Source organism: Oncorhynchus keta, chromosome 22, assembly GCF_023373465.1.
Source record: "Oncorhynchus keta strain PuntledgeMale-10-30-2019 chromosome 22, Oket_V2, whole genome shotgun sequence".
NCBI classification, from domain to species: Eukaryota; Metazoa; Chordata; class Actinopteri; order Salmoniformes; family Salmonidae; genus Oncorhynchus; species Oncorhynchus keta.
Genome location: NC_068442.1, coordinates 5847699 through 5982143, shown reverse-complemented (window position 1 = coordinate 5982143; position 134445 = coordinate 5847699). Strand labels below are relative to the sequence as shown.

The 134445-nt window shown below is 43.3% G+C and overlaps 1 protein-coding gene, 1 long non-coding RNA gene and 1 pseudogene across 2 annotated transcripts; all 3 read right to left on the bottom strand.

Annotated features, from left to right (window-relative positions):
• Window positions 1–12840: 12840 nt before the first annotated feature.
• LOC118400815 (protein O-mannosyl-transferase TMTC3-like) lies at window positions 12841–79701 on the bottom strand (annotated as a pseudogene).
• LOC118400961 (uncharacterized) lies at window positions 32912–33446 on the bottom strand. The gene is made up of 2 exons (XR_004829146.2): window positions 33342–33446; window positions 32912–33261 (listed from the first exon to the last, which is right to left on the bottom strand). It is a non-coding gene; the product is annotated as an uncharacterized LOC118400961 (long non-coding RNA).
• A 14781-nt stretch (window positions 79702–94482) lies between the features above and the next one.
• On the bottom strand, window positions 94483–122875 carry LOC118382642 (eukaryotic translation initiation factor 4 gamma 2-like). Its single transcript, XM_052474609.1, has 22 exons — window positions 122762–122875; window positions 116902–117006; window positions 115465–115577; window positions 108889–108954; window positions 108477–108602; window positions 108109–108211; window positions 107828–107959; window positions 107578–107644; window positions 107317–107468; window positions 107020–107130; window positions 106648–106830; window positions 105971–106106; window positions 105550–105725; window positions 105235–105348; window positions 100203–100331; window positions 99846–99950; window positions 99503–99718; window positions 99129–99387; window positions 98658–98862; window positions 97710–97936; window positions 97390–97511; window positions 94483–95816 (listed from the first exon to the last, which is right to left on the bottom strand). Exons 1-22 carry the CDS (start codon window positions 122873–122875, stop codon window positions 95751–95753), a joined length of 3027 nt encoding a protein of 1008 aa, XP_052330569.1. The 3' UTR covers window positions 94483–95750.
• Between the last annotated feature and the right edge of the window lie 11570 nt (window positions 122876–134445).

Below are 134445 nucleotides of genomic sequence, written 5' to 3'. Positions count from 1 at the left end.
TCATCAATGCTTTGCACAAAAAGGGCTTCACAGGAAAGGATATTGCTGCCAGTAAGATTGCACCTAAATCAACCATTTACTGGATCATAAAGAACTTCAAGGAGAGCGGTTCAATTGTTGTGAAGAAGGCTTCAGGGAGCCCAAGAAAGTCCAGCAAGCTCCAGGACAGTTGATTCAGCTGAGGGATCGGGGCACCACCAGTGCAGAGCTTGCTCAGAAATGGCAGCAGGCAGGTGTGAGTTCATCTGCACGCACAGTGAGGCAAAGACTTTTGGAGGATGGCCTGGTGTCAAGAAGGGCAGCAACGAAGCCATTTCTCTCCAGGACAAACATCAGGGAAAGACTGATATTCTGCAAAAGGTACAGGGATTGGAACTGCTGAGGACTGGGGTAAAGTCATTTTCTCTGAATCCTCTTTCCGATTGTTTGGGGCATCTGGAAAAAAGCTTGTCCAGAGAAGACAAGGTGAGCGCAACCATCAGTCCTGTGTCATGCCAACAGTAAAGCATCCCGAGACCATTCATGTGTGGGGTTGCTTCTGAGCCAAGGGAGTGGGCTCACTCATAATTTTGCCTCAGTTGTGAATTTGTTAGATTACTTGTTAGATATTACTGCATAGTTGGAACTAGAAGCACAAGCATTTTGCTACACTCGCATGAACATCTGCTAACCATGTGTATGTGACGAATACGATTTGATTTGAAGAAGCATTGGTCTGCAGCAATCTTGACCTTAGTACAATCTAAGTACTTTTGCCAATAATTTTGTTTTTAAATTTCGCTAATAACAATTGGTTCTGCAATGTTGAAAATCCAACAAGATTTGGAGAACCCTTTTTGTCCAATATCAATGTATTTAAGGAGAAATAGGGAATTATTTAAGAAACGTGCAAGGGTGCTAATACATTTGGCTGTATATTAAACACATTTTCTTGTTCATCTTTCATTTTATGCATTTTGAGATTATTCTTTTAAAATAATAAACGCTTTACAAATGTAAAAAAATATATATATTATTATTCGTGTCCTCACGAACTTCCTGTCCTCAACTCAATGTCCTAAAGAAACAGCCACCCACATTTTCAACTCACTGATCACTGGAACTCCTCACAGAACTAAGTGCTCAGAGCAGGCCCCCGTCATTCCCAAGAGCTTCAATGTTTGAAACCATTGTCCGTGAAAGAGATATCAAAATGGAAGAGGAATGTTCTAGGTCATGGCCGATCAGACAAACAGCAGCCCAGTTAAGGGTCGTCCTCAACTGAGATTTGAGCGAAATCATAGACTTGATCACAGCAAGTGGTGGGTTGTTTGCCATTGACGTTCACATGCAGCATCACTGTGGGGTTCCACTTGACCGAGGAAGCAAACCAACCCTGTGTTTGACCCATGCAAGAGGGGAAGGAGAGAGGGAGTGGCAGAGTTTGAGAGGGAGAGGTTAAAATGGGAAGAGGGACTGAGCACAAGAGAGAGGAAGGGAGAGAGGGAAAATGAGAGAGAGCGTGAGAGCACAAAAGAGAGAGAGGGAGAGAGAGAGAGACACCCTGGGGGATTACTACAGTACACTCTAATTTCTCCTCCAGATGTTAGTAGCCTATGAGAAACATTCCAGTGTCAAGTGAGGGTCTCAGTACTGCACATTTGACCAAGCCAAGCATAAATCTTGTTTCTAACCATAACGTTTGGGCTGAATATTGCCCTAGCCTAGAGCAGTGGTTGTCACACACAAAGACAGTTATAGCAGTTCTAAATGGGGCATTTCAACCAGTAGCCTTTGAGAACTTCCCGGCCCTAATTGGCACCCTAACCCTTTGACCATGGCCCATAGGGGGACTATATAGACAATAGGGGGCCATTTGGGACACAACCTTTTATTCGGTGTCCTAAACACTTGAACCAAGGAAAGACCTCTGACTTCAAGAACCGCGAATTCCCACAATTGTTCTGCTGCCAAGGACTTTTATTTTTATGTTTACTGAACAAGGCCAGAGACCACTTGGCTAAATATACCCTTTCCCATGCAACACGGGGGAATTAGTCCCCATGGCCAGCACACAGTGCTTTAATTCAAGAACACAGCAACATTAAGCTTCCGCCACACCTCTTTTGTTATTGTTTTGATATTTCCAAAAGGACTCTGTTTACGAGTCATGGGTTTTGTGAGCCAAGCAAAGTCAAATCAAATAGGCTAATAAAAAAATGCAATAGGCTTCAGTTTTTCTATTCTATCTCCAGAAAAATACATGTTTTAAAGTTGCCTATTTAGCAATAAGTTGGTTAAATAGGTGTTCAATAATCATTTTAACTGTGAGACTGAGAGACCGGTTGAACCCGACTGAGCACCTTTACAGACATGAAATGGGTGGCTGTTTTGAATGATGGGACCCAATGGAAAGTCATGATAATGAACTCTGTTACTGAAAGTATAATGTCATGATTAAGCTGAACATCAACGTTGTTTCCAATACAAAAACATCTACATCCAAAACCAACATCTACATTCAAAATAAATTGTTAAAATGGCGGGAAAAGATTGTTAAATATCTTTCACTCATTCAAGCCATTCGAGACATTGATGAAAACATCATGAGATAAAGTATGCTTAAACTACTACATTAATTCTCTGTGACCCAGGGGTCAAAACATGTATCTTGTGATTTCAAAAACTAAAGCAGACAATTTCAAATTCAAGTCAATGAACATAACTTGAAATTTAAATAGATCATCCTTTATTGTGAAATTAAATGTTTCCATGTTTTTCTTCCTCTGTGTTTATGACCTCAATGCAGCCAAGTAGGTAATGTTTTAACAAAATAAACGCAGCAAAAAAAGAAACGTCCCTTTTTCAGGACCCTGTCTTTCAAAGATAATTTGTAAAAATCTAAATAACTTCACAGATCTTCATTGTAAAAGATTTAAACACTGTTTCCCATGCTTGTTCAATGAACCATAAACAATTAATGAACATGCACCTGTGGAATGGTCATTAAGACACTAACATTTTACAGACGGTAGGCAATTAAGGTCACAGTTATGAAAACCTAGGACACTAAAGACTTCTTTCTACTGAATCTGAAAAACACCAAAAGAAAGATGTCCAGGGTCCCTGCTCATCTGTGTGAACGTGCCTTAGGCATGCTGCAAGGAGGCATGAGGACTGCAGATGTGGCCAGGGCAATAAATTGCCATGTCTATACTGTGAGATGCCTAAGACAGCACTACAGAGAGACAGAACTGAGAGAGGGTGGACTTAGGGCTTGTAGGCCTGTTGCAAGGCAGGTCCTCACCAGACATCACCGGCAACAACGTCGCCTATGGGCACAAACCCACTGTCGCAGGACCAGACGAGACTGGTAAAAAGAGCTCTTCACTGACGAGTCGCAGTTTTGTCTCACCAGGGGTGATGGTCGGATTTGCGTTTATCTTCGAAAGAATGAGCGTTACACCAAGGCCTGTACTCTGGAGCGGGATCGATTGGGAGGTGGAGGCTCTGTCATGGTCTGGGGTGGTGTGTCACAGCATCATCGGACTGAGCTTGTTGTCATTGCAGGCAATCTCACGCTATGCACTACAGGGAAGACATCCTTCTCCCTCATGTGGTACCCTTCCTGCAGGCTCATCCTGACATGACCCTCCAGCATGACAATGCCACCAGTCATACTGCTCGTTCTGTACGTGATTTCCTGCAAGACAGTAATGTCAGTGTTCTGCCATGGCCAGTGAAGAGCCCGGATCTCAATCCCATTGAACACGTCTGGGACCTGTTGAATCGGAGGGTGAGGGCTAGAGCCATTCCCCCCCAGAAAGGTCTGGGAACTTGCAGGTGCCTTGGTGGAAGAGTGGGGTAACATCTGACAGCAAGAACTGGCAAATCTGGTGCAGTCCATGAGGAGGAGATGCACTTCAGTACTTAATGCAGCTGGTGGCCACACCAAATACTGGCTGTTACTTTTGATTTTGATTCCCCCCCTTTGTTCAGGGACACATTATTCAATTTCTGGTAGTCACATGTCTGTGGAACTGTTATGTTCATACAAATGTTTACACATGAAAGCAAGCGTTGCTTATGTTCAGCTTTGCAAAAACGTTGTGTGCTTTTCAAAAGTTAGGATTCTACTCCCAGGGAACTATAATGTGTTTTTAATTTTCCCAAGAGGCTTACAACAAGCACACACGAAACAGTACAATGTAGAGAGATTGATTGTCTCTCCCATCAACCTCTGTCACCAAGATAATTGAGCAGCCTACAACGCTCATTTCACTTGATATACTTATACTAGCTGCATTCAAATATATGAATTTACGTGTGCATCACTGGGGAGCAAGTGAAATTAATCAGAACTATGCTTGGGATTTGCAACCACTCACTGAAGGTTGGCCCAACCCTGTGTATCTCAAATGGCACCCTATGCCCTACATAGTGCATTACTTTTGACCCCGAGCCCTAAGGGCCCGGGTTGAATGGGGTGCCATATGGAAACTCACTAACTAACTTATGTATTTCTGGTCAATATCCAGGCTTATAAAGGAAGAGTTCACAGCAAGGGCAGAGGCAAAGGCAGCGTCATTCTGTCTCATGGTGAGCCACACAAATTGGATCGATTTGGTCTCTAATAACTCTACAAAGTCAGGTTGAAATATTACATCTCAAAGGAGGACTTACAGTATGTAAGAAAGAGCCACGGCAGACAGCACAGTCTTCCATTATATGTATTATCATAGGTCTATCTTATCTGGATGTCGTAGGGGCATGGACTGGCTCAAGAATGTGCAGACGGGCATTTAAAAGCTAATAAGGTAGGATGACAACAAGAGACTCATTGAGCCGATAACTCAATAATGATATAGATGGTCCGCTCACATGAATGTAATCACGTTATAGTGCTGTGATCAAATGTCAGAACGATGACAATCTCTCCCCGGCATCTTCGCATTATTTTAGGCCATCCGGACTGTTGCACCTTTGGCAGTCAGCTATGCACACTTAGGCTACGTACGGCTGTAAACACACTCTTGTTAACACACACACAGACGTACACATAGATACACACACTCAGGAAAGCACACACATGCACAAGGGAGCACGCACATGCACAAGGGAGCACGCACATGCACAAGGGAGCACACGCATGCACAAGGGAGCACACACATGCACAAGGGAGCACACGCATGCATGCACACACATGCACGCATGCACACAAACACTAATGATACATCATCCCATTGCATGCTGGGCTCATTTCCTTTTAAGATTCTGATCAGAATGTCTGACATTCATACAAATCTGGCCTAGAGGCAGACTTGAAATAACAGTAGAACATAAGAGAAAATTCAACAGAGAACCATTACCCATGAAATCACAGTAGAGCACAGTAGAGTAAATAGAATGAAATCGTAGAGACCATTAGCCATCTATGAAATCAGAACAATCTTTCAACCACGTCTTTCAAGCATGCAAACAACTTCCTTCACACGAGGAGAGAAAAGACAATGTTGAAACGGTTACAGGGTGTTTGACTTTCAAAACAAATCTGTTCTTTGCGACATGCTTCGTTAAAAAGAGGTGTGGACTAACATTGAAATGCTTACTTATGGGCCCTTCCCAACAATGCAGAGACGTTTTTTGATATTAATAATAATAATAATAATAATGAGGAATAAATACATCATGAGTAACGATAACTTGGCTATATACACGGGGTACCAGTACTGGGTCTATGTGCAGGGCTACGAGGTAATTGAAGTAGATATGTACAGTACATACAGTGGGGCAAAAAAGTATTTAGTCAGCCACCAATTGTGCAAGTTCTCCCACTTAAAAAGATGAGAGGCCTGTAATTTTCATCATCCTGTAGGTTCATGCTCTACAACATCCGCAGAGTACGACCCTGCCTCACACAGGAAGCGGCGCAGGTCCTAATCCAGGCACTTGTCATCTCCCATCTTGATTACTGCAACTCGCTGTTGGCTGGGCTCCCTGCCTGTGCCATTAAACCCCTACAACTCATCCAGAACGCCGCAGCCCGTCTGGTGTTCAACCTTCCCAAGTTCTCTCACGTCACCCCGCTCCTCCGCTCTCTCCACTGGCTTCCAGTTGAAGCTCGCATCCGCTACAAGACCATGGTGCTTGCCTACGGAGCTGTGAGGGGAACGGCACCTCAGTACCTCCAGGCTCTGATCAGGCCCTACACCCAAACAAGGGCACTGCGTTCATCCACCTCTGGCCTGCTCGCCTCCCTACCACTGAGGAAGTACAGTTCCCGCTCAGCCCAGTCAAAACTGTTCGCTGCTCTGGCCCCCAATGGTGGAACAAACTCCCTCACGACGCCAGGACAGCGGAGTCAATCACCACCTTCCGGAGACACCTGAAACCCCACCTCTTCAAGGAATACCTAGGATAGGGTAAGTAATCCTTCTCACCCCCCCCCCCCTAAAAAGATTTAGATGCACTATTGTAAAGTGGCTGTTCCACTGGATGTCATAAGGTGAATGCACCAATTTGTAAGTCGCTCTGGATAAGAGCGTCTGCTAAATGACTTAAATGTAAATGTAAATGTAAGTCAAAATAGTTAGTGCAAAAAGGGTCAATGCAGATAACCAAATAGCTACCCGGAATAACTATTTAAGAATCTTATGGTTTGGGGGTAGAAGCTGTTCGTGGTCCTGTTGATTCAAGATTTATCCCAGAAACCAGGGCCTGTATTTATGAAAGGTTTCAAAGTATGAGTGCTGATCTAAGATCAGGTTCTCCCTGTCAATACAATGTTATTCACTGTGATCTGTGTTCTGCAGATCACAGTGATCAGAACAACCTCAATTCATTGGGTCATGGGCAAGGTGTCGAAAGCGTTCCACAGGGATGCTGGCCCATTTTTGACTACAATGCTTCCCACGCTTGTGTAGAGTTGGCTGGTTGGTGGAAACAAACCAGTTCTTGACACAAGAACATTTCCCCTGCACCCAAAAGTACTCGTTCGATTTTGAATGGCTATCAAGGACAGGAAAATGGTCCAATTCACACACTTCTCAAGAGAACATCCCTAGTCATCCTTATCTGATCTGGTGGACTCACTAAACACAAATGCTTCATTTGTAAATTATGTCTGAGTGTTGGAGTGTGCCCATGCGCTCCGTAAAAAGAAAACAAGAAAATGGCACTGTCTGGTTTGCTTAATATAGAGAATTTGAAATGATTTATACATTTACTATTGATAAATTCAGTATAATTAAAACCAAATACTTTGACTTTTACTCAAGTAGCATTTTAATGGGTGACTTTCACTTTAAATTAGTAATTTTTACTTTAAATTAGTAATTTTCTATTAAGGTATCTTTACTTTTACTCAAGTATGACAATTGGGTACTCTTTCCACCACTGCAAACTGGGGAACCCAGCACCTACTACCATACCCCGTTAAAAAGGCACTGAAAAATGTTGTTTTGCCCATTCACCCTCTGAATGGCACACATACACAATCGATGTCTCAATTGTCCCAAGGCTTACAAATCCTTCTTTAACCCGTCTCCGCCTTCATCTACACTGATTGAAGTGGATTTAACAAGTGACATCAATAAGGGATCATACCGTAGCTTTCACCTGGATTCACCTGGTCAGTCTGTCATGGAAAGAGCAGGTCTTCATAATGGTTTGCACACTCAGTGTATGTGTGTGTGTATATATAAACGCAGCAAAAAAATATACGTCCTTTCACTGTCAACTGCGTTAATTTTCAACAAACTTAACATGTGTAAATATTTGTATGAACATAACAAAATTCAACAACTGAGACAAACTGAACAAGTTCCACAGACATGTAACTCGGGCAGTTGTTGCCACCCTGTACCTGTCCCACAGGTGTGATGTTCGGATGTACCGATCCTGTGCAGGTGTTGTTACATGTGGTCTGCCACTGCGAGGATGATCAGCTGTCTGTCCTGTCTCCCTGAGCTCTGTCTTAGGCGTCTCACAGTACGGACGTTGCAATTTATTGCCCTGGCCACATCTGCAGTCCTCATGCCTCCTTGCAGCATGCCTAAGGCATGTTCACGCAGATGAGCAGGGATCCTGGGCATGTTTCTTTTGGTGTTTTTCAGAGTTAGTAGAAAGGCCTCTTTAGTGTCCTAAGTTTTCATAACTGTGACCTTAATTGCCTAAGCTGTTATTATCTTAATGACCATTCCACAGGTGCATGTTCATTAATTGTTTATAATTCATTGAACAAGCATGGGAAACCGTGTTTAAACCTTTTACAATTTGGATTTTTATGAATTATCTTTGAAAGACAGGGTTGCTGAGTTTATATACAGTACCAGTCAAAAGTTGACACACCTACTCATTCAAGGGTTTGTCTTAATTTTACTATTTTCTACATTGTATAATAATACTGAAGACATCAAAACGATAAAATAACATATGGAATCATGTAGTAACCAAAAAAGTGTTAAACAAATCTAAATATATTTTATATTTGAGATTCTTCAAAGTAGCCACCCATTGCCTTGATAATTTCAATTAACCGTTGGGCCTTGTTAAAAGTTAATTTGAGAATTTATTTCCTTAATGCGTTTGTCAATCAATTGTGTTGTGACAAGGTAGGGGTCGTATACAGAAGATATCCTTATTTTGTAAAAAACCAAGTCCATATTATGGCAAGAACAGCTCTAATAAACAAAGAGAAACGACAGTCCATCATTATTTTAAGACATAGCTCAATTGGGCTGACCAACCAGTGCCCCCGCACATTTGCTAACCTGGCTATCTGCATTGTGTTCTGCCACCCACCACTCGCCAACCCCTCTTTTACACTACTGCTACTCTCTGTTCATCATATATGCATAGTCACTTTAACCATATCTACATGTACATACTACCTCAATCAGCCTGACTAACCGGTATGTAGCCTTGCTACTATATATAGCCTGTCTTTTTACTGTTCTATTCCTTTACTTACCTATTGTTCACCTAATACCTTTTTTGTACTATTGGTTAGAGCCTGTAAGTAAGCATTTCACTGTAAGGTGTTGTACTCGGCACACATGACAAATAAACTTTGATTTTAAGGTCATCTGATGCAGCACTCCATCACTCTTCTTCTTGGTCAAATAGCCCTTACACAGCCTGGAGGTGTGGTTGGGGTCATTGTCCTGTTGAAAAACAAATGCTAGTCCCCTCTACGCGCAAACCAGATGGTATGGCGTATCGCTGGTCAAGTGTGCCTTGAGTTCTAAATAAACGACTGACAGTGTCACCAGCAAAGCATCCCCACACCATCACACATCCTCCTCACAAATTCCACAAATTAACTTTGAACAAGGCACACCTGTTAATTGAAATGAATTCCAGGTGACTACAACGTTTTGGTTACTACACGATTCCATGTGTTATTTCAAAGTTTTAATGTCTTCTACAATGTAGAATAAAGAAAAATAAAGAAAAACCCTTGAATGAGTAGGTGTGTCCAAACATTTGACTGGTAGTGTATATACACACACAGTGAGTTCAAAGTATTAGGACAGTGACATTTTTTGTTGTTTTGACTTTGTATTATTTCAAATCCAAAGTACTGGAGTACAATGACTGTGTTTAAAGTGCAGACATACCTATTTACTTTATTTAACAATATTTATTATTTGTGAATAATGATGTGTGAGAAAGTTGCAGACGCATAAATATCATACCCCCGAAAATGCTAACCGCCCCTTTTATTGTAATGGTGAGAGGTTACCATGTCTGGGGGTATGATATTTGTGCGTCTAACTTTTTCATTTATCCGTAATCATGGCAGCATTCACATTCATGTAAAAGTGTTTAGAAACATATTCTACAACAACAAAAGCAACTCCAAAATGACCCTATTTACTATTCAATTCTATCAGGCAGAAAATAATCTGAAACACAACCATGTATTCAATTACACGTAATCTGACTACAAAAAAAGCAAGAATATTGAAATCAGGTTAGATACTTTTGAAAAACTAGATGATTACTTCTTGGATTACTTTTAAATCAAGAAAAGATGTTTGCGGAAAAAAATACATTGATACCTTTTATGTTTTCTCAATGAAATTCAATTCAGCATTGAAAAAAGGCACACCAAGTCTAAGACCTCTATGATAACACACCAAATGTGTTTGATGGATCCTTTGTCTTCTTATGCTCCTAAGGGAAAAGTAATCTAAAAGTAACTGAAAGTAATCAGATTACATTGCTGAGTTTGAATAAGCTTAAAGTTACATAATGGATTACAATCTGACAGGTAACTAGTAACTAATGGATGACATTTAGAAAGTAACCTACCCAACCCTGCCAGGAATGCATCTTATGGAGTGAGTAGAGGGGACTAGACTCAAGAGAAAGTGGGTTTGAAACTGAGCCAAACAGTAAGGATCAAGAGTACAGCGATGTGCTGTATTACCTCACTGCTGCCATCCTAATCAAGTCGGAGCCTGAGCATGTAATCAAGTTTTATCTAACCTTCCTTAATATCTTATAAAATATTGATCTAATTTGATCTTTAATCCTAGTAATCTTTTTGTGTACTTTCCCCTTACCTCCCCCTTATGAAAGCAATGCTTTGATCAGAGGGCAAAGTTGAGCTGATACCATATCCTTATTCAATTCTTTCAGATAAATATTAAATGCCTACGGGCTGGTGCTAGGAGTGAGGGCTAGGAGAAGTTTCTGGACCAGGCTTGCGTAATGTATGGCCGACTTCAGAGAGACTTGCTAGGTGCTGAAGCTCCCTCGGGAATGTTTAGCACACCCAATAAATAATGTATTACATGCTTAATACACCATAGATTGCACCACCCCTACTCAACGACCAATCCACCCCTTAGCTAGACAAAGTGAAAATTCCCTGGTGCACCCACTGGTGTAATGTGGCCATCAAAACAAACACCTACCATTTGTAGGGCCTCTGACCATACAGTTGAAGTCAGGAGTTGACACACTCAGATTTGAGTCATTAAAACTAGTTTTTGAACTACTCCACACATTTCTTGTTAACAAACAATAGTTTTGGCAAGTCGGTTTGGACATCTACTTTGTGCATGACACAAGTCATTTTTCCAACAATTGTTTACGGACAGATTACTTCATAATTCACAGTATCACAATTCCAGTGGCTCAGAAGATTACATACACTGAGTTGACTGTGCCTTTAAACAGCTTGGAAAATTACAGAATATTATGTCATGGCTGTAGAAGCTTCTGAGAGGCTAATTGACATCATTTGAGTCAATTGGAGGTATACCTGTGGATGTATTTCAAGGCCTACCTTCAAACTCAGTGCTTCTTTGCTTGACATTATGGGAAAATCTAAAGAAATCAGCCAAGAACATTGCAGACATCCACAAGTCTGGTTCATCCTTGGGAGCAATTTCCAAATGCCTGAAGGTACAACGTTCATCTGTACAAACAATAGTACGCAAGTATAAACACCATGAGACCACGCAGCCGTCATACTGCTCAAGAAGGAGACGCGTTCTGTCTCTTAGAGATGAACATACTTTGGTACGAAAAGTGCAAATCAACCCCAGAACAAAGGCAAAGGACCTTGTGAAGATGCTGGAGGTACAAAAGTATCTATATCCACAGTTAAACAAGTCCAATATCGACATAACCTAAGAAGCCACTGCTCCAATACGCCATAAAAAAGCCAGATTACGGTTTGAAACTGCACATGGGGGCAAAGATTGTACTTTTTGGAGAAATGTCCTCTGGTCTGATTAAACAAAAATGGAACTGTTTGGCCATAATGACCATAGCTATGTTTGGAGGGAAAAGGGGGATGCTTGCAAGCCGTAGAACACCATCCCAACCGTGAAGCACGGAGGTGGCAGCATCATGTTGTGGGGGTGCTTTATTCCCGGAGGGACTGGTGCACTTCACAAAATAGATGACATCATGAGGAAGGGAAAATTAGGTGTATATATTGAAGCAACATCTCAACATCAGTCAGGAATTTAAAGCTTGGTCACAAATGGGTCTTGTAAATGGACAATGACCCCAAGCATACTTCCAAAGTTGTGGCAAAATGTCTTAAGGACAACGAACTCAAGGTTTTGGAGTGGCCATCACAAAGCCCCGATTTCAATCCCATAGAAAATTTGTAGGCAGAACTGAATAAGACTGTGCGAGCAAGGTGGCCTACCAAATACTAATTGAGTGTATGTAAACATCTGACCCACTGGGTATGTGATGAAAGCAATAAAAGCTGAAATAAATAATTCTCACTATTATTCTGACATTTCACATTCTTAAAATAAAGTGTTGATTGTAACGGACATAAGACAGGGAATTTTTACTAAATGTCAGGAATTGTGAAAAAAACGGAGTTTAAATGTATTTGGCTAAGGTGTATGTAAACTTCCGACTTCAAATGTATATCGCCCCCTACTGTTGGGAGCTAGTCTCAGAAATCCTGGTCCTTCCGTAGCTCAGTTGGTAGAGCATGGCGCTTGTAACGCCAGGGTAGTGGGTTCGATTCCCGGGACCACCCATACGTAGAATGTATGCACACATGACTGTAAGTCGCTTTGGATAAAAGCGTCTGCTAAATGGCATATATTATTATTATTATTATAGTCTCCCTTGGCAGACCGGTTGCCTTCCACATTAAAAAGTGTTCCGGTATATCTAGGTCTGGGATTTATAATATAATAATAATATATGCCATTTAGCAGACGCTTTTATCCAAAGCGACTTACAGTCACTAGATGTTAGCTGTAAGACATACAGAAAAATAACATGTAGAAGTGAAAAGCACCTGGAATCCCCACCACTATCAAGCACCCAGGAGCCAAGTCGATATCAGGGCTCATATTAGAAAACAAGGGACAGTTTTAAAAATACATTTTAATTTAAAAACATTTTTTAAGCGATTTAAAATTAAAATAATTTATCAATTACATTGCAGGTGAAACATATTTGCCCATGACAAAAGTGATAGATATGGTGCTTGAATAGAATTGAAATATCAGGTGGTTATTTTAGTGGCTGATTGATGTGCTCTCTACAAATCTGATATCATTGCAGGCGAGACAGTTCTTTCAAGGCATTTAAATATTCTTGATTGACTACAATTGTAACACTTTCGGAGCACTCGTCTTGCATGATAAAAGGTAGCCATGCTAAACAACGTACCATATATTTTAAGTGGCAAACAATAACAGTACTGAGAGCTCACAGTGCATGCAATAAATAAACAAATACATACTGGACGTATATAAGCATCTGTACATACACTATGTAGTGTTTTAGGAGCTCAATGATAAGTAAATGCATGATCATGTTGAGACTGCTAGGAGAGTCATGTTTCATATGAGGCCTCAGGCCAACCATCATATCACACTGACAATGTTTCTTAATTGAAGATATCAGCAGATTTCCATTAGGGTAATCGTGACTGACAGTGAGTGCGAACAGATGGACACACCAACTTTCAGTGAGTGCGAAGAGGAAAAAGGAACAGATTGACACTGCACAGTAGAGGTCTGCAACTAATCACCAGGATACAAAACAATCATGGAACACTGAGGGGTTAAATAAGGGGTTAAAGAGAGGCAAAACAATGGCAGGCGAGTTTTTGTTTCACTTAGCTAATCATAGGTTTCTGACAAGTCACATTATCTCTTTCATCAAACATCAAACAAAAACACTTCCATTCCAGGTAACTCAAACTCAACATTAGAATGACAAGTTGAAAAAAAAAATCTAAATCAAGATAGCAACAAACAGCATGTTAATTACATAAAGAGAGTGAAGGAACACAGACAGAGAGATGGAAAGAAAAAGAGAACCAAGGTCAACGTGCTGAGCTGCAGTGGGAGAAGTAAAAATAAAGAGGAACTGTTATGCACAATAACTGTGCTGTGAAATCCTCCCTCAAAGAGAGAGGAAGCATCTTGTGTAAATGATAAAAAACACATGGCACAGCCTGCGGGAGAACATGGGAGGGAGAGGGGCGAGGAGGAGCATGTGTCACAATCCTCACGCCAAAACTGCCTGGTATTGTTGCAATCAGAGATGTTATGATACGTGAAGAGTGAAGACTAACAGCAGAAAACAATATTTCTGTCTGGTGGTGGGTCAGGTTGCTTGTGCATGAACAGACATGAACTGAATATGAGACAAACAGCTCCATGGAAGCACTATGAGATATGGGCTTTGCCATGAGGAGAGTAACACTGACGACGTGGCAAACAGGAAGTAAAGGTCAATAAGTGAAAATAGTCAATGGGGTGCAATGTGGTGTAGTACGCTGGCGCAGCAGCTGTAGTAATGGGTTATTTGGAGATGCATACAACGTACAGAGATCCTGTATGCCTGCAGTAGTGTCCATTACGTCATTTCCTTTCATTGTTCGTGATACAATCATTCCTTTTTTAAACACAATACCTGACGCACAGAGTGAGTCACACATAAAGAAATCCAGTGATCAACAACTTATCTAGTAAACATATCAAAACAAACCAGCATAAATTAGGATATGATAAAATGACATTCAGAAGAAGCAACACACAGGGTTATGCATCTGTAGTGGAGATTAAATAGACTATGACAAATCGCGTTGTGCTCTTTCTTTCTCGTGCTGTTCAGAGAATAAACAAACCACAATTTCCCTTTAATACTTGCAATGGTGTTAAAATTATGGGACACAGCAGGTAGGGTTGCCCCTAAACATGATAAAAAAATGAGTTAAACCATGCATGATAAAGTGGGGAGCGGTTTTGTTTCTTAAACCCAACAGAGTTTGTGGCAGTGTCCGAAATGCCACCCTATTCACTACTATGGGCTTCTAACCTATGGGTCCTGGTCAAAAGTAGTGCACTATATACACTGAGTGTACAAAACATTATTATTTTATTTTATTTTACTTAAATAGGCAAGTCAGTTAAGAACAAATTCTTATTTTCAATGACGGCCTAGGAACAGCGGATTAACTGCCTTGTTCAGGGGCAGAACGACAAATTTGTACCTTGTCAGCTCGGGGATTCGATCGTGCAACCTTTCGGTTACAAGTCCAACACTCTAACCACTAGGCTACCTGCCGCCCGATTAAGGACAACTTACTAATATTGAGATCCACCCCGCCTTTTGTCTTAATACACACGGGAAACTGTTGAGCATGAAAAACCCAGTAGCGTTGCAGTTCTTGCCACAAACTGGTGCGCCTGGCACCTACTACCATACCCCGTTCAAAGGCACTTAAATAGTTTGTCTTGCCCATTCACCCTCAATTGTCTCAAGGCTTAAAACTTATTGGCACCTCTCTCCTCCCGTTCATTTTAGACTGAAATGGATTTAATAAGTGACATCAATAAGGGAGCATACCTTTCAACTGGATTCACCTGGCCAGTCTGTCATGGAAAGAACATGTTCTTAATGTTTTGTATATGTTATCATATGGTGCAATCTAAGACGCATCACACCTGTGATTCAGGAGCTGTTAGTAGCTCTACAAAAATGTGTCCTGCGCTGCCGTAAATAACAACAAGGTTAATCTTCATATGAAGTCAATCTCCTCCAGTCTCTCCAAGGCGGATGCCCGTTTCTTCTCTATATCTTTAATCTCTTTTGTGGATTCGCTCTTAGTCCTCAGCTATTTGTCAGCCTGGCTGCCGTCCAGATGCTCTGATTGGCTGTCGCCACCACCTCGAAAGCTTTTTGCCATGGAGGATTTCCGTGCATTCTTCTTATTCCCGGCACCCTCCCCAACCCTATCGCTGTCGGTGGCTCCACTCCCTTCCTCCTCCCTACCCAGCTTCTTTTCCTCCGCCTTGGCTAGCGTAGCCGCGCCCTCTGCTGACGCTGGGCTCAGCGGCTGCCCCGCTGCAGACATGGGGCCACCGTCTTGCCGCGTGCGATGCCCAGGTGGCGGCGCACGTACTCCTCGTTGGGGCGCCAGGCCCAGCGTTTCCTCCAGGCAGCGCTCCGCTCTCGGCAGGCCTCGCTCCTCGAAGTAGACCACACGCAGGGTTGTGTGTTCCCCCTTGCACGTTGGTGGGTGTCCATACGGAGGATCCTCTGGAAGCAGATCTAGGCACCCTGGATGTCCTTCTTGTGGTTCATCAGGATGCCTATCCCCCATGAGAATCAAACCGTTAACATGCTCTGGGTGGTGGTGCAGCAGCTCGTCTAATACAGGCAGGGCATCCACCTCCTGTCGAGACTGCGAGTGGAGCAGGGCCAGGTTGAAGAGGGCGCGATGGGTGGCCTCCCTCATCCAGAGCTCGGCTGTAGCATTCTCATCTGCATCCATGGCAAGTATCCCCAGGTTGAAGTAGCTGTCGGCATCGTCTGGCTCCTGGATGTAGGTCAGGGAACGACGGTTGGCCTCCGGACAGAACCTGGGCTCACCTGGAAAACAGACAAAGAAAAATGCACACCCACATGCACACACACACACATAATGGTTAGGGCACAATAACAACAGTCATTGTTTATTTAGTTGGAGGTAGGTGTGATTTGTTAAACGTGTTCGGATGGCAGCATCACTATACTGGTTTGTGGGTAAAGGTGGGGCACGCACACTCAGCAAGTCACAGGTGCAGATTGTACAGCAAAAACTGTGTGATAAGATAGGAATGGCATTCAATAAAATGTACACACAATTTATACCGCCCAACGTTTCACCATACCGTTTTATTACATCTATCAGTGCTTGCAACTAAAGAGTGTGCCAAGAGTTTTCATTTTTTTAACATTAACTTATTGTATGTGCCCTGTGCCTGTAAACTATGCTGGGTGTACGTGTAGCCACACACTGTACGCGCAGCCGCAACAACCCCGTAGAGTGCCAAGGGACTCTTGCTGGCACCAAGTCAAAAACTCACACCTACAATTGAATCAACAGTTGGGCCACCGTGAACAGAATGAGAGTAATACCAAAAGAGAGAGAGAGCACAAAGAATACAGGGAGTCAGAACAAAAACATTGGTGGTGAGTGACAGCATTATTAGAACACAGTTATTAACAATAACACCTAGAGCCGAAATTAATCTCTCATTTTACAGTTGCAGCGAACCGTGAGTGATCTGGGCAGAGCCAGGGGAGTGCCGAGACACACACACACCACGCCACACACACACCTAGTGGGTAGGGTTAAGGTGCATTTATAATAATTGTAATAATACTTATTTTGTCCAATTCCCAAATCTGAAATCCTTGTCGACCCAACCTGCTATCATGGTACATTTGCTCGCACCACGGGGGACCATTAATCACACTGGTATAACTTGTTAGTCTGCAAATGTGAGGAAAACGTCGATGTGTCGCGTGCTGGGACTTTTGTTTAAATTCACCTTCAGGGTTAGGGAGCACTGCCCCGGCCTCTTACAAAGAGGATAAGTTACGCTGAAAATGAGCGTGGGTAAAGAGAGCGGCCCAGGAGGAGGGAAGGGGGTGGAGGAAAAGTCAGCACCAGGAAGAGGAGGAGGAGGAGGAGGCACCAAGGCAGCACCAGGACTGTGAACTTGGCCTTGAACTCACATGGCTGTTTGGGTAAACAATCTAGTCAACAGAGCTACAGACGGCACACCTGAAGGGCTCCAGTTCCAATGAAACCAAGCCTCTTCAGTAGAATAATTAAAGACATTAGGTTTGTTTAAAATAGAGCCCTAGTACTCTAATGCAATGGTAAATCTAACGCTATAGGTCCGGGGGTGTCAGAAATATTTTTGATATTTTCACAGCCATTATTATGTGCAAAATAGCTGCCGGTGGCATGAAAGGCTTGGGTTTAAATGAATAAATAAGTTGTAGGTGTGACGAGGGCTTGGACACTCACTGGTCCAACAAGGCGTTCCATAGCTAAATACTGCATGTGTTTGTCTCAAGTTCTGCAGGTTATTGAATGTCTTTGCATTGTCATCAACTCCAATTCGGCTGGGGGCACGAAATAATCTCCTCCTAGTCCATTGTGGAATAATACTACAAGTTTATATAATAGCAGAGGCTAGTGCGTGATAGCAACAGTAAAAAAAAATATATATTTAAATAGTTATTGCTCAATATGTTTGGAGTCAACATTGTTGTAATTGGCTTCAACGAGTATAGGCTCCTGTAAACTGTATTGTATATGTGAGTCGTGTTCTCAATAAGCAAGATATACTGTAGGCCTACTGTTGATATGGCGTTATAGATGGAATAGCCTACGTTTGGAGGACCGTGTCTTTGGTAACAGGACAAGAGGCACTCTTTGGAAATGGGGATGGATACAAGCCTAACGGAGTATGCACTGCAGGTAGGCCTATGTGAATTGTGAATAATGCAAAAGCATGTCGGCAAAAGCCTCACGAGTAGACCATTTGGAAACCTTTTATGCATAGGCTACTTGGCTAATGCATGGCCAGGATAAGAAAGACACCAGATACATTGTTGTGGAAACAAGGGTGGCCTATTAAGGGCTTTTTTTTTTAATCAAATAAAAAAGGAACAGAGTTGAAATGTTTCTAAATAGGAGTGTCACGGGATTCTCATCTCTCATGCTATGATGGGCATATAGCCAACATGGAGTTTTTTTTAAATGCACAACCAAAATAATACCCCTCCTACCTCAGCGCAAGCGAGCTCATATAAGAAAGGTAAACTACCAATCCTGACACTAGGGTTTGAAAATAGAAGAGAGACGGCTTTAACAGGACGAAATGGCAACCGAGCGTGCGTTTGACAATTGGCTTGACGCCAGCCAAAAATAGAGCCCCTTATCTCTTATCTGGTAATGTTTATTAATGACAAGATGAGTGATTCATTGTTGATTGATAATCTACATTTTAAATGGAACTTCCTGATTTAAATAAAGGTTAACTAAACAAAACAACTGCTACGTGCTTTGGTTGAGCGTGGGTTGTATTCAGTAGGAGCAAAACGGAAGCAGACGGGCCGATACAGGAAGTGTCATTCCTGTATGCTTATTTTAGTTTTCCATTGCAAAACGTTTTGCTACGATGTGCACTAATGAATACAACCCTGAGTTTCTCAGCCTCAGTCACATACCGGATTCCTGCATGAGCAGGGCAGAGTTGAAGAGGGACAGTTTGTGGTGTGGGTTGAGCTCCAGGGCGTAGTTGAAGTTCTTCAGGGCATCTGAAGGCTCCTTCATCTCGATGTTGACGATGGCCAGGTTGTACCAGAGGTCAGCGTTGGATCTGACCAGCTCCAGGGCCCGCAGGTAGGCGTCCCGGGCCTCGGGTGGCTTGTTCATCTTCAGCAGCAGCTCCCCTCTGGGTTTGTACAGAAAGAAAAGTGAAATCAAGCCAAATCTAAAGCTCACCTTCACAACTGGCTATGAAAAAATTATTATAACTCTCATCTTATCGACATCAATTCTCTATTGTTGTTTGTTAAAGGTCCAATGCAGCCGTTTTGATCTCAATATCAAATAATTTCTGGTTAACAATTGTGATTGTTTCCAAAAAGAAACTCTTAGAAAAGAGCAATTTCTCATGCAATAATTTAGCTAGGACTGTCTGGGAGTGGTCTGAGTGGGGAAGTTGAAAACTAGCTGTTATTGGCTAGGTTTAGAAGAGATGTTTCGAACTCTTTCTTATTGGTCTAACTAATTTCTTACACTAAAATGGAATCATCGTAATTTCACAGTAGTATTACAACCTCAGTGTGGAAATATATATAAAACACAGGGGAATCATGTTTTTGACCCCACTGGGCCTTCTCCTTTATGTACATGCTTTGATGAACACACGGTCACTATGATGTAGAGCAAACTGTATCGGGAATTAGTTTTTATTTATTTAATTTAACCTGTATTTAACTAGGCAAGTCAGTCAAGAATAAATTCGTATTTACAATGACGGCCAAACCCGGACGATGCTGGGCCAATTATGTGCTGCCCTAAGGGACTCGCAATCACGGCCAGTTGTCATACAGCCTGGATTCAAACCAGCGTGTCTGTAGCGATGCCTCTAGCACGGAGAAGCAGTGTCTTAGACCGCTGCGCCACTCGGGAGCCCAAGCAGTCTGCTTGGTCAGCTGTGTTAGAGCAGAGTAAATAACTGGCTTTTGATGAACACACCGTCACTGTGATATAGTAGACTGTACAGTTGACAAGTAGTCTGACCAGCCAACTGTGTTACAGAGCCGATTAAATGGCTTTGATGAAGGATGTAAACAAAATACCTTATGTTGGTGTAGAATTAGGGCTGTTGCGGTGACCATATAGATTACCGCCACACCGGCAGTCATGAGTCACAGTAATCTCCTTGTATGCTCTCTGGACATGTGTCGGTAGTACCTAACTGGCTAACGACGTCAGTTCGCTAATGGCCTGACACTCAATGCTCTATTGTACCTCTAACCACTCTGGCATCAATTCCAATGCAATCGAAGCTCACATCAAACACTTATCAAAACAGTATTATGCCTTTAAAACCCAGCGTTAGTCAAAAACGTTTGACCTCAATGTGATGATCAATATGAAGAAAGAAGTTCAACAACCGGTTGAAACTGAGTGGAAAACTTGGTCATTGTGGATGTTGTTTGAAAGCTAAACAACAAAATGGACAGAGTTTCCTAAGGTGATGATTTATTCAAAGCATTTAAGCCGTTGCATGTAGAACAACCCTATGCATATTAGAGCTTACGTATGTATACACATAGGCCTATATATAAGCCCAAGCCCCCCGCCCCCAAAACCTGAATTCAAATAATGATTGTGACATTATACAATACATAGCCTAATAGCCTACCGCACGGCAGGCTATTACCATGGCATTAAAAGAAAGAAAGATTTAAGTAATCGCCTTTGAGTGTGGACTGTTATGTATTGTTACTTTCTATCCACGAGTCTGGGAGAGAACATATAGGCTTAGGCAACACAGGGCAGCTTACAGAGTTCGCCTACAATTCTAGTGAATTTGATTTTGAATGGCCTAGTATTAGGGCATTTTTAAAATATTTTCATAATTAATAAGCTGACGTTACATTTAGCTACATAATATCTCACCACTGTGCGTTTCCATCTCTTCTCTCTCCGTCATCCCTTTCTCAAGCGCGCAGAGATAGGGGCTGTCAACAGTTGAATTACATACGTTTTGTCGTGAAAACATGATACTATCGATGTTCCCGAAAAGATTTCACTTGGTTTCCCAAATTAAGCACGGGGTAGCTGCAGGAACAGAGTCGAAGAGCCCATAGCATACAGAGTTTGGGCGGAAAAATCACCTGTCGCTCAGCGAGTGGCTGCATACTCCTCTAACAGTGGTTGATGCGTGAAGTGGAAGTATTCTTATAAACCCAGACATTTCTATATGCAATCCCAGGTGAAAGCAGAGTTTTGATGGTTTCCACTAAAAAGTGGAGGATCCCAGCTGCTACTATAGTTATTTCTCAACAGTTCCACTCTAAATTCGGAGTAGCCTCGACGGCATGATTTAAACTGTGGGAAAGCGGTCTCCATTCACTATTTGAGTGCATAGGGATGATTCCCCTGCTCCTTTTCCTACCCGTTTGATAATGGAACATTTTCATTTATTTTTTTGACATATTAGTAAAGATTAAATTGGGAATAGTCTGATGGTTTAAAATATGATCACTTGATTAGAGAACAGTGTGTGTGAGGCAAGTCACAGAGCGCAAGCTTTTTTGTTGTTGCTACTTTCCAAATAGTCAATAGCCTTCCGTCGCATCATGCAGCTCATATATGGTTTGATTTCGAAGACATTCTAAGGTTTGTATCATTCACAACCAAATTGGCCAAATAACTAAATCTAGCGTATAGGACCTTTTTCAAATGATCACTTTTACACTCAACATAGCCACTTCATATACGCACTAGCTCCGGAATGGGAAAAATATCCTTTCCATGTTATTCAGCTAAGTTCAATAATATACTTGTTTTTTTTTCACAATAAAATCACATAATATAAAATAATGGCATGGGACTCATAAGCATATATTGTCTGATAAATTAAGTAGTCTTAAGTCTATGGCATGACTCCTATTCGTTTTTTCTGAAATACATTTTCGTCATATCGTGTTTGTTCGGCCCTGCCTAAAATAAATTGATTTATTATGATGGTGTATATTAAATGGCTTATTATACTTTTATAAATGCAGATGTTCCAAAGGCACGCATCAGCGGCTTGTAAGTGTGGAGGCCTGGAGATGCTAACCATGTTTATGTTCATTAACGGTCAATTACCATGAGACCGTCAGTCAATTGCATAACAATAACTGTCTGATAAAATGTCATGACCGCCGAAGTCCAACATAGAATCTAGAATGACTGCTTATGTAATTGATTCGTTTAAGTCTAATTAGTCATTTACAACCTACGTCAGCAGTCAATGGACCCTTCGCCGAGCTGAATTCATGTAATTGACTGCTTACGTATGTTGTAAATTAATTAATTCAACTTCTGATGGAGTGCCTACTGACGTATATGATAGCCATTCAAATATCATTATGCTCAAGGTTGTAATTAAACAGTTATGATGTAGATTGACCCTGATGGAGGTAGTAAATACACTAAATAGACTTCTGATGATGGATGTTAAGAAATAGTCAGCCTCGTTCAACATCATTATTCTGATATGGTGTAAACTAACCACCTTGCCAACTGATGTAGGATGTTAGTAAAGGGGCCTTGCCTGCTGATGTAGGCTTGCTTGAAGTCAGGCCTCATGCTGATGGCCTGTCTGTAGAGTTGGTACGGATCAGGTTTGTCAGGTTAATGTACAACGTTCAGGTGGTTGGGCGCCACACGGGTGGCGTACTTCTTCCCTGGAATGATTTTGAAGGGTAACATAATAAACGAGTCCTTATCTCTAATTTGTTGACGATTGATCAGTAACTGATCCATGATGCTTGTTCCACATGAAAGAGATTAGATCACACTATATTATATGCTTGCAGTTGTTTTGGTTTGTTATTAACTTCGTTCTGACAGGTTAGGGGTACTGGACACTAGTTTGCCAGGTGAACTATTACGAAACAAGTGTTCTTTTCTTCTCAGGAAGGCCAAGTCTGAATATTTTATGTCTGTTACCACTGATAACCTGAATGACCCTAGAAGGTTTTGGAAGACTATTAAGTCTATGTCTGGTAACAGTAATGTTAATGAATTAACGTCATGTGTTTTGAAGGACTCTGTTGCTATATATGACAAAACTGAAATGCTGAATTGTTTCAATGAGCACTTTGTATCATCTGGTAGGCTGTTTGATTCAGTGTCCTCTGTCTCTGTACAACCCTGCGTGGATGAACCAGTGAGAGCTGGTCAAACTTTTAGCTTTTTGCCATTCTCAGTGCAGGTGGTACATAAAGTCCTGAAATCCTTAGATCAGAGAAAGGCTGCAGGTCCTGATCTTTTGGATCCCTACTTTTTAAATCTGGCAGCTGATTTCATAGCTGAACCACTTGAATCTCTGTTCAATCTAACCCTGGAATGTAATGAAATTCCAAAGATCTGGAAATCAGCATTTGTCCTCCCAATTTTAAAAGGGGGAGATCCAACTCTTTTAAATAATTATAGGCCAATCTCAAAGCTGTCACCCCTGATGAAAATACTTGAAACCCTTGTAAGTGAACAGCTAAAAGAGTTTTTATTTACATGTTATCAATGTACCAATCTGGCTTCAGGAAGAAGCATAGCACAATTACAGCAGCCATGAAGGTTTTAAATGATATCACTGAAGCCATTGACAAAAACAGCACGGTGTCTCACTTTTTATTGATTTCTCTAAGGCATTTGATACAGTTGATCATGCTATACTAAGGCAAAGATTGTCGAGTGTAGGTCTTTCAGAGCATGCAGTTGCATGGTTTGCTAACTACAGTGCCTTGCAAAAGTATTCGGCACCCTTGAACTTTGAAACCTTTTGCCACATTTCAGGCTTCAAACATAAAGATATAAAACTGTATTTTTTTGTGAAGAATCAACAACAAGTGGGACACAATCATGAAGTGGAACGACATTTATTGGATATTTCAAACTTTTAACAAATCAAAAACTGAAAAATTGGGCGTGCAAAATTATTCAGCCCCCTTAAGTTAATACTTTGTAGCGCCACCTTTTGCTGCGATTACAGCTGTAAGTCGCTTGGGGTATGTCTTTATCAGTTTTGCACATCGAGAGACTGACATTTTTTCCCATTCCTCCTTGCAAAACAGCTCGGGCTCAGTGAGGTTGGATGGAGAGCATTTGTGAACAGCAGTTTTCAGTTCTTTCCACAGATTCTCGATTGGATTCAGGTCTGGACTTTGACTTGGCCATTCTAACACCTGGATATGTTTATTTTTGAACCATTCCATTGTAGATTTTGCTTTATATTTTGGATCATTGTCTTGTTGGAAGACAAATCTCCGTCCCAGTCTCAGGTCTTTTGCAGACTCCATCAGGTTTTCTTCCAGAATGGTCCTGTATTTGGCTCCATCCATCTTCCCATCAATTTTAACCATCTTCCCTGTCCCTGCTGAAGAAAAGCAGGCCCAAACCATAATGCTGCCACCACCATGTTTGACAGTGGGGATAGGGTGCTCAGGGTGATGAGCTGTGTTGCTTTTACGCCAAACATAACATTTTGCATTGTTGCCAAAAAGTTCAATTTTGGTTTCATCTGACCAGAGCACCTTCTTCCACATGTTTGGTGTGTCTCCCAGGTGGCTTGTGGCAAACTTTAAACGACACTTTTTATGGATATCTTTAAGAAATGGCTTTCTTCTTGCCACTCTTCCATAAAGGCCAGATTTGTGCAATATACGACTGATTGTTGTCCTATGGACAGAGTCTCCCACCTCAGCTGTAGTTCTCTGCAGTTCATCCAGAGTGATCATGGGCCTCTTGGCTGCATCTCTGATCAGTCTTCTCCTTGTATGAGCTGAAAGTTTAGAGGGACGGCCAGGTCTTGGTAGATTTGCAGTGGTGTGATACTCCTTCCATTTCAATATTATCGCTTGCACCGTGCTCCTTGGGATGTTTAAAGCTTGGGAAATATTTTTGTATCCAAATCCGGCTTTAAACTTTTTCAAAACAGTATCTTGGACCTGCCTGGTGTGTTCCTTGTTCTTCATGATGCTCTCTGCGCTTTTAACGGACCTCTGAGACTTGATTACAGTGCAGGTGCATTTATACGGAGACTTAATTACACACAGGTGGATTGTATTTATCATCATTAGTCATTTAGGTCAACATTGGATCATTCAGAGATCCTCACTGAACTTCTGGAGAGAGTTTGCTGCACTGAAAGTAAAGGGGCTGAATAATTTTGCACTCCCAATTTTTCAGTTTTTGATTTGTTAAAAAAGTTTGAAATATCCAATAAATGTCGTTCCACTTCATGATTGTGTCCCACTTGTTGTTGATTCTTCACAAAAAAATACAGTTTTATATCTTTATGTTTGAAGCCTGAAATGTGGCAAAAGGTCGCAAAGTTCAAGGGGGCCGAATACTTTCGCAAGGCACTGTATCTGTCTGATAGAACTCAGTGCACTCAATTTGATGGGCTTTTGTCTGTTTAAATTGTCTGCATTGAATGGTGTGCCCCAAGGCTCTGTACTTGGTCCTCTCTTATTCACTATTTATATAAATGATTTAGACAAGCATGTCCAAAATGCACAACTTCATTTTCATGCTGATGATACTGTTATTTACTGTTGTGCCTTGTCTCTTACAAAAGCTTTCCAGAACATGCAAACTGCTTTTTACCGTTCAACATACCTTGTGTCAATTGAACCTTATCCTCAATACTGACAAAACAAAACTAATGGTGTTTTCTAATGCAAGAAATAGACCTCTGAACCTTTCACTTATTACTACCTGTCAGGGCAAGGAGATTGAGGTTGTAACCTCAAATAAATATCTTGGAATTTTAATTGATGACAGCCTCTCTTTTAAATTGCATATTCAACAATTTACAAAAAATATTGAAGCTGAAATTGGGATTTTATTTTAGGAATAAGGCCTGTTTTTAATTTGAAGCCAGAAGGAGGCTATATATCCCTAGACTATGGGGATATTTTATATATGAATGCTTCCACTCAGTGTTTGAGATCAATTGACACTCTTTACCATGGTACTTTGAGATTTATTTTAAACTGCAAAACCCTTACGCACCACTGAACTTTGTATACCAGGGATGGCTGGCCTTCTCTAGTCACTTTCAGGCTCAGTCACTGGTATACTTTTATTTACAAAGCCATTTTGGGTTTACTACCTTTCTATTTTTGCGGTGGGTACTCTCTTCGTTCGCTGGACTTTATCCTGCTAACTGTTCCAAATGTCCGAACTGAATTTGGTAAAAGAGCTTTTATGTACTCTGCGCCATCGCCTTGGAACACCTTACAAAATACTTTTCAACTGGAAGAACTTGTCCCGATTTGGTGTTTTTAAATCACTGATGAAGGATTTTGAGGCTGATTCCCTGACCTGTCAATGTTTTTAATTTGCTTTGTTTTATACTCTTGTGAATTCAATGGTTTTTACTAGATTATATGTGGTTTTTCATGTTGTCTATGTGTCTAATTTTTTTGTAATGACTTGGTGCTGCCTATCTTGGCCAGGGCGCTCTTGAAAAAGAGATTTTAATCTCAATGAAAAAACAGCTGCCAATTTGCGCACGGTCACTACAAAATATCTCAAAAGTTACCTGTAAACTTTGCCAAAACATTTAAAAACTACTTTTGTAATACAACGTTGGGTATTTTTAAGTGTTAATAATCGATCAAATTGAAGACGGGTCTGTTTTCAATACAGAACAACAACAAACTGACGCTACTTTTCTAGTCTTGCCCAACTCTCAACAGTGTTACACTGTTTCAAGATGGCTGTACTTCTTCATTTCACAAAGGAATAACCTCAACCATTTTCCAAAGACTGGTGACATCCCGTGGAAGCGGTAGGAACTGCAAACAATTGGTTTTAAAATCCAGTTCCCCAATGAAATCTCATTGAATAGACAGTGACCTAAAAAAAAATGTCCTGAATGGTTAGTCCTCGGGGGTTTTGCCTGCTACGTAAGTTCTGTTATACCCACAGACATGATTCAAACAGTATTAGAAACGTGAGTGTGTTCTATCCAAATATACTAATAATATGCACATCTTATATTCTTGGCATGAGTAGCAGGAAGCTGAAATTGGGCACGCTATTTATCCAAAAGTGAAAATGCTGCCGCCTATCACAGAGGTTTCTAAAGGAGGTATATGTCTCATTTTTGCATTGTAACTTCAGACAATGTCCTTAATATATCTGCTGTAATAGTGTAATGACGTTTCACAATATGTTATCCCACCCAAAAAAATATTGGGCACACACAGAAATGCACTTGAATGGTGCAGCCTTCTTATATTGTCAAAAAGCATCTATTGTTGTCAAATTGACTGGGCCAAGCGTCAAACATATAGAAATAGCCCCCAGTCAATTTGACAACAAAAGATGTTCCTTCCCAGGGCCCATGTCCGGCCATGCACGGCCAGTCATTGTAAAACTCATTGCATGCTATTTCTATCTCACTCGAGTTGTGGGGTCCTTGAATAACTTGCCATCACAAAAGGGCGTCCCCGGGCCCCGAAAGGTTTGAGAACCCATGACATAGAGAATGTAGTGAGCTTATGGTACGTTCTTAACTCTGTTTCCACTCACCCCACAGAGATCCAAGCCGTCAAGCTGAGCACAACTGTGCATCCGGGTCATGGCACTACTGTTACCCGGGTCAGTGTGCTGCTAACAGCTTAGCTTCCTCCACTGTTCCGACTCAGGAATACTGGGCTCGAACCAGTGATCCTCTGCTTCGCAATGCACATGACCTCGCTCCCTCTGATAACGTTGTAACTTGTTGAGCCACCCAAATGGTAACAATTGGATGGCTCCATCCTTGACTTTCCAAGCTAGCTGTGGAGTTCTTAACTGTTACACTAACATCACTTTTCATGAGATTTTGGATCTTAATTTGAGAGATAGCATTGCAGGAAATGCAAACGTGTAGTTTATTCAAGGCTTAAAAAGGTTTATTAAGTTTGTGTTTTCCACTTTAAAATGTCAAACTTGATTTGCCCTAACGAAAAATGTCCATTAATTATAATTCACATTTCCTGTTGCTGCAGAATTATTTTCCTGCTGTAGCAAATTGGCTCAAATTAAGATCCTACATCTGTACCGACGTTTCAGACATGGCCTTAAAATTACAAAGCAATCAACAGAAGAGACAAGTCACTTTCTTTGAGGCCTAATAATGACTGAGCTGGAAAACTAGCATATCAATATAATTTCAAAGCCACCGACAGCCTCTGATGTGGGCAATATGCTTCTGTCATGGCCAACATGAGAGTGGAATTTTTTCACAGTTGGATTTTCTTGGAAGAAAAAGATCAAATTTGTATATATATCCCACAGTCATACATTTCTATACTAGCCACACATATAGCCAGAGGGAGAGAAGATCTGTTTCTTTTATGTTTTCTAAACCGATTAATCGAATCAGAGTTTACGCAGTTTGTCACACCCTGACCTTAGAGAGCCTTTTTATGTCTCTATTTGGTTTGGTCAAAGTGTGATTTGGGTGGGCATTCTATGTTCTGATATCTATGTTTTGTGTTTCTATGTTTTGGCCGGGTATGGTTCTCAATCAGGGACAGCTGTCTATCGTTGTCTCTGATTGGGATTCATACTTAGGCAGCCCTTTTCCCTTTTGTTATTGAGGGAGGTTATCTTTGTTTGTGGCACTATAGCCCTTGTAAGCGTCACGGTCGTGTCTTTGTTTCTTGTTTTGTTGGCGTCATTTATATAAATAAAGTAACGCACGCTTACAACGATGCGCTTTGGTCCACTTCTTCTTCAGACGGTCGTGACACATTCTTTCAAATACATTATGAGAACATGAGACTGAGGCAGGGACTTCCTCCATCGACAGGCTCACAGAATCGTATAAAACACTTACTAATGCACCATGTTGTCCGTTTCATGCCATGGGGTTGTCAGTCGTTGGATTCCTGGACAGAAGGAGGAAATCTGGATATAGAGAGTTAACTCGTTTGGGGAAAACCAAATGAATAAGAGGCATGATCAAAATAAGTGTAGTGTATCAAAAGCAATTATCATTGGGCCCCACGCGGAAATCCTGTTCAGTCCCTTCAGCATCGGTCGTCGATACATGATGGCCATAGCCGCTTGCATGCTTCAGCTGAAAAATCTCTTTAAAGCTCAGACAAGGCCTCGCCTGTTCCGTTTCGTGAGGATAAAATTGAAGAAATCAGCCCCACTGCTTATTCACAAAATCGTCATTTGATTCGAAGCTGACCCCTCGCATGGGAAATACAGTCAGGCCCTTCAAATTATTATTATCAAATAGGTCATAGTCCAGAAGCTGTTTTTCTTCTGGAAGTTTGGGGTGGATAAATTGAGGGAACTGTCACTCATAAATGACAAAAACACCACATCAACGCTTACCTACAATAATGACCAAAGGGCTTTCACATGCCAGTCATGTTTGTAGGGATTTCAGATGCTATTTCATTAGGTTTTTAACAAGGAGATCGGATCACAGAACTCGGTTTTTATTTTATGAACAATAGAATAGTGAGAACTGGGCAGTTACAGAGAGAGACCGACAGTAGAGATGTAATCTAGAGTCTGCAGCGCAACCACTAGGCCAGGCTGAGGCACTGCCATTTCCTTGATTCCTGAGATAAACCAACTTTGAGGGATTGGGGTAGGAAATTAGGCCGGCCTCCCGTTGACCTCTAAAAATGTAACCTCATCAGAGCTGAGGCAACGGAGCTGCATTTCTAAGCATTAGACAGCTGAGCATCAGCTCAGACTATTAAACTGACTATTAAATTATCAATTAATGCCAAAGGTTTTTACAAAGACAAGTCTTCAGGAGCCCTTTAACATTTAAATGATGATCAATGATCTGTCAAGGGTGAAGAAGTGCCCCTTTAGTTGATTATGGTAATTGAAGCTGCACTTAATTTTGTAGAATATTGGCCTGTTGGAATCTACAACTCCCTACTTACATTGCACAGTTCGGGCATGATCTGATTTATCTCTAGAGAAACTGCGCATCGAGCCCACAAAAAGTGAAAAATAACCGACATTTTGGGTAGGAAGTCAGATAAGAGGCATGGCCTTTATTGACCTCCATCATCATAACAGACTAGAGGTGAATGAGTTGCACTGATTAGCATTAGACAGCTGAACATGATTTTATGACTAAACATTTAAATTAATGTCAAAGAATGGCGCTGGAATGTATAACATCCATTTTACGGAATCCTGGCCCATTCTGCTATTTTTTTTTTTTTTTTTTTTGGGGGGTTGGCGCTAATCTTAACTTTTTTTGTACATAATGTTTCCACGATCGTTTCCTATGACCGAAAAGAGCTTCTGGACATCAGAACAGCGATGACTAACCTTAATTTGGTTGAAGATTTCTACTTCAATTAGTCAGCCGCACAGGACATACTGCTCACCCCGGACCAGGCACTAATCCCCGGCACTCAGAAGAGAAAGATGGCGATAGAGGCCAATGTGCGAGTACCCTGATAAAACTACAGCGGAGAGTAAATAATCTGCCTCTACCCTCTGTTCTATTGGGAATGCACATTCACTGGAGAATAGTGCTGAGAGATTAACCAAAATGTTGGTTAGTTATGCCAAAGAGGGTGGTGTGTGTCCTTGTTAACAACAGCTGGTGCGCGACCTCTAATATTAAGGAAGTGTCAAGGTTCTGCTCGCCTGATGATAAAATGTAGATCAGGGGTACTCAACTCTAACCCTACGAGGTCCGGAGCCTGTATGTTTTCTGTTCTACCTGATAATTAATTCCACACACCTCGTGACACAGGTCTAAATCAGTCCCCGATTAGAGGTGAACAATGACAAAAAGTTAGTGGATCTGGCTTCGAGGTCCAGAGTTGAGTTTGAGGGCTGTAGACCACACTATTTACCAAAATAGTTTATCTATATTTACCACTACAAACCTATGCTGGCACTAAGACCACATTCAACAAGCTGTGTAAGGCCATAAGCAAACAAAAGGCTCACCCAGAGGCAGAAGAAATCTGTCTTACCTCATTTCTACCAGCATGTCACCTGTGCAACGAGAGGCGAAAAAAAAACTATACAACACCTTTACTCCACACACAGAGACGTATACAAAGCTCTCCCTCCCCCTCCATTTGGAAAATCTGACCATAACACTATCCTCCTGATTCCTACTTACAAGAAGAAAATAAATCTAACAGGAAGTACCTGTGACGCGTTCAATACTGAAATGTTCTGATAAAGCAGATGCTAAGCTACATGAATGCTTCACTAGCACAGACTGGGATATGTTCTGGGATTCATCAGATGGCATTGAGGAGTTCACCACATCAGTCACTGGCTTCATTAATAAGTGTATACAATGACAATGCCCCCACAGTGACTGTATGTACATATCCTAACTAGAAGCCATGGATTACAAGCAACATGCGCACTGAGCTCAAGGCTAGAGCTGCTGCTTTCATGGAGCTGGGCACTAACCCGGACGCTGATGAGAAATCGCTCTATGCTCTCCGACAAACCATCAAACAGGCAAAATGTCAATACAGGACTAAGTAAGAATCCTACTATTCCATGTAGCACTCACATCTGTAACCATGAAATACTTTGAACGGCTGGTCATGGCTCACTCACATCAACACCATCATCCCAGACCCCGCTCCAACAGATCCACAGATGACGCAGTCTCTATTGCAATCCACACTGCCCTTTCCCACTTGAACAAAACTAACATCGATGTGAGAATATTGTTCATTGACCACAGCTCAGCACCATATTCAACACCATAGTGCCCTACAAGCTCATCACTAAGCTAAAGACCCTGGGACTAAACACCTCCCTCTGCAACTGGATCATGAACTTCCTGATGCGACGCCCCCAGGTGGTGAGGGTAGGCAACAACACATCTGCCGCGCTGACCCTCAACATTGGGGCTCCTCAGGGGTGCGTGATTAGTCCCCTCCTGTACTCCCTGTTCACGACTCCAACACCATCAATACGTTTCCCGACGACACAATGGTGGTAGGCCTGATCACCAACAACGATGAGACAGCCTATAGGGAGAAGGTCAGAGACCTAGTAGTGTGGTGCCAGGACAACAACTTGTCCCTCAATGTCAGTAAGACAAAGGAGCTGATCATGGACTACAGGAAGCAGGCCCCCATTTACATCGAAGGGGCTGTAGCGGAGAAGGTCAAGAGTTTCAAGTTCCTTGGTGTCCGCATCACTAAGGATCTATCATGGTCCAAACACACCAACACAGTCATGAAGAGGGCAGGACAATGCCTCTTCCCCCTCAGGAGGCAGAAATGATTTGATATGGGCCCTCAGATCCTCAAAAAGTTTAACAGCTGCACCATTGAGATGGTCGTGCGGACGGCATACTACATCACTGGGGCCAAGCTCCCTACCATCCAGGACCTCTATACCAGGCGGTGTCAGAGGATGGACCTAAAGATTGTCAAATACTTCAGTGCCCCAAGTCATAGACTGTTCTCTCTGCTACCACACGGCAAGTGGTGCCGATGCACCAAGTCTGGAACCAACAGGCTCCTGAACAGCTTCTACCCCGAGGCCATAAGACCGCCAAAATAGTTAAATACTGTAGTTAACCAAATAGGTACCAGGACTATCGGCATTGACCCTTTTTGCACTAACTTGTTTGACTCATCACATATGCTGCTGGTACTGTTTATTATCTGTCACTTTATTCATAGTTATATGTTCATATCTACCCAATTACCTCGTACCCCTGCACAAGGTATTGGTATCCCTTGTATATTGTGTATCTTATTACGTGTTTTACTTTTCTATTATTTCTCTATTTACTTTCTCTCTGCATTGTTGAGAAAGTCCTGTGAGTAACCAATTCACTGTTAGTTCACACCTGTTGTTTACGAAGCATGTGACCATTTTTTAAAATTTGAGTTTATTTCAAAAAGGTGCTCCTTTAAGGTTGTCCTGTTGATCAATGATCTGTCATGTGTAGAGATTAAACCAGGTTCCAGGACATCATTGTAAAAAATACCTTGTTCAAACTTGACTGCCTGGATAAATAAAAGGTAAACAACAAAAAAAAAATTAAAGTGTGAATGCAGCTGACAACAAATAGAAAACACAACTTAACACAGAGGGATTTTGTCTAAAAGCCTGGCACAATGAACAATGAGACACTATTCTTCCCACTCGCTGCTGTTACCTCCCAGCTACCGATTCCTCTCGTTGTCATGTCCCTCAAAGGATGATGAAGGAGAAACATTCTGAAAAACAAACAACTGATGTTTCCCCTCTTAAATACACCTGGGGGCTGAGGCGTTGTTGGCCTTGTGACATACAGTACCTGTGGCATGAGGGATTTGGCAACCAGGTAGGCTTCCTCAGCTTCCTTGAACTTGTTCAGGTTTTTGTAGGTCCTCCCCACATTCATATGGGCTCAGATGTCATCTGCAGGGACATGCCACATGAGAATGCACATGGGTTTATTTATGACAACTTGGCAGGGATATCAAGACTGAATCGGGTTTAGGGATTAGTAGTACTGTACATGCCCATGCAGTCAGGTCAGGTGGTGGTTTGGCTGAACAGTATATCTGAACTGAGCTAATCTGAGGGAGTTTAGAGGAACATTGTATGTGTGCCAATTGCCACCCTATTTCCAATATAGGGCACTACTTTTGGGACGCATCATTTCAATAGGACCACACAATACACAGCACAGCTCTACAATGGTGTAGTGATGGAGAAACAAATCTTTACAGTTAAGTATCACAACATTATTCTTAGACAATATTATTTGGATATTTGACTCCATATACACACACACACACACACACACACACACACACACACACACACACACACACACACACACACACACACACACACACACACACACACACACACACACACACACACACACACACACACACACACACACACACACACACACAGTTGAAGTCGGAAGTTTACATACACCTTAGCCAAATACATTTCAACTCTGTACCCCACACAGGTCCCTCAGTCAGTCAAGCAGTGAATTTCAAAAACAGATTCAACCACAAAGACCAGGGAGGTTTTCCAATGAGTCAAAGGGAACCTATAGGTGGATGTATCCATAAATTAGATATCCCTTTGAGCATGGTGAAGTTATGAAATACACTTTGGATGGTGTACTGTATCAATACACCCAATCACTACAAAGACACAGGCATCTTTCCTAACTCAGTTGCCGGAGAGGAAGGAAACCACTCAGCGATTTCACCATGAAGCCAATGGTGACTGTAAAACAGTTAGAGTTTAATGACTGTAATATGAGAAAACAGGATGGATCAACAACATTGTAGTTACTCCACGATACTAACGTAATTGACAGAGTGAAAAGAAGTAAGCTTGTACAGAATTTTTAAAAAATATTCCAAAACATGCATCCTGTTTGCAACAAGGCACTAGAGTAAAACTGCAAAAATGTGGCAAACAAATTAACTATATATCCTGAATACAAAGTGTTATGTTTGTGGCAAATCCAACACAACACGTTATTGAATACTACTCATATTTTCAAGCACGGTGGTGGCTGCATCATGTTATGGGTATGCTTGTCATCGTCAAGGACTAAGGAGTTTTTTGGGGGATAAAAATAAACGGAATAGAGTTAAGCACAGACAAAATCCTAGAGGAAAATCTGGTTCAGTCTGCTTTCCAACAGACACTGGGAGACAAATTCACCTTTCAGCAGGAAAATAACCTAAAACACAAGACCAAATATACAATAGAGTTGCTTACCAAGTCGACATTGAATGTTCCTGAGTGGCCTAGTTAGATTTTCAAGCCAACTTAAGTTAGCCATTTTCAAGTTTCGCCATAGAGTTATCTACCAATGATCAACAACCAACTTGACAGAGCATGAATACTTTTTAAAAGAATGTGCAAATATTGTACAATCCAGGTGTGCAAAGCCTTTAGACTCACAGCTGTAATCGCTGCCAAAGGTGATTCTAACATAGCAAGGGTGTGAATACTTAAACAAATGAGATATTCCTGCATTTAATTTTCAATAAATGTGCAAACATTTCTAAAAACATCTTTTCACGATGTCATTATGGGGTATTGTGTGTAGATGGGTGAGAAAAACATATTTAATCAAGTTATAATTCAGGCTGTAACAACAAAATGTGGAATAAGTCAAGGGGTATGAATGATTTCTGAATTCACTGTAAGTTGACCTAAGAGTTGTGCAAAGTTGGTAGAATCATATTTAAAATGATGTGTGAAGACATACAGTGCCGTGAAAAAGTATTTGCCCCATTACGGACTTTCTCTATTTTCTGTCAAGATGGCACCGGAGAACAAGGCTAACCAATTGTGGATTTATGCGTGTTTTGTTTGCGTTGTTTGTAACTTATTTTTAAAAACGTATTTTGTACATAATGTTGCTGCTACTGTTTCTTATGACTGAAAATAACTTCTGGACATCAGAACTGCGATTACTCACCACGGACTGGCAGAATCCCTTTTTTCCTTTAACGAGGCCGACGTGAATAATAGATTGCTTTCCCAGGGAGGGGCCCAGATCCCCGTCATTTGCGTGAAGTGAAGGCAGAGAAAAAGGGGCCAGAGGGGGGACTGCCTCCCTGAGAATTCGTAGGTGATTGAATAAACCCCCACAACCTTCCATTCTGCTAGCAAACATGCAATCTTTGGAAAATAAAATTGATGACCTACGCGGAAGATTAAACTACCAACGGAACATTCAAAACTGTAATATTTTATGCTTCACGGAGTCGTGAATGAACAACGACATTATCAACATATGGCTGGTTATAGACTGTATCGACAGAACAGTGGCGTCTGATAAGACGAGGGGCGGCGGACTATGTATTTTTGTAAATAACAGCTGGTGCTCGATATCTAAAGAAGTCTCGAGGTTTTGCTCGGCTGAGGTAATCATGATAAGCTGTGGACCACACTATCTACCGAGAGAGTTTATCTGTATTTGTCGTAGCTGCCGACATACCACCACAGACTGATGCTGGCACTAAGACCGCAATGAATGAGCTGTATTTCGGCATAAGCAAACAGGAAAATGCTCACCCAGAGGGGGCGATCCTAGTAACCGGGGACTTTAATGCAGGGAAACATAAATCGGTCTTATCACATTTCCATCAGCATGTTAAATGTGCAACCAGACGGAAAAGAACTCTGGACCACTTTTACTTTACTTTTACTTTACACAGAGATGCATACAAAGCTCTCCCTCGCCCCCCATTTGGCAAATCTGACCATAATTCTATCCTCCTGATTCCTGCTTACAAGCACAAATCAAAGCAGGAAGCACCAGTGATTTGATCAATAGAAAAGTGGTCAGATGAAGCAGATGGTAAGCTACAGGACTGTTTTGCAAGCACAGACTGGAATATGTTCCGGAATTCCTCCGATGGCATTGAGGAGTACACCACGGCAGTCACTGGCTTCATCAATAAGTGCATCAATGACGTCGTCCCCACAGTGACCGTAATTACATACCCAAACCAGAAGCAATGGATTACAGGCAACATCCGCATTGAGCCAAAGGCTAGAGCAGCCGCTTTCAAGGAGCGGGACTCTAACCCGGATGCTTAGAAAAAAACCCCGCTATGCCCTCTGACGAACCATCAAATAGGCAAAGCATCAATATAGGACTAAGATCGAATCATACTACACCGGCTCTGACGCTCGTCGGATTTCGAAAGGCTTGCAAACCATTAGAGGGAAACACAGCCGAGAGCTGCCCAGTGACACGAGCCTACCAGACGAGCTTAACAACTTCTATGCTCGCTTTGAGAAAAATAACACTGAAACATGCGTAAGACCTTTAAACAGGTCAACATTCACAAGGCCGCAGGGCCAGGCGGATTACCGTGATGTGTACTGCGAGCATGCGCTGACCAACTGACAAGTGTCCACACAGACATTTTCAACCTCTCCCTGTCCGACTCTGTAATACCAACATGTTTAAACCACCAAAGTCCCTGTGCCCAAGAACGCTAAAGTAACCTGCCTAATTGACTACCGACCCATAGCACTCATGACTGTAGCCATGAAGTGCTTTGAAAGGCTGGTAATGGCTCACATCAACCCCATTATCCCAGAAACCCTAGACCCACTGCAATTTGCATACCACCTTAATTAACAGATCCACAGATGATGCAATCTCTATTGCACTCCACACTACCTACCCTTTCCCACCTTGACAAAAGGAACACCTATGTGAGAATGCTATTCATTGGCTACAGCTCCGCGTTCATCACCATAGTGCCCTCAAAGCTCATCAATAAGCTAAGGACCCTGGGACTAAACACCTCCCTCTGCAATTGGATCCTGGACTTCCTGACAGGCTGCCCCCAGGTGGTATGGGTAGGTAACATCCGCCACACTGATCCTCAACACAGGGGCCCCTCAGGGGTGCATGTTCAGTGGAGCAGGTTGAGAGCTTCATGTTCCTTGGTGTCCACATCAACAATCGAACATGGGCGAAGCATGTATACACAACTCTCTGTTGTTATCATATACAGTTTGCATCGTCACATTAATAACTCAACCTACAGGTACATATTACCTCAATTAACCGGTGCCCCCGCACATTGACTCTGTACCGGTACCCCACTGTGTATAGTCTCACTATTGTTCATTTACTGCTGCTCTTTAATTACTTGTTACTTTTATTTCATATTCTTACTCATATTTTTAACTGCATTGTTGACTAGGGGCTTGTAAGCAAGTATTTCACTGTAAGGTCTACCTGTTGTATTCGGCACATGTGACTAATACAATTTGATTTGATTCATGCTTGAAAACCCACAAACGTTGGAGTTAAAGCAGTTCTGCATGGAAGAGTGGGCCAAAATTTCTCCAGTGACATGAGAGACTGATCAACAACTACAGTAAGTGTTTGGTTGGAGTCATTGCTGCTAAGGGTGACACAACCATCTGAGTGTAGGGTGGCAATTACTTTTTTCACAAAGGGGCATTGGGTGTTGCATAACTTTGTTTATTAAATAAGTATGCAATTGATGTGTTATTTGTTCACTCAGGTTCCCTTTATCTAATATTAGGTTTTGGGTGAATATCTAATAACATTCAGTAGAAAAAAAATATGCAAAAGTAGAAATAATTAGAAAGGTGTGACGACCGTCGTTTGAATGAGACCAAGATGCAGAGAGGTGGGTTACTCATATTCTTTAATGATAACCAGGAAAAACAAGAAAGAGAAAACCAACGAAACGTACAGCCTTGTAGGGCTCAACAGCAACAATACAAGAACAAGAACAAGATCCCACAACATAGGTGGGAAAAAATGGCTACCTAAGTATTATTCCCAATCAGAGACAACAATAGACAGCTGCCTCTGATTGGGAACCACACTCGGCCAAACACAAAGAAATACAACACAGAGAATGCCCACCCAAACCAAATAGACATAAAAAGGCTCTCTAATGTCAGGGCGTGACAGTACACCCCCAAAGGTGCGGACTCCGGCCGCAAAACCTGAACCTATAGGGGAGGGTCCGGGTGGGCATCTATCCTCGGTGGCGGCTCTGGTCCCGCTCCACCTCTGGCTCCCCCCACTTTGGTGGCGCCTCTGGTGCAGGGACCCTCGTCATGGACCGTCGCTGGAGGCCCCGTGCCGTGGACCGTCGCTGGAGGCCCCGTGCCGTGGACCGTCGCTGGAGGCCCCGTGCCGTGGACATTCGCTGGAGGCTTTGTTCTTGGAGCTGGCACAGGATATACTGGGCCGTGGAGACGCACTGGAGGTTTGGAGCGCAGAGCTGGCACAACCCGTCCTGGCTGGATGCTCACACTAGCCCGGCAACTGCGGTGCGTTGGCACAGGACACACTGGGCTGTGGAGACTCACCGGAGACACAGTGAGCAGAGCCGGCGCAGGATATCCTGGACCGAAGAGACGCACCGTAGGACAGGATTGCTGAGCCGGCACAATCCGTCCTGGCTGAATGCCCACTCTAACTCGACAAATGTGAGGAGCTGGAATGTAGCGCACCGGGCTGTGCATGCGCACCGGAGACACACTGCACAAAGTCGCATAACATGGGTCCTGACTAGTCACACTCTCCTCACGGTAAGCACGGGGAGTTGGCTCAGGTCTATAACCTGACTCCGCCAATCTCCCCATGTGCTCCCCCTAAAACATTTTTATAATTATAAAAAAATCCCTATTACTAGGCTATTCAAAATCAAATACAAATTCACTATAGTAGTCCAACTCTGTAAGCTGCCCTGCACAATCAATGAACCAACAGCATTGCCTAGGACTATACGTTCTCTCCCAGACTCATGAATATAAAGAAAGAAAGAAATTACAACTGAATGTGTTTAGCTTAAAAAAAATGGTTAAACATTTTTTTGTGGGGGGTAACAACGGACGATAAGAACAATCGGAGAGTTTATTTTAAATGAGGCCAAGGTTGAGGAGATCAGGATGGCATGCTTTCAGGGCACAGGTGAAGTGTGTATTCAGATTCCCAGTCCCAGTTTCTGTTGAAGGTCTTGACTGTGTGTGTGGTGAGGAGCACTCCGATCATCAGCCAGGAAATTGACTTTATGTGTCTGGTCAATAAAGGGAAAAAGTAAAAAGACGCATTTTGATTCTGTTAAAAGACTGTAAATCACCCAAATAATACCCCCCAAATTGATAATGCTGTCTAGTTCGTACAATTTTGTTTGAAATTGTGGCTGATGAGAGACACTGAGGGCTCGTTTCCTGGACACAGATTAAAGGTCAGTTTTTCTTGTTTTGTATCATATTATACAACAGCTGACGAAACTAACACTGTAAAAGTGTGACAAAATTTGACAGGGGCCGTGTGAGTTTCGAAATCTGCCGAGCAGAAATTTCAATAAGAAGCATTTTAGAGCTGTGCTTACAAAACGCAGCAAGATACTTCGTATGAATTGGATTTAATTCGGTATTATCGCGGCCACCGTTTGATCAGTGTTATTTCCTGATAGTTGCTGGAATCTACAAAGGACCTTATAATTAGCCTGTTTGCATGGGCGGGAGTTTCGGCTTGCCTAATGACATCACCAGGCGGAAAATGAGTTAATACGCTGAATATACCTTCTTTAACATGTCTCCTTCCCTTCATCTACACTGATTAAAGTGGATTTTACAAGTAACATCAATTAGGTATCATAGCTTTCACCTGGTCAGTCTATGTCATGGAAAGAGCAGGTATTCTTAATGTTTTGTGTACTCAGTGTAGACGAATAACAAAGGTTCCAAACCTCTCTGCCAATAGCATCCCATTCAGACCACTCCCAGACAGTTGCAGCTAAATTCTTGGCAGATAATGTTTTTCCACAACTATTACAGTAACTTCATTGTTACCCAGAAATGATTTGATATTGATATACAGCACAAACAAGTGCATTGGGTCTTTAAGCCTCGTCTTGGATAATTGAAAGTGCTTCTTAGTCCAAGACTAAGTTTATTATCAGTTTCCGGTATACCGCCCCAGAGAGTGGTGCATTGTTAAAGTGCTTATTTTATGCTTTGGAGATGTTTAATACCCCATTACACCCTATGGGCGTTTGTGTTGGAAGGGTACTACTCACTCCAAATGGTCCCAGATGCATTTGTGTTGTCTTTACAACAATGACCAAAGACAACACAAACAGATCTGGGACCAAGCTAACTACTGTACTACCCACCCTTTGGGAGGGGGGGACAATCCTGAAGCCGTGTGCCACGAGAACACAGAATCTCATACTGGGGACATAGAGCACCTTTTCTGCTACCACGAAGCCCACGGGGAAGAAGAGGTTAGAGGCTGAGTGAAGGGGAGCAAGATCAAAGAGAGGGCCTGGAGAAAAAGGGGAAGGAAGGGGGGGGAGTAGGGAACAAAATACAAATAAGAACACAATGAAAGGCATGATGAACATAAGCCTCCTTGAATACACTTATCCTGCGAATTACTGAAATGCTCATTTTGAACGGAAGAGTGCATTGGGCACAGAGGCATGGGTTCACATACGCAGTGAACAAAACATTAGGAACACCTTCCTAATATTGAGTTGCACCCCCCTTTGACCTGAGAACAATTCATAGGGGCATGGACTCTACAAGGTGTCAAAAGTGTTCCACAGGGATGCTGGACCATGTTGACTCCACACTTGTTCCAAGATTGCTGGATGTCCTTTGTTTGGTGGACCATTCTTGATACACACGGGAAACTGTTGAGTGTGAAAACCCCAGCAGCGTTGCAGTTGTTGACACACTCAGACAGGTGCGCCTGACACCTACTACCATAGCCCGTTCAAAGGCACTTAAATATTTTGTCTTGCCCATTCATCCTCTGAATGACACACATACGCAATCCATGTTACAATTGTCTCGGGGCTTAAAAATAACAATATAATATAAATATGCCTCCATCTACACGGATTGAAGTGGATTTAACAGGTGGCATAGCATAAGGGATCATAGCTTTCACCTGGTCAGTCTGTTATGGAAAGAGTTTTGAACACTCATTGATTTAGCTGTTGGGACTCATACTCAGTACACACACTATCAGTTGAACACTTTACATTACATGTTAGCATACATACATACATGCATACATACAAGGCAAGCTAGAGTTTTCCCAACTATATGTTATAGTTCGTTATAAGTGACCATTTCAGGTTGATCGGAGGACACCAACACAAGCATGTTAGAAGAGTTACTTATCAGTTCACACACCATATCAGCAGAGCACTCTCCCTTGCATTACCAGTCAGCATATCTACATGATAGATTAAAGAGATCCCTTTTGTATACTTTTTAGACAGCAGTTCTGAAACTAGCGCTCCCGAGCCAAAAGTGGTCCCTGAAGATTGAGCACCATGTTACATATGTGCAGATACAGTATGTGCCCCACGGCATTGCTCTCTCCCGCTCTGCTGTGTGTGCCCCTTTGCTAGACGTCACTCAAATGGCGAGGGGCTGAAGCTCACTGGTACAACTCGAATTGATATGGGGCCGGCGCGCACGGGGGAAAATTAAGGAGAAATGGCGCAGCACAGCTTCCAGAAAAACAGTCACCTTCAAACTAGGGATTTCGTGGCTAATTGAGGTAAGACTTATTCTGCTTATCGATGCATGTATGAACTTCATTGACACATCCAGCCCAAAGCGGAAGGATTAACAGATCATTAGTAGTCAAAAAAGTTCCCTGAGTACGTCTATAAGCAAGGTCAAATTTGCCTGGCATGCATGTCACTCTCACTTCCTTATCTTTTATTTGTTATGAATACAGAATCATTTTCATTGGAAACCTAGGAGATGTTTTAACGCTTTGTGCTGCTTGTGAACTAGGGGGAAAACAATGGGCACAGAGAAACACTTGGCAGGGAATGCAATGCATATTATGTTACTTTAATTGCCTCACGCCCTCAAGAAAGGAAGAAGAAATGTGGTCCTCTGTAGTGCATGGTGCTTGCAACGCCAGGAAAGTGGACAAAACGCCAGGACAAAATGCCTAAGCCTAGAGGTACTAGCCTAGAGGAATAGGTGTGCAGTATGCAATTCAATGACTGACTGCCAAGTTCGAAGTTTTAATGTCACTTGCATAAGTACAGTGAAATGCCTTTCTTGCAAGCTCTTAACCCAACAATGCAGTAATCCAATGACTGAATGTCATATTGAGTTCAGCAGTTTAAAAGTGAGATTGTGTGACTGTGAAATTCAGCAGTGCGTTATGTTAAATGGTTAGCTAACCACAAAATAACCAGGGGTGTCAAACATAAAGTCCACAGGCAGTTTGCCTGCCTGCTTTCTGTTTTATCGTGGCCCCCATTTGAACTCTCAATAACTAGCTTGACAGAGTATTTTAAAATCATATTTCAGATGTACAAAAAGGCAACAAAATGTGGTTTACAATGAAGCAATAGCTTCAGTGGACTCTGAACTTGTCTTGTAGCTATGAGTTATGAATTTGGAGAGGATTAGGCATATATCAGGATAACCTTGTATTGTAAACTGTAAAAGATCAAATGTTACGTTGTGGTACCATTTCAGGCACAGGCTAATGAGGCTGTGTCCTTCATTTACTGTTAACATGTAAGCTTTAGGCTATGCCCTCCCTATAGTTAGGGCTGGGCGACATAGGGCCAAAATATAATATAACCATTTTTTTCCCTCATTTTTGACCGTATGACTGAATTTTCTATTTGGGAATAATAAGTTCTTAATATGTTTTATGAGTAGTGCATGACCCTAGGATGGCAGCAAATTCATTCTAAGTGGCCTTTCTCCATTCTGATTTGTTTTGAACTAGGTCAAACTAGGTCAACGCTGACAGTGACCTACTACAAGGCTACACTTTTAGGGTACACATTGTCTTATGAAGTCAGGATCGCTCTGGTGTACACCTTATGTCACCAACCACGTTGTTTAGATTCAGGTCTGTGTTGTGACACTAGTTAAATCATAAGTCTTTATTGTGTCTGTCTACCAAACCATTCAACTGCCATACATCACTCTACCATCAAAACCCCGTTGACCTAATGGAGAGAAAATACCTAAACACTTTTGTAATTTCAATTAAAAACCTTAAACCCACCGGTTTAGCAGTACTTTCAGACCAAAACTTCACGACGGTCAAAATTATCATATGCATATTTAACAGTAGAAGAGTCGGGCCTTGATGAGTACCAATAGCCACCAGTCTAATAAATCGATTTAACTAGAAAAGCATGGCCTTATTTCCGATGTCATTTAGGTGTGTTTATGAAGTTGTTAGGTAACATTACCAAATGTAAGTAATTGAAAGAACATAACATTATTTTCATTCGTTTGTTACTGTAGGCTATATGTAAAAACGAAAAAAAAAAAACAACAAGTATGAAACAAAAAGCATGTGTATTGAAACACAGTAAAAGCTTATGTTTATAACGACAAAACAAATGGAAATACCCAAACCGCAAGACACGCGGTCAATGAAGAAAATATCAGTAGCCTAAATATCCGTATAGCGTGCTTGTGAACGGTGAAAATCAGCACAAAAAAAACAATAATGGCATTTTAATGAATATAAGTGTCGATATGACAGCGGTCAAAAATAGTCATATTTTCAGTTATTAGACGTTGTTATTTGTGGCCTCGCTCCTGCTTACAGTATTGTGTGCGTCCTCACGCAATAGTAGGATCTCATTTGGTTGTTATCCTTCAACTCACTTGAATGCAACGCTTACCACAAACAAGTCACTTGCAGCCGGATTGGGTGTCCGGTTCTGTTCGAAGTGCATCTGCCAACCTTGCAGCTTCTCCTCCACGAAACCAGTGCACAATTTGGCACGCAAGGAATCTTTACTTGGACCTCGTGTCTCTCACGCAGCCTGTGTGCCAGACTCATGATGAAGTCTCTTCTGGTCTCATGGGTGTTGTTTATGCACTGCTTGAACACACGTGTGCGTTGATAGCAGCCAAGTCGAGCATGTTTGTTGTAAAACACAGCAACAGGCCAGCGGCAAGTTCCTCCTTTCAGTCTTGGTCCCATTGTAAATTATGCACGCTCACTGTGTAGCTTACTCCAAGTCGGCCTAGAGTAGACTAATGAAACGGCGTGGACTGGTTTTGGGTACAATGTTTTGAGATTATAATTAGAATAGATTAATACAATAGGCCTGAATACAATGGCCGCCCTGTTCTTCATTCACAATTGATGATTACATAATTATGCATCGTCCATTTCCCCTCATCGTTTATTTCAACTATCGGAGAAGGAGCGGAGCAGGCTGGGGAAGATCATTCTGAAAAGTGACATGCCCTCCTTAAACTGGTTATAACTCCAGTTCTGTTTAAGAAAAAGCAATATTTTGAAACCGAGACCACCTGCAGAATTTGTACAGGTTTTTTTGTGTGCCAAAAATAGGTTAGTTCAAAACTTTGGAATCTGCTCTTTCTGATAGGGTTTCGCAAACAAAACATCTGGAATGCACGCTACACAGGCCATCAGTCTCGTCATTTTCTATTTGACAATTGATAATATCAAATCAAATTTTATGTCACATACACATGGTTAGCAGATGTTACTGCGAGTGTAGCGAAATGCTTGTGCTTCTAGTTCAGACAATGCAGTAATAACCAACGAGTAATCTAACAATTCCACAACTACTACCTTATACAAACACAAGTGTAAAGGGATAAAGAATATGTACATAAAGATATATGAATGAGTGATGGTACAGAACGGCATAGGCAAGATGCAGTAGATGGTATCGAGTACAGTATATAAACAACGTGGCATAGTTTAAAGTGGCTAGTATACATGTATTACGTAAGATGGCAAGATGCAGTAGATGACAGAGTACAGTATATAAATATGAGATGAGTAATGTAGGGTATGTAAACATTATATTAAGTGGCATTGTTTAAAGTGGCTAGTGATACATTTTTACATCAATTTCCATTATTAAAGTGGCTGGAGTTGAGTCAGTATGTTGGCAGCTGCCACTCAATGTTAGTGGTGGCTGTTTAACAGTCTGAAGGCCTTGAGATAAAAGCTGTTTTTCAGTCTCTCGGTCCCTGCTTTCATGCACCTGTACTGACCTCGCCTTCTGGATGATAGCGGGGTGAACAGGCAGTGGCTCGGGTGGTTGTTGTCCTTGATGATCTTATGGCCTTCCTGTGACATGGGGTGGTGTAGGTGTCCTGGAGGGCAGGTAGTTTGCCCCCGGTGATGCGTTGTGCAGACCTCACTACCTTCTGGAGAGCCTTACTGTTGTTGGCGGAGCAGTTGCCGTACCAGGCGGTGATACAGCCTGACGGGATGCTCTCGATTGTGCATCTGTAGAAGTTTGAGTGCTTTTGGTGACAAACCAAATTTCTTCAGCCTCCTGAGGTTGAAGAGGCGCTGCTGCACCTTCTTCATAACGCTTTCTGTGTGGGTGGACCAATTCAGTTTGTCCGTGATGTGCACGCCGGGGAACTTTAAAAAAACTTTCCACCTTCTCCACCACGATGTGGATAGGGGGGTGCTCCCTCTGCTGTTTTCTGAAGTCCACAATCATCTCCTTTGTTTTGTTGACGTTGAGTGCGTGGTTATTTTCCTGACACCACACTCCGAGGGCCCTCACCTCCTCCCTGTAGGCCCTCGTCGTCATTGGTAATCAAGCCTACCACTAGTGTCGTCCGCAAACTTGATGATTGAGTTGGAGGTGTGCATGGCCACGCAGTCGTGGGTGAACAGGGAACACAGGAGAGGGCTCAGAACGCACCCTTGTGGGGCCCCAGTGTTGGGGATCAGCAGGGTGGAGATGTTGTTACCCACCCTCACCACCTGGGGGCGGCCCATCAGGAAGTCCAGTACCCAGTTGCACAGGGCGGGGTCGAGACCCAGGGTCTTGAGCTTGATGACGAGTTTGGAGGGTACTATGGTGTTAAATGCTGAGCTGTAGTCGATGAACAGCATTCTCACATAGGTATTCCTCTTGTCCAGATGGGTTAGGGCAGTGTGGTTGTGATTGCGTCGTCTGTGGACCTATTGGGGCGGTAAGCAAATTGGAGTGGGTCTAGGGTGTCAGGTAGGGTGGAGGTGATATATGACTAGTATCTCAAAGCACTTCATGATGACGGAAGTGAGTGCTACGGGGCGGTAGTCGTTTAGCTCAGTTACCTTAGCTTTCTTGGGAACAGGAACAATGTTGGCCCTCTTGAAGCATGTGGTAACAGCAGACTGGGATAAGGATTGTCACCCATCAGACCATTATCAATTTAATCTCGTCTTTAAGCCATATCAATAATAATAATATTGTAATGTGAAATTTATTTTAATATAGTTTAGGTTTTGTTTGGACGGGCCAGCTTGGTAGGCAACTGTTGTCTTAGTCAGAAAATACAATATCACCTTATTTTAGTATTACAGTCTATGTGCTTCTGGATCAATCAACACATTTTGTGACTGATTACGATTTGCATTTTGAGTCCTGAGGTTTCTTATTACCTATTTTACCATAATAAATGCATACATTTAGTATTTATTATGGAATATTTACACAATTTGAAATATCAACGGTCAGAATGACTGGCATGGCCATTCTACTAGTTATTGAATTCCAGCGCTCTGAGTGTTAAAGGAGAAAAGTGTAAACCCTTTCTTTCATCAGCTATCAAACTAAATCACTCACTCTACGCTATAGGTGGTCCTCATCGTGAACTATCCAGAGTTATCCTCTCTCCCTATGTATTAACATCATACTATGATATTTACAATGAACAGCATAATTGCGTTTGGCAGCCGCTTCAGAGAGCCCGGTGACGAGCGAATAGTGCTTTTTGAGGTCGCTTTTGGTTCGATTATTGAAAGAATAAATCAGGGAATTCGACTTTTAAACATTAAATGCACTATGAAATAATGATATTCCAATGATTTTAGAGCTTTGCAATGGAAATTCCACAGCCAAAAATGGTAAACATTCAATTGCCAAAAATATTCCACTGTCTCTTTCATGTCACATTGGGTAGGTAGCCTAGACATCAATAGAAAAATAGGAAATTACCAAATATTTCAGATGTGTATATTGCCTAGTTTTTATATAATTAGTTTATTATTTTTAATTCCTTAAAGTAATCATCTCTGCTCAGGCAGTAGCAGCCAACCAGCCAGCCAGCAACTATAACATTAACTCTGTGTAACTGTCTTTGTTCATCCTATTTAGCTAGGCTAGCCTGCCTAAGTATGCTGAAAGCTGTCTGACAAAATAATTGACTAGTTATTCAACGTAGATAAGGCATATTTTCACAAACTCTCTCTATCCCTCTCATCATTGTGTTGTGTACATTCATCTCTCATGTAGTATATGTGGTCTGTGTGTATCTAACCTAACATTGCAGGCATTAAAGTGTATCCGACCCAGAAAAACACTTTTCACTGTCCGAGCCGGAAAGAACAGGCGCAATGGATTATGGTCATTGTAGTTCATTAAAACAGACATTGGTCACATCCCAAAATATACAGGCCCAGGTGCACAACTGAGCAAGTACATTAGTGTGTCTAGTTTGAGAAACAGGCACCTCACAAGTCCTCAACTGGCAGCAAGGACATGTCTAAGTGACCCCAAACTTTGAACGGTAGTGTACAAAATGCCCAAGTGGAGACCTGGATGGTAAGATAAATCAACATAACATTCATGTAAGAAATGTAAAAAATATAGAATGAAAATGATTCTATGATTTTTGTTAATTTATTGGTAAGAATGTTCAAGGATGCAGTTTTGAAATGTAATGTTTAAGAAAACTCTTACTGTATTAGTGTCTCTTACTGTATTTTGCACTGTTCAGGAAAAGCGACTGACTGCGTGTCCATAAAACCAGGGTCCATTCTACTCACTAGAGTCCCTAGAATACAAAACAGGTGAGTAAAAAACAGATAGGTCATACGAAGTGTTGCGGGACTTTGATTTTTAAAATATCACAAAAACCCAAACCCATAACCCTGCTACTTTCAGTCCAAAAACCCAAGTCCAAGATGGAAACAGATTCATTGCGACCAGGGTGGGTTGAAGAAAAGCACTGTAATCACCATGATAACCATTGATAGGCTATAGGTGTAAGTGGGCTGGTGAACTCTAACCTACGGCATCATGATGTTACGAGAATACTGCCTCAAATAAATACACTGCTCAAAAAGAAAAAAGGGAACCCTTAACCAACACAATGTAACTCCAAGTCAATCACACTTCTGTGAAATCAAACTGTCCACTTAGGAAGCAACAATGATTGACAATACATTTCACATGCTGTTGTGCAAATGGAATAAACAACAAGTGGAAATTATAGGCAATTAGCAAGACACCCCCAATAAAGGAGTGGTTCTGCAGGTGGTGACCACAGAACACTTCTCAGTTCCAATGCTTCCTGGCTGATGTTTAGGTCACTTTTGAATGCTGGCAGTGCTTTCACTCTAGTGGTAGCATGAGACGGAGTCTACAACCCACACAAGTGGCTCAGGTAGTGCAGCTCATCCAGGATGGCACATCAATGCGAGCTGTGGCAAGAAGGTTTGCTGTGTCTGTTAGCCTAGTGTCCAGAGCATGGAGGCACTACCAGGAGACAGGCCAGTACATCGGGAGATGTGGATGAGGCCAACAACCCAGCAGCAGGACCGCTACCTCCGCCTTTGTGCAAGGAGGAGCAGGAGGAGCACCTCCAGAGCCCTGCAAAATGACCTCCAGCAGGCCACAAATGTGCATGTGTCTGCTCAAAAGGTCAGAAACAGACTCCATGAGGGTGGTATGAGGGCCCGACATCCACAGGTCGGGGTTGTGCTTACAGCCCAACACCGTGCAGGACATTTGGCATTTGCCAGATAACACCAAGATTGGCAAATTCGCCACTGGCCGTGGAGAACGTTCTGCTCCCTGCAACATCCTCCAGCAACGATTTGGCGGTGGGTCAGTCATGTTGTGGGGTGGCATTTCTTTGGGGGGCCGCACAGCTCTCCATGTGCTCGCCAGAGGTAGCCTGACTGCCATTAGGTACCGAGATGAGATCCTCAGACCCCTTGTGAGACCATATGCTTGTGCGGTTGGCCCTGGGTTCCTCCTAATGCAAGTCAATGCTAGACCTCATGTGGCTGGAGTGTGTCAGCAATTCCTGCAAGAGGAAGGCATTGATGCTATGGACTGGCCCGCCCGTTCCCCAGACCTGAATCCAATTGAGCACATCTGGGACATCATGTCTCGCTCCATCCACCAACACCACAGACTGTCCAGGAGTTTGCGGATGCTTTAGTCCAGGTCTGGGAGGAGATCCCTCAAGAGACCATCCGCCACCTCATCCGGATGTTCTAGCTGTGTCTGAATCCTGGCTTAGGAAGACCACCAAAAATTCTGAAATTTTAATTCCAAACTACAACATTTTCAGACAAGATAGAACTGCCAAAGGGGGCGGTGTTGCAATCTACTGCAAAGATAGCCTGCAGAGTTCTGTCCTACTATCCAGGTCTGTACCCAAACAATTTGAACTTCTACTTTTAAAAATCCACCTCTAAAAACAAGTCTCTCACCGTTGCCGCCTGCTATAGACCACCCTCTGCCCCCAGCTGTGCTCTGGACACCATATGTGAACTGATTGCCCCCCCATCTATCTTCAGAGCTCGTGCTGCTAGGCGACCTAAACTGGAACATGCTTAACCTCTTCAACCTATGGGGGCGGTATGTCATTATTGGATAAAAAAAGTGCCCGTTTTAAGCGCAATATTTTGTCATGAAAAGATGCTCGACTATGCATATAATTGGTAGCTTTGGAAAGAAAACACTGACGTTTCCAAAACTGCAAAGATATTATCTGTGAGTGCCCCAGAACTGATGCAACAGGCGAAACCAAGATGAAACTTCAAACAGGAAATGAGCAGGATTTTTGAGGCTCTGTTTTTCATTGTCTCCTTATATGGCTGTGAAAGCGCCACGAATTAGCCTGCCTTTTCTATCGTTTCTCCAAGTTGTCTGCAGCATTGTGACGTATTTGTAGGCATATCATTGGAAGATTGGCCATAAGAGACTACATTTACCAGGGGTCCGCCCGGTGTCCTTTGTTGAAATTGTTGCGTAATCTCCAAGCTGCTCGCATTCATCCATGTGATTGAGACAGAGGGGAGACTTCCAGGAATGATATATCATGAAGAGATATGTGAAAACCACGATATTATGGAGTTAATGTGGAAGAAAGTTTGGCGTTTGGATGAATGAATTTTCGTTTTTTTTTGGTAGCCAAACATGACGCAGAAAACGGACCGATTTCTCCTGCACAACTAATCTTTCAGGAAAACTGAACATTTGCTATCTAACTGAGAGTCTCCTCATTGAAAACATCCGAAGTTCTTCAAAGGTAAATGATTTATTGAATGTTTTTGCTGGTTTTTGTGAAAATGTTGCCTGCTAATGCTAACGCTAAATGCTAACACTAAATGCTAAATGCTAGTTTGCTATGGTTGAGAAGCATATTTATGAAAATCTGAAATGACAGTGTTGTTAACAAAAGGCTAAGCTTGAGAGCTAGCATATTGATTTCATTTCATTTGCGATTTTCATGAATAGTTAACGTTGCGTTATGGTAATGGGCTTGAGGCTGTAGTCATGATCCCGGATCCGGGTTGGCTCGACGCAAGAAGTTAACACCCCAGCTATCCTACAATCTAAACTTGATGCCCTCAATCTCAAACAAATTATCAATGAACCGACCAGATACCTCCCCAAAGCCTTAAAGACGGGCACCCTCATAGATATCATCCTAACCAACTTGCCCTCTAAAGACACCTCTGCTGTCTTAAACCAAGATCTCAGCGATCACTGCCTCATTGCCTGCATCCGTAATGGGTCAGCGGTCAAACGACCTTCACTCATCACTGTAAAACGCTCCCTGAAACACTTCAGCGAGCGGGCCTTTCTAATCGACCTTGCCGGGGTATCCTGGAAGGATATTGATCTCATCCCGTCAGTAGAGGATGCCTGGATATTTTTTTTAAATGCCTTCCTAACCATCTTAAATAAACATGCCCCATTCAAGAAATTTAGAACCAGGAACAGATATAGCCCTTGGTTCTCCCCAGACCTGACTGCCCTTAACCAACACAAAAACATCCTATGGCATTCTACATTAGCATCGAACAGCCCCCGTGATATGCAGCTGTTCAGGGAAGATAGAAACCATTATACACAGGCAGTTAGAAAAGCCAAGGATAGCTTTTTCAAGCAGAAATTTGCTTCCTGCAACACTAACTCACTGTAAAGTCTATGGAGAATAAGAACACCTCCTCCCAGCTGCCCACTGCACTGAAGATAGGAAACACTGTCACCACTGATAAATCCACCATAATTGAGAATTTCAATAAGCATTTTTCTACGGCTGGCCATGCTTTCCACCTGGCTACTCCTACCCCGGTCAACAGCACTGCACCCCCCCCCACAGCAACTCGCCCAAGCCTTCCCCATTTCTCCTTCTCCCAAATCTGTTCAGCTGATGTTCTGAAAGAGCTGCAAAATCTGGACACCTACAAATCAGCCAGGCTAGACAATCTGGACCCTTTCTTTCGAAAATTATCTGCCAGAATTGTTGCCACCCCTATTACTAGCCTGTTCAACCTCTCTTTCGTGTCGTCTGAGATTGCCAAAGATTGGAAAGCAGCTGCGGTCATCCCCCTCTTCGAAGGGGGGGACACTCTTGACCCAAACTGCTGCAGACCTATATCTATCCTACCATGCCTTTCTAAGGTCTTCGAAAGCCAAGTCAACAAACAGATTACCGACCATTTCGAATCTCACCATACCTTCTCTGCTATGCAATCTGGTTTCAGAGCTGGTCATGGGTGCACCTCAGCCACGCTCAAGGTCCTAAACGATATCTTAACCGCCATCGATAAGAAACATTACTGTGCAGCCGTATTCATTGATCTGGCCAAGGCTTTCGACTCTGTCAATCACCACATCCTCATCAGCAGACTCGACAGCCTTGGTTTCTCAAATGATTGCCTCGCCTGGTTCACCAACTACTTCTCTGATATAGTTCAGTGTGTCAAATCGGAGGGTCTGCTGTCCGGACCTCTGGCAGTCTCTATGGGGGTGCCACAGGGTTAAATTCTTGGACCGACTCTCTTCTCTGTATACATGAATGAGGTCGCTCTTGCTGCTGGTGAGTCTCTGATCCACCTCTACGCAGACGACACCATTCTGTATACTTCTGGCCCTTCTTTGGAGACTGTGTTAACAACCCTCCAGGCAAGCTTCAATGCCATACAACTCTCCTTCCGTGGCCTCCAATTGCTCTTAAATACAAGTAAAACTAAATGCATGCTCTTCAACCGATCGCTACCTGTACCTACCCGCCTGTCCAACATCACTACTCTGGACGGCTCTGACTTAGAATATGTGGACAACTACAAATACTTAGGTGTCTGGTTAGACTGTAAACTCTCCTTCCAGACCCATATCAAACATCTCCAATCCAAAGTTAAATCTAGAATTGGCTTCCTATTTCGCAACAAAGCATCCTTCACTCATGCTGCCAAACATACCCTTGTAAAACTGACCATCCTACCAATCCTCGACTTTGGTGATGTCATTTACAAAATAGCCTCCAATACCCTACTCAACAAATTGGATGCAGTCGATCACAATGCAATCCGTTTTGTCACCAAAGCCCCATATACTACCCACCATTGCGACCTGTACGCTCTCGTTGGCTGGCCCTCGCTTCATACTCGTCGCCAAACCCACTGGCTCCATGTCATCTACAATGACCCTGCTAGGTAAAGTCCCCCCTTATCTCAGCTTGCTGGTCACCATAGCATCTCCCACCTGTAGCACACGCTCCAGGAGGTATATCTCTAGTCACCCAGAAAAAAAAAAAATCTTTCTTTGGCCGCCTCTCTTTCCAGTTCTCTGCTGTCAATGACTGGAACGAACTACAAAAATCTCTGAAACTGGAAACACTTATCTCCCTCACTAGCTTTAAGCACCAACTGTCAGAGCAGCTCACAGATTACTGCACCTGTACATAGCCCACCTATAATTTAGCCCAAACAACTCACTCTTTCGCTACTGTATTTAATTTATTTTGCTCCTTTGCACCCCATTATTTTTATTTCTACTTTGCACATTCTTCCATTGCAAATCTACCATTCCAGTGTTTTACTTGCTGTATTGTATTTACTTTGCCACCATGGCCTTTTTTTGCCTTTACCTCCCTTCTCACATCGTATATAGACTTGTTTATACTGTATTATTGACTGTATGTTTGTTTTACTCCATGTGTAACTCTGTGTCGTTGTGTGTCGAACTGCTTTGCTTTATCTTGGCCAGGTCGCAATTGTAAATGAGAACTTGTTCTCAACTTGCCTACCTTGCCTAATGGTGAAATAAAAATAATAAAAGAGCATGCCCAGGCGTTGTAGGGAGGTCATACAGGCACGTGGAGGCCACACACACACTACTGAGCCTCATTTTGACTTGTTTTAAGAACATTACATCAAAGTTGGATCAGCCTGTAGTGTGGTTTTCCACTTTAATTTTGTGTGTGAGACTCCAAATCCAGACCTCCATGGGTTGATCAATTTGATTTCCATTGATCGTTTGTGTGATTTTGTTTACATTCAACTATGTAAAGAAAAAAGTATTTAATAAGAATATTCCATTCATTCAGATCTAGGATGTGTTATCTACAATTACGGCTTACACCGGTCAAAACTGGATGATGCTGGGCCAATAGTGCGCCGCCCTATGGGAGTCCCAATCATGAACTGTAACCTAGTAAAATCGTTGAAATTGTTGCATGTTGAGTTCATATATTTATATTTGTACAGTGTATTTGATTTGTCTAGCCAAAATGCTAGACCTGATGCATGTTAAATAAATAATAAAATTCACCAATTTACACACAATTAAAAATATTCAGCATATATTTGGCCTTGTGTTTTAGGTTATTTTCCTGCTAAAAGGTGAATTTGTATCCCAGTGTCTGTTGGAAAGCAGACTGATCCAGATTTTCCTCTAGGATTTTGCCTATTCCGTTTATTTTAATTTTAAAAAAGGGAGTCCTTCCTGATAAGCATACCCATAACATGATGCAGCCACTATCATGCTTGAAAATATGAAGAGTGGTACTTCGTGTTGTGTTGGATTTACCCCAAACATAACACTTTGTTCAGGACATTTCTTTTTTCAGTTTTACTTTAGTGCCTTCCTTCTTTTCACTCTGTCAATTAGATTAGTATTGTGGAGAAACTACAATGTTGTTAATCCCATCCTCTGTTTCTCCTATCAAAGCCATTCAACTCTAACTGTTTTAAAGTCACCATTGGCCTCATGGTGAAATCCCAGAGCAGTTTCCTTCCTCTCCGGCAACGGAGTTAGGAAGGACGTCTGTATCTTTGTTGTGACTTGGTGTATTGATACACCATCCACAGTGTAATTAATAACTTTACCATGCTCAAAGGGATATTCAATGTACAGTGGGGCAAAAAAGTAGTTAGTCAGCCACCAATTGTGCAAGTTCTCACACTTAAGAGGCCTGAGACACTTCAACTATGACAGACAAAATGAGAAAAAAAATCCAGAAAATCACATTGTAGGATTTATGAATTTATTTGCAAATTATGGTAGAAAATAAGTATTTGGTCACCTACAAACAAGCAAGATTTCTGGCTCTCACAGACCTGTAACTTATTCTTTAAGAGTCTCCTCTGTCCTCCACCTGTATTAATGGCACCTGTTTGACCTTGTTATCAGTATAAAAGACACCTGTCCACAACCTCAAACAGCCACACTCCAATCTCCACTATGGCCAAGACCAAAGAGCTGTCAAAGGACACCAGAAACAAAATTGTAGACCTGCACCAGGCTGGGAAGACTGAATCTGCAATAGGTAAGCAGCTTGGTTTGAAGAAATCAACTGTGGGAGCAATTATTATGAAATGGAAGACATACAAGACCACTGATAATCTCCCTCAATCTGGGGCTCCACGCAAGATCCCACCCCATGGGGTCAAAATTATCACAAGAACGGTGAGCAAAAATCATGCTGGAAACATCATGCTTTGGGGCTGTTTTTCTGCAAAGGGACCAGGACGACTGATCCGTGTAAAGGAAAGAATGAATGGGGCCATGTATAGTGAGATTTTGAGTGAAAACCTCCTTCCATCAGCAAGGGCATTGAAGATGAAACGTGGCTGGGTCTTTCAGCATGACAATGATCCCAAACACACCGCCCGGGCAACGAAGGAGTGGCTTCGTAAGAAGCATTTCAAGGTCCTGGAGTGGCCTAGCCAGTCTCCAGATCTCAACCCCATAGAAAATCTTTGGAGGGAGTTGAAAGTCTGTGTTGCCCAGCATCAGCGCCAAAACATCACTGCTCTAGAGGAGATCTGCATGGAGGAATGGGCCAAAATACCAGCAACAGTGTGTGAAAACCTTGAAGACTTACAGAAAACGTTTGACCTCTGTCATTGCCAACAGAAGGTATATAACAAAGTGTTGAGAAACTTTTGTTATTGACCGAATACTTATTTTCCACCATAATTTCCAAATAAATTCATTAAAAATCCTAGTGTGATTTTCTTTCTCATTTTGCCTGTCATAGTTGAAGTGTACTTATGATGAAAATTACAGGCCTCTCATCTTTTTAAGTGGGAGAACTTGCACAATTGGTGGCTGACTAAATACTTTTTTGCCCTACTGTATGTGTTTTACCCATGCACCAATAGGTGTCCTTCTTTGCCAAAGAATCTTTGAAATTCACTACTCGACTGAGGGACCTTACAGATCATTTAAGGACATTTTTACTCCTGAACTTATTTAGGCCTGTGGTTGAATACTTATTGACATAAGACATTTCAGCTTCTCATTTTTAATTCATTTGTAAACTTTTCAAAAAATATAATTCCACTTTGACATTATGGGGTATTGTGTGTAGGCCAGTGACACAAAATCACAATTGAAATACATGTTAAATGCATACTGTAAACCAAAAGAAAATGTGGAAATAGTCAAGTGGTGTGAATACTTTCGGAAAGCATTGTGTAAATACTACAGACCCTAATGAGTTACCCAAACCCACTTTTACTTCCGCACCTAGAAAAGTTAATCTAAACAAATATGTATTTCCTATAAAGTGTACAGTATATAAATACAGTACCAGTCAAAAGTTTGGACACCTACTCAATCCAGGGTTTTTTCTTTATTTAAAATTATTTTCTACATTGTAGAAAAAAAGTGAAGACATCAACGGTATGAAATAACACATATTGAAACATGTAGTAACCAAAACACAAATTCTTTGCTCATTGCAAAAGAAGCTTGAAAATCTGGAACATTAGTTGAATATCAATGGAAAAAGTGTTCCAAATCGAACCGTCGGTAGTAGACTACAATCTACAACACCGCTGGGAGAAAGGCAGTTGATAAGTAACACTGGCCAACAACACAACAGCTCATTCAAGTTGCACAACTTTTAGGACTAGGGGGTTTCCCCACACCCAGATGAAGCCTATTCCTGGACAAAAAAGCACTTTCAAATGGAGATTCAACTGAAAGTGTGCAGGACTCAAAAGTAGGCTATTAATCTGGTTCTGGAAACCCAGCCCATCATGGAGAACTCAACAGTTCTAATCGCATATTAGGAAAGATCGATTATGAATGTTCTAGTTCCAGACTGCTAAGAATTACTCAATGTTCCACACTATCATGACGCTTCAAGTGTTGAGGTAAATTATAGCCTGGATTCTAACAAAAACTGGCATTTTATGTAATTTGAACTACTGTCAGGACAAACATTTTATATCTAAAAGTAAACAACCATAAATGACAACTCAAGTAGTATTATTTGGAAGATGCTATACAAAGCACAGCAACACTTTGTCAATGTAGCCAAAACAATAACGTTTCCTGTTGGTCTAAAATGAGTAGGCTATGGGGGATTTCCGCAGGGGGGGTTAATTAAAATAACTTGTAATAATTGCCAAATCAAATAGGACATACAGTGGGGAGAGCAAGTATTTGATACAGTGCCGATTTTGCAGGTTTTCCTACTTACAAAGCATGTAGAAGTCTGTATTTTTATCATTGGTACACTTAAACTGTGAGAGACGGAATCTAAAACAAAAATCCAGAAAATCACATTGTATGATTTTTAAGACATTCATTTGCATGACATAAGTATTTGATACATCAGAAAAGCAGAACTTAATATTTGGTACAGAGATCATACGTTTCCTGTAGTTCTTGACCAGGTTTGCACACACTGCAGCAGGGATTTTGGCCCACTCCTCCATACAGACCTTCTCCAGATCCTTCAGGTTTCGGGGCTGTCGCTGGGCAATACAGACTTTCAGCTCCCTTCAAAGATTTTCTATTGGGTTTAGGTCAGGAGACTAGCTCGGCCACTCCAGGACCTTGAGATGCTTCTTACGGAGCCACTACGTAGTTGCCCTGGCTGTGTGTTTCGGGTCATTGTCATGCTGGAAGACCCAGCCATGACCCATCTTCAATGCTCTTACTGAGGGAAGGAGGTTGTTGGCCAAGATCTCGCGATACATGGCCCCATCCATCCTCCCCTCAATACGGTACAGTCGTCCTGTCCGCTTTGCAGAAAAGCATCCCCAAAGAATGATGTTTCCACCTTCATGGTTCACGGTTGGGATGGTGTTCTTGGGGTTGTACTACTCCTTCTTCCTCCAAACACGGCGAGTGGAGTTGAGATCAAAAAACTATATTTTTGTCTCATCAGACCACATGACCTTCTCCCATTCCTCCTCTGGATCATCCAGATGGTTATTGGCAAACTTCAGACGGGCCTGGACAAGCGCTGGCTTGAGCAGGGGGACATTGCGTGCACTGCAGGATTTTAATCCATGACGCGTAGTGTGTTACTAATGGTTTTCTTTGAGACTGTGGTCCCAGCTCTCTTCAGGCCATTGACCAGGTCCTGCCATGTAGTTCTGGGCTGATCCCTCACCTTCCTCATGATCATTGACGAGGTGAGATCTTGCATGGAGCCCCAGTGATTGACCGTCATCTTGAACTTCTTCCATTTTCTAATAATTGCGCCAAAAGTTGTTGCCTTCTCATCAAGCTGCTTGCCTATTGTCCTGTAGCCTATCCCAGCCTTGTGCAAGTCTACAATTTTATCCCTGATGTCCTTACACAGCTCTCTGGTCTTGGCCATTGTGGAGAGGTTGGAGTCTGTTTGATTGAGTGTGTGGACAGGTGTCTTTTATACAGGTAACGAGTCCAAACGGGTGCAGTTAATACAGGTAATGAGTGGAGAACAGGAGGGCTTCTTAAAGAAAAACTAACAGGTCTGTGAGAGCTGGAATTCTTACTGGTTGGTAGGTGATCAAATACTTATGTCATGCAATAAAATGGAAATTAATTACTTAATCATACAATGTGATTTTCTGGATTGTTGTTTTAGATTCCGTCTCTCACAGTTGAAGTGTAAAAATTACAGACCTCTACATGCTTTGTAAGTAGGAAAACCTGCAAAATCGGCAGTGTATCAAATACTTGTTCTCCCCACTGTATGCACGCACCACTTTTCTGTTATTTATTTTATACGTTCTTGAAACAAGTATTTTTTATTTCATTTCACTTCACCAATTTTGAATATTTTGTGTATGTCCATTGCATGAAATCCAAATAAAAATCCATTTAAATTACAGGTTGTAATGCAACAAAATAGGATGAAGTTCTGGGATTTGTCCCCTGGGAAAGATCGAACAGCGGACATATGGAGAAAGGAGGCAAGAGAAAGCGAAACAGAATATTGTGTTGTAGGACAGCTGAGCTGACACGAGAGTGGGCATTCGACTCTCAGTTGATACTGTTTCCACAGTAACATGACATGACGTGATGAAACTAAGTTGCAAGCTACTTTAGGTGGAAAGGTGTTGTGGAACAAGTTTCTTATGAAACACATTCCAGACACTGGAATCTTGCTATCTTGACATAGCTGATTTGACAGAGAAATATCAGCTTGATAGGCAGCTGCAGCTATCATCAAGCTATGCTAGCTAGCTGTTGTCATCTTGGCTAAGTACAAGGTCAGTGCAGGAATCGTCAAGAAAATGATGAACACGCTTCAAAAGGAGCGTTTTATGTCACGTCTATGCTAATATGGCAAAACATTTGCTACCCAGCTAACCAACAACTGTAACAATTGTATTTGAGAGACAAGAGCTCATTGTGCAAATGTATTTGTTTTTAAATAAACATTGCAGATGAAACGTAGTTTATATGTTGTCAACAATCAAAGTTAACCCTGTCTGTTTGCCACATAGTTGCGCACACGTCAGTTCTGTTGCTAAACAGTCAACCCATCTTTAGAACTGAATTAGCTGACCATCCTGAGATGGCAAGTCAATCAGGAGGGGAGAAAGTCCTCAACATCAAAAACTTTGTTCTCTCCATAGCAAAACTAGCTTAGCTTACCTCACTGTACTCATTACTGGCCTTGTTTGTTGTGATTGAATGGCAAAGACGAACCCAAGAAACACCAACATCAAACCACACCCCCAAGACAATTGTAGTTGCCAAATCAGGAAGTGCAGTCGCCCTATAACATTATAAATGATCATTTGTGGTGGTCTTTGTCTCATAGGGAGGGTAAAAGCAACATTGTGAGGAAGTTCACTGACACGTATTGAGTCACAGAGAGAAAACAGTGAGGAGAAAGAAGTCATGGGTCTGTTACACAATATACACTCCTCCCATCCATTTCTCTTCCTCTATCTATGGGCAGGCAGAGGATACAGTAGTAGATTCAGGGCAGGCATCCACACTGCTGAACTTTCCAATGCACAAAATCTGCCAAGCAGGGTCATTCAGAAGAGAACATTAGTTGTGCTGAGCCAGGCTGAGGATACGGAGAAATGCTATCTTTTGGGAAAAAATATTAAAACATCCCAAGGCTCTAGTTGTATGTTGGACAGAATTTGAATCGTCTTGAAACAAGGCCAAATCTTTACTTTATAAACACAGCAGGGTTATGTCTTAAGCAGAGGCGAGTGAAACCCAACATCAAGAGGTCATCATTCACTTTACACTTTACAAGCAGAGTGAGTCAAATGTTTGTCTTCAATATGGGAATTCCACACTGCTGGTTTGATGTCTTTATAGTTATGAGGTTTACAAACAATTTAAGGTCACAACTGGCAAACTTCAGGTCAGACAAAACAAACCATACTAGTGCAGACAAGACAAACAACACAAGCAGAAATATTCCACAACTTTCCGCACCACATAAGAACATCCATGTCAGCTGCCAAACGCACATAGAAAAATAAATGTCATCTGATCTGGCAAAACGACAACAACTAAAGCACTGACACGTTTTAACAAACCACAAACTCTCACTACACTCACCATGAGGACGGTCTGGTGGAGGAGTTTGAGTGGCGCAGGAGGCTGTAGAAGGCCAGGGTGGCAAGGTTCCTCAGGTCCAGAGAGCTCTCCACCAGAGGAATGGTCCCCATTGTCCAGTCACAGCACAGCTCTGATGGGTTGAGAAGGAGCCAGGCGTTCACTGGCAGCAGGTTGTTGAAAGTCAGCTGCCTGGCCAGAGTGTGGCTGACTGCCGCAGGATTGTCAAACCTGGGGAGGGAGGAGAAAGAACGAAAGGGAGAGAGAAAATGGGTGAACGAAAATCCTGATGACAAAAAAAAAAAAAAATGGGGTTAGGTGAAGGGGAGAGGGGGTCAGGCTCACCGCCCGCTGGGTTGTCAAACCTGGGGAGGCAGGGAGAGAGAGAGAAGAGAAGAGAGAAGAGAGAGAAATAGAGAGAGAAAGAGCGAGAGAGAACCATGGAGAGAGAGAGAAAGAGAGAGCGAGGGAGAGAGAGAGAACCATGGAAAGAGGGAGAGAGTCAGAAAGAGGGTGAGTGGATAATTGACAAGTTGGGTTAATAAATCTTGGATGGTAAAATGGAAGAGACCGAAAGAGGGGAAGAGAGAAAGAGGGTGAGTGGACAATTAATAAAAGTTGGGTTGTCAAACATGGTGAAGGAGGAGGTGATAGAGAAAGACAAACGTCAGGTGAATAAGGAAAGGGAGTAGAGTGGAACAGGCACAAAGAGGGTGAGTGGAGGCATACGCTTGACTAGACCAGGAGGGTGTGGACGAGAGGAGTAACTGAGAAGATGTTTTTTACGGAGAACCAATTTGTGCCAATTCAGCACTCAAGAAACATCCTTGCACAAATACTGTATGCTACCGTCCCTTATAACTTTGAATGGACTGGCATTCATGACTCACATTCTTCGGGACCATGAGCATTATAGTGTGTCATAAATGGCTCCCAATTCCCAATGTAGTGCACTACTTTTCACCAGGGCCCATAGGGCTTTGGTCAAAAGTAGTGCATTATATAGGGAATTGGGTGCCATTTGTGATGGGGCCTTAGTCTCCATGGCTCTGAGGAGCACCATTCAGACGTAATCTGTAAGGGTTAAACCAATTACTGCTAGCTCCCACACATAAATATTGTGATTATCCAAATATGCACCATTGTTATGTCTGGGAACTGGTTATTTTTCTGCTAGCACTAATTATGAGATACAATCTGGAGACTGCCAGTGGATTAATTGATGAAGAATTTTAATAGAAACTAATCTTTAGGAATGTTATCTGCATGATGCCATCAAATGCCATCAGGTTGTTTATGTCTTCAATTGGAGATTAATAAAAAAAATGTCACGTTAAAATGTTCCCGAGTTCTTCTGACTCCCTGACCTTGTTTAGGCTAACACCTGGAACCCAAAACAATATTTCACATTCTATTGGGGAATTATAGAATCTGATCATCCAGGACTTAGTTTCTAGATATGGCTGCAACATATCCATCAATGCCGGTTCTATTTCCCAATACTTTTAACAACCACTGCGCCTCCCTACAAATACCCCAGTCACAGGGCCACAGTGACTGCCCACTCGTCGAACCTCTCAAGCTGTGAAATACAAGACACATTTCACTGCATAAATGACCAATTACATAGGCTAGGACCCCAACCCCATACATGTTGTAACCTTTACATTATGCAAGACATGTTTCATGTACAGCTGACCATTGACATAGGATAAGGTCCAATCCCCACGCATATTAACATTAAATACTGCAAGGATACAATTTATGTCTCTGCATTTGAAGTTTGAAGATAATTGACATCAGGTTATTGTTAGCTTATTGGAGTTATATTAGCTTGCTTGGAGTTTCCAGGTACAGTAGCTAGCTCCTCTCAAATACAGGGAAATAGACCTAACTACTACAAAGCTGGGTGGTTAGCACTTTGTACTCAGTATCCTTTTAAAATACACAGTTGTAACCGCTTGTAACCATTAGGGAAAAGTGAAAACCAGGCCACGCCTGTTCTATGGTAATGGTCCTCTGGAATGGGGTCCTGGTAACTTTCCCAGATGTGGAGAACAATGTTTTAGCTAATGTCGGCACATTGGCGCATGACATAGGAATGTTTTCCACCACCACAAAGCACAGCTCAAACCTGTTAGGTCTGATGCAATTAATATACTCACCAAAAAGATGCAGGTGAAATTATGTTCACACCGCAATGCAATTTATTTTGTTTTTAAGACAAATTGCGCAATCAAATTATGGATAATAGATCTGATATAAATGAGTTTGTCCTCTAGCCATGTGTGAATTATGCCCTTGTTGGTGTTCCATTTCCACTTGACTTGTGGCTGTTGGTTTCACCACTAAGAAAGCAGTCATCCGAAGAGCCTGTATGTCTGCTCCATGCTATCACAGGAACTGCAACAACAGCCCTTCAAACCACATAGAAAAGATTTTGCCGCCTTGAAAATGCAGGTCCAATATGTATTTGGTTGCTCAATCGATCTTGTAAACAAGATCTATTTCTCACTGTATCTAGGCCTACACTTTTAAGGGTGAACAATGTTCATTGATTGGGTAACAGACAATGTACTGTTCCAAGTGGCAGGGCTACAATGAGCAGAACAGAGAATTTAGATTTCCCAGGGTCATGGCTTCAATAGAAAAAATAATTTTATGTTGCCACGGAAACACATCCATGGCTCCACCCACCTGGTAAAGACAGGAAGCTGTGATTGGATGACCTGTACCCTGATGATGACCAGCAGCAAGGTCCTGATGAGGATTGAGGAGTGTCTGCAGGACGGCGTAGGGGAAACCATCTTTACCCCTCAGCACCTGGAGCAGCATGGGTAGTGTGAACCAAGAAATAAGAGGGGGGGAGGGGGGAGAGAGGAGAGGAGAGAAAGATAAATAATTATCTGGCTGATCAGTAAAATGGGAATGGGGTGAGGCCAGTTGTGTGTACTTTAGCTTTTTCATTCCAGTCTAGTCGACCTCCGGTTGAGAAACACTGATAATTTACAGTGCATTCGGAAAGTATTCAGACCCCCTTGACTTTTTCCACATTTTGATACGTTACAGCCTTATTCTAAAATGGATTATAGTTTTTGTTCCCATCAATCTACACACAACACCCCATTACGACAAAGCAAAAACAGGATTTTAGAAATTTTATCAAAAAAACCCAGACAACTGAAATATCACATATTATTTACATAAGTAATCAGACCCTTTACTCTGTACTTTGTTGAAGCACCTTTGACAGAAATTACAGCCTCAAATCTTCTTGGATATGTCGCTACAAGCTTGGCACACCTGTATTTGGGGAGTTTCTCACATTATTCTCTGCAGATCCTCTCAAGCTCTGTCAGGTTGGGTGGGGAGCGGCTTCTACTGAGGAGTGGCTTCTGTCTGGCCACTCTACCACAAAGGCCTGATTGGTGGAGTGCTGCAGAAATGGTTGTTCTTCTGGAAGGTTCACCCAAATCTACAGAGGAACTTTGGAGCTCTGTCAGTGACCATCGGGTTCTTGGTCACCTCCCTGATCACGGCCCTTCTCCACAGATTGCTCAGTTTGGCCGGGCGGCCAACTCTAGGAAGAGTCTTGGTGGTTCCAAACTCCTATTTAAGAATGATGGAGGCCACTGTGTTCTAAGGGACCTTCAATGCTGCAGACATTTTTTGGGGCCCTTCCCCAGATCTGTGCCTCGACACAACCCTGTCTCGGAGGTCTACGGACAATTCTTTCGACCTCATGGCTTGGTTTTTGCTCTGACATGCACTGTCAACTGTGGGACCTTGTATAGACAGGTGTGTGCCTCTCCAAATCATGTCAAATCCATTGAATGTACAACAGGTGGACTCCAATCAAGTTGTCGAAACATCTCAAGGATGATCAATGGAAACAGGATGCACCTGAGATCAATTTTGAGTCTCATAGCAAAGGGTCAGAATAATTATGTAAAGAAGTTTAGTTTTTTTTATACATTTGTAAAAAAAACAACAAAAAAAAAACCTGTCTAGCTGTGTCAATCAATTGTGTGTAGATTGATGAGGAAAAACATGAATTGAATCCAATTTCAGAATAAGGCTGTAACGTAACAAAATGTGGAAAAAGTCATGGGTCTGAATACTTTCCGAATGCTCTGTATACCCAGATGAATCAAGACTATTTAATAGTTAGGAAACTTTTTCAAAATGAAGGCCTCTGGCTTTGGCTCTCTGATGGTTTTGTGTCATGTAACTAATTTGTCTATTTTTGATCAAGGGGAAGGATAGCCGACAAAACAGCTGCTCACCATCATTCCATCTCAAGTACCCCTTTTGTGGTAAAAATGGGAGCTAGCCAGTTAAAAAAATAATAATTGTCTCATAACTCAAATCTATTACTGGGGTTTTGAGTGAGGGCGTGACCGTGCAGTGTGATGTTTGGAGCAACAGCGTGTTGCAGTGTGGAGTGAGGTTACCGGCGCTGGCCCGTGGTGTCTTACCCCTTGTGCAACAAACACCTCATGACATAGCAGATGCCAATGACTGTGATTCCCTGCTCCTTGCATAATGTGGCTGCAGCCAACAAAACCACGGTCACAGCAATGGGCGTCCACACTAGAGAGAAAGTCAAAAAACGGAGAAACATAGAGAATGGGATGTTGCCAGATGTCATAGTCATACACACAATCATATCCTAATAAAACTTAGGTGCTGGGTTAATTAGTTTACATACACCTCAGCCAAACGCATATAAACTCAGTTTTTCACGATTCCTGACATTTAATCCTACTAATAATTCCCTGTTTTAGGGCAGTTAGGATTTGCACCTTATTTTAAGAATGTGAAATGTCAGAATAATAGTAGAGAATGATTTATTTCAGCTTTTATTTCATTTGTCACATTCCCAGTGGTTCATAAGTTTGCATACACTCAATTAGTATTTGGTAGCTTTGCCTTTAAATTGTTTAACTTTGGGTCAAACGTTTCAGGCAGCCTTCCACAAGCTTCCCACAATAAGTTGGGTGAATTTTGGACCACTCCTGACAGAGCTGGTGTAACTGAGTCAGGTTTGTAGGTCTCCTTGCTCGTACATGTTTTTCAGTTCTGCCAACAAATTTTCTATGGGATTGATGTCAGGGCTTTGTGATGGCCACTCCAATACCTTGACTTTGTTGTCCTTAAGCCATTTTGCCACAACTTTGGAAGTATGCTTGGGGTCATTGTCCATTTGGAAGACCCATTTGCGACCAAGTTTTAACTTCCTAACTAATGCTTCAATCTATCCACATAATTGTCCATCCTCATGATGCCATCTATTTTGTGAAGTGCACCCGTCCCTCCTGCAGCAAAGCACCCCCACAACATGATGCTGCCACCCCCGTGCTTCAGAGGTCATTTCTCCAAAAAGTATGATCTTTGTCACCATTTGCAGTTGCAAATCACAGTCTGGCTTTTTTATGGCGGTTTTGGAGCAGTGGCTTCTTCCTTGCTGAGCGGCCTTTCAGGTTATGTCGATATAGGATTCGTTTAACTGTGGATATAGATACGTTTGTACCCGTTTCCGGCAGCATCTTCACAAGGTCCGTTGCTGTTGTTCTGGGATTGATTTGCGCCAAAGTACGTTCATCTCTAGGAGACAGAACGCTTATCCTTCCTGAGCGGTGTGACGTCTGTAAACAATTCTTGGGAAAATTACTTGTCATGCACAAAGTAGATAACCGACCGACTTCCTAACCGACACGCCAAAACTATAGTTTGTTAACAAGAAATTTGTGGAGTGGTTGAAAAACTAGTTTTAATGACTCCAACCTAAGTGTATGTAAACATCCGACTTCAAATGTATTGCATTATTTTATGGCCGGTTAGGCACCTATATGAGACTGTCAAAAGCCACAAACCCTACCACATGGCAAAACAGTTCATTACACCATAGCCTACGTGTCAACAGTTTTATGACAATGCATGTCAAGTAAAGTGTTACCCAATATTACTAAATTTGCCCAAGTTTGTCATTAGACACGGACAGAATGCATCAGTGATTCGAATTTCCTGCTACATTCTGAGGAAATAACAAGACTGCCCGCCTGTGTGTGTGCATGGATCTAACACCTTGTGTAGCCGTTAGCAATGTTGCTAATGAAAACAGTCTTCTGGTAGAAGGCAAGGCTTTCCCAAATACCTTCTCAGGTAAATGTTAACTACTAAGTAGCCTATGCTTATCGGTTTTAATAAAACACATTATTTGAAGGACAAATATTATTGTGGCAATTCCTATCTTGCAGTAAAACTGAACGACTAAATTAACCTCTCTAAAAACTGGCCCTACTGAGGCTAAATCACCATGGTAAGATATAGGTGAACATAGCTTTCCACAGCATTCCTAACCTAGCACACAATGTCTGCTGTGTGGATCGAGCAGTCAACAAGTCGAGCAGTCATTTAAAAGAGTAAGGAAATTTCGGCGAGACAACTCAAAAGGCGAAATCCATTAACGCCAAGATAATGGAATCCATTGCCCTTGACAATCAACCGTTCTCTGTTGTGGGAGATGCTGGCTTTCGCCGACTGGTCGAGCAACAGCACACTTTTACATTTATTTTTTAAACTATTTTTCAGATGTTGCCCTACCGGACTTACACAGTAATAGCTTCACTGTTATTATCTTAACGACTGACATTTGGACCAGCGATATCTCCCCATGAGCATGCTGAGTCTGACAGCACAGTGTGTCATCGAGGATTTCGAACTGAGGAAAGTCATATTGCATACTCATGAATATGCTGGTTGACATACCGCTGCTGCCAATTCAATGGCATTTGAGAACATGTTTGAAACATGAATACACTAGCTAGCTCCATTCGAACAAATGACTTGAGAAATAAGCTCATCAACTGCGCCTGCAGCAGACGTGATACCCCTCTGTCATGGCACTGAAACGTCTGCTCAACAAATGTGCACAAAATTTGAGATAAGCTTCAAGCATATGGAACATTTTGTGCGTATGGAACATTTCTGTGATTTTTTTTTTCAGCTCATGAAACATGGGACAAACACTTTACATGTTGCGTTTACATTTTTTTTTCAGTGTAGTATTCTTATTCTAATTCCTAATTCTAACACCACTGATTCTGTCACAATAGTAGAGTAAGCATGCCCATTCTGACTTTGTCAATGCTAAGCTAAACAGTTAGCTAGCAAATAGTGAGCGATGTTAATGCTGACTAGTTTCTATGGAGTGAAGATGGCCCCTTTTCCCGATGAGGTGGATGTTTTTACTGGCTCACATTGGCGATTGAAACAGTTGCCCTTGACAACAGTTTGCCCACACAGGCTGTGAACAAGCGATTCAGTGGCATTCTCTCTTTACTGTATCGCCACCATGCAAGATGCTATGTACAAGGACCGCTACTTTGATGCAGACAAGAAACAGGGTTGACGCGAAATGTTACATACACAGCTGGTCAAGATGGAAACGGACATAGATAGAGTGAACCGAGGAAGAGGCCACGGACAGACAGAGCTGAAACTTCACTGCTTGACATGTATGATGCAATCCTGGTTGAGAATGAAACAAGTGTCACGACTTCGGCCGAAGTTGGTCCCTCTCCTTCTTCGGGTGGTGTTCGGCGGTCGACGTCACCGGCTTTCCAGACACCACCGATCTTTCATTTAGTTTTGTTTTGTCTTGATCATACACACCTGGTTTCTATTGCATTAATTATGTTCCTTATTTAACCCTCTGATTTCCCTCTCTGTTTTGTGCGTTATTGTTTGTCATGTGGGTTCTTGTTGTTCGTGTTTGGGATTATTGTATTTGTTCCTTGTTGGAATCTTACTTATTTTGGATGATTACTCAGAACTGTGTCCTGTGCCTGACTGCATTTTTTTCCCATTTTACCAACATCCTCACAACAACTGTGAAATAATCAAATGGTTTTGATTACATTTTACAGGTAAATGCCAACAAAATAACTTCTTGGTCAGTGTGTAAAATAAAGAGTAATCTTTATTTAACGAGGCAAGTCAGTTAAGAACAAGTTCTTATTTACAATGACGGCCAGCCCCGGCCAAACCCAGACGACGCTGGGCCAATTGTGCGCTGCCCTATGGGACTCCCAAACACGACCAGATACAGCCTGGATTCACACCAGGGACTGTAGTGACGCCTCCAGAACTAAGATGCAATGCCTTAGACATCTGTGTCCGTGCGTGTGTTTTAACTATTTAACTGTACTAGAATGCTTAAAAGGCAGCTAAAATCTTAAATATCGGATACCACGAAGTGATGTACTGGGCCAATCGCACTACCCTCTGTAGTGTCTTACGGTCAGATGCCGAGCAGTTTCCATACAAGGCAGTGATGCAACCGGTCAGGATGCTCTCGATGGTGCAGCTGTAGAACCTTTTGAGGATCTGGGGACCCATGCCAAATCTTTTCAGGCTCCTGAGGGGGAAAAGGTTTTGTCGTGCCCTCTTCACGACTTTCTTGGTATGTTTGGACCATGATAGTTCCTTGGTCATGTGGACACCAAGGAACTTGAAACTCTTGACCAGCTCCTCTACAGCCCCGTTGATGTCAATGGGGGCCTGTTTGGCCCGCCTTTTCCTTTAGTCCATGATCAGCTCCTTTGTGTTGCTCACATTGAGAGAGAGGTTGTGGTCCTGGCACCACACTTCCAGATATCTGACCTCCTCCCTATAGGCGGTCTCATCGTTGTCGGTGATCAGGCCTACCACTGTTGTGTCGTCAGCAAACGTAATGATGGTGTTAGAGTCGTGTGGGTGAACAGGGAATACAGGAGGTGACTAAGTACACACCCCTGAGGGGCCCCAGTGTTAAGAATTAGCATTACTAATAGTTGTTGCCTACTCTTACCAACAGGGGGCGGCCCGTCAGGAAGTCCAGGATCCAGTTGCAGAGGGAGGTGTTTTGTCCAAGAGTCCTTAGCTTAGTGATGAGCTTCGTGGGCGTCGAACACTGAGCTGTAGTCAATGAACAGCATTATCACATAGGTGTTCCTTTCGTCCAGGTGAGATTGGTCAGTGTGGCGTGCGATTGCTGCATTTGTGGATCTGTTGGGGCGGTATGCGAATTGGAGTGCGTCTAGGGGGTCCGGAAGGATGCTGTTGATGTGAGCCATGACCATCGTTTCAAAGCACTTCATGGCTACCGGCGTGAGTGCCACTGGGCGGTAATCATTTTGGCAGGTTACCTTTACTTCCTTGGGCACAGGGACTATGGTGGTCTGCTTGAAACGTAGGTATTACAGACTGTCAGGGAGAGGTTGAAAATGTCAGTGAAGCCATCAGAGACTCTGGGTTCGCGCCCAGGCTCTGTCGTAACCGGCCGCGACCGGGAGGTCCGTGGGGCGACGCACAATTGGCCTAGCGTCATCCGGGTTAGGGAGGGCTTGGCCGGTAGTGATGTCCTTGTCTCATCGCGACTCCTGTGGCGGGCCGGGCACAGTGCGCGCTAACCAAGGTTGCCAGGTGCACGGTGTTTCCTCCGACACATTGGTGTGGCTGGCTTCCGGGTTGGATGCACGCTGTGTAAAGAAGCAGTGCGGCTCGGTTGGGTTGTGTATTGGAGGATGCATGACTTTCAACCTTCGTCTCTCCTGAGCCCGTACGGGAGTTGTAGCGATGAGACAAGATAGTAGCTACTAAAACAATTGGATACCACGAAATTGGGGAGAAAAAGGGGTAATTCAAAAAAAGGGAAAAAAAGTCAAGTGAAGACACTTGAGTTGGTCCGCGCATTCTTTTGAGTACACGTCCTGGTTACCCGTCTGGCCCAGCGGCTTTGTGAATGTTGACCTGTTTTAAAGGTTTTGTTCATATTGGCTACTGAGAGTTTTATAATAGTCATCCAGAACAGCTGGTGTTCTCGTGCATGCTTCAGTGTTGCTTGCCTCGAAGCGAGCATAAAAAGGCATTTAGGTAGTCTGGTAGGCATGCGTCACGAGGCAGCTTGCATCTGGGTTTCCATTTGTAATAGTTTTCAAGCCCTGCCACATCCGACAAGCGTCAGAGCCGGTGTAGTAGGATTCAATCCTAATCCTGTATTGACGCTTTGCTTGTTTGATGGTTCGTCTGAGGGCATAGCGGGATGTCTTGTAAGGATCTGGATTAGTCTCCCGCTCCTTGAAAGCAGCAGCTCTAGCCTTTAACTCGATGCGGATGTTGCCTGTAATCCATGTCTTCTTTTTGGGACATGTACGCACAGTCACTGTGGGGACGACGTCGTTCGTGCACTTACTGATGAAGCCGATGACTGAGGTGGTATACTCCTCAAAGCCATTGGATGAATCTCGGAACATATTCCAGTCTGTGCTAGCAAAAACAGTCCTGTAGTTTAGCATCCGTCATCTGATCACTTTCCGTATTGAGCGAGTCACTGGTACTTCCTGCTTTAGTTTTTGCTTGTAAGCAGGAATCAGGAAAATATAATTATGGTCAGATTTGCTAAAAGGTAGGGTGGGGGGAGAGCTTTGTATGCATCTCTGTGTGTGGAGTAAAGGTGGTCTAGGACTTTTGTTTTTCTGGTTGCACATGTGACATGCTAGTAAAAATTTGGTAAAACAGTAACTAGTAAGATAAGACAGTGACAATGAGTTCATGTTCATTTCCTTGAAATCAGGAGGGGGAAAACCAGTCAGTCACATCCCCATTCATCCCTCTCCTGTGATAACCATCATCGCTCAGAAATCAAACCCCTGAGTCATTATCTACCTTCTGACTTTCCTTCAAATCAGGCATCCTTCAAATCAGGCATCAACTGCGCAATGCCTTTATCTATTTCTCAACATGACCGCCCGCAGCCTTTAACAAGCTTCTCTTTCGAGTGAATTGATGGAGCTGACCGGACACTCAGAATGCTCAAACCCGTGTGTGTACACAACAAAAAGGGGGACAATATTAGTGGAGGGCTACAGTAGACTCACCAATGGAGTGGTCGGCTCCTTTAGATCTGGTGTATAGGCCAGGAACGCAGCCAGGAGGAAGATGGAGGACTGGAGCTCCGCTCTTCCTACAACACCAGTCACCTGCCAGAGAAACCAAACATTTTTTTTTTTTTTAAATCAACATTTCTGGCACAAATATGTTCTTCTTTCATAAATGAATCAAAGAGTTCCACTTTCCCCATGACAGCCATTACCTGTCATAGGCACAAAGTTGAAAGTAAAAGCTCAAAGTTAACGTTTCTGGCACAAAGATGTTCCCTCATCAATCAATCATCCTTTAAAACACTTCCTGCTCAGTCTCTCTGGAGTTCACACTTCTCAACATGTCTCCCAGGCATGCTTAAAGTTGGCCTAAACCTGATTCTCCATGACAAAGGCTAACCTAAACCTACAATATGCACCCAACTGAAAACAACAAGACCGTAAATGAAAAGTATGCCCGTCACCTAGTCTAGAACTAAATCATGGAGGCAGTCAACAGAGGTAACTCACACTGGCGCCTGCCAGCCAGGGGCCACTTATAGAAATATATGAAGGATGATTGCCACCTTATGGTAGTACATGGAACTGCACATGTCTTGTTTTCACAAAAGCAGCTGGGGCTGGTAAATCCTGAACCAAGAGGAGAGCAAATCTGTGTCATGTTCAGTAGGGAGAAAAGGTTTTGAAACAAAGTGAGGTATTAACTGAACTTGACCAGTAAAAATAAGAACCTTACTGAACAAGATGTCCTAAGATCAACACATAGACTGATACACAATTGCTAAACACTTGACTGTGACAGTCTTGCCTGACGACTCAAACTTAATTATTCCGCTGCGCTATCGTTCACTACATACAGTACTTCAGTCTGAGACTGCAATTACTGAAATGTTTCGCGGTGACGCCAAAATGACGGTGTTGTACAAAACCAAGTCATCAGCAATTGGATCATCTCGAACCAATCTGAGTCTCAAAGCCAATGACGAATATTAAAAATGTCGCTTTACCCGTGTGTTTTGGCTCTAGCCCAACCCATCGATTTCTGGGACCAATCAGACGGACTAGAACGTATTTACAGTCCAGAAATCGTAGGGCATGTACTCAGATCCAGATTCAATGCGAATAATGAACTAACGTCTGTGGGTGTGGTGTAGCATTTTGCAAAAAAGCAAGGAGTTTGTGTAGCCAGGCAAGTGACAGTCAGCCTCTTAACAACATACGTTGACAGACATCACTGTTATGCAGCATTTTCATCTCTCAACACTTGCAACTATTGAATCCAATGAAACTATTCAAAGCATGCATCTTTCAGTTCCATCTTTAGGATTACCAATGTCATACAAACACAGTTCTAGTTGAATATGTTCACTATGAATATGTTCAGGTACCAGACACAGATGCACACAAAAACTCTCAACGACACATTCAGAAAGAAAGCCATTCTAAAGATGCTAAAAGCCAGAGGCATGGCTCGACAACAGTCTCTTTGTCCATGTTTATCATGAAGGGGAGCTTCATTGCTCAGTGTATCAAATGAAAAACAAATGATCTGTTGAGAGAGAGATTCCAGACCAAGATAACGTGAAGACCATTGGCCGGGCCAAGGGCTACATTGTGAAATGGGTCCTTCCAAGCGATTGAGAGGCTGCACTCAGCTGAAGGAGCACTAGAGCTGTGTGACATCACAACTCCCTTTCCCAGAGTGGCAGAATGTTGTCTTTGTTTTACTATTCTGTTTTTGTTTTCAAATCTTCTATTCAGTTTTTCTAAGGCCTGTCTGGTTGCCGGTGCAACTCGGTTGAATGTGGTGAAATACAAGTACAAATTGGGGGTAAGGGGGTCAGCAAATAGGCAAGATGAGAGAAGTTGTTGTTGAGGTAGACAGTAATGTCTGAGATTAGTTCAATTTAGTTCATTTCCAAACAATTCAGGCATTGAAAGGGACATTAACCAACTCAATGTCCAACTTGTATTGAATTCCATTCTTTCCATGTCACCAATGCATGCAGGTCTGTTTAACTATTATAGCAGCAATGTTGAACGTTCAAGCTGCTACACAGACACTATGGGATTGCTAGTCTAGAGCGCCCGGTTTAATTTAACTTAACTATTTATCTGTACATGTAATTGTATTATTTATTTATTTTACTCATGTTTTTCTAATCTTTACAGGAAAATGCCACGGGCACTATCTGATGTGTAGAGACATTTCACTGCAGCTAATGTAGAAGGAAAAGCTGTGTACATTTGCAAATACAGTGCCAAATCATATGTGAAGAATGCAACAAAGATGCAGAATCATCTGGCCAAGTGCATAAAGTTCCCTCAGTGCTCACAACAAGCAACCTCTGATAAATGTCCCTCTAATTCTAGTCGAGGTGAAAATGATGAATCAGACACCTTATAAAATAGCAACAGCTCATGGTCTTCCTGGAATCAGAAGTTTGACTCAGTGGAGGAACGTTGTCACCTCTGATGCTCACAGGCAATGTGTATTGGAAGAGATTTCTGAATGTTCTTCACCCAGCATACACCCCTCCAACCAGACATGCTTTATCTACTAATTTATTGGAATCAGAGTTCAACAGATTTCAAGTGAAGGTCAAGCAAATCAGAGAAAGCAGACTGTATTGCAATCATCTCTGATGGGTGGTTGAATGTTCGTGGGCAAGGAATAATTAACTACATCATCTCCATCCCTCGACCAGTATTCTACAAGAGCACAGACACAAGGGACAACGGACATACCGGTCTCTACATTGCAGATGAGCTGAAGGCAGTCATCAATGACCTTGGACCACAGAAATTACCTTGGATCACACCCATTGGCTGTGCTGCTCATGCATTGAATCTGCTCCTCAAGGACACCATGGCACTGAAAACAATGGATACACTCTACAAGAGAGCCAAGGAAATGGTAAGGTATGTGAAGGGTCATCAAGTTATAGCAGCAATCTATCTCACCAAGCAAAGTGAGAAGAATAAGAGCACCACATTGAAGCTGCCCAGCAACACCCGTTGGGGTGGAGGGGAAGGAGTCTCCAAGAAATGGCCATATCAGTCTGCCAATATAGACAATCCCTTCAAGAGGATCCTCCTGGATGATGTATTTTTGGAAAGTGGTAAGCAGCCCATACATCCATATACATGTTGAACCCCAAGTATGCTGGCAAGAGCATCCTGTCTGGTGCAGAGATCAACAAGGCCTATGGTGTCATTACTACCATGTCTCACCACCTTGGCCAGGGCAAGGTTTTTGGCAGTCTGGCGAAGTACACTTCCAAGCAAGGGCTTTGGGATAGAGATGCAATATGGCAGTCGTGCCTCATCTCATCAGCCACCTGGTGGAAATCCGCAAATCCGACCATCACCCCTGGTGAGACAAAACCGCGACTCGCCAGTGAGAAGCACTTTTTGCTAGTCCTGTCTGGTCCAGCAACAGTGGGTTTGTGCCCATAGGCGACGTTGTTGCCGGTGATGTCTGGTGAGGACCTGCCTTTACAACAGGCCTACAAGCTCTCAGTCCAGCCTCTCTCAGCCTATTGCAGACAGTCTGAGCACTGATTATGCGTTCCTGGTGTAACTCGGGCAGTTGTTGTTACCACCCTGTACACACACACACATATATATATATATATATACACCTTTATTTAAATAGGCAAGTCAGTTAAGAACAACTTCTTATTTTCAATGACGGCCTACGAACAGTGGGTTAACTGCCTGTTCAGGGGCAGAACGACAGATTTGTACCTTGTCAGCTCGACGATTTGAACTTGCAACCTTCCCGTTACTAGTCCAACACTCTTACCACTAGGCTACCCTGTCCCGCAAGTGTGATGTTCAGATGTACAGATCCTGTGCAGGTGTTGTTACACATGGTCTGCCACTGCGAGGACAATCAGTTGTCCATCCTGTCTCCCTGTACCGCTGTCTTAGGCATCTCACAGTACAGACATTGCAATTTATTGGCCACATCTGCAGTCCTCATACCTCCTTGCAGCATGCCTAAGGCATGTTCACGCAGATGAGCAGGGAACCTGGGCATCTTTCTTTTGGTGTTTTTCAGAGTCAGTAGAAAGGCCTCTTTAGTGTCCTAAGTTTTCAGAACTGTGACCTTAATTGCCTACCGTCTGTAAGCTGTTAGTGTCTTAACGACCGCTCCACAGGTGCATGTTCATTCATTGTTTATGGTTAATTGAACAAGCATGGGAAACAGTGTTTAAACCCTTTACAATGAATAACTGTGAAGTTATTTAGATTTTTACGAATTATCTTTGAAAGATAGTGTCCTGAAAAAGGGACGTTTCTTTTTTTGCTGAATTTATTAAAATATTGTATATTGCGCTAATGTGGACAGTTTGTGTTACTACATTATAAGTTTGCATTTTAACCACATACATTTAATGGAATTAGCTTACACATCCTTTTTTTACCTCAGACTGGTGATACATAGTCATCAAGATTATACTGAATAGATTGCTTTAAACAGATTTATATATTTGGTTTGGTACAATTGCTTTTATCATACGCGCCTATCCGTCGAAGGACTCATTTCCATACTCAAATGGCACAGATCATTTGGAGCGCTCTCTGTATAAAAGTTGTTGGCCACAAACAAATACATGGATTTGACAGTCCAGCTATCCCTCAAATGAAAGCCAACCCCTGTCGCTATGGTGCAGCGGTCTAAAGGCACTGAATCTCAGTGCTCGAGGCGTCACTACAGACACCATGGTTCGAATCCAGGCTGTATCACAATTGGCCCAGCATAGTCCGGGTTTGGCCGGTGTAGGCAGTCATTGTAAGTAAGAATTTGTTCTTAACTGACTTGCCTAGTTAAATAAAATTTAAATAACTATTTTATTTTAAACATTAGGCGAGGGGGGGTGCCTTGTAAGAACAAAGCTAATTTAAGCTATTCCTGTGCTTGTGTAACAGAATAACTTTACGTCCGTCCCCTCGCCCATACCCGGGCGCGAACCAGGGACCTTCTGCACACATCGACAACAGTACCCCACAAAGCATCGTTACCCATCGCTCCACAAAAGCCACGGCTCTTGCAGAGCAAGGGGAACTACTACTTCAAGGTCTCAGAGCAAGTGACGTAACCGATTGAAACGCTATTTAGCGCGCACCGCTAACTAAGCTAGCCGTTTCACATCCGTTACACTTGTAGCCAATCAGAATCCACAGATTTAAACAGAAGCAGCTAAGTTTGTGTCAGAAAGTTCCCTTAGACCACTGTGCCACTTGGGAGCATGGATGGGGTAAGGATTTAGGGATAGTTAATTCAGCTTGTTAGTTCCTAGATCTGTGCCTACACTATACGCAGACTTAGGGCCTCCATGTGGATGGGATGCACAGCCGCTGCCACAGCAAACAGCAGTGTTTCATCTGATCCTAGATCTGTGTTTGCCTACAATATGAGCAGACTTACAGCCTCTGTGTGGATGGGGTGCACTGCAAAAAGCAGGGCCGCCACCAGGCTGGAGGTCTTATCCAGGAAGAGACGGCAGATGCGCAGGAAGAGCACACACACCACGGCATGTTGAGCAGGTGGTAGGATTCAGAACTCAGCTCACTGAAGAGGTAGTACAGCCGGAACGTGAGCACGGTCAGGGTCCGGTAGGACTTGTGGCTCCTCTCCTGTGGTAAGAAACAGAAATATGGAAGGGAGAATAGTGCTGTTGTGAATATAGGTGATTTTGTTGGAACTTGCAATCAACCTCCTGTGACTAGCATTATGCCAAGAATCAAAGTTCACAAATATACACCACAGCCATTGATTAATTGAACATATACCGAACAAAAATATAAAAAACAAGCAACAATTTTTGATTTTACTGAGTTACAATCAGCATGCCAATTGTACTCTCCCTCAAAATTTGAGACATCTGTGGCATTGTTGTGACAAAACGGCACAGTTGCCTTTTGTCCCTAGTACAAGGTGCACCTGTGTAATGATCCTGCTGTTTAATCAGCTTCCTGATATGCCACACCTGTCAGGTGGATGGATTATCTTGGCAATGGAGAAATTCTTATTAACAGGGATGTAAACACATTTGTGCAAAATATTTTAAAGAAATAAGCTTTTTTGTGCATATGAAACATTTCTGGGATCTTTTATTTCAGCTCATGAAACACGGGGACCAACACTTTACATGTTGTGTTTATATTTTTGTTCAGTGTAAAATACATTTGAACTATTCTCAGCTGAAATTCAGATAATACCTTTTCACTTGATCTGCATGTTTTGCAAGGGGAGCAAAAAACAAAGTAAGACGTGGTGCATGACATGTCATGTGTAATCTCATGCACCAAACACTTCCGTCCCCAAGCTCGAGGATATTTCATGATAGCTTCATCACCTCAGACATGGGCGTGCCCCAGAAGTCATTGAAGAACAGGTTGCAGAGCGGGCCGAAGGTCCTTGTTGTCCAGAATGGCTGAGACATCGTTGAACACAATGCCACAGGATAGGCTGTTCCAGTAGCATCCCAACACCAGTCCAGTCAAAATCAAAATCTCATTCCAGGACACGACAGCCATTGCTGACCAAAGGCTTCATTGATCACTGTGATGGATGAAGTAACAGCAGGACAGTAGAAATGAGACTAGAGAGGTTATTTTTATTCATTATCATGGTTCACAAAATACAATGTGCCCAGCCCAGATTTGCTAGGATGCCACTGACACAGCTTGGTGCTGCCAGGTCAGGTGACAAGACTGGCATCATAACAATGTATTTTATTTTATTACGTTTATTTAACTAGGCAAGTCAGTTAAAGAACAAATTATTATTTTCAATGACGGCCTAGGAACAGTGGTTTAACTGCCTGTATGCCTTCAGGTACACTGAGTACCTAGCTAGCTAACTACATTGTTGCCTTTCAAGTTTTAATACGACATCCTCAATGCAATTGTCATAGTTGTTTTGCTTATATAATATTTCTGCATTGTTTGGGAATTGATAATAGACTGGTAAACTATATCAACCGATAACAATATCCTGTAGTTGCAGCCACGCTAGCTGGTCACTGTAACTTTAAAAACATTGTCATCCAGCTAGGCAGCATCGGGGATACATTACATTTTACATTTACATTACATTTAAGTCATTTAGCAGACAAATACATACGTCAGGATTTTTGCAATTAGGCTTTTTACTTTATCTACTTCCACAGAGTTAGATTAAGGATACCTTTTGTAAATCTCTGCGTGCACTAAGAAGGAAGTTAACTAGCGTTAGCGCAATGACTGGAAGTCTATGGGTATCTGCTAGCTAACAAATACCCATACTCTTACTTCTAGACATTGTGTTAACGCTAGTTAGCATTGGCCAGCGACACTGCCTATAACGTCCTTAACACAGATGTATACAAATGGTATCCAATAATTCACCCAACTCTGAGGAAGTAGATAAAATCCCGAAGTATGCCTTTTACAAACACACCAACGTTAACTTAGCTAGATAGCTGTTGTTGAACCTAATCGCCTCTAGCTGGGCTAGCCTCTTGCATTTCCACTTGATTGTTCACGATTCAGTCTAGTTTATCTACTGCTGATGAAAATAGTTTACAGTAACATGTCCTAACATAATATTGTTAGAAGAAATTTGAACATTTAGAAACTTACGTTAAAATATTCGGCGATTGACATTCCAATTTGAACGCTAGCAAGCCAATAAATCCCCAAACTTCCGGGGCAAAGTTTAAGCTAAAAAGGGGCACTGATTTCAGGAACGTGTTGTCCCATATGTACTGACACTAACAAGAAGAGGAGAACACGCTTTCCTTGGTATAAACCATGAACATGTTTGTGTTGAAAATCTCTCTGAGCTATCTAGCTGGCTAAATGACTGGCTAGCCTTTTGCGACGGTGAAACGACTTTATCAGCCATAGTAAATCTATTTACGATTGTTGTCAGTGGTAACTTAGCAACTGGAGCAGCTGTTTGATCAAATATGTTCTCATTGTTCTATCTGTGGTATGTTAAACTAAAATGCAAAGTAAGCTCGCCAAATACGTTGTGTCAGGTATATGATAAAAGGTAAGATTCACGCGGATATTGATTTAATTTAAATGAAAATAACTCAGTTGCATGTATACGTAATTTCTATACATGTAGAATGCAATGTTTAGGAAGTCTGGAAGCAAGTAGCTAGCAGCAGCTAACAAGCTAAACATGTTGTTATGTGCAATAGTCAGCTAACCTAGTTAACTAGCTAGTTACAACTAAAATGCACATTGCAAGGATAATAACCACAGCTCTATGTTGTCCCTTTACAGCATTACCCAAGCGTACAATGTGTGTCTGTTCATCTATTTGTTCCCCAGTTCCTGTTAGCTAGCTGTAAATACACAATTGTCAAGATGCCTTCTCATCTTGACTGGAGGAGGGTAATTGATTCTGACCTAGAACAAATGCAGGAGAGTGGAGATGCAGATATAATTAACCAAATGTGTCTACAGGTAACGTTACAGTACTGTTCCAAAATGCACATACCTGCACCCCAAATCCTCTTCTAATCTGATACTGTATCAATCAAATAGTCCAATCTAGTTTTTCGTGTTGATATGGATGTATGACCATTGAAATGAGTGGTTCTGCTACTGATTTGCCCGTAAACCATTCCCTACCATTTCCCCTGGCCAGGATCAAGCACCTGGCTTGTAGACTAAACAAACGTGTAAGCAATTTGGTTCTTTGCTACTACCAGTGAGACAGGAACATATATAAAAGACCAAGCAGTACTTGTTACTGGATCTCTAGAAACTGCTGGTCACAGGGTTTCACTTCATTCTGCACCTAGCATTACTGTTGACGTGTTTCTGCCTGATGTTAAATTCACTGTGTGTTTCACTGAACAGCTGGGGTGCCCTGTTTCTCTGCAGGTCAAACAATGGGAGCAGGAGCTGAAAGATGGAATCCCAGAGAAAATAGTTCAGCTCTTGCGAGTCGCTCGGGGCCTTCTTAAGGTGTCCCATGCTATTATTACCCATTCAGATCCAGAGCTGCATTATTCAAACTCCTTACAACTCTTTGATCCATTCACATCGCTGTGCTGAAATGCATTCCTAATATTATTAGATCCAGTGTTAATTTCAGTAGAATACATTACATAGTTGCTTTGAAGGATAAGCTCTACACAGTGTGGTTTAAGTCATATAGTAGAGTTTGATTATATTTGCATCACATAGTGTACATGACCTGCGAATAGCAACAGTGTACAGAAGGGGGGGGTGTCAATGTAAATAGTCCGGTGGCAATTTTATTAATTGTTCAGTCTGTTATAGTCAGTGTCATGTTATTTATTACTGGTGGTACTGATACAGACCCTAAATCTTTATATTTGTCTGTAGTGGAAGAAAGTGGAGGTTACCATGGCATTTGAACTCATTGATAATGTTGGCACAGAAGCATTGCTGTTAATTAAGCGTTGTTAAGTGTATTGTCAGAAATGAATTGCCCACAGTAGATACTTTAACAGTATCTCTTTTGTATCTTACAGAAAATAGGTGGAAGGCAAGGAATTAAAGTGGGAACAAGAGTTCGAGGTAAGGCTTGGTGTGAATGTGGTCATTAAATGAAATGGTGAATCATTAGAGTCCATTTTCAATCAAAACTGCCGGTTCTGGATAGCAGTTTTGTTTGAATTGGATCACAGGTTATTTTACCTCATGCTGCTCAGTTTCCTTCAACTGGCTTAGTATATCTCTCAGCCAATAGTAAAGTCACTCATAGTACTTAACGAGATTAGAGCGTGCTGGCTAATTCTTCTCTGCTACGCTGCTGTATGTTGTGGTTTTCTCTCTCTGTGTTTTCTGAACAACAAATTTGCCCCTGGTCTGTGATTTCTTAAGCACTTTCACGTAAGCAAATGGAGACATAATATTGTGTTAGGATCCTGGTAGTTCAAGTGTGTAGATTTATAAGTGTTGTAAACAGAGGGAGTCTTAGTTTGTTGTCCACCTGGTTTCCTGTCCAGATGGCTAAGGAGTCAGGCAGTGGCAGGGGTCAGGACATGCGCTTCATGCGGGACGAGATGCGGACACTGGAGGCTCAACTGGACCACAGAGAGAAGGACATCCAACAGTTAAAGAAAGAGACAAGGAATGAGAAGAAAATCAACAAAAGTATCTATATCCACAGTAAAACGAGTCCTATATCGACATAACCAGAAAGGCTACCCAGCAAGGAAGAAGCGACCACTCCAAAACCGCCATAACAAAAGCCAGACTGCGGTTTGCAACTGCACATGGGGACAAAGATCGTACGTTTTGGAGAAATGTCTTCTGGTCTGGTGAAACTGAAATAGAACTGTTTGGTCATAATGACCATCGTTATGTTTGGAGGAAAAAGGGGAGGCTTGCAAACCACATCATCCCAACTGTGAAGCACGGGGGTGGCAGCATCATGTTGTGGGGTTGCTTTACTGCAGAAGGACCTGGTGCACTTCACAAAATAGATGGCCTCATGACAAAGGAAAATTATGTGGATATATTGAAGCAACATCTCAAGACATCAGTCTTGGTCGCAAATGAGTCTTCCAAATTAACAATGATCCCAAGCATACTTCCAAAGTTGTGGCAAAATGGCTTAAGGACATCAAAGTCAAGGCATTGGAGTGGCCATCACAAAGCCCTGACCTCAATCCTATAGAGCATTTGTGGGCAGAACTGAAAAAGCGTGTGCAAGCAAGGAAGCCTACAAACCTCAAAGTTACACCAGCTCTGTCAGGAGGAATGGGCCAAAATTCACCCAACTTATTGTGGGAAGCTTGTGGAAGACTACCCAAAACGTTTGACCCAAGTTAAACAATTTAAAGGCAATGCTACCAAATACTAATTGAGTGTATGTAAACGTCTGACCCACTGGGAATGTGATGAAAGAAATAAAAGCTGAAATAATTCATTCTCTCTACTATTACTCTGACATTTCACATTCTTAAAATAAGATGGTGATCCTAACTGACCTAAGACAGGGAATTTTTACTAGGATTAAATGTCAGGAATTGTGAAAAATGGAATTTAAATGTATTTGGCTGAGGTGTATGTAAACTTCCGACTTCAACTATTTAACACTTTTTGTTTTTGTGGTTTTTGTTTAAAGGAAGATAATCTTTGAAATGTGTGTTGAATTACGTACTGTATTTACACCACCTCCATCTGTGATTTCCACTGCAGATTCTCTTCTTCTTTTGTTTACTGTTCAATCTGTTCTTTTCTCCTGTCCTTACTTGAACTTCTCTTCCATCACCGACTCGTGACCAGATCATATATGAGCTATGTGTTGTAAGTTACTCAGTCCTCCAGATTTCTTGCCTATTTTGCATACCTCTCTCTGCTTTCTTTTATTCTCCTTGCACAATTTCTCATGTATTTTATTACACAATATTGTTCACAAATCAGAACCTGCTGTGATCTTCTATGGTTGTCCTTGTATTAACGTTGGCTCTGCTCTGCCTGTTCGTCCTACTCGATCCAAACTAATAAAATGTTTTTGAATGTCTTCAAGGCTGTGCAAGAGCGGGACAATCAAATCAAGATGCTGACAGAGCAAGTATACGGGGGAGATGGAGAGAAATGCCCTGCTCAAAGAGGAACTCAAGAATCCCCTGAAGAAAGACAGAGGTGCTTGTCAAGTTCTTTTGTTGTAAAAGCACAGCCATTTAGCACATTAGCATGAGCTCTTTAGTATAAGTGTAGCCATAGACTCTGATGTAGCATTGGACAAGCTAAATGCTAAGCTGCAAGCCACAGAGACAAGAGCACGGGAGGCAGAACGTGTGGCTGAGCTAGCCGAGACAGACGCCAGGGACACCCTAAACCACATGATAATCTACGAGTCTGTAAGTCTGCCCAGCCTGTCCAGTTTCCCACACACCCAGTCGCTTAAGGGTTCTCCAACAAACCCAAGTTCCTATAAATTAATCAAAAACCAATTCTCCCGACCCCTGTGGTTATTCTCATGACTCATGCAACAGATTTTGTTTTTGAGATGTCTGGTCTGTCAAAGCTTTTTTCCTAGATTCAACAAAGTTCGAAAGCCATGGCTGATCTTTCTAGGATCTCTTTACTGTCCTGCAGGGCACTGATGGTCTGCAGGTGGCCTTCGCTGAGAACAAAGAATGTAAGAATCAGATGAGAGTGTGAGACGGCGAGACGGAGGCCATGACCACAGATATCAACCAGCTGGAAATGAGAATCAATGCAGATGTTAAGGAAAGTCTCAGTAAGTCACCAAACTAATTCAATTAAAAAACGTAAAGTCACATTTAAAGTTAATTTCACATTATCTCAACACACTTTACAGAGAGCATTTTGTTATGTAAAATAAGAACAAGAAACAAGAAACAACAACAAAGAAATCAAAAACAGAGAGAGAGCAGATATTTCATAAAGTTAGTGAACGACCTTAGAGGCTAGACAGTTTTGTTGTTGTAGTGGATATCCTTTCATTCAGTTTCTGTTTTTCATCCATCATCCTCTTTCATAAGGTCTGGAGCCCCAAGAGGAAGTGGATCTGACGGAATTCAGAAGAACCGAATCCCTGAAACAGCGGCAGTTCAAAGCAGAGAACCAGGATCTCACCAAAGAGGTAAATGTCTTGAGGTCAATTTGGCTGTGTCCCAATTGGCACCCTATTCCCTACATAGTGCACTACCTTTGACCTGAGCCCTATGGACACTGGTCAAAAGTAGTGCACGATACTATGGGCACTGGTCAGAAGCAGTGCACTATATAGGGTGACATTTGGAACAAAACCTTTAGCTCTGCCAGTGGCCCCGTTTCCTTCATGACCCCTTTTGACCTCACAGATCGAACGACTGGAAGGGGAGGTACTTGAACTGAAGAAACAAATCAGAGGAATGGTAAAGGACAAAGGTAAATACCAGAGGTGGGACCAAGTCACCTATCATTCGAGTCACAAGGTCCGAGTTTCAAGTCAAGTCCCATGTAGAACGTGTCGAGTCCAAGTTGTGCATTCTAAGAGCAAGTAGAGTCGAGTCGCAAGTCAAGTAAAAAAAAACATGTATACATGCAATAACTTGTTGAACTACAAATCAATCAATCAAATGTATTTATAGAGCTCTTTTTACATCAGCCAATGTCACAAAGTGCTGAATCTTTGTCTATTTATCGAGTCTACCAGACAGCCCTTTTCATGAGTTTGTCTACAACACATTTTGATTAGCCTATGTAATTGTAAAATAGGGACCTTGTAGCAGTTGTAAGGGCATGAAATCAGCAGAAGGCAAGGCAGGTTGACGTGCTCAAGAGTGTAGATTTATTTACAGGTTTAGTTGATCCAACGGTGAAAGTGCCATATCATACAAAATATACAAGTAGATTTACCAAAGATATATGGGCAATAGCCCAAAAGGAATAGCCTCTGTATCCTGCTTAACCTGTCCTATCTGAACGGAGACAGGCGAGAGGGCAAAACTCTAAAGCGTCCCCTTGAGACACCAAATTGAATCTGTTTAACAGCTCAAACAGGTAGACCTACATAATATAAGCACTTGGCCCCCAGAAGCATATAATTACCCAATTGGCAAATACAATCAATAAACTGGTTCTACAATGTAGAAGGCAATTTCCACATCCTTTGTTACATTGGTACATTCCTCTTAATCAGACTTAATGAATCTTAATGATATTTCAACACCATGTGTAACAGTATAACTTTTAGACCGTCCCCTCGCACGAACCAGGGACCCTCTGCACACATCAACAACAGTCACCCACGAAGCATCATTACCCATCGCTCCACAAATGCCGCGGCCCTTGCAGAGCAAGGGGAACCACTACTTCAACGTCTCAGAGCAAGTGACGTCACAGATTGAAACGCTATTTAGCGCGCACCACCGCTGACTAGCTAACCGTTTCACATCTGTTACACATGCATACATGGGAACAGAATGAAAATGACAGGACACAGAACTCTGACAACCCGGGAAATATGAACAAAGGAAACCATACATTTAATTAAATAAACAGAACTTCTACCTCATGAGTCTTGTGCACAATAAACATTTTCCCCACTCAGAGGGTAAGAAATGGTTGGCTAAATGAACATGTATCGTAGGGCTATGAAACAAATGTTTACATGTTGCAATAAACGGTACGGGGATGGAATGATGAAACAGCTAGCAATTATTGTGGTATTAGATGGAATATAGATTGACCACATAAGACCTATGCATTTAAACGTGTGAACGCAAGAGCAAACATTTCAGCAAGATTTTTTTTTTAAAGCACTCCACTGGACTGAGGAAAAGACAGTTTCAGGATGGATATTCGCCTGTAGTTTTCCTTACGTCCACCAACAATAGTTGGGGATTGTCAACATAGTGACAAATCAAAATGTTCAAATTTCAATAGCTCTTTAACCATTACTCCTAACACTTTCAAAACTGTTTGTAGCTAACCCGATGGCATAGACATTGCACACCCTTTAGTTTGTCAATTTTTGTCTCACATGGTTTTACATGAATTTATAGCTCCTTGGTCGTGTGACCTACTGACTTCAAACAAGGTTCAGGATGTCCACTCAGTGGCCCTACACATTGCACACCGCTTAGTTTGACCATTTTCATCTCACATGGTTTTACATACATTTTTCAAAATGTAAAATTTCAATAGCTCCTTGGTCATGTGACCTAATGTCCGCTGACTACCCTTCTATATTGCACACTCTTGTTTGTGTACTGTAAAATCACGCTGTGTAACGTACATTTTTGAAAATTTTCAAGTTTCAAATTTGCAATAGCTCCTTGGTCATGTCAATTACACACCTAAGAAGCATGCAGTGGATATACACCCATATTGCATAACCTCTAGTCATGTATCTTCTATATTGTTGTATATTATTATTATTAATTTGACAAATAGGGGTCTCAGTCCAGTGTTGTTTACCCTTTTCTTCAATATTTATCTACAATAATTGGTACTTCTAAGTACTTATTTTCCCTGTTTTTTTTGTTTTTTTTCCCACAGTATATAACAGCGGTACACAATAGGAGAGAGACAGATAATATCTCCTTTCTTCGTAAATGTCAACCATAAAGGAAAAGGGCAAAGTACGAGAGTCATGCTATTAATTGTCCAAAGCAGGAATGGAGAGTAAGCTAGTGAGGTAGGCTGCAGTGGGTTTGCTGGCCAAGACATATACTGAACATATAACCACAGTAATGGTGGCCAGTAAATCGATTAATAAAAATGTAATATTGACAAATATTGACAAATTGATGTACATTTCAGAGCCTCTTCAGTGTGGATGGAGTATAGCATACATTTTCAACAACAGACTGTACTTCCAGTTTGTGTTCTTTACTCTGTTGAACTCGTTTGTCTTCATTCCTAGGCACAGCACATGGAACCACCGTTGGCAGGCAAAACATTCAATCAAAACAAAATAATGCGTAACACGTTATAAATAATATCAAATATCAATGCAGAATGACAAATTAGCCACCACAAAGTGTATAATAAAGTGTCTTCTATGCCGTCACTGTTGTCAAAAGATTATAAACATGTTAAATAAAGTTACTAACCCAGTCAGTCTTTGGGCCACATCCAGGTTCTTTATCAGTGGCACACATGAAGCAGTTGTTGGCTTTGTTGAACTCTGAAATCATAGGCATGAACTGAACATATGGCTGTTCCCACACAACTACATCAAAATAAACAATTAACATTTACTTTGAATTAAATGTCATTACATACCAGACATTTTTAGTATATCCTCAGCCATTTCTTTTCGCAGTTGCTCCATTTATTTTTGAAGGTTCCATATCGATTTGGGAGGGGATGTCGGGGAAGTTCTGTGTAACTTCCTTGGCCATCTACACCAAAAAATAAAATTGAGTTTTTGACCTAATTGTCACATAACAGCTAACCATTCATTATTGAACATATCATTATCAAACCTGCATTGCTAAGACCCCACAGCTGAAGGTGTCCTGCTGCATGGTGTGAGTTAATTCCCCTCCTTTACAGTTTATGTCCACCCAGTCGTCTTTTCCATGGCAGGATCTTCTCTTTTTTTGTCAAAATAATGGAATTATGATTAGTTATAGGAAAATGAATACACAAGCCAAATGTGTATGCTGTTTTCCTTATCACTATAATCGAGTAGTAATTTATTAGTAGAGGTCATTTCCTTTATGCCCAATTCTACACACAGCCTAAATTATAGGCACTGAACCATTTACAGGACAATAAAAGTAGCATATAGGATCCAACCCTATCACAGATTGAATAAATGTACAGTATTGGCCAAAAGTTTTGAGAATGACACAAATATTATTTTTCACAAAGTCTGCTGCCTCAGTTTGTATGATGGCAATTTGCATATACTCCAGAATGTTATGAAGAGTGATCCGATGAACTGCAATTATTTGCAAAGTCCCTCTTTGCCATGCAAATGAACTGAATCACCCAAAAACATTTCCACTGCATTTCAGCCCTGCCACAAAAGTGGATCAGAAGTTTACATACACTAAGTTGACTGTGCCTCTAAACAGCTTGGAAAATTCCAGAAAATTATACAATGGCTTTAGAAGCTTCTGATAGGCTAATTGACATCATTTGAGTCCATGAGAGGTGTTCCTGTGGATGCATTTCAAGGCCTACCTTCAAACTCTGCTTGACATCATGGGAAAATCAAAATAAATCAGCCAATACCTCAGAAAAAAATTGTAGACCCCCACAAGTCTGGTTCATCCTTGGGAGTAATTTCCAAACGCCTGAAGGTACCACGTTCATCTATACAAACAATAGTGTGCAAGTATAAACACCATGGGACCACGCAGCCGTCATACCACTCAGGAAGGAGACGCGTTCTGTCTCTGAGAGATGAATGTACATTGGTGCGAAAAGTGCAAATCAATCCCAGAACAACAGCAAAGGACCTTGTGAAGATGCTGGAGGAAACAGGTACAAAATTATCGATTTCCACAGTAAAACGAGTCCTATAATCGACATAACCTGAAAGGCTACTCAGCAAGGAAGAAGCCACTGCTCCAAAACCGCCATAAAAAAGCCAGACTACGGTTTGCAACTGCAAATGGGAACAAAGATCGTACTTTTTGGAGAAATGTCCTCTGGTCTGATGAAACAAAAATAAAACTGGCCATAATGACCATCGTTATGTTTGGAGGAAAAAGGGGGAGGCTTGCAAGTCGAAGAACACAATCCCAACCGTGAAATATGGGGGTGGCAGCATCATGTTGTGGGGGTGCTTTGCTGCAGGAGGGACGGGTGCACTTCACAAAATAGATGGCATCATGAGGTATGAAAATTATGTGGATATATTGAAGCAACATCTCAAGACATCAGTCAGGAAGTTAGACCTTGGTCGCAAATGAGTTTTCCAAAGGGACAATGACCCCAAGCATACTTCCAAAGTTGTGGCAAAATGGCTTAAGGAAAACAAAGTCAAGGCATGGAGTGGCCATCACAAAGCCCTGACCTCAATCCTATAGAAAATATGTGGGCAGAACTGAAATAGTATGTGCGACCAAGGAGGCCTACAAACCTGACTCCGTTACAACAGCTCTGTCAGGAGGAATTGGCCAAAATTCACCCAACTTATTGTGGGGAGCTTGTGGAAGACTACCTGAAACGTTTGACCCACGTTAAACAATTTAAAGGCAATGCTACCAAATACTAATTGAGTGTATGTAAACGTCTGACCCACTTGGAATGTGATGAAAGAAATAAAAGCTGAAATAAATCATTCTCTCTACTATTAGTCTCACATTTCACATTCTTAAAATAAAGTGGTGATCCTAACTGACCTGAGACAGGGAATTTTTACAAGGATTAATAACTTTTCATGTTTATAATTGTGTACTCTCCTCAAACAATAGCATGGTATTCTTTCACTGTAATAGCTACTGTAAATTGGACAGTACAGTTAAAACCTCTCTAGGGTAAGTGGGATGCTAGCGCCAAATTAAAAAACAGAAATACTGATTATAAAAATTCAGAAAACATACAAGTGTTATACATAGGTTTACAGATTACCTTCTTGTGAATCCAACCACGGTGTCAGATTTCAAAAAGGCTTTTACAGCAAAAGCATACCTTTCGATTATTTGAGAATATCGCCCAGCAGACAAATCATTAACAAAAGTAACCAGCCAAGTAGAAGAGTTACACAAGTCAGAAATAGAATAAAATTAATCACTTAACTTTGATGATCTTCATATGGTTGCACTCAGAAGACATTCATTTACTCAATAAATGTTCATTTTGTTCGATAAAGTCTCTCTTTATATCCAAAAACCTTAGTTTTGTTTGCGCATTTTCTTCAGTAATCCACAGGCTCAAACGCAGTCACAACAGGCAGACAAAATCCAAATTGTATCCGTAAAGTTAATAGAAACATGTCAAACGATGTTTATATTCAATCCTCCGGTTGTTTTTAGCCTAAATAATTGATAATACTTCAACCGGACAATAACGTCGTCAATATAAAAGGTAAACAAGAAAGGCGATCTCTCGGGATTGCGCATGAAAAAGCTCTGTGACACTTTAGGGTCCAGTCATTCAGACTGGTCTTACTCCCTCATATTTCAGAATAAGCCTGAAACGATTTCTAAAGACGGTTGACATCTAGTGGAAGTCATAGGAACTGCAATTTGAGTCCTAAGTCAATGGATACTGTAATGGCATTGAATAGAAAACTACAAAAATAATAAGATCCTACTTCCTGGATGGATTTTTCTCAGGTTTTCGCCTGCCAAATCAGTTACGTTATACTCTGACATTATTCTAACAGTTTTGGAAACCTTAGAGTGTTTTCTATCCAAATCTACCAATTATATGCATATCCTACCTTCTGGGCCTGAGTAGCAGGCAGTTTACTTTGGGCACTTTCATCCGGTGAAAATGGTGCCCCCTACCCTAGAGAAGTTAAATTAACAAGAATTAAAATTTTATGCCAATATCAGATATGTCTATGTCCTGGGAAATTGTCTTACTTACTTACAACCTCATGCTAATCGCATTAGCCTAGATTTGCTCAACCGTCCCGTGGAAGTTTTTAAAATTACTTTTGTAGAGAATCTTTGAGCTGGATGCCATGGCTGACCCACAGGAGTACATCTTCATCGACGAGGCAGGGTTCAACCTAACAAAAAGGCACAAAAGGGGGTGCAAAATCATTGGTCATGATATCATACCTTGCCATCATACAAGTTCCTGGCCGAAAGGGAGGCAACATCACCCTATGTGCTGCAATCGTGGCGTCCTCCAACGCCATGTCAAAGTGGGTCCATACAACACGGCACAACTCCTTCAATTTCTAGATCATCTGCAGAATAACATTCTTCAACAGGAAGGGGAGCCAGGGCAACCAGAGCAAGCCCAATATGTTGTCATTTGGGATAACGTGAGTTTTCATCGGGCTGCTCTGGTTCGCTCCTGGTTCAATGACCACCCCGGGTTCACTATTATTATTTTTTGCCAGCATATTCCCCATTTCTGAATCCGATTGAGGAATTTTTCTCAGCATAGTGGTGAAGAGTGTATGACCGCAACCCCTACGCACAGCAAAACCTCCTGGAGGCAATGGTGTCTGTGAAGTCTCTCCGGGGTTTTCTAAGTCACACAAGGGCATTTTCCCCATGCTGTGCCTGGCAAGAGCAAACAATGTGTGACGTTGATGAGATATTATGGCCTGACCCAGACCTGAGACGAGATGATGAGAACGCTGATGTTGAGTAACCTGTATATTTGCTGTATTTGGAAATAAAGCTTTTAGAAATTGGGTATCGTACTGTGCATGGACTCTTACTTACATGTTCTGTCAGTGTGACATTTCAAAAGTCAGGTTTTTGACCAAAACAGCACATACAGTAGTATTCCCTTATCCAGTAATGTAAGAGGTACTTATTACAGTACTGTTTTGAATTTCTCTCGCCAGGGTGTTCCTGAAAGTGTTATCTGGATAGTCAGTGCTGTGATTTTACCATGTTCCAAATTATTTCTCTGAAAACCTATTCTAAACATTTTGGTAGCAGTGTTTTGAATTAATCCCTCCAGTGCGTAACAATCAGTCATGTAGTCTGTGTTTTTGACAGCTTGTGTGTGTTGTCGGAGGGAAAAGTTTGAATTGGGACCCAGAAGTTAGATGTTTAAATCGTTGGGTGTGAGTTTTTACAATTGTGTGTGAAGATTTGAGAAAATGATGAGTTGTTCCAGGAATTGTGTCTCAGCAATTGAGAAACTGTAATATGGACACAACCTTACATGCCATTCCAGGGTTTAAGGCTCAGCTATACTCGTTAGACCACACAGTTTGTGAATGAGACTATCCACTGTGATGTCTTTCCTTAGGAAGATGAGTTCCAGGCCCAGGGCATTGGTGGTGGAGGAACAGAGGCCAGCCAGATGAAGCAGGAAGCTGATCTGGAGAAGCGCTTGGCAGAGGCAGGAGGGCACAACTAAGTGTCTCAACTGGAGGGAGAAACAGGCGCTGGCAGACATCTTCAGCGCTAAGGAGGACCTCAAGTCTCAGAAGCAGAACAAAGCAGTGAGCCAGACTCTGACCCCTTCTGCAGCACCCAATGTATCAGCAATCATCCTACTTTTCTCAGGTAGCGGAGATGTGATCAGAATGACAGGCAATAGCGCCATCTAGCTGTTGACTAGCTAATGGTTGTCAGGCCATGGGTAAATTCCTCACTTACTAGTTATTCATTTGATTTGAGTTGACTGACTTCTCCCCAGTGTCGAGCGAATATGAGCTTTTTCCCTGTGCATGAAGGAATGACCAGAGGGTGAAGATTCTGAAAAACCAAGATGGCACTTCCAGGAACATAATGGTGAGGTTTAAACTACCATTTGACAGGATCAAATTAAATTTTATTGGTCACATGCAGATGTTATTGCGAGTGGAGCAAAATGCTTGTGGACAATAGCGAGTAATATACTGGGAAGTGGTGGGTGGTGTGCGCGCCTTCGAAGTCTGACCAGAAGACCGCTCCGTCTACGTCTTCTCTGGCAGTATTTTTTGTGTCAGCCTCTGGAAAAAGCTCAAATGCCCTGGGAAGTCCGGACAAAGGACCCGCTTCGGGAAAGCCATATTCCTGGTCGTAGTGCTGGTAAGTTGACGCCGCTCTGATATCTAATAGTTCTTTCTGGCTGTATGTAATAACACTTAAGATTTTCTGGGCTAACAATGTAAGAAATAATACATAAAAAAAAAACGAAATACTGCAACGTTTCCTAAGGGCTAAAAGCGAGGCAGCTCTGTCGGTGCCATTTTGAACATCACTAGGTCAAGCGATGAGGTTTGTACAAAGGTTATTCTACCCCACTCCCCTCTCTCAGGAAGGGGACCCCGTCTTAATCTCCACACGAGAGCCTGGGTTTGAGGATGCTGACAGGAGCTCATCCAGGTAACCAAGCACATTATCAATTATCCAGAGCGCTAAGAACCTTGGCGTGATCCTGGACAACACCCTGTCGTTCTCAACTAACATCAAGGCGGTGGCCCGTTCCTGTAGGTTCATGCTCTACAACATCCGCAGAGTACGACCCTGCCTCACACAGGAAGCGGCGCAGGTCCTAATCCAGGCACTTGTCATCTCCCGTCTGGATTACTGCAACTCGCTGTTGGCTGGGCTCCCTGCCTGTACCATTAAACCCCTACAACTCATCCAGAACGCCGCAGCCCGTCTGGTGTTCAACCTTCCCAAGTTCTCTCACGTCACCCCGCTCCTCCGCTCTCTCCACTGGCTTCCAGTTGAAGCTCGCATCCGCTACAAGACCATGGTGCTTGCCTACGGAGCTGTGAGGGGAACGGCACCTCAGTACCTCCAGGCTCTGATCAGGCCCTACACCCAAACAAGGGCACTGCGTTCTTCCACCTCTGGCCTGCTCGCCTCCCTACCACTGAGGAAGTACAGTTCCCGCTCAGCCCAGTCAAAACTGTTCGCTGCTCTGGCTCCCCAATGGTGGAACACACTCCCTCACGACGCCAGGACAGCGGAGTCAATCACCACCTTCCGGAGACACCTGAAACCCCACCTCTTTAAGGAATACCTAGGATAGGATAAAGTAATCCTTCTCACCCCCCCTTAAAAGATTTAGATGCACTATTGTAAAGTGGCTGTTCCACTGGATGTCATAAGGTGAATGCACCAATTTGTAAGTCGCTCTGGTTAAGAGCGTCTGCTAAATGACTTAAATGTAAATCAAATTTGGCACTCATAAGATGCCTTTACCATTTTTTCCCAGTGAGGTTGTTTTTCCATTCCTTGAAATATTTTTGTTCCAAGCCAGGTTCAGTTTACATGGAATATGCAGATGTACAGTACTAAATGTTCACACTTTTGTGACTGCTTCCTTTTCCCAAGAGTATCTGCCCCCGCGATTGGGAAAGGACCTGTCCCCTGGCATGGGGGGGGGGCATCCACAGAGAAGCAGGAAAGACTGCATTACACACATCGTTCAACACTGACTAGTTTACAACCCACTTCAGAATAGCCTCTTGATCTAATGATATATTGCAACAATGTTTTGTTTGTTATCCTTTTATAAAGGGAAAAATGTGAAGTCAACTTTCATCATGCAAAATAAAGCCACAATGAATCATAATCGGCATGAGAAAATGTAACAGAATTAAAATAGTGCAAAGGACAACAAAAATGTGTCAGTGCTCAAGTATTGGACTTTATTGACGGTTAAGCAATATCAGTGCACAATACTCATCACTTGAATACAACATGATCAAAATCCATTGCTTTCTACATACACATGGTTTGTGAGCACATTGGCTAATCTTGTTGGGCAAAGTGAAGATTTGATTTTATGACTTCATTAAGATTTAAGTTCAGTATGGTAAGCCTTTATGCGCTATACAACTTTCTCACAAGCTTTTATTCGCCAATTAAAAATAAACATATCGGTGTAAACTCAATATGCTGGGGAAAATATATTCCTGTACCCCCACCTTTGACAAACTTTACAGGCAAAAGGGATGCGGAGGTAAGAAGTTATCCAATTCATTTAAAAAAGGTGACTTTTGTTACGTTCTTAGACGTTCACACTAGTAAACCAGATCGAGCTTCATTGGAAGTCCAATACAGGGGTTGTATTGTGTTAGTAGACCAGGATATTTATATCAACATTTCTGCATTGGGCTGGGCTTTCTTGTATAGGCATTTCTCAACAACAAAAAAAGGATATTCTGTATCCCAACATGAAACACAAAGCCCATCTAAGAGGTAAAAACAAAGGCAACTTTTGAAACGTTACAGCAGCACACCAATGATTAACTTACAGTTTACGTAACAATTAAAGAATGAGTATTGCAACCACTACAGCCTTGCGTGGGAAGAATAGAATTCCCATAAACAAAATGCAACATGCTCCTTTATCAGCAACAGGGCATTCGAAGAGATCTTTGGTTTAAAACAAAGATTTTAGGCAAGATTCAGTTGACTTACTCTCTAGATTGGACATATTTTGCATGCCCTTTAGGGAAAAGACCCTAAACAGGTGTCAAACATTTTCTTTAAAGGGGATAACAAATCATATCAAATAGTGTAAATGCAATACTTGTCAGTCAGTTATTGTGGTAAAACTAACTCTGTGGTTACAGTAGGAGCAAAACAAAAAAAGTACAGATGTGGTTTGAGACAGTCCATAGGATACATTAAATTCATATTGCAGAAACGGGACAGGGACCCAAAACAAATCAACCATTAAAATAAAGGTGAAAGGCTTCAGTGCCTATACAGAGCTCGATGGTTATCTACTATGCCATGATAACATGCTTGGCTAATTATTGCAGGACATAAGCAGTCTCTAGCAGTGGTTAGTTAAAGGGTAGATTAGGGTGGTAATAGATAGATAGCTGTACTGTATGTCAAGGTATGTTTCTCTACTCTATGGTGCCTGACAGTTCTGGTTTGTTTCTCAGTCAGCCTCTTCTTCTGACTCCTCTTCCTCAGCTGTTTCCAGCCAGGTTAGCCACTGGTTGACCTAACAGGAGAGAGATAGAGGGTTAGCAACTGGTTGACCTAACAGGGGAGAGTGTTATACAGGGTCATGTTAAATAGGGCAGAATGTTAAGCAGAAATATGTGTTGTTATTGAACAAGTTCGGGTAGGAGGCTACCTCCCGGTTTCAATCAGTTTCCAAATGCTTTCCACATACTGAGCGCAACCCTGTTGTGGTTGCAAGCACAATTGTCATGATTTACTCACAAAATAATAAAGGACTGGGTACACATGTTTAAGTGTATAATCGACTACAACTCAGCATTTAACACCATAGTACCCTCAACTCGTCAACAACATCTCCACCCCGCTGATCCTCAAAACTGGGGCCCCACAAGGGTGCGTTCTGAGCCCTCTCCTGTACTCCCTGTTCACCCACGACTGTGTGGCCATGCACGCCTCCAACTCAATCATTAAGTTTGCGGACAGCAGAGGGAGCACCTCCCCTATCCACATCGACAGGACAGTAGTGGAGAGGGTAGTAAGTGTTAAGTTCCTCGGCGTACACATCACGGACAAACTGAATTGGTCTACCCACACAGACAGCATTGTGAAGAAGGTGCAGCAGCGCCTCTTCAACCTCAGGAGGCTGAAGAAATTTGGCGCGTCACCAAAAGCTCTCACAAACTTCTACAGATGCACAATCGAGAGCATCTTGTCGGGCTGTATCATCGCCTGGTACGGCAACTGCTCCGCCCACAACCGTAAGGCTCTCCAGAGGGTAGTGAGGTCTGCACAACGTATCACCGGGGGGCAAACTACCTGCCCTCCAGGACACCTACACCACCCAATGTTACAGGAAGGCCATAAAGATCATCAAGGACAACAACCACCCGAGCCACTGCCTGTTCACCCTGCTATCATTTAGAAGGAGAGGTCAGTTCTGTTGCATCAAATCCGGGCCCGAGAGACTGAAAAAACGCTTCTATCTCAAGGCCATCAGACTGTTAAACAGCCACCACTAACATTGAGTGGCTGCTGCCAACACACTGTCATTGACACTGACCCAACTCCAGCCACTTTAATAATGGGAATTGATGGGAAATTATGTAAATATATCACTAGCCACTTTAAACAATGCCACTTAATATAATGTTTACATACCCTACATTACTCATCTCATATGTATATGTATATACTGTACTCTATATCATCTACTGAATCTTTCCATCTTTATGTGATACATGTATCACTAGCCACTTTAAACTATGCCACTTTTATGTTTACATACCCTACATTACTCATCTCATATGGATATACTGTACTCGATACCATCTACTGCATATTGCCTATGTCATTCTGTACCATCACTCATTCATATATCTTTATGTACATATTCTTTATCCCTTTCCACTTGTGTATAAGGTAGTAGTTGTGGAATTGTTAGGTTAGATTACTCGTTGGTTATTACTGTATTGTCGGAACTAGAAGCACAAGCATTTCGCTACACTCGCATTAACATCTGCTAACCATGTGTATGTGACAAATAAAATGTGATTTATAAGCTACCAGTTGGTCAACTGCAACCAGTTGGTCAATTTCTCAACAAAAAATACCTGGAATAAAGCTTTTCCCTTTCCAGGGAATTCTTGGGTAATATCTTCTTTCCATGCAAGGAAGGCTTCTTCTTCAATGATCTCCATATCGTAGAAGTGGACATAGTAGCGCAGCAGCATACCTGAAATAAACACACACAACACGCAGCAGCAGAGACACAGTTGCAATGAAGTCGACAGAAGAATATCCTACTCGCATGTCCAAAAACGATCAAATAAATTACAATCTTGATCACTGACAACTAAAGCAAAAGTTAGGTTTCCACCAAAATATTAGTTTCAATGACAGCCTGGCAAGTGGCGTGGGGCAGTAAACCTACCTCTGGGAAAGTGGCTGGCATGGCAGTGCACCTGCAGGGCGTACAGGGCTGAGACCTGCAGCTGGGGCTGGTCGTGTAGGAACTTCTGCATGACAGGTTTGAAGGCCAGCAGCAGCTGCTTCTCTTGGTCCAGCTGCTCTTTGGAGGGCCCCACCGCCTGCTCCTCTCCACCACTGCCCTCCTCCTCCTCCACACAACACAGCTCCCCTGAGATGTACTGCAAGAAACTGGGAGGAGAGGGGAAGCAACAGTAAGAGCATGGTAAAATGGATACACTAATGAATGCTCCCAAAAGTGTATTTTACACATTCCATTAGTTTGTGTCTTCACCCACCACAGTGTGCATGAAATATTGTGCACAAAGACTGAAAGGGCGATTCTGTATTGTGACAAGTACAGTTTAGACTCCACTGTCATATTGGTCTCAAGCCTTGAATGAATACATTTATTCAACCATAAGCAGTCTAAATAAGATTTCAAACGTAGTCTACTCTACGGGCCTCCGGAGTGGCGCAACGGTCTAAGGCACTGCATCGCTACAGATCCATGTCCGACCCCGGGCTGTGAAGCAGCCGACCGAGACCGGGAGACCCATGAGGCGGCGCACAATTGGTCCAGCGTCGTCTGGGTTAGGGAAGGGTTTGGCCAGCAGTAATGTTCTTGTCCCATAGCGCTCTAGCGACTCGTGGCGGAAGGGCGATTGCACACTGATTTCAGCTCACCAGCTGTACGGTGTTTCCTCCGACACATTGGTACGGCTGGCTTACAGTTTAAGCAAGCAGAGTGTCAAGAAGCATTGCTCTCGACCTTCGCCTCTCCCGAATCCGTATGGGAGTTGCAGTAATGGGACAAGAATAAATACCAACTGGATATCACGAAATTGGAGAAAAAGGAGTGACAATTTTTTTAAACAAAAAGTAGTCTCCATCATGGAGTTTCAGTACCTACCTGGTCATGAGGATGTTGACAAAACCCTTGTCGGTGTGGAGCTTGGGGGAGATGTTGTCTTTGATCCACTTGTAGATGGCCTGCGGTGAGGGGTCTGCCTTGATCTGCAGCAGCAGGTCCTTCTCAAGCTTCAACAGGGGGAACAGGAAGCTCAGGCCCTTACCCTCCAGGATCTCCAACATGCGGTCCTTGTTCTGGTCAATCTCTAGAGGACCAGAACAGACGGACAGGTCAGATTAGCCATAGCATCACTGTCAGGGAAGATGAATGTGCTGCAGTCTCTGCTGATACTGTTCAGATATTGTAATCATTAGTCTCTTTAGTTGGTCATCCGTGATATCAAGTGCCTTTAGTCTAATGATTATGAGATGTCATCACATGACAAATTTAAAATCGCAGTGAAATCCTTCCATTTAAGTCACTAAAGCGCCTTTAGAGGGAGTATGTGGAGAGAGAGGGTTGTCAACCTACCGGGTAGCATCTTTTGCATGTTGACCTTGCTCTGTTGGAAGAGGTCAGTGAGCCACTCCTTGTCCGTGAGCTTGGCAGTCTGCTGCAGACAGAGCAGGAAGAGGGGGAAGTGGGTTCCATTCTCCAGAGGGTGGGCCAGCTCAGACACGCTCACCAGCTCAGATATGAGGGCCAGGGCTGCAAACTGGGCTAGGTAGGATTTCACAAGCGGCACGTCCACCTCGATCTTAGGGCACTGGTCAAGCACGTTGAGGAAAGCCTTGGAAGCAAGGATGTAGGGAGAGAGACAAATAAAGTTAGGACAAAGACATTAGTGAGATGAAAACAAAGCTTTGCCAAGCGCGTCAAAAATATTGCATGGAAGAGACACATACCTGCATGAAGTTATCCCCGGTAACGAGGCCTTCTGTGCGTAGCGTGTGTATGAGGGTGCTGGCATGCTCCTTATCCTCATCTGACCGGTCCAGCGACACCACAATGATCTTACTCAGCATCTCCGGCAGGAAGTGCTTGGGAGCCTTCATCTCTCGGACACCGTTCACAGCATCATCAATGTTTTTGCTGTTCAGGTATTCCGTTACAACAGTCTCCTAAAGGGGGAGAGTGAAAAGTGAACCTTGTTTAGTGTTGCACGGTGTATCGGTGCCAATAATATACATTGTGATAAAGAGTCGTGATACCAGAATTCAGTCACATCGGTACTAAATTGTTGCCTACTGTCATTTTCAGCAGCTCCTCCCTAGCCGGCGGTGGTTTCTTGCTGGTCTTATGAGGTTTCTCATGAATGTGAGGAGGGTTGCTTTTGAGGCCGAGCTGTGGAGACTGGGGGAGAAGGGGGAAGACTAGGTGAACTACATTGGAACAACAAACATGGCAAGCCCTCAAAAGCCCAGTTGGATTCGGAGTTGGGGTCAATTCCATTTTAAGAGGTTAACTGACATTCCAATTTCGTCATTGAACAGCAACGGGAAGAATTTGAATGTCAGTTTTCTTCCAGAATTGAAAATTAATCGACCCCAACCCTGGTTGGGGGTTTTAAAAGGTGAAGTGGGGTGTGCTCTGCTGATCCCTTACCTGTCCCAATGGAGGGGTGTTGGTGCGGGGGGGCTGGGCACTGGGGGGGATCATGGTGGGGATCTGGGGCTGCAGCTTGGGAACCTGGTTCTTATTCAGGAGGAACGACTGAGCTGGTCTCAGGCTGATCTACAACACGGCGGGGGGTAGTAGTAGAATGGTTAGCATGTTAGAATGGAAACACGTGAACATTTGAATAACAATGTGATACTATGTGAAGTATCATCACACCACAGGATTTGCCCCGGCCACCCCTCCCCAGGATGCCTGTTCTCCTTCTCTATACGTTCTGCACATGTGCTGCACAAAAACAGTGTCCCTGATATTCACACCTCTACTCAATACAAGACATTGAATTTAACTTCATACTTTTTACTTTATAATAGAAAAGGCAGGACTTGACATTAACTCTTTTTTTGTCCCTTGGACAAGTAGGACAGTTTTTTTTTAGTTGTCCAAAAGATCAAGAGACTTCTAACACCATTTTAACGTCATTGTATGATGCAAGGAACCACTTTACAAAATTAAATGAATCACTATATTTTTTTACCATAGAGAAACAGACAAAAATGTAGCATATAAAATAGTGCAACATCACAATTACAACCAAATACTTATGGCTTAATAAAATGAATTCCCTCCAGGGCTCGAAATTAAGGGCGTCCGGTCGTCCGTGACCATAAAAACAAAACAAATATGTCCACGGTTCAAAACAGAATCTGGAACAGTTCTGGGACCACTGCACATAAAAACATTTTTAAAAGCAAGTGAGGCTGATGCAACAAATCAAACCGGTCATAAAGTTATATTTCTAAATATTATAAACTCAACAATGCACACATGGCAGTCATGCTGTGTGTGAGAATGTCCCAAAATGCAATTAGCAGGAAAACACTTCCCAAAAGTGCACAGCACGCCGAGCAGTTATGTGACAGATGAAAATATTTCATAGAAATAAAGTGGAGATCTAAAGATGGGTCAACTAGCATGGGTTACTACTGCAATATGACTACGATTATGCCTTGGGCTGCTGGACAATAAAAGGAACATTGATTTGAAAACCAGTAGAACGTGAGAAATTCTGGTTTCAATGGCATATTTGTTAACTCGAAATGACACAACGACAAGGTTCCAGTTTAACAAAGTTTACTATACTATATGAACACACTACAAGGTAGCCATTCCACTCATGGCTAGGTCCATCAACAACAAGACTCAGGCGTACTCTTGACTGAGTGATAGCCCCGTAATAACAGAAATATAGGGATACATAAAACATGAACTTAACAATCTCCCCCTTTCTTTAAAGACAAATAAAACAACATAATTAAATGTCCAAGTATTATTCAAGATCCCCATTACAAATGGGTTGTGTGACAGTTTTTAATTTGTATTACTCAACCTGCCACTTTCCATTACTGAGAGCCTGTAGGAGCACAATACCAGATGCTCCTTTTTTAGTCAGACAGTCAGCAAGCTGTTCCTTTGTGGTCGTCCACAGAATCCGCTGGATTCTCTGGGCTTGAATAAGTTCCTTGATGCTGTTAAGCTCAAGACAAAGTATTTTCTCTGTGACAGACTTGGTTGACTTCACAGCATCAACTAATGAGTAGTTGTCAGTGACACAAACTACAGGTAGAAAGTGCCGTTTTGTCTCACCAGTGGATAGCTCTGAGAACAGAATTGCACGAAAGACAGCATTGTCAATTCCATCCGCAAGAGCAAGGGTTTCTCCAGCAAGTGTGCTTCGGACAACCCTTCTGATCCTTTTTTACTGCCAACAGATAGGTGAGAATCTTCCTCCTTCACCCATTAACACGATTAGATGTCCACCGTGTGCCTCCATCTGTAAGGTTCCCTAGCGAAGCATCACTGAAGACAACTAGTTTCAAAGAGTCATCTATTCCATTTCGCCTCATGAATGGTTTGTACAGTGGCATGTTTTGTGTTAGATGCCAAGTTGCAACCATCAAAACATTACATCAGGTCTACTCGGTCCAGCAACCCATAAAATTTGTCCTATCTTTGACCTCAATTGATCAGCTTCAATTTCACAGAGGGGAATTCCTTTGTACGGCTTTTGAAGAATCCAGGTGAATGGGTGGAAGATTCTTGATATAGCTCTCCTGTTGCATCAGTATTTTTCCATCAACAGTAATAACCTCTATTCCAACATAACAAAAATGATCATGCTCCTCACGGCCGATCTAGAAAACAGCTTTGAGGTGTGGAATCACAGTTGAAGCAAAGGTCTGTGAGCCACCCAAGATAAAGTCATCAACATGACAGGCAAGTACTCCAGTCACATTGTAGTCTTGATCAAGCCAATAGAAGACTGATCCACTTGTGACATTTTTCCACCTGTATTCAGCATTGCTGCCTTGACTTTGTTGTACTAGTAGAGTGATGCATCTGCCAGTCCATACACACACTGTTTTAGTTTCCACAGTGTTCCTTCGCTTTTAGCTTCAGGCGGAGGTCGGATGTGAATGTCCCTTGACAGCTCTGTTCCCTACAAAAATGCAGATTTGATGTCTATGGAATTAAGTTTCCATTTTTTCTGGCAGATCACTGACATCAGCAATCTGAGTGACTGAGGCGCATGTCGGTGAGTCTTTTGGGAGTTCTTTAGCAGCCAGCTCTAGCCACTAGACGTGCTTTAGACACTATTCCAGTTAAGGATTCTTTAAGGGTACACACCCACCTTGTTAAGACACATTTTTGGCCAAGTCTTTGACTTCCTCAAACACTTAATTTTTCCTCAAATTACTGCACTCTTCTAGCTTAGCGGAGTCAAATGACACGTCCTTTGTTTCAAGTACATCATCATTTTGAATGTCATTGTTTTTCTCGATTTTCCATTGGTTCAATTCTGATATGATCTACAAGTGACTGGTCTAGACAGCTAGTTCAGAGTACTACAAGTTGTACCAGTTCTGGTGTTTTCCTTTGGCTTTTCCTGCTCGTCCAATGACGGTTTCTGTATGTGGAAGACCACTTTCTCTGTCCATGTATTTAACAGTTTGTCCAGTTTTCAAATTGGAACAACCAAGTTACAGTTTAACAAAGTTTAATATACTATATGAACACACTACAAGGTAGCCCTGGACTCCCTGCGCAGGCGCACTCTTGACTGAGTGATAGCCCCGTAATAACAGAAATATAGGGATACTTAAAACATGACCTTAACATATTAAGTGTTAATAAAATAATTCCCTCAACATTTCTATGGTTATATTTTGGCAAGGCTACTTTGAAGGTAAGACATGCTTCATAAAATGACATACTTAATTGTTTAAAACCTGGACGTTTTATGGTTAAAGTGAAGGTTGCACAATATAATTTTGACAAATCTGACAACGTAGACTGATTATTTTCCATATAAAACTGTATTTTGGAAAAGTGTAAACTACTATTTTCAAAATTAATTATATTTATCAAAAACTCAAACATGGCTTTGACGTCAAGAAAGGAACAGCATGCTGGTGGTTTCGGTGCGTTCTTATTATACCTCAGTGATGAAGGCGCATCAGGTAAGTAGGTACTAAAGTGACCAAAGAGTTGTAATGTCATGTTGCTAGCAGATAGCAAGCCAATAAGTGCACCAGGATATGCAAAATGAACTGGCCCACTCAGATCTAGATGGTAGTGGTAAGCCAGCAGGGGTGTAAAAAATGGGCTATACTAGATTTTTAGCTGATACAGAAATCACAGGATATGGTCTGATGAGAAGTTGTCTTTATTCAGTGACTAAATGTATTTTTCAACAATGAGGACTTTGTATTACTTGGGTCTTCACCGTCTTTTGTGGACAGTGGCTTCACTCCTGCTGTGCGTTCACTCGTGTTCTTCTCGATGTCGCTTTTCCGACATGACTTTGCTCAAATTTGGATTACATTTTTTGGGGGCCCAAAATACTAATGTAAAGTGATATGTCAAATCGGGACTTTTAGTTGGAAGGATGAAACCAATCAGAATGTTTGGTGGGAAAGGTAGTTAGTTGGTGGTTTGGGCTAGAAACTTGAGCTTTTCAGTAATGTAAAGGTGCAAGCATGACTGTCACTGTGCTCCGTTTTTCCTGTATGGCAGTGGCACCCAAGCCTAGTCAGACTGGCTTGACTGTTCTTACGGGCGAAATGAAAAAATACGTATCCACTTCGCTCGCGCTGAGTGCCGCTCCAATAATTAAACAAATGTAAGAAATGTAAGAAACCACATCACGGAAAGAAGCAGCAGAGTATGCTAATGACAGGTTAGAGGATGTGGCTGGCCGCTCACAGTTGTCAGACATTGGATGAAGCACTCATTCTGATGTGACATATCTGACATCACGCTCTGAACTGTGCTCAATTTCAATATGAGAAACATACAACACTATTTAATGATCATACAAGAAGATCCTTTCGCTTCTCTTTTATAGCCCAATGGGTGATACACTGCAGACTTTATTAGGTTATTTTTCAGTGTTTAAAACAACTAATTGACAGAGGTCGGTTCAATTATTTGAATTCCACTTAATTCCGTTTTTTGTTTGTTTTGTGAGCTCAATGCAAGGTGCACTGCAGTTTCTTTATAGATAAATCAAATCATGCCCGAACTGTGCGATGTAGTACTTGTACGGTCTGTGTTTCTTTTACGCCTGCTATGTAAGAGAGAAGAATGCACAATCAAAAGGGGATAAATAGAAAGCAGTTGCTTCGTGATGTAGGTATTGGTATTCAGCATTCATTAAAGTATTCCTTTTTAAATTTGAAGACATACTAAAATTGTGATTTTGTCAGACAACATAGGTAAGCAGCTCTATAGAGATCATACACAATGACCGAAATATTTTATTAACTTTGTGAATAACTAAAACAGCCATAGGCAGTCACTACCATCATGGGATTTGTATTAATTAGCGTGGTTGATGTTTTTTTTATTATCGAAACCCAAAATTGTGATTATTCTTTTTTGTATAGTCAAACAAATCTCAAAAAGCACTAATCGCTCAGCACTAGTGGCCAGACTGGTGGGGAGTGGGTTAATGTACCTCTTCTAGGTTGAGTTGTCCCTTCTTGCTGAAACGTGGAGGCATGTCCTTGTTGGACTGGACCTGCTGTTGCTGGCTCTGGTGGTTCTGGTTCTGGAAATGCTGATTCTGAACCTTTAAAACAGACCAGACAAGAAACATAAATTGGTGGCGCTAGTGGGAAGAGACATTTCCTTTCCACAAGCAGGAAGAAAGGACAGCTCATCTCTGTTGCGCACACATGCTGCAAGTTTACTAAACCATTAATATGGCCAAAATGCTCCCGTTATTAAAATTTTTAAATTGTATTGAATCAAATCAAATCCAGTTATTTACCTGGTTGGACTTGATAAAAGACTTGTTGGCTCCAATTTCAAACGGAGACTGTGGTTGGGGGGCGGTGTTGTGGCCGTTATGTCCGTTGACGTTGAAGAGTGGGTTGGAGCGATGACGTCCCAGAGTGGGAGAGAACCTGTCCTGAATGACCCCCGGGCCCGTCCCTATCCCACCACCTGAGGAGACAGGTTAGAGGAGTGAGAATTTACATCTGGCTGTCACATTTTCTCAGTCACAGAGCATGTTTGAAGTAGACTTTATAAGTCAGACTGGGTAGAATCACTGGCCTACAAAATCATGTTACATCCCAAATAACTACTCATTTTGTGATAAATGATCCCCTCAAACACGCTGGCAGACAATAAGTGGTTAATGGACGAGACCTAGACAGGCAGATGGACAAACCTACGCCCGTGCCTACCTGGCATTTGTCCAAACATGTCAGCCAATCCCCCGAGAGTCTCCATTTTCATCCTGTTTGGCATAAAAGGGCCTTCCAGGAAGAAGTCCATCCTCATTCCCTGAGCCATGGTCGCTGGGATGAAAACACCCAAATCCTGGGGGAGACAAAAACACACTCCAGTGAATAGTGCTCAAAAAGACACTAAAAATACATCCTATTTGTTGCTTCTTGAAGTTGTAGTTATATAGCCATGTGCATTCTCTGTCACTCATCACTCTTAGATACACTGGGCAACTACTGAATAATCACATGCTTCCATTAGTAGATGTGAAGGCATTCTCTCTGTTGTGTAATAAGTGAGAGTTGCTTTGGAGAAGAACAAAAGAGACCCGGAGGGGTTGTCAGGAAGCTCCAGTTATAAAAGAAAAAGCATAGGGTTGCTGTACCAATAAGCTTGGCTTAAGAAGCCACAGGTAGGGCATCACAGGTTCAAAGATGCTACTTTGACTTAGATGGTGATATACACAGGCTCGTTCTCAATTGGTCTTTCCTCAATTCCTCATGTCCTCTTTCCTCGCCACCTTCACAACTGTACTGGATGAGAAGGTCCAGGGTCTCTCCTCCTTTTGAGGATGCGGCAAAGAGAGAGGATGAGATGAACATGCCATTAATTCCAGTTCTCTCCACTGACTCACTTTCACTGCCTCTTGACGGATCTGGTTGATGGTCTTTGGTCCGTTGTCGATGAAAGCTTTGCGGGGGACCCAGTTGTTGTCTCGCAGCTCTACCGTGTCCTGCAGCAGGAAGCGGATCCTGGCGGGCAATTCCTTGTTGTTCATTAAGGATAACATACGGCCAAAGTACTGGTCCATTAAAGACTGTAGGGCAGAGATGGACAGTGGTGTTAGGAGATGGACACATTCTCAGACAGTGGGCGTATTTGGCCAAAGTACTGATACATTTCAAACTGGGGGAGAGATGAACAGTGGTGTCATGACAGAGAAAGAGACAGACATACAGGCCGTAGGGATGACAGCAGACAGACCGCTAGGAACAAGAGAATGTACCTTAGCTTTTTCATGGTCGAGTCTAGGCCCCACTGTTCTCATTATCTGACAGAGGCACTCCAGATCCTCCCCCATATCCTTGAGTTGGACTCTCTTCTTCTTTTCCAAAAGCTAGGGAGAGGGGGATGATAGTATTATACAAGTGGCATATTAGGGACTAGTGCCAGTAGAAAAGTAAAAACTATGAAGATTGCAAAGCAGAACAACTAGACAAAGTTGTATCTTAAGTTGCAAATAATGATAAAAAGGTATACAAAACTAAATCCAAAAGAACTACACTGAAATGGTTGAACATACTGTTTTGATGCACTTATGAAGGATAGATTCATGGATGAGGTCAAGTTTGCCAAGTTCCGAGATGAATTTAATGTTGCCAAGCATCTTGATCTTGGCAATGGCACGCTGCTCCTCCTCCTCAGAAGTAAGAGGGTTGTCATGTTTGTCATAGACTGGTAGAAGGAGAACATCAAGTTAGTACAAGTACAATAGGGAGTCAAGGAGCGGACTTGTGGTGGGCCTTGTCCCAAAAGAGCCGTGTTGGGGAGTTGTGGTACTCACTTTCAACATTTCTGCTGCGGTTTTCAAATTCATCTTGAAGCTTGGAAATTAGAAGTCTTCTGAAGGTCTGCAAAATCAGGACAACATTTGAGATTGAACATCAGAACCAGTGACATTCTATACAGGCACTTGGAACATAAAGAGAAGACCAGAGCTGGTTCTACACTATTGTACAGCACATACAGATTACCATACAACTAGACTAAAAGACGTAACCGTGCAGAAAATAAAAACTAAACTTGATGCTTACAGTGCTCTGCTTTTGGGATGTTTGGATCTCGGGCGAAGGGCCATCAAAGTTTGGTGCGTCCTCTGCCAAACGCAGACATAGCTGCGCATAGAGTGAGCTATACTTCGGCTCTTCTAGGGCTTTGTCTACAATCTAGATGGGAGGGAGGAGAGATGAAAAAATTATATTTTCTTTTAATCCATTAAAGCATCAGTTATACATGGAGGATGCCAGGAAATTATAGATTACATTTGCAAAGAGCAGACACGGTTAACAGGAAAATAAATAAGAGGCTTACTTACCAGCAAGATGATTGCTTTAAGGACGAGTTTTGTATCTACGCCCACATTCAGGAGCTCAAGGCATAGCTTGTCAAACTTCTCAGGCGTGAGCTTGTTGAGTATGCTAAAGAGGAATAGGAGGAGCGGGGAGAGAGAACAGGGACATGTCAACTCATGGGCACATGCATAATCAAGAGGGGTTGGGAAATCAACAAGATTTGCTTGTTAGCCATATAAAGTTGATGATTTGCTCTTGTAAACATCTGACAGAGAAGCATGTGCTCATGCAGGCGGCAAGGACACAGAGCATAAAACCAAACACATCGAGAACATTTGAGGAAATAAAGCTTAAACCAATTTGTGGACAAATTGTGTTTCTTGACACTTACCCTCTCACTTTCCTAAAGATTGCATCGTGTCGCTCTTTTTCGTTGCTGGAGTTGGCATCTCGTCTAGTGCTTCGTGAAGGAACCCATTTCGGAGCGCTGTGCCCGGGGGTTTTCCCCAGGAACTCGCTGGAGTAACAGAAAGGAGACTTTGTTGAGCTTCGGCACAAAGTGATCATACACCACCAGTACTACATACAGGTGACAGCAAATCACATCTGCAATGCTGGAGAGCAAATACACTGAGGATGACGTGCATCATTCTAGAGAGCATCAATTCCACTCAGATACAGATCGCATACAAAAAAAATGCCTTTTAGCTGAAACAGGGTTCCCAGCTCCTGGTTCCCAGTATTTATTATTTGTGGATCCCTTAGAATGATTTCTGGGAATCATGCCTGTGTGGTAGGCCTACCTGTTGCCGACAGTCTTGGGATAGTGCTGAGGTGCACCCCTACCAACACCTCCCCCCGAAGAAGCACTGTTAGGGTAAACGGAGAACAACTTTGAATATGCAAGAGCAATGCATAGGAATTGTACATGTTTAACTGATTGAAAGAGTTGATCACAGTTTCACACTCCCCTCCATAGGTCATTCATGTCCTGTAAGTGAGAGCTAAAAGGTGTTGATTGATTTAAGCAACATATGGTTGGTTCCACAAGATTAGTCAATACATTGTCACCCAGAGCCCTATAATTTGCATACAAGGCTCTGTTGGCATCTATTCATCTAGGACTATAGCCTACTTCAAGCTAAAGTTACTTTCAAGATGAATCTGGACATACACTGAACAAAAATAAACAACATCCAAATATTTTGAAAGATTTACAGTTCATATAAGGACATCAGTTAATTGAAATAAATTAGACACTAATCTATGGATTCCACATGATTGTGAATATAGATATGCATCTGTGGTCACAGATATATATATAAAAAAAATTTAAAGGTAGGGGCGTGGATCAGAAAACCTGCCAGTATCTGGTGACTACCATTTGCCTCATGCAGCACGACATCTACTTCGCAGAGTTGATCAGGCTGTTGATCGTGGCCTGTGGAATGTTGTCCCACTCCTCTTCAATGGCTGTGCGAAGAAGCTGGATATTGGTGGGAACTGTCGTCCACGTTGATCCAGATCATCCCAAACATGCTCAATGAGTGACATGTCTAGTGAGTATGCAGGCCATGGTAGAACTGGGACATTTTCAGCTTCCAAGAATTGTGTACAGATCCTTGTGACATTGAGGCTGTGCATTATCATGCTGAAAAAGTGGCGATGGTGGCAAATGTGCCTCAGGATCCCGCCACGGTATCTCTGTGCATTCAAATTGCCATCGATAAAATGCAATGGGTTCCTTGTCCGTAGCTTATGACTGCCCATACCATAACCTCACCATGGGGCACTCTGTTCACAACGTTGACATCAGCAAAACGTTGGCCCACACGACGCCATGTCTGCCCGGAACAGTTGAAACCGGGATTCATCCATGGAGCCTACACTTCTCCAACGTGCCAGTGGCCATCGATGGTTAGCTTTTGCCTACTGAAGTTGGTTACGATGCTGAACTGCAGTCAGGTAAAATCCTGGTGAGGACAACGAGCACGCAGATGAGCTTCCCTGATAGTTTCTGAAATTCTTTGGTTGTGCAAAACCACAGTATCATCAGCTGTCCTGGTGGCTGGTATCAGATGATCCCGCAGGTGAAGAAGCCGGGTGTGGAGGTCCTGGGCTGGCGTGGTTACACGTGGTCTGCAGTTGTGCGGACAGTTTTAAAACATTGGAGGCAGCTTATGCTAGAGAAATTAACATTCAAGTCTCTGGCAACAGCTTTGGTGGACATTCCTGCAATCAACATGCCAATTGCACGCTCCCTCAAAACATGAGACATCTGTGGCATTGTGTTGTTTGACAAAACGGCACATTGACTGGCCTTTTGTCCCCAGTACAAGGCGCACTTGTGTAATGATCATGCTTCTTGATATGACACACCTATCAGGTGGATGGATTATCTTGGAAAAGGATAAATGCTCACCAACAGAGAAGTAAACTAATTTTGGCACAACATTTGAGAGAAATACGCTTTGAGCGTATGGACAATTTCAACACCGTTGTTGCGCTTATATTTTTTGTTCAGTATAAAAAAAGGCCCATCGGCCATAAAGACATGACAAATCACAATGGACTGACATCGGACCGTGTTACCATCACCATAGTGATATCGCCACTGTGGACCAGAACAATGGCAGTTATTCACATTCAACATCTGGAGCATAGAGAGTAACCCACTTTTCCTTGTTTTTGCTTTGCTGAAGCCATTTGTGTTGCATAATATCCACAGTCTTAATCTTCATGGAAAGCAAGTACATACCTTATTACTAATTATTAAATTAGGCAGATCATATTCTTTGGATAACTCCTGGGTGGGTAAGGAAGTGAGTCCAAATAAATGTTCCCATGTTATAACGATTCATTGCAATATTGACTGTGAAACAACGGTGGAAATTGGGAGAAATTAAGTATTGCCATCGCTGGTTATCCAAAAAGCTCAAGCTCTGGTGCAGAATTAAAAATCAGTACATGTGAAATGGTAGTGGCAGGGGAAAGAGTGACCCCTGAAATCTTTATTGATAAACATTGCTGATTACCATCTCCAAAATATAGAGGAAGAAAAATGTGTCACTGTCTGGTATGACAATGTGCACATTCAGAGTAGGACTACTCATTGTAGCAGTACATTTACCAAACCTAATACTGTAGCTAAAACCCCTTACTTACTAAATCAATGGTGCCTGGTACATTGTTGGTGCTCAGGACATTAAAGTGGCACCCACCCACATACCATTGCACCATTCTTAACAAAGGGCCCATTGAACACAAATATTCTCCATATTTGGCCAAATCACAGTTGATGCTATAATATTTTATGTTATACAGTGTCAGCTTTAGTCATTTTTGGAGCCACGGCTTTCAATGTGAATGTGGTTTGACTACATCCTGACCCTAAAGCCTCTGGATAACATTAATGTCAAGTGACATGTCCTAGTTTCGTAGATACACTATATACACACACAGAAGTACATGGACACCCCTTCAAATTAGCAGATTTGGCTATTTGTTGCAGACAGGTGTATAAAAATCGAGCACACCGCAAAAGATTGCGCCGAAGAACATGGCTGACTTTTACATTCTCCCAACCACTTGTGCTATTTTTTAAAAAAAATGTAAGTAACTTATTTTGAACATAATGTTGCTGCTACTGTCACTCATGACCGAAAATAACTTCTGGACATCAGTACAGCGATTACTCACCGCGGACTACAATAAACTTTTACCTTTAACGAGTCCGACGAGAAGGATGTACTGCTTTCACTGGAAAAGGCCCAGAACAGGACCTGTAATTTGCTTGAAGAAAAGACGCAGGAAAAGGGACCGCAGATGGGGCTGCCTTTGAGAATCCGTAGGCGAGCGAGTAAACTCCCACTACTATTTGTTCTTCTTGCTAACGTTCACTTATTGGAAAATATAAAATGATGATCTACGATTAAGATCATCCTACCACCCGGATATTAAAAACTGTAACATCTTAAGCTTCACCGAGACGTGGCTGAAAGACGTTACGGATAACATAGAGCTGGGGGGATTTTCTATGCACCTGTAGAACAGAGAAGCTATGTCTGGTAAGATGAGGGGTGGGGGTGTGCGTCTATTTGTGAATAACAGCTGGTGCGCAATGTCTAATATTAAAGAAGTCTCGAGATATTGCTCGGCTGAGGTAGAGTACTTTATGATAAGCTGTAAACCACACTATCTACCAAGAGAGTTCTCATCTATATTAATCATAGCCATCTATTTACCACAACAGAACGAAGCTGGCACTAAGACCGCTCTCAACCAACTCTTGTAAGGTCATATGCAAAGAAGAAAATGCTCACCCAGAAGAGGAGCTCCTAGTGGCCGGGGACTTTAATGCAGGCAAACTTAAATCAGTTTTAACACATTTTTACCAGCATGTCACATGTGCAACAAGAGAAAAAAAAAAATCCTACACCACCTTTACTCCACACACAGAGATGCATAGAAAGCTCTCCCCCGCCCTCCATTTGACAAATCTAACCACAACTCTATCCTCCTGATTCCTGCTTACAAGCAAAAACTAAAGCAGGAAGTACCAGTGACTCGCTCAATACGGAAGTGGTCAGATGACGGATGCTACACTAAAGGACTACTTTGCTAGCACAGACTGGAATAGGTTCCGGGATTCATCCAATGGCATTGAGGAGTATACCACCTCAGTCATCGGCAGCATCAATAAGTGCATCGACGACGTCGTCCCCACAGTGACCGTAAATTCATATCCCAACCAGAAGCCATGGATTACAGGCAACTTCCGCATCGAGCTAAAGGCTAGAGCTGCCGCTTTCAAGGAGCGGGAGACTAATCCAGATTCTTATTAGAAATACCGCTATGCCCTCAGACAAACCATCAAACAAGCAAAGTGTCAATACAGGATTAGGATTGAATCCTACTACACCGGCTCTGACGCTCATCGGATGTGGCAGGGCTTAAACTATTACGGATTACAAAGGGAAACCCAGACGCCGAGCTGCCCAGTGACGCAAGCCTACCAGACGAGCAAAATGCATCTTATGCTCGCTTCAAGGCAAGCAACACTGAAGCATGCACAAGAACACCAGCTGTTCCGGATGACTGTGTGATAACGATATCGGTAGCCAATTTGAACAAAACCTTTAAAACAGGTCAACATTCACAAAAACGCTGGGCCAGATGGATTACCAGGACATGTCCTCAAAGCATGCGCCGACCAACAGTCAAGTGTTTTCACTGACAATGTAAATCTCTCCCTGACCGAGTCAGTAATACCTACATGTTGTTTCAAGCAGACCACCATAGTCCCTGTGCCCAAGAAAGCAAAGGTAACCTGCCTAAATGATTACCGCCCCGTAGCACTCACATTGGTAGCCATGAAGTGCTTTGAAAGGCTGGTAATGGCTCACATCAACACCATCCTCCCGGACACCCTAGACCCACTCCAATTCGCCCCAACAGATGACACATTCTCAATCCACACAGCCCTTTCCCACCTGGACAAGAGTAACACTTACGTGAGAATGCTGTTCATTGACTACAGCTCAGCGTTCAACACCATAGCACCCACAAAGCTCATCACTAAGCTAAGGACTCTGGGACAAAACACCTCCCTCTGCAATTGGATCCTGGACTTCTTGTCGGGCCGCCCCAGGTGGTAAGAGTAGGCAACAACAAGTCTGCCACGCTGATACTTAACACTAGAGCCCCTCAGGGGTGTGTACTTAGTTCCCTCCTGTACTCCCTGTTCACCAATGACTGTGTGGCCAAACAACTCCAACACCATCATTAAGTTTGCTGACAACAACGAGACGGCCTATAGGGAGGTCAGAGAACTGGCAGTGTGGTGCCAGGGCAACAATCTCTCCCTCAATGTGAGCAAGACAAAGGTGCTGATCATGGACTACTGGAAAGGGTGGGCCAAACAGGCCCCCCATCAATATAGACGGGGCTGTAGTGGAGCGGATCGAAAGTTTCAAGTTCCTTGGTGTCCACATCACCAATTAACTATCATGGTCCAAACATACCAAGACAGCCGTGAAGAGGGGACGACAAAACCTTTTCCCCCTCAGGAGACTGAAAAGATTTGGCATGGGTCCCCAGATCCTCAAAAGGTTCTACAGCTGCACCAGAGAGCACCCTGACCGGTTGCATCGTCGCCTGGTATGGCAACTAACGGCATCTGCCCGCAAGGCACTACAGAGAGTAGTGCGTACAGCCCAGTACATCACTGGGGACAAGCTTCCTGCCACCCAGGACTTATATAATAGGCGGTGTCAGAGGAAGGCCCTAAACATTTTCAGCGACCCCAGTCACCCCAGACTGTTTTCTTTGCTATCGCACGGCAAGCGGTACCGGAATGACAAAGCTAGGACCAAAAGTCTCCTCAACAGCATCTACCCCCAAGCCATGAGACTGCTGAACAATTAATCAAATCGCCACCGGACTATTTACATTGACCCCCCTGTTTGTACACTGCTGCTACTTGCTGTTTATATTATCTATGCATAGTCATTTCACCCCTACCTACATGTATAAATTACCTCAACTCAACTGTACCCCGCACACTGACTCGGTACCTGTACCCCCTGTATATAGCCTCGTTTTTGTGTTACTTTTTATTGTTATTTTTTTACTTAAGAAAAGATTTGCCAAATAGACTAAACTCTTCTTGAACTGCACTGTTGGTTAAGGGCTTCTAAGTAAGCATTTCACGGTAAGACCTACACCTGTATTCGGCGCATGTGACGAATAAAGTTGGAATTGCAATCTCCATAGATAAACATTGGCAGTATAATGACCTTACTGAAGAGCTCAACGGCTTAATGCGGCACCGTCACAGGAAGCCACCTTCCCAACAAGTCTGTTTGCCCAATTTCTGCCCTGCTGGAGCTGCCCCGGTCAACTGTAATACCCTGACTACACCAATCGCATCGCGTGCGTGAGCGTTGCAAAATAAATGTAGGAATCTACGCTATTCAATTATTGCACACACACTGCTCGCGAACGTCTGCATTGCCAAGGGCTAAAATAGAAGTAATTCCTATTGCTGATGCAGATTGCGCTGCAAGTCCTGCCCCTCCCATCTCCTCATTGGTTTACAGAAGCAGGTACCCACATGTTATCTCCTCATTGGTTATACCCACGTGGGTGACAGAGACTATGCTGTTGAATTGCTGTACTATGTTGTAATACAACAATATCAGACATTATAAGAAGTCAGGGACCTGATTTTCAGAAAAGCAGCATACTGATCCATGACAGGTGGGGTATGAGGTACAAATCACACAGCAAAGAGGATGCTGCTTGATGAAACCCCAGTGTGTGTGTTTGGAAATGTCCCCTCAATATTTAAAAGGATTCCTATTGAGGGAAGAACATACCTGAAACGAGAAGCACCCCCTACTGCAATCACACTCTCCACTTTGGCGGCTTGACAAAGATGAATCTTTAAAAGAATAATAATAACAGGGAAGGGTGGGTGGGGAAAACAGTGCTGTAGGAGAGAAAGATATGAATCATGCATTAGTATCATGAGTTTCATGAGTTACCAAAAATGATGATCTATTCAACTAAGACAGATTCTAATGCTGACTTTGTCTGGTGCAACGACGAGGTAGCTAACTTCAATTATACGGAACAAAAATATATATATAATGCAACACACAACAATTTCCTTGATTTTACTGAGTTACAGTTCATATGAGGAAATCTGTCAACTGAAATAAATTCATTTGGCCCTAATCTATGGAATAAAAATGACTGGGAAAAGAGATGCTGGTCTGTTGAGATCTGTTGGTCACAAATAGAAAATTAAAATGGGCCTCAGGATTCGTCACGTTATTTCTATACATTCAAACTGCCATCGATAAAATGCAATTGTGTCCGTTGTCTGTAGCTTATACCTGCCCATACCATAACCATTTTAATTTTCACCTTTATTTAACTAGGCAAGTCAGTTAAGAACAAATTCTTATTTTCAATGACGGCCTAGGAACAGTGGGTTAACTGCCTGTTCAGGGGCAGAACGACAGATTTGTACCTTGTCAGCTAGGGGCACTCTGTAAACAACATTAACATCTGCAAACTCCTCGCTCGCCCACATGCCATAAAAGCGGTCTGCGGTTGTGAGGTCGGTTGGACATAGTGCCTCATTTTCTAAAACGACATTGGAGGCGGCTTATGGTAGAGACATCTATGTTCATAATTATATGGCAGCAGATATGGTGGACATTCCTTCAGTCAGCATGCCAATTGAACACTTCTTCAAAACTTGAGACATCTGTGGCATTGTGTTGTGACTAAACCTCACATTTTAGAGTGGCCGTTTCCTCCCCAGCACAAGGTGTACTTGTGTAATGATTATGGCGTTTAATCAGCTTCTTGATATGCCACATCTGCCATGTGGCTATATTATGTTGAAAAAATATCAAATGTAAAATAAAACAGGTATGTACTCGCTTTGGTAACGTGATATCAGCAATTTGTGATATAAGATAGCTAACAATAACTCATGCTACCTCAAACGTTAACTACCCAGCATACATTGAACGTAGCCGCGAGATAGTTAGCTAGTAGGAAGTATTGTGTTCAACTGCTGGTCATGTCATTAATTTGTGGAAAACAAAGATGTTCGTAATGTTTCAATGTGTGTCGATAAAACGCCGGTAACCGCATGGCAGCATTAAAACATGAGCATGTTATTCCATCACGACGCCATTTTATGCAGTAACGTTAATCAGCTGGCGAGGCTAGCTAGCTTACATCGGGCAGCCATTTTGGATAAAATGATGCGAATTTGTAAGGAATTGCAAACTTACCTTCACTAAAAGAACTTCAGTTTTATTGTTTGGGTGGCCACCAAAGAAGAAATGTAAAATCTTGAAAATAAAAGCACATTTGGAAGCGTGAGAAAGCCAGCGATATCAGGTACGAAAAGTAGCTAGCTAGCTAGACGTACACTGTCTGCTGCTTCGTGCTGGAGAATAATGATGCGTTCAAGACAACTGGGAACTCGGATATTTCCGACGCCAGTGCGTCCAAAACAACAGAACTCGGAGGGGGAAAAAATAGCTCAAACTCGGGAACTGTGACTTCTTTCTGGAGATCTGTTTTGCCGACCACGAAGATCACTGACGTTATGGTTCGACCTTTATTTTTTCGAGTTCCCAGTTGTCGTGAACCGTTTGAAGTCAGAAGTCAGAGTTTTCCGAGATCCCAGTTGTTCTGAATGTGACATTAGACTAAAAAGTAGCCTATCTACGACGTCATTCTTGAAATTTCACAATATGCGGTGTCATTTTTAAGAAATGGGGTGTTATTCAATTGTTGTGGAGTGTGCAACTTTTCTCCATGAAAATGACCCATCAGTCTAAATTTCACGAACAAGCCCGGAAACTTTTATGACCACAGCTTCTCCCCACACAAAACACCTATGTAGAACAACAAATATTTTTGTTAAAACCAAGTCTTTATTCTTCCCAAAGTGGTTAGAAAAATATTTGAAATTTATTTATTTGATAAAGGGAATATATGATCTTATAGAATTTTTTTAGAAATGACTTCCCAATATATTGTAATGACCTGACTAGATCATAAATGAACAATTGTCCAGACAGAGGCTTGAGTTTGCGAATTGACGGTTTATTAAACCAACTTTACACGGGCTACTGTTTGGGCCGTAGCACACGCCGAATAGATGACAGCTAACCCACAAGCCAATCGTGACCTTCTCTTGTGAAGCCCAGACGTAAGAGAGAGAACAAAGGCTGAACCTGGTCTTAACTTCCAATGCTCCACCCCCCTGCCCAACCCCCCTCCACGCCACTCCGCCAACCACCAGGATGCCCGGCATCAGAACATTCTAGGCATTCCCGTGATTGGCAGATAGCAGGTTGATTGACATGTCGGACCCTGCGAACACCGGGTACTGGTCAGTACAACACAACCACCTCCTAGCCTAACACATAACACACAGCTGTCTGTGCGGGTCGCTACACAGCCCCCCCACCACAAAGTCCCTCGTCCCCGAGGGAACAAACAAAGTCTCTGAAGCGACCCGGAGGTCTCCTTTGCCTGCGTGGCCGTGATGGTCGCAGAGTGCCCCTCTGGGAACCAGGGGATGAAGGCAGGGATATGGGGGACAAGGAAGCGGGAACGGGTAATACAGTCCGTGGTTCTGGGGAACCACGCGGTGACACAGGGGGGGAGACAGGGGGAGTGGGCTGTCTGGAGCCTTGTCTGCGGCACCTGAGGGTGGGTGCCTGGAGAATGTCATTGCCAGAGAGGGGAATTGTGGGGGTTCCTGGGGTTTGGGGAGAAGAGGCCCCTCTGTATGGGGCTAACCTGTCCCGGTGCAGTGCCACCTTTCTCCCCCTGGGAGGAAGCTGCACCGGTACACAACCTCCCCTACCCTCTCCAGGACACTGCAGGGTCCCACCCAGTGACTGTCCAACTTGGGGCATCTGCCTTTTTTTTCCTTAGGGGCTGTAGACCCAGACCAGCTCCCCAGCCACAAAGTGCCTTCCCGGGTGTGCACGTCATAGTTCCTTTTCTGCCTCACACCTGCATTCACCAGCTGCTCTCTGGCGAAGGTGTGGGCTGTCTCCAGGCGGTCCTGGAGTCTCCGGGCATACTCCGGCCCCGGAGGAACATGAGGGCTATCCAGGGGCCGAACCAAACGCCATCTCCGCAGGGGTGCGGATCTCTCTCCCCAGCATGAGGAGGGCAGGCGTGCAGGAAGTGGAGTCTTGGACAGCGGAGCGGCATGCCATGAGGACCATAGGCAGGTGCTTGTCCCAGTCACGCTGGTGTTTGGAAGAGACGATGGCCAGCTGCTGTCCAAGCGTTTTGTTGAAGCGCTCCACAAGGCCATCACTTTGAGGATGGAGAGGAGTAGTGCGGGTCTTGTGCATACCCAGCCTCTCACACATGGTGGCGAACACACGGGACTCAAAGTTTCTGCCTTGGTCGCTGTGGATGGACTCTGCAGCTCCAAACCTGCTGAACATCCCCGCTGTCAGGGCGCCGACGATGGTCTCTGCCTCCTGGTCAGGCAGAGCATAGGCCTCGGGCCATTTTGTGAAATAGTCCATGGCCGTGAGCACCCAGCGGTTTCCACTGTCTGTGGTGGGGAACGGCCCAACTACATCCACTCCCACCCTCTCCATGGGAGCCCCCACTGGGAACTGTTGGAGCTGAGCATGAGAGCGGCCTGGGGGGGCCCTTTCTCGCTGTGCAGTTGTCACAGCGGCGACAAAAGTCCTCCACATCCCTCTTGTGCTGCCCCCAGTAGAAGCCCTGACGGAGACGGCGCAGTGTTTTTGTGACCCCAAAGTGTCCAGTCCCCACCCCCCCATGAGTACTCTGGAGCACAGCCTCCCGCAATGCTTTTGGGACCACCACCTGCCACCTCTCCTCTCCCGTAGCTGACTCCTGCCATGCCCGCTGTAGCACGCCATCAGCCAGCCGCAATCTCTCAAACTTCGACCACAACCTTTTGGTCGCAAGTGAGAGCGCTGTCACCTCTTCCCATGGTGGCCTCACCTGCGCCTCTACCCACTGTAGCACTGGCTGTAGGTCTGTGTCCCGTCCCTGCTGCTGCCGCCATTCAGCCATGTCGACAGTCTGCAGCTCACAGCAGACAGGCCCGCTCGCCCGACACACTGTGGCACAGACACCCTCCTCTGCCCGCAGCTCTCTCTCCCGTCCCTCTCTCCGTTCACAGTGGCGGCAGCCGTCTGCAGTACAGGGCCGACTGGAAATGGCGTCGGCGTTGGAGTGGCGTGCCCCTGCCCTGTGCACCACCGTGAAGTCATACGGCTGAAGCTCCTCCAACCAGCGTGCCACCTGCCCCTCTGGCTCTCTGAAAGACATGAGCCACTGGAGAGCAGAGTGGTCAGTCCTTACAGTAAAGGGCAGACCACCCAGGTAGTACTTGAAGTGTTTGACGGAAGCCACAACAGCCAAGAGCTCCCGCCGGGTGACACAGTAGCGGCGCTCATGTTTGTCAAATGTTTTGCTGAAGTACGCCACCACTCTCTCCCCCTCTGGCCCCACCTGGGCCAGCACCCCACCCATGCCCACATTGCTCGCGTCTGTGTCCAGGATAAAGGGCAAGGTGAGGTCAGGGGGGGCGAGCACGGGGGCCTCGATCAGTGCACGTTTGAGGGTCTGTCCAAGTGAAAGCCTTGTGAAAGCCTTGTCCTTCGGCAGCAGGCGGTTCAGTGGAGCAGCAACGCTTGAGAAGCCCCGTACAAACCTCCTGTAGTACGAGGCCAGGCCCAGGAAGCTCTTCAGCTGACGCTGGTCGGTGGGGTTGGGCCAGTCTCTGACAGCCCCTACCTTGTCCTCCATGGTGCTGATCCCCTCCTTCCCCACTCGGTGGCCCAAGAAGGACACCTCTCTCCTCATGAAGTGGCACTTCTCGGGGTGGAGCTTCAGACCTGCGGCAGCCACCCTCTCCAGCACACGCCGTAGCGCCCCCAGGGCTGACTGGAAGGAGCTGCCATGGGCCAGGATGTCATCAAGGTATACCAGACACTGCTGTCGGGGGATGCCATCCAGCACCCTGTCCATCAAATGCTCAAAAGTAGCTGGAGCATTGCACAGGCCAAAGCACAGGACCTTGAACTGCCAGTGTCCTCTGTTAGTGGAGAACGCAGTTTTGGCTCTGGCCTCTGGGGAGAGGGGCACCTGCCAGTAGCCACTGCGGAGGTCTAGTGAGGAGAACCAGGAGGACCCCCTAACCAGGTCCAGCGACTCATCGATACGTGGTATGGGGTATGAGTCCTTCCTGGTTACCTCATTCAGCCGCCTGTAGTCCGCACAGAACCTCAGCTTGCCCCCCTTCTTCGGAACCATGACGACTGGCGCCGCCCAGGGGCTGTCTGAGGGCTCAATGAAGTCTGCCCGCTGCATCTCCAACACAGCCTTGTCTGCCGCCTCCTGGCGTGCCAGCGGGATACGGCGGGGACGCATCTTGATGGGTCGAGCATCACCTGTGTCGATCTCATGCTGCACCAGATGAGTCTGACCCACCTCTTCCTCACTCAACGCAAAGCTGTCTCTGAATTCAAACAGCAACTGCCACAACCGTTCCTGCTGCTCGGGGTCAAGACCAACACAGTTCCTCCCCATATCTCCCTCACTGCAGACAGTGTCCTCTCCTCTCCCATCTGGGGTAGCTGGGCTGGGGGGGTGCGGCCCGTGCTCACAGAGGGCTGTGTCATGGAGGTAGCTGGGGGAATGTAACACACCGCCGTAGGTGACAGGGGGACTGGGGAAAAGTCACACACAGCTGTGGGGGAGGGGGCGCAGCCATGAGTCTCTGCTGCTTTAACTGTTGGAGTAAAGGGTTTTTTGGGTTGAGTGAATGTGACATTAGGAGGGGCCATGGTGACTTCCGTCCCTCCCTGGAAGCTCAGTGTGCCCCTATTTAGGTCTAACTGGCAGCCTGTGCTCCTAAGAAAGTCCAACCCCAGGATACAAGGGTCCTGCACAGCCGCCACCCACACAGGATGATGCACAGTCCTGCCCCCTACTGTCAGAGTCATTATTCCCTTCCCTTTCATGGGTGCCAGCTCACCTGTGACTGTGCGGAGCTGCACAGTTGTAGGCTCACACTGAGTCCAACCTGGCACAATATCTGGCCTCACCAGGGTTACTGTGGACCCAGTGTCCACCAGGGCGGAGCAGGGCACCCCCTCCACAGTGACAGGGACATGACAAAAGTCCCCAACACAGGTCCGGCCCACCACAACAACAGGCTCCATCCGCTTGCCCTCGTCTGCTTCTGGGGAAGTGGAGCCTTGCTTCCCCGTCTGTGCCGGTGGGCTCCTCCTGAAGATGATGGTGGTTGGGATAGAAAGCCAGGGGTCCGCACTACCCGGTCTATGCGGACCCCGAGCCGTTTCCCTGAGCTCTGGGGGACATGGGGCAATCTCGGCGCAGATGGCCTGGCTGGCCACAACCCCAGCAGACCCTGGGACCAGGGCGTGTGTTTCGTTCCGCCTGTAGCGACACAGCACGAATTAGTTTTGTCATTTCGGCCACCCAAGCAGGCTTTTCCGGCTCCGGGCTGCTCTGCCCCCCAGCTCGCACAGAGGGTGTGTCTCCCTGCACCCCCACCAAAGCCCCAGCTGAAGCCCCAGCCCACACCAGCTCCCTCTCCAAAGCCATCTCCAAGGCTGTCTGCAATGACTCAGGATGAGCCAGCTGGGTCTGTATGCGCAGCTCCGTAGGAGAGAGCGCCTGTATGAACTGGTCCCGTGCTAGCTCGCTCTGCACGGAGGGGGGCATGTGAGCATATGCCCGCCGAGAGAGGCTCTCAATGTCATTAGCTAGCCCCCGTAGAGGCTCTCCAGGCTGCCTGCGTCTATTACTCAGTTCGGAGCGCAGTAGCCCGGGCTGTACACACTGTCCATAGCGCCTCCTCAGTGCTCCCACTAAAGCACCATAATCATGCCTGTCCTCGGGGCTAATCAATATCAAACAGGCCAGAGCTTCATCCGTGAGGCATAAAGCCAACTGCAGTGCCCTTTCTTCATCCGACCACCCCCTAAAATGAGCTAACAGTTCAAACTGAGCATGAAAAGCTTCCCAATCCGCCTTACCGGAATACTTCGGGGTCTTAACAGATACGGACGCAGCCGGGAACTGGGCGCCGCCATGTTTGTTTACATCCTGAGCCCCAGATTCCTCGTCAAGCCGCGTCGACGTCACCACTTCGGTCCGCCCACCAGAATCCGCGCGAAATACCGTCGACGAAGCACTCATGCCCGCTTCAGCCGCCATCGCTCTAACGTCCTCCCTCAAGCGGCCTCTGCGCTCCGACGCCCTGGCGATCTCCTCAGACAGAACCCCCGACGTCCATTCACACGCACCTCCTTGGCCATAATTGTCCCCTACCTCCACCTTCACTTTCGGATTCCCTCGAAGCATTTTCAGTCCCCGTTCTCACCTACGGTAGCTAGCCACATAAGTCAGCTAGCTAGCTGGCTAACTTGTATCAACGTTTTTACTTCTGACACCAATGTAATGACCTGACTAGATCATAAATGAACAATTGTCCAGACAGAGGCTTGAGTTTGCGAATTGACGGTTTATTAAACCAACTTTACACGGGCTACTGTTTGGGCCGTAGCACACGCCAAATAGATGACAGATAACCCACAAGCCAATCGTGACCTTCTCTTGTGAAGCCCAGACGTAAGAGAGAGAGAACAAAGGCTGAACCTGGTCTTAACTTCCAATGCTCCACCCCCCTGCCCAACCCCCCTCCACGCCACTCCGCCAACCACCAGGATGCCCGGCATCAGAACATTCCAGGCATTCCCGTGATTGGCAGATAGCAGGTTGATTGACATGTCGGACCCCGCGAACACCGGGTACTGGTCAGTACAACACAACCACCTCCTAGCCTAACACATAACACACAGCTGTCTGTGCGGGTCGCTACAATATGATTCTATATACAGTTGAAGTCTGAAGTTTACATCCACCTTAGCCAAATACAATCCTAGTAAAAATTCAAAAGAATAGTAAAAATAATATAATAAATAATAATAATATATGCCATTTAGCAGACGCTTTTATCCAAAGCGACTTACAGTCATGTGTGCATACATTCTACGTATGGGTGGTCCCGGGGATCGAACCCACTACCCTGGCGTTACAAGCGCCATTCTCTACCAACTGAGCTACAGAAGGACCACAAAATGTGTAGGCCACCTTGCTCGCACATGCTTTTTCAGTTCGGCCCACAAATGTTCTATTGGATTGAGGTCAGGGCTTCGTGATGGCCACTCCAATACCTTGACTTTGTTGTCCTTAAGCCATTTTGCCACAACTTTGGAAGTATGCTTGGGGTCATTGTCCATTTGGAAGACCAAATTGCAACCAAGCTTAAACTTCCTGACTGATGTCTTGAGATGTTGCTTCAATATATCCACATAATTGTCAATCCTCATGGAGCCATCTATTTTTTGAAGTGCACCAGTTTCTCCTGAAGCAAAGCACCTCCACAACATAATGCTGCCAACCCCGTGCTTCACGGTTGGGATGGTGTTCTCCGGCTTGCAAGCGTCCCCCTTTTTCCTCCAAACTTAACGATGGTCATTATGGCCAAACCGTTCTATTTTTGTTTCATCAGACCAGATGACATTTCTTCAAAAAGTATGATCTTTGTCCATATGTGCAGTTGCAAACCATTGTCTGTCTTTTTTTATGGCAGATTTTGAGGTTATTTTTATTTATTTATTTTTATTTCACCTTTATTTAACCAGGTAGGCTAGTTGAGAACAAGTTCTCATTTGCAACTGCGACCTGGCCAAGATAAAGCATAGCAGTGTGAACAGACAACACAGAGTTACACATGGAGTAAACAATTAACAAGTCAATAACACAGTAGAAAAAAAGGGGAGTCTATATACAATGTGTGCAAAAGGCATGAGGAGTTAGGGAATACTGCAGCCGAGGTGAGTAAGACATTTAAACGTGTTAACCCTCGCAAGGCTGCAGGCCCAGACGGCATCCCCAGCCGCGCCCTCAGAGCATGCGCAGACCAGCTGGCCGGTGTGTTTACGGACATATTCAATCAATCCCTATACCAGTCTGCTGTTCCCACATGCTTCAAGAGGGCCACCATTGTTCCTGTTCCCAAGAAAGCTAAGGTAACTGAGCTAAACGACTACCGCCCGTAGCACTCACTTCCGTCATCATGAAGTGCTTTGAGAGACTAGTCAAGGACCATATCACCTCCACCCTACCTGACACCCTAGACCCACTCCAATTTGCTTACCGCCCAAATAGGTCCACAGACGATGCAATCTCAACCACACTGCACACTGCCCTAACCCACCTGGACAAGAGGAATACCTATGTGAGAATGCTGTTCATCGACTCCAGCTCGGCATTCAACACCATAGTACCCTCCAAGCTCGTCATCAAGCTCGAGACCCTGGGTCTCGACCCCGCCCTGTGCAACTGGGTACTGGACTTCCTGACGGGCCGCCCCCAGGTGGTGAGGGTAGGCAACAACATCTCCTCCCCGCTGATCCTCAACACGGGGCCCCACAAGGGTGCGTTCTGAGCCCTCTCCTGTACTCCCTGTTCACCCACGACTGCGTGGCCACGCACGCTCCAACTCAATCATCAAGTTTGCGGACGACACAACAGTGGTAGGCTTGATTACCAACAACGACGAGACGGCCTACAGGGAGGAGGTGAGGGCCCTCGGAGTGTGGTGTCAGGAAAATAACCTCACACTCAACGTCAACAAAACTAAGGAGATGATTGTGGACTTCAGGAAACACCAGAGGGAACACCCCCCTATCCACATCGATGGAACAGTAGTGGAGAGGGTAGCTAGTTTTAAGTTCCTCGGCATACACATCACAGACAAACTGAATTGGTCCACTCACACTGACAGCGTTGTGAAGAAGACGCAGCAGCGCCTCTCCAACCTCAGGAGGCTGAAGAAATTTGGCTTGTCACCAAAAGCACTCACAAACTTCTACAGATGCACAATCGAGAGCATCCTGGCGGGCTGTATCACCGCCTGGTACGGCAACTGCTCCGCCCTCAACCGTAAGGCTCTCCAGAGGGTAGTGAGGACTGCACAACGCATCACCGGGGGCAAACTACCTGCCCTCCAGGACACCTACACCACCCGATGTTACAGGAAGGCCATAAAGATCATCAAGGACATCAACCACCCGAACCACTGCCTGTTCACCCCGCTATCATCCAGAAGGCGAGGTCAGTACAGGTGCATCAAAGCTGGGACCGAGAGACTGAAAAACAGCTTCTATCTCAAGGCCATCAGACTGTTAAACAGCCACCACTAACATTGAGTGGCTGCTGCCAACACACTGTCATTGACACTGACCCAACTCCAGCCACTTTAATAATGGGAATTGATGGGAAATGATGTAAATATATCACTAGCCACTTTAAACAATGCTACCTTATATAATGTTACTTACCCTACATTATTCATCTCATATGCATACGTATATACTGTACTCTACATCATCGACTGCATCCTTATGTAATACATGTATCACTAGCCACTTTAACTATGCCACTTTGTTTACTTTGTCTACACACTCATCTCATATGTATATACTGTACTCGATACCATCTACTGTATGCTGCTCTGTACCATCACTCATTCATATATCCTTATGTACATATTCCTTATCCCCTTACACTGTGTATAAGACAGTAGTTTTGGAATTGTTAGTTAGATTACTTGTTGGTTATCACTGCATTGTCGGAACTAGAAGCACAAGCATTTCGCTACACTCGCATTAACATCTGCTAACCATGTGTATGTGACAAATAAAATTTGATTTGATTTGATTTGAATAATTACAATATTGCAGATTAACACTGGAGTGATAAATGATCAGATGATCATGTACAGGTAGAGATATTGGTGTGCAAAAGAGCAGAAAAGTAAATAAATAAAACTGTGGGGATGAGGTAGGTGAAAATTGGTGGGCTATTTACCAATAGATTATGTACAGCTGCAGCGATCGGTTAGCTGCTCAGATAGCTGATGTTTGAAGTTGGTGAGGGAGATAAAAGTCTCAAACTTCATCGATTTTTGCAATTCGTTCCAGTCACAGGCAGCAGAGTACTGGAACGAAAGGCGGCCGAATGAGGTGTTGGCTTTAGGGATGATCAGTGAGATACACCTGCTGGAGCGCGTGCTACGGATGGGTGTTGCCATCGTGACCAGTGAACTGAGATAAGGCGGAGCTTTACCTAGCATGGACTTGTAGATGACCTGGAACCAGTGGGTCTGGCGACGAATATGTAGCGAGGGCCAGCCGACTAGAGCATACAAGTCGCAGTGGTGGGTAGTATAAGGTGCTTTAGTGACAAAACGGATGGCACTGTGATAAACTGCATCCAGTTTGCTGAGTAGAGTGTTGGAAGCGATTTTGTAGATGACATCGCCGAAGTCGAGGATCGGTAGGATAGTCAGTTTTACTAGGGTAAGCTTGGCAGCGTGAGTGAAGGAGGCTTTGTTGCGGAATAGAAAGCCGACTCTTGATTTGATTTTCGATTGGAGATGTTTGATTTGGGTCTGGAAGGAGAGTTTGCAGTCTAGCCAGACACCTAGGTACTTATAGGTGTCCACATACTCAAGGTCGGAACCATCCAGTGAGGTGATGCTAGTCGGGCATGCGGGTGCAGGCAGCGATCGGTTGAAAAGCATGCATTTGGTTTTACTAGCGTTTAAGAGCAGTTGGAGGCCACGGAAGGAGTGTTGTATGGCATTGAAGCTCATTTGGAGGTTAGATAGCACAGTGTCCAATGACGGGCCGAAAGTATATAGAATGGTGTCGTCTGCGTAGACGTGGATCAGGGAATCTCCCGCAGCAAGACCAACATCATTGATATATACAGAGAAAAGAGTCGGCCCGAGAATTGAACCCTGTGGCACCCTCATAGAGACTGCCAGAGGACCGGACAGCATGCCCTCCGATTTGACACACTGAACTCTGTCTGCAAAGTAATTGGTGAACCAGGCAAGGCAGTCATCCGAAAAACCGAGGCTACTGAGTCTGCCGATAAGAATCTGGTGATTGACAGAGTCGAAAGCCTTGGCAAGGTCGATGAAGACGGCTGCACAGTACTGACTTTTATCGATGGCGGTTATGGTGTCGTTTAGTACCTTGAGTGTGGCTGAGGTGCACCCGTGACCGGCTCGGAAACCAGATTGCATAGCGGAGAAGGTACGGTGGGATTCGAGATGGTCGGTGACCTGTTTGTTGACTTGGCTTTCGAAGACCTTAGATAGGCATGGCAGGATGGATATAGGTCTGTAACAGTTTGGGTCCAGGGTGTATCCCCCTTTGAAGAGGGGGATGACTGCAGCAGATTTCCAATCCTTGGGGATCTCAGACGATATGAAAGAGAGGTTGAACAGGCTGGTAATAGGGGTTGCGACAATGGCGGCGGATAGTTTCAGAAATAGAGGGTCCAGATTGTCAAGCCCAGCTGATTTATACGGGTCCAGGTTTTGCCGCTCTTTCAGAACATCTGTTATCTGGATTTGGGTAAAGGAGAACCTGGAAAGGCTTGGGCGAGGAGCTGCAGGGGTGCCGGAGCTGTTGGCCGAGGTAGGAGTAGCCAGGCGGAAGGCATGGCCAGCCATTGAGAAATGCTTGTTGAAGTTTTCGATAATCATGGATTTGTCGGTGGTGACCGTGTTCCCTAGCCTCAGTGCAGTGGGCAGCTGGGAGGAGGTGCTCTTGTTCTCCATGGACTTCACAGTGTCCCAGAACTTTTTGGAGTTGGAGCTACAGGATGCAAACTTCTGCCTGAAGAAGCTGGCCTTAGCTTTCCTGACTGACTGCGTGTATTGGTTCCTGACTTCCCTGAACAGTTGCATATCGCGGGGACTATTCGATGCTATTGCAGTCCGCCACAGGATGTTTTTGTGCTGGTCGAGGGCAGTCAGGTCTGGAGTGAACCAAGGGCTGTATCTGTTCTTAGTTCTGCATTTTTTGAACGGAGCATGCTTATCTAAAATGGTGAGGAAGTTACTCTTAAAGAATGACCAGGCATCCTCAACTGACGGGATGAGGTCAATGTCCTTCCAGGATACCCGGGCCAGGTTGATTAGAAAGGCCTGCTCACAGAAGTGTTTTAGGGAGCGTTTGACAGTGATGAGGGGTGGTCGTTTGACTGCGGCACCGTAGCGGATACAGGCAATGAGGCAGTGGTCGCTGAGATCCTGGTTGAAGACAGCGGAGGTGTATTTGGAGGGCCAGTTGGTCAGGATGACGTCTATGAGGGTGCCCTTGCTTACAGAGTTAGGGTTGTACCTGGTGGGTTCCTTGATGATTTGTGTGAGATTGAGGGCATCTAGCTTAGATTGTAGGACTGCCAGGGTGTTAAGCATATCCCAGTTTAGGTCACCTAACAGAACAAACTCTGAAGCTAGATGGGGGGCAATCAATTCACAAATGGTGTCCAGGGCACAGCTGGGAGCTGAGGGGGGTCGGTAGCAGGCGGCAACAGTGAGAGACTTATTTCTGGAGAGAGTAATTTTCAGAATTAGTCGTTCGAACTGTTTGGGTATGGACCTGGAAAGTATGACATTACTTTGCAGGCTATCTCTGCAGTAGACTGCAACTCCTCCCCCTTTGGCAGTTCTATCTTGACAGAAGATGTTATAGTTGGGTATGGAAATCTCTGAATTGTTGGTGGCCTTCCTGAGCCAGGATTCAGACACGGCAAGGACATCAGGGTTAGCAGTGAGTAAAACAAACTTAGGGAGGAGGCTTCTGATGTTGACATGCATGAAACCAAGGCTTTTTCGATCACAGAAGTCAACAAATGAGGGTGCCTGGGGACATGCAGGGCCTGGGTTTAGCTCCACATCACCCGCGGAACAGAGAAGGAGTAGTATGAGGGTGCGGCTAAAGGCTATCAAAACTGGTCGCCTAGGAGCGTTGGGGACAGAGAATAAGAGGAGCAGGTTTCTGGGCATGGTAGAATATATTCAGGGCATAATGCGCAGACAGGGGTATGGTGGGGTGCGGGTACGGCGGAGGTAAGCCCAGGCACTGGGTGATAATGAGAGAGGTTTTATCTCTGGACATGCTGGTTGTAATGGGTGAGGTCACCGCATATGTGGGAGGTGGGACAAAGGAGGTATCAGGGGAGTGAGGAGTGGGACTAGGGGCTCCATTGTGAACTAAAACAATGATAACTAACCTAATAATAAATAATAATATAATAATAATAACCTGAGCAACAGTATACAAGGCATATTGACATTTGAGAGAGACATACAGCGAGGCATACAGTAAACACAGGTGTTGAATTGGGAAAGCTAGCTAAAACAGTGGGTGAGCCAACAGCTAATCAGCTAGCATAACAACAGCAGGTAAAATGGCATTGACTAGGCAACGGGGCCGACAGATAAACAAACAAGCAGAATGGAGTACCGTGATTAATGGACAGTCCAGCGTGCATCAGCTATGTAGCCAAGTGATCAGAGTCCAGGGGCAGCGGTGGATGGGGCAGGGGGGCTGGACTGGCGAGTGTTATCCAGGTTAAAAAAACTAACAATGACTAAATAGCTTGTAGCTAGTTAGCTGGTTAGCTTCTGGAGGTTCTTGAGTGTGTTCTAAAAATTAAAAATAATAGCGATTCCGTATCACATTGGGTGAGGCAGGTTTCCGGAAGGTATAAACAAATTTTAAAAATCGGGAAGAGATAGAAAGTACATATGGGCCGATATAGGACTTGTTTTACTGTGGATATAGATACTTTTATACTTTTATATTCCTCCAGGATCTTCAGGTTCTTTGCTGTTGTTCTGGAATTGATTTGCACTTTTCGCACCAAAGTATGTTCATCTCTAGGAGACAGAACACGTCTTCTTCCTGAGCGGTATGACGGCTGCGTGGTCCAATGGAGTTTAATACTTGCGCGCTATTGTTTGTACAGATGAAAGTGGTACCTTCAGGCATTTGGAAATTGCTCCCAAGGATGAACTAGACTTGTGGAGGTCTACATTTCTTTCCTGAGTTCTTGGATGATTTCTTTTGATTTCCCCATAATGTCAAGCAAAGAGGCACTGAGTTTGAAGGTAGGCTTTGAAATACATCCACAGGTACACCTCCAATTGACTCAAATTATGTCAATTAGCCTATCAGAAGCTTCTAAAGCCATGACATAATTTTCTGGACTTTTCCAAGCTGTTTATAGGCACAGTCAACTTAGTGCATGTAAAGTTCTGACCCACTAGAATTGTGACACAGTGAATTATATGTGAAATAATCTGTCAGTAAACAATTGTTGGAAAAACTACTTGTTTCATGCACAAAGTAGATGTCCTAACCGACTTTCCAAAACTATAGTTTGTTAACAAGGAATATGTGGAGTGGTTGAAAAACAAGTTAATGACTCCAACCAAAGTCAAGTCAAATCAAATTGTATTGGTCACATACACGTTTAGCAGATGTTAATGCGAGTGTAGCGAAATACTTGTGCTTCTAGTTCTGACCATGCAGTAATATATAACAAGTAATCTAACAATTTCACAACAACTACCTTATACACACAAGTGTAAAGGAATGAATAAGAATATGTACATAGAAATATATGGATGAGCGATGGCCGAACGGCATAGGCAAGATGTAGTAGATGGTATAGAGTACAGTATATACATATGAGTAATGTAGGGTATGTAAACATTATATAAAGTGGCATTGTTTAAAGTGACTAGTGATACATTTATTACATCCAATTTTGAATTATTAAGTGGCTAGAGATTTGAGTCAGTATGTTGGCAGCAGCCACTCAATGTTAGTGATGGCTGTTTCACAGTCTGATGTCCTTGAGATAGAAGCTGTTTTTCAGTCTCTCGGTCCAAGCTTTCATGCACTTGTACTGACCTCGCCTTCCGGATGATAGCAGAGTGAACAGGCAGTGGCTTGGGTGATTGTTGTCCTTGATGATCTTTATGGCCTTCCTGTGACATTGGGTGGTGTAGGTGTACTGGAGGGCAGGTAGTTTGCCCCCGGTGATGCGTTGTGCAGACCTCACTACCCTCTGGAGAGCCTTACGGTTGTGGGCAGAGCTGTTGACATGCCAGGCGGTGATACAGTCTGACAGTATGCTCTCGATTGTGCATCTGTAAAAGTTTATGAGTGTTTTTGGTGACAAGCCAAATTTCTTCAGCCTCCTGAGGTTGAAGAGGCGCTGTTGGGTCTTCATCATCAAGCTGTCTGTGTGGATGGATAATTTCAGTTTGTCGGTGATGTGTACGCAGAGGACCGTAATTTTCCACCTTCTCCACTACTGTCCCATCGATGTGATAGGGGGGTGCTCCCTCTGCTGTTTCCTGAAGTCCACAATCATCTCCTTTCTTTTGTTGACATTGAGTGTGAGGTTATTTTCCTGACACCACACTCCGAGGGCCCTCACCTCCTCCCTGTAGGCCGTCTCGTCATTGTTGGTAATCAAGCCTACCACTGTAGTGTCGTTTGCAAACTTGATGATTGAATTGGAAGCGTGCATGGCCACGCAGTCATGGGTGAACAGGGAGTACAGGAGAAGGCTGAGAACGCACCCTTGTGGGCCCCCAGTGTTGAGGATCAGCGGGGTGAAGATGTTGTTTCCTACCCTCACCATCCGGGGCCGGCCCGTCAGAAAATCCAGAACCCAGTTGCACAGGGCGGGGTGACGAGCTATGGTGTTAAATGCTGAGCTGTTGTCGATGAACCTGTGGACCTATTGGAGCGGTAAGCAAATTGGAGTGGGTCTAGGGTGTCAGGTGATATGATCTTTGACTCGTCTCTCAAAGCACTCCATGATCACGGAACTGAGTGCTACTAGTCATTTAGCTCGGTTACTTTAGCTTTCTTGGGAACAGGAACAATGGTGGCCCTCTTGAAGCATGTGGGAACAGCAGACTAGGGATTTATTTAAGTTTTTGTAAACTTCCAACTTCAACTTTACAAAGCAATACCTTCAGGACTTAATTCATTACATCTCATTTATGTTTTGGAGAACATTTCAATATAGATGCCCATTTTATATTAGAATGTTGCACCCTGCTGGATAATAAATGTAATAATACATTAAGGGTACTACTGAAATTGAATGAAAGAAAGCTTGGTTGCTCCCTCACAAACATTTTTTATGAAATAAAGTAAAAAGTTCACTTTATTATGTTGCACAAAATATACCCCTGTAATAACGTGTTGTCTAAATTTATGGACTTAGATTACATCTGCCTGTGATTTTTTTTTAAAGGGGGCAACTATTAGACACATTTTTATTAGTCTGACTCTTTGAAGTTGTTAATAAGGCCAATGTATTTACAATTAAATATTTAAACATTATTATTGAAATGAGAACAAAGCTACTGAATTAGTCATACATTTTTTTCATTCCCTCTGGTAAATTTTACATACACAAAAACAAACATTTGAAATCTGTCCCCAAATGCAATATATTTGTGCTTATAAAATCTCTAGAATTAGACAATAACAAAAAAAGATGTATTTTTACAACTATATAATAAGTTTATACAATTGTAATCCCTGACCTTATTCAATTTATTTTTAGGTACTTTAACTTTTTATTTGCCTTAATTTTATTTTATTTTGTTTCTTAAAAAACATCCTGTTTTTATTTGTTATTGTATTGTAATTCAACATAAAAAAAACAATCTTCATTGTTCACGCAATTCATCGCTATGTCTCTTTTAGCAAATCACAACTAAGAAATATTTTGTAGGCGGTACCTAGTCTAGGAACATACATACTCGGTATGTTCATATCTTACAGTCAAAGACAGTATCTTTGCTGTAGTTACACAATTAGTGGTTATAAAATAAAGGTAACCGCCCCTTGTGGTTGATTGACATATCTTTCACTCAGCAGCAGTGCAGGAAAAGGGATTTGAAAAAGTTTATGAAATCTACAAGAAATAGCAGCAGTCCAGTGGTGTAAAATACTTAAGTAAAAATACTTTAAAGTACTACTTAAGTATGTTTTTTTGGTATCTGTACTTTACTATATATATTTTTGACTACTTTTACTTCACTACATTCCTTAAGAATTTGTTTGACGTTTTTCCCTAACACCCAAAAGTCAGAACCGTCCAGAGTAGTGATGCTAGTCGGGCGGGAGGGTGCCGGCAGCAATCGGTTGAAGAGCATGCACTTAGTTTTACTAGCATTTAAAAGCAGTTGGAGACCACGGAAGGAGTGTTGTATGGCATTGAAGCATGTTTGGAGGTTTGTTAGCACAGTGTCCAAAGTGCAAGATATATACAGAATGCTGTTCTCTGCGTAGAGGTGGATCAGGGAATCACCAGCAGCAAGAGCGACAACATTGATATATACAGAGAAAATAGTCGGCCCGAGAATTTAACCCTGTGGCACCCCCATAGAGACTGTCGGAGGTCCGGACAACAAGCACTCTGATTTGACACACTGAACTCTGAGAAGTAGTTGGTGAACCAGGTGAGGCAGTTATTTGAGAAGCCAAGGCTATTGAGTCTGCCGATAAGAATGCGGTGATTGACAGAGTCAAAAACCCGGTCAATGAAGACGGCTGCACAGTACTGTCTTTTATCGATGGTGGTTATGATTTCGTTTAGGACCTTGAGCATGGCAGCGGTGCACCCATGACCAGCTCGGAAACCAGATTGCATAATGGAGAAGGTGGGATTCGAAATGGTCGGTGATCTGTTTGTTAACTTAACTCAAAGATTTTAGAAAGTCAGGGCAGGATGGATATAGGTCTATAATAGTTTGGGTCTAGATTGTCTCCACCTTTGAGGAGGGGGATGACCACAGCAGCTTGCCAATCTTTGTGGAT

What these genes read in the sequence shown, in the direction of transcription:
- LOC118382642 (XM_052474609.1), bottom strand. Translation starts at nt 122,875, where the DNA reads ATGGCGGCTGAAGCGGGCATGAGTGCTTCGTCGACGGTATTTCGCGCG. An exon ending in CATGTTTGGACAAATGCCAG is followed by an intron (nt 105,726 to 105,970) that starts GTAGGCACGGGC and finishes CTGTCTCCTCAG; the next exon opens with GTGGTGGGATAGGGACGGGC. An exon ending in GACAACTCAACCTAGAAGAG is followed by an intron (nt 100,332 to 105,234) that starts GTACATTAACCC and finishes GCCGTGTTGTAG; the next exon opens with ATCAGCCTGAGACCAGCTCA.